This window comes from Temnothorax nylanderi, unplaced genomic scaffold (assembly GCF_030848795.1).
Source record: "Temnothorax nylanderi isolate EJ_2023f unplaced genomic scaffold, tnyl_v1.0 TNYL_tig0099_pilon, whole genome shotgun sequence".
Lineage (NCBI taxonomy): Eukaryota > Metazoa > Arthropoda > Insecta > Hymenoptera > Formicidae > Temnothorax > Temnothorax nylanderi.
Window position 1 is genome coordinate 1 of NW_027249161.1, and position 103,492 is coordinate 103,492.

The window sequence follows — 103,492 nt, forward strand, 5'->3', positions numbered from 1 at the left end:
TTCTCCGTAATATATTTCTTAACTGATAAATTGTTTCATCAACAAATTTATACTTTATGATTTTTATTTCCATGCAAAATTAAGTTCTTATTAATAAGATATTATTTTAATCGAAATATAATACATTGGTAACATCCAAATAACAAAGGAACAATTAACGAAAATACAAAAAGCAATAATACTTACATCCTCAAAACTAGTACAAGCAAAAAAATCGATTGATAATCTGATACGCGCTCGTACGATATGTTAAAACATAAAAGTATTAAATGGCTAATTATTTAAGTCATTATCTAATCTCAGATTCAATAAAAGATTAGATAAATATACTTATCGAACAGGGGACTTACCTTTTATGATCTTAATCTTAACATATACATTGTAGAGTTCACTCTCGTGAGTAATCTTTAGAAGATTTTAGCCGTTGTTCTTTAAAAAAGTTATTAACAAAAGAAGTTTCATAAATAGAATGTAATTTTTACATGGGTTTGCAATTTCCACCCAAGAAACGAGGTCTACCCCACACCACCCAATGCTTACAATGCGAAACGAGCCACACTGGCCGGTGGTTGTAGCATAGAAAGTTGAAAACCCATGTGGAACCATTTTATGTTAATGATATGTGTGCTAAAAAGAAAATGCGCGTTTCTGAGATGAGGGTGCAGGGGGTGTAAGAAAAGAAAAATATAAGCCTCGGTAAAATGTACAATATATTTCTTCTTAAATGTACATGATATGATCAAACAGTTACAGTTTTATTCAGTAAAATTATTTTGTTAATAACTTTTTAATAAAGAACGACGACGGTTAAATCCTTCTGAAGGGTATTCAGGCGGATCTCTATAATATATGTCAAGGTTAAAGTCATAGGAGATGGGTCTCCTATTCGATATTTTACCAAAAATTATTTGTATTTTATTCCATAGAAAAAAATTGTTTAAACTCAAAAAATATATTATCGAAAGTTTATCCTGTATAAAATAAATAAAACGTTGAATTAATCATTTTTAAATGCACGATTGATATTGAGACATGTGTTTTTCTAGTTTACACAATTTGCTATAGCCGACTGTAGTGTAAATGTCATTATTAGGATTCTGTCGGAAGCTCTTCCGGCTATGTTGTGTGTTGTAAAGTTCAATATATTTTTCTTCGACACTAAGAAAGTAAGTTGTCTTCTAATTTTAATTAACAAAGAGGATTTTTATACTTCTTTGAGACTCCGCCTAATTTAAAATTCACTTAATACAGCTAAAACAGATGCTAGAAGAAATTATTAATAATCGGCGGATGTTGACAGATCCGCAGGAAATTAAAATAGTAGAACATTACGCTCGCCAAGGGAAAATAGCTACAATTATGAGTATATGTAATAACGTTATCTTCATGTATAAAGAATATTATAGCATAGTAGAAGCATATATCATTCAGTTATATTATATTTGCGATATAAAATATTCCTTAATTTATAATCTTCTTCGATCTCGCTTAGTATGTTGTAACTATTTTACGCTTAAAATGGAAAAAATAACTATTTTACGCTTAAAATGGAAAAAAATATTATAATATATGGCATATCTTATATAATTTAGTGCTGACGATATTTTCGGTATTTGCATTTTTAATAATGGCACTGATACCGGATATCCTCGATTTTTTCCGACCATTAAACGAATCACGTGCACATTATATATCATTCCTGAACGAATACCACATGAATAAGGGAATACAGTTTTATTATTGTCTCTTGTATTCTGTTATAAGTATTAATATTGGTGTTCTTTCGGTATTATCCATCAGTTCGATGCTTCTACTGATTTCTTTGCACTGCTGCGCATTATTCAAAGTTTGCAGGTAAGGAATGCTAAAGTTTTAATAATATTTTCTTAGAATGATACAATATAAGAAGATGAATACTTGTGTTGTTGGCTAAACGAGAACTTAATGTCATCAGTTATCGAATACAACACTCTGTGGACAAGAAGGTAATAGCGTGCTCTAACAAGAGAAATGTAATTGTTGAAAGACTAATTAGAACAGTAGAACTTCATCAAAATGCACAAAAGTAGGTATCTAAAACTAAGTGTATAATAATAAAAAATTTCATTGTTTGATTTATTGTTTTCAAGGCTTTTTAAATTTTTGATGACAAATCTTGCAATATCTTTTCTTATTGTGCTAGTGATAGGCATGTGTTCCTTTGCCGTAAATTTATACCGAGTAAGTAACTCCTTTTTTTTGCACTAGAGTAGAGTGGGTCGAAAGTACGTATACTTAGTTTTTGATCCCATATATCTACCATTGAGATATAGCTAGAGTCTTGAAATTTGAACTGTAAAATCTTCAAACATTCTTTTTCAAAATTCACTAGGGCTCATGTCTATATTTTGAATACATTCCATGTAATAAACTTTTCTTGAACTGATTGCAAAAACGCACTTTTGCCCCACCGGTGGGGCAAATGTTCGCATGCAGTAGGGCAAAAGTACGCAATGCAGGTATATTTGTTTTCACAACACTTCCACGGAAAGTTCGACTTTCCATGCCTGTAGAGAGGGGCGAAAGTGGCCAATTCCACGCCAGGGCTTACTTTCCTCCCTAGGGAAGAAAATTGATACTTTCCGCCCGCTATGCCGGAAAGTATCAATTTTCTTCCCTAGGAAGGAAAGTAAGTAGCCCTGGCGTGAAATTGGCCACTCTCGCCCCTCTCTAAGCATGGAAGTCGAACTTTCCGTAAAGGTGTTGTGAAAAATATCGTGTGCATCTCGGGTCGAAAGCTTTTTCAGACTCGTGTGATTTGCCGCCCGAGCCGAAGGCGAGGGCGGCAAACTTCACACTCGTCTGAAAAACGCTACTTTCTCCCCTTGGTGCACAATATACTGTTTCGTGTAAATCAGCCTATAACAGCCTATAACAGCAACTTGTGTTTTTGCCATGACTGCAACAGACGTCTCGTCTCGTTCTTTGTCCATCAGCCATATTCGGGATAAAATATATTATAATCGGATAAGATATAATTGAATCATCCGTCTTTAAATTAACAAACGGATTTTCTGTACGTGCGTTCTACATATAGTAAAACGCGCTCTCGAAAAAGTCCCGTACTTGATGGAAATATTTACTTCTGCGTATAGTTTTATTTTTTACTCTCTAAATTTCCTATATACACTGAAAAAATTCATGTAATTTTACATGAAAAATTACATGTTTGAAACTGTAAAATTATCCAATTATTACTGTAATTTCTTTTTTTCCAGGTATATTAAAGTGAAAATACATATTAATGGTAAAATATAGGTAAAATTACTATTTTTATGTAAAAATCACTTGTAGTTTTAAATTTAGCGGTATTTTCACAACAATGAACGGAAAAAAATCCAGTTTCATGCAAAATTACAGGAAGAAATGTAATTTTACATTTATTGTGTGATTATTGTAGCCAATCAGAATCTATGTTCCTCCGAGCATGTCCGAAGCTTTTCATTATATGTTTAGTGGATTCCATATTTCATATGAAATTACATATAATCTGCAATTTTCCATGTAAGTGTAATATATTGCATGATTATGCTGGGTCGAAAAAAAACCCAGCATAATCATGTGATTTTACACAAATATTTTTTGCAGTGTACTTTCTTGAAATCTTTTGCATATTATGATTATATCCTAGCCGTGCAAGATTATTAGTATGGTATTTACTTTGTTCGTGTATACTTGTATCTTCGAGAAAAATTTTCTGCGTGTAATATAGCATGGATGACACACGCCAGAAACGAGTTGATCAAAATGTCTTATCAATGATTAACTTAAGTTTATTTCTACTTATGAAATACAGTTCGGAAGAAATAAAAATATTATATCAGAAAACTGAAAAATGAAACATACCTCATGCGTTTTTGATTTGTTGACTCAACCCGACTCGAATACAACTCAGATTACAAGTTCGGAAAAATGATAATGAAATATGATAATACGCCGCCATAATGCTAAGAATATGTGATGGAAGTTAAGAAATGCTTTCTACCATGATAGTTTAGAGTCATCGAGTTTCAAACTGAACTTTCGATCTGACCCGAGTCGGGTCGAGTCAACAAATCGAAAATACTAATAGTTTCAACGCTGTTCAGTCGAATCGGCTGTCATACGGCGCCACTCAGTCATGACACCTTATAAATTAACTTAGTGTTACCAACCTAACTTACAGGAAAACAAGTAATACCTGCACTGCGCACTTTTATCCGCCGCGCACTCTTACCCCACTCTACTCTATGTATTTTATACTTTTTACATAATCAATATCACATAAGTTAAAACTGTTTCTAATGCACTATGATACACATACAGGGTGATTCAGAAATACTTCAATTATAACTCATAAACCAGGCATTTCCGGACATATGTGTACATGACATTTTTTCTTGTTTATGTGTGGAGAACTCACCCTCAAAAGTTTGTACAAGTATTTCTGAATTACCCTGTATAGTTTTTCAAATAATTGCACATATAGATATAATGAAGATTACTTAAATCATTTTGTTATTAATAGTTGTTTCACGCGATAACAAGCATGGATAATTTGATAGACTTTATAATAGCAATGAGTTATATAATGGGACATGAGCTTTATCTCTTCGGAGCTACTTTTATAGGACAACAGTTCGTAAATCATGCTGACGAGTTATTTAACGCTATGTGAGTAATAATCCGTACACTTTGCGTACAAAACTATGCACAACAAATGTATAAAAAGTCTATACTCATTCTTATAGAATTGTTATATGTAGGACGATAATAACTAATATCTATATTGCGATTTTTGTTTAACTTCTCGTGAAAAAGAAATCAAAATTATTTACATAAAATTATTTACATCTATCGAATAAATTGCATATATAAACAACTGAAAATTAACAATTTTAGATATTTAATTACTTGTCCATAAAGTTTTTAAATGTTTATTAAGCTGGCGTAATCACTGCAACATAATCGAATAAAACATAGACATATACTGCTTTTTCTTCTTCTTGTTAATTTGTTGTTTCGTTCACAACTTTATTATTCCAGATAAAAATAGTAGTTAAGAGACATATTTCATATATGTATATGTATATATACATATTATATATATGTATATATTTTTTTTTATCACCGAATAAAATGAAATTTTTTAGATACATGTCGCTGTGGTATAAAACACCTGTGTCGGTGCAGAAATTCTTCTTATTTATAATGCAAATCTGTTCGAAAAGTGTTGTACCGAATATTGCCGGTCTACTCGTTTTGGTAATGGAGACCTTTACCTCGGTAAGACAGTGCAAATGGAGAATGCGATGACGTCCTTCTATCAACACGTTATCAGCTTCATTGGATTATTTGTTGTAGATCATGAGCACGGCAATATCCTTTATGATGGTAATTTACTCTCTACAATAGTTTCATAAACTAATGCAGAAAGCGTAACTGCTCGTAGTAACATACATATGGAGAAATTTTCCACAGTAGAATGAAATAGAAAGATATAATTTGACTAAATAAGATAATATTCTCTGCTATTTATTCATTAATAAATAATATTTTATTTCATTACAAAACATATCGTTTTTTTACTTAATATTTTAAAAATTATACACATAACTACATAACAAATCCCATAATTTTGATACTTCTTTTTTTCCTATTTCTTCTCTATATCTGGAAGTGCTTTTTATCGATATTATCCTGTTTTACAAGTAACATATTAAATTAATTTTTCTGATATACTACTCATATCAATCAGAAATGTAAAAATAGATATAATAATGCATGCAATATTATATTGCGCATTAATTAAGGGGTGATTAACATTGTTTATTTGTAAAATATTTGTTTATTCGTCTATAATCTTTCAAATTGCAATGCATTTTCTAATCGTCTTAAAAAATATAATTATTACACTATTTTCTTTTACTCACTAGAATATCTCTATTCTAAGATTGCATTTGTTGATCCATAATTTAATAATTCCTTTTTCACACTAACCGAAATATTAATAAAATAGAATGGCATATAGCACATACGGTAGTTCAAACTTGAATAGTAACATCTAATGTTGCTTGTTTCATGCTAACTTAGAACGTATCTCACGAATTTTATTCCCCCTTGAAAATTATTATGTGGCATTGCGTGTTTGGTTAATTTCAGTCTATTTTCTTTCTCGCGTGAATATCGAGAGACATATCATAGTAATTAAAATCTATATAAAATCGAATAAGTATAATCTTTTCAAGTGAATATTTACTAAGAAAGAAAGGAACCTTTAATATTCCCGCGCTATATCCTCTTTTTTGGATTTATTACTTTTTTTATATATGTAGTTTTATAAATTTTACTCACATATACACTCAATGAGACCGCACATTTCTTGCACATTAGTATTTTAATAACTAAATAAAACTATATGAATTTCTATATGGCACGACATGGAAAACACTCGCATAACAGAGCAATCTCAAAATCTCGGGTATTCGCAACTCGTGCGTTCGCGTAAAAGAGTCACGGTGCGGTCTCGCTCCGCGCGTACTTGGCGCAAGACACTACCGTGTCTCTTGATTCGGTAGCACGATGTTCGCGACGTCTCGAATGTGACTGTGAGGGTGTCGCGTGAGAAACCTTCTGAAAGCCCAAAATGCGCCTGCGCCAACGTGAGAAAAAAGAAGGGGATATTATTTCACCCTTGCCTTGGCAAAGGCTACATCTGACGAATATAACGTGCAATTTCGATAATTCAACTTTCTGTCGTCCTCTTCGGCGCCGTAAAAACGCAAGCGATCGATGGGCGGCCCCCACCTTGGCGCGATACCGTGAACGCCGATGACAATATTTCATAATAATATCCGGTGAGGGTGGAAACGGTTATATCATTCTACCGGAAAAAACGCATACGGTGCCTCAATATTGTTTTTAACATGTTGTTGAATCGCGAGAAGACAGATTTCGCCGAAAATCATTATTACAGATTAAATCAAATACTTCTATCGGCGGTCGGTCTATGGCCATATCAACGCTCGAAATTTACGATAATTAATCATATCTTCCATTTTGGTATAATGGGGTCTTTCGTGTTTTTTCAGGTAAAAATATATTCTTTCTAAATAATGTACATTAACGTATTATTTAGTTCTGCACAATTTGTTTTTATATGCTTTCGTAAGTTTCGACTAACTTTGTAAAAATCTAATTAAAAATGACTCTAATAACACAAATCTATTATGAGAACATTAAAACTAAACACGTTAGTATAATAGATATATATATTTGAAAAGAGTGTACAACTAAGGCATACCATTTCTGATGTCCTCATCACTTTCAGTTAACATCGTTTCTCACATTACAATTCACCCTGGATCTCTGTATTATGGTACTCTCGTACGCCGTACCGGGTTTCTCATATATCGTACAGTACTGCGCATTTTGTGTAAATCGCAACGCTGTAAGTTAGCCACTGTATCCCATCATTTCTTTTCGCTCAATAGTCAGAAAGTCATCTGAAATAATCCAATCATAGGTGAAGCGAATTTGGAAAGATATACGTGATAATTGGAGTCTTTTGAAAGATGAAACGGAACGCGACATAATGCGGCAACATTCATCTTTTGGTGAACTAATGACGAAACTCGCATCATGTATGAGAGTTATAAAGAAACGACAACATGTTATACAGATTTTGTCCATACACTGTTGGAAAATTTGTGTTAAATATAACATAAATCGCATGTCCAAAACGGTCCACTCAAATTTTTGTGTTAATTTAACACAAAATTTGAGGTTAATCATGTGTACATTTAACATAAGTTTTATGTTAAAGTTAAGATTGTAAGATAAAATCAACACTCTTTTTCTGTAAATTTTTATTCCCCACTTCTGTTATAGAGTAAAATCAACATTCTTTTTCTATAAATTTTAACACATTTAATAAATACGTTCAAATTGTGTTACTTTAACATATTCTTTAAATTATTTTGATAATTTTACATTTTAAATTTGTTAAGCTCAATTAACATAGCAGGCATATGTTAAATCTACACATGTATGTGTTGATTATTTTACACAAAGTTTTAACAAGGACCTTTTTTAACAAACCTACAAAAATTTTCCAACAGTGTATACAAGAATGTCCATAAAAATTTTCTTAGTATATAATTATAACTATTAATAGTTACTACACTGAGAAAAAGAATTTGTTGAAAAACGCAAAATGTGTTTCCAACTAAAATATTTAGTCCGATATGTTTAACCAAACATTAGTTTTAACTAAACATTAGGTGAATTAATTAATTCTTGATTTAAAAATATTGATGGTTGGCATGAATTATACCTTTTTTAGTGCAACTTAATAATTGTTGAATCAACCATTGGATCAACAACTATAATATACAAATAGAGTCCGTACAACCAATTTTTTTCTCAGTGTATTAATCATTTTGCCTAAAACACGATTTTGAAAGCTCGTGTTTATTTCTGAATTTTTATAGTCACAGCTAATTACTCATCATCGTCCTCATTACCTATTCGTTTCGTTTATGTCTAAAACCTGCTTAATAATTTGCGCAATAAACTATATTTTACACACATTAACAACAACTATTGAGTATTATACTCAGTACAAAGAATTTTACATATATGTATGTATTGATGTGTGTAATTCCAGTGAGTGTCATCATAAGTATGATTCTGTATGCAATCACTGAACTGTTACCGACTATTCTTGATCTAATATTTCCGATAAATCAAACGCGTCCGCAAGAGCTCCATGCTTCGACAGAATATTTTATCGACAAAACAACGTACTTTTATCCAATTTTTTGCCACTGGATAATTTCCTTGCTTTTCGGTGTCTCTGTCATTATGGCCACAGGTTTGTTAGAAATAATATACATCGAAAATATTTGCGGATTATTAAGAATCGCCAGGTGAGACTTAAAGTTCAATACTTGAATAATGATTTATGTTTATAATTGAAATAATGAAGTAATCGAAATTAATGTGAAAAATAAAGTAATAACATTTTGCATACTAACTTTGGAGTCCAAATAATATACGTAAAAAAATTTATATGAAAATCAAAATTATTTAAAATATATAATATGTGTAAATATTATTATATCAAACGAATAAAGAAGCGATTAAATATATTTGCAGCTATCGGATTGAACATTCAATAGACAAATATGTATCGCATAATTCTGCACAAAAAGATTGTGTAGCTCATCAAGGCATAATCACCGCAGTGGATATACACCGGAGAGCCCTCGAGTCGGTATCTCTATATGTATATATATAATACATCTTTTGCAAAAATCGAAATATTTATATCGATTTCTCATTTAATACTATACGCAGATGCATTTGATATGCAATATATTTCATCTTTGTCTTTTATTATTAAAGATGCAGTGAATTTATGGTAAACAGTTTTGTGCCATATTTTGTCTTACTAATTATAATCGTCGTTGCATCTACAAGTTTGAACTTATTACGAGTAAGTTATTTTTTCTAAATCTTTCTTTTCAACAAATAATCAAGCTATGAATTTTTATATGTATAGACGATTTTTGTATTTTAGCTGCTCAGAGCAATAACTTCGCGAAATATGTACGAGTTACTTGCATCAACATTATTCGTCGGTTTTCATTTTTTAATCATGTTTATCGCTAATTACTATGGGCAAAAACTTACGGATTATAATAACGAAATTTTTAATACTGCGTGAGTATTTATCGCGATTACATAATTATTCTCGTTATTGTCAACCAGAAATTAAACTTCCTAAAATTAGATTAAGTTTCAAGAAAAGCTTAGAATATGTAAAATAATGTTTTATTAACAGATATAATGTAAAATGGTATAAAGCTCCAATAAAGATGCAGAAATTACTATTATTTATAATGCAAAGTACTACAACGCCATATGTTTTGAATATTGGTTACTTACTTTCCGCTTCAGTCGAAGGTTTTTCTAAGGTAGAGAGAGGTAACATATGGTATATATGGAAGAATCACAGATTTTTATTAACGGAAAGCATTTAACAAATATGTTTTACAGCTCGTAAACTTGTCAATGTCTTATTTCATGGTAATTTATACTCTACTGTAACAAAAAGTAGACAACACGAGTGACTTTGCTGGTTATAAATAATATGTAGCTGATAAAAGATGCAAAATAAAAATTTGCACATAAAGAAACACTAATTATTGAAATTTATAAGCAGATCGTTATCTTATTTTACGATATCAAGAGACATGGCAGTATCTCGCGTCAAGTATTAAACGCGCCAAGTACCACGAGCAGCGGATGTTTTATTCTACATGATGATAAAAAAGATTAATGATAGAATATATGTAATATGTGAATATATTTGTAACAAAAACTCTAACACTGACGCAAATATTCAGATACATAATCTCTTATTTTGATTATTACAATCATTAAAAATAAATAGAATTGATTTAATTATTAATAGCATTTTAATTGTCTTCTTTTCATCTTGCATTGAGAAAATTCTCTCCTACCTGAATGAAGTAAATCCAGAAAATAAAAAATATATCGTTAAGTGAGTTCAGTATAGCATTAAAGCTTTGTGGATAAAAAAGTAGCGAAAATAATTTGAAATAATAGAATAAATGTAAATTAGACGTATGAAGATAGCACTTACAAGTCATGAGAAGAATACAGTCTAGTCAAGACCATAACTGATTCCTTCTTTGTATCAAAAAGTTTAATAAAAATATGATTATTTAAAAAAACGTCTCGATTCAATGTGTATGTCACAAATTATTTTTATACGCACCCGTATGTTTCCAATTTCGTTTCTTCTCGCAATTATTTAACTCACATTTACATTCGTAAAAATTCGAACCTCGACTAATTTATCGTAGTTTAACAAAAGATGTAGTATATCGTCGTTGATGTTCTTTTATGGAGAAAAAAGAGAGTTCTGTGTTGAACGGCTGATGCGGGAATGAATTTCTTCAAAGCGTTGCGGCGGCAACGCTACGCGAATGCGCTTGCGCCAACTCAGAACGGAATGGGAGCTAATTTGCTTATGAAAAATTTCTAAAAAGATTTTTTTTTTATACCGAACATTTACATGACTCATGTTTCCTTCGCTTTGTTCATATCTCGCTATATCAGCGATAGCCAATAGAAAAGCTTGATTTTCTTTTTTTCTTCCATCATACAGACACGGACAATACTTAAATTCCTACAACTGTCACTCACTCCTCGATGTTGTATCTGCCGCTGTCTATCACGCGTCGCGAAAAATCCAAGAAGAAATTGGCCGGTATATTAAATAAATCATTACGGAGGAAAAAGTGCGCGAAGTGAAATCCGCTCTTTGAAATCCGCTCTCTGAAATCTGCTCTTGCAGATCCGCCTCCTATTCGTGTCTCGACCATTGCAAGAGAATGTATATATTCGACGATCACTATCATAAACTTAATCAAAACCTTTTGAAGTTTCTTGGTTTGTGGCCTTATAAAAAAACCAAGTTTGAGCGTTTTCGTGCAACGTGCTTCTATATGATACTCATTTCTAATGTGATTGCCCAGGTAATTCTATATTTTTTGTAATTATCTAATAAGTTTAATAAGGATACTAGAATGGAGTAACTTTTGTTAACTGTTTCGGAACATATGTCGGTACTTTAAAAATTATTTTGAGGAAAGAGTTACGCTAAAAAAATTATACATTTATATGGAAAAAATTTTTCTTTTTTCTTTCTCTTATATACATATGTATAAGAGAAAGAAGAAGTTTCGAAATATATATCTATATAATATATTTTTTTTCTTTGAAACAACACGACAACGAGTATGGGTTAATGTTATAATTTGTTAATAAGCAATTAAATAGAACTACAAAAATACGTATTTGTTTTTTAGTTTCCTGCTTTTTTCTTTATGGCTGTCTTAACTTTAGTCTTAAGTTAGCACAGCCATTGTTTTTAGCGAATCGGCTGAAAAAAATCTATCTATATATAAAATAGAATGTCTGTATGTCTGTATGTCTGTTCTTTATACACTCTTAAACTATTCGACCGAATTTTTACCAAAAGTATATAAAATAGGGGTAGAATTTTCCGGGGAGTGTTATAGAATGTATAGTTTTTCGTTACCGATCTTTTTTGGTACCGGTATCCGAAATTCTTCCAATTTTTCGGGAAATAATTGACTGAATCTTAAAGAATTGTATATAAAACAGGGGTAGAATTTCCCGGGGAGTGCTATAAACTGTATAGTTTTTCGTTACCGATCTTTTTGGGAACCGGTATCCAAAATTTTTTCAATTTTTCGGGAAATAATTGACCGAATCTTAAAGAATTGTATCTAAAACAGGGGTAGAATTTTCCGGGGAGTGCCATCATGTGGCGATTTTCTGGAAACCGATTTTTCTAATTTTTTTAATTTTTCGGAAAATAATTGACCGAATCTTAAATAATTATATATGAAACGGGTAGAATTTTCCGGGGAATGCTTTTACATTAATCTACCGATTTATCGATTTAGTTAAAACCGGTTTAAAAATTTTATTAATTTTTCGAGGATGGGTTTAATTGCCACGATGTGTATTATTTTTCGATAATAATTTATTTTTTTTTAAACCGGTTCAAAAATTTAACTAATTTTTCGAGGATATAAAGGATTCTTTGCAAATAAATATAAAGAATTCTTTGCAATTGCCTGATAAGCCATTGCCTGATAAAGGCATTTTTGTTATTAAGGATATTGAAACACAAATGAAGTCGTTTGAAGAAAAACGACTTCCGGGCGAAGCCCGGGTAACCAGCTAGTCAGGAATAATTTTTATATAAGTCTCATTCGATTGTACTGAAATGGCTGTGCCAGCTTAATAAACGTCGTAACACTTCCGGATATGAATTGCTATCTTGAAAAATGTTTGATTTGTCACCCTTTATTAACTCTTACACGATGTTGTTTCGAAACACTTTGTATATATACAGGGTGTCTGTGCCACTTTTTGTGAGTAAATAAAGCAATTTAAACTGAATAGAAAAGTTCTCTACCGTTTTGCGATTTTTTCAATAATTAATAAGAAATTTATTATTGAAAGTAATTAATAAAAATCTACGAATAAGCATGCATTTACGCGATTCAATAACGAATGAAAGCACGTAGCGAAGAAAAGACAGCTCCGTCACGCGCTGATTGGGGTTACTATGCGCGCAGTGAGGCATCGGGAGGAGCATGCGTCTGGCAACTGCCAATAATATGTAACGCTGGGCTGTCTTTTGCCGCCGAATCGCATGGATGCATCCTGATTCGCGGATTTTTATTAATTAATTCCTCGTTAATTATTGAGGAACTCGCAAAACGATAAAGGACTTTTTTGTTCAATTTAACTCGCTCTACCACCCTACTAGAAGTATTCTCCGTAATATATTTCTTAACTGATAAATTGTTTCATCAACAAATTTATACTTTATGATTTCTATTTCCATGCAAAATTAAGTTCTTATTAATAAGATATTATTTTAATCGAAATATAATACATTGGTAACATCCAAATAACAAAGGAACAATTAACGAAAATACAAAAAGCAATAATACTTACATCCTCAAAACTAGTATAAGCAAAAAATCGATTGATAATCTGATACGCGCTCGTACGATATGTTAAAACATAAAAGTATTAAATGGCTAATTATTTAAGTCATTATCTAATCTCAGATTTAATAAAAGATTAGATAAATATACTTATCGAACAGGGGACTTACCTTTTATGATCTTAATCTTAACATATTATACATTGTAGAGTTCACTCTCGTGAGTAATCTTCAGAAGATTTTAGCCGTTGTTCTTTAAAAAAGTTATTAACAAAAGAAGTTTCATAAATAGAATGTAATTTTTACATGGGTTGGCAATTTCCACCCAAGAAACGAGGTCTACCCCACATCACCCAGTGCTTACAATGCGAAACGAGGTCTATCATTGTACGGTTCCACATGGTTTCTAACTTTCCACGCGAAGCGAGGTCCGCCCCACACTGGCCGGTGGTTATAGCATAGAAAGTTGAAAACCCATGTGGAACCATTTTATGTTAATGATATGTGTGCTAAAAAGAAAATGCGCGTTTCTGAGATGAGGGTGCAGGGGGTGTAAGAAAAGAAAAATATAAGCCTCGGTAAAATGTATATTTCTTCTTAAATGTACATGATATGATCAAACAGTTACAGTTTTATTCAGTAAAATTATTTTGTTAATAATTTTTTAATAAAGAACGACGACGGTTATAAATCCTTCTAAAGGGTATTCAGGCGGATCTCTATAATATATATATCAAGGTTAAAGTCATAGGAGATGGGTCTCCTATTCGATATTTTACCAAAGATTATTTGTATTTTATTCCATAGAAAAAAATTGTTTGAACTCAAAAAATATATTATCAAAAGTTTATCCTGTATAAAATAAATAAAACGTTGAATTAATCATTTTCAAATGCACGATTGATATTGAGACATGTGTTTTTCTAGTTCACACAATTTGCTATAGCCGACTGTAGTGTAAATGCCATTATTAGGATTCTGTCGGATGCTCTTCCGGCTATGGTGTATGTTGTAAAGTTTAATATATTTTTCTTTGACACTAAGAAAGTAAGTTGTCTTCTAATTTTAATTAACAAAGACGATTTTTATTATACTTATTTGAGACTCCGCCTAATTTAAAATTCACTTAATACAGCTAAAACAGATGCTAGAAGAAATGATTAATAATCGGCGGATGTTGACAGATCCGCAGGAAATTAAAATAGTAGAACATTACGCTCGCCAAGGGAAAACCGTTACAATTATAAGTATATGTAATAACATTATCTTCATGTATAAAGAATATTATAGCATATATAGTAGAAGCATATATCATTCAGTTATATTATATTTGCGATAAAAAATATTCCTTATTTTATAAATTTCTTCGATCTCGCTTAGTATGTTGTAACTATTTTACGCTTAAAATGGAAAAAAAATATTATAATATATGGCATATCTTATATAATTTAGTGCTGATGATATTTACGGTATTTACACTTTTAATAATGGAACTGATACCGGATATCCTCGATTTTTTCCGACCATTAAACGAATCACGTGCACATTATATATCATTCCTGAACGAATACCACATGAATAAGGGAATACAGTTTTATTATTTTTTCTTGTATTCTGTTATAAGTATTAATATTGGTATTCTTTCGTTATTATCCATCAGTTCGATGGTTCTACTGATTTGTTTGCACTGCTGCGCATTATTCAAAATTTGCAGGTAAGGAATGCTAAAGTTTTAATAATATTTTCTTAGAATGATACAATATAAGAAGATGAATAATTGTGTTGTTGGCTAAACGAGAACTTAATGTCATCAGTTATCGAATACAACACTCTGTGGACAAGAAGGTAATAGCGTGCTCTAACAAGAGAAATGTAATTGTTGAAAGACTAATTAGGACAGTAGAACTTCATCAAAATGCACAAAAGTAGGTATCTAAAACTAAGTGTATAATAATAAAAAATTTCATTGTTTGATTTATTGTTTTCAAGGCTTTTTAAATTGTTCATGACAAATTTTGCAATGTCTTTTCTTATTATGATAGTGATAGGCATGTGTTCCTTTGCCATAAATTTATACCGAGTAAGTAACTCCTTTTTTTGCAATAGAGTAGAATGGGGCAAAAGTACGTACTTAGTTTTTGATCCCATATATCTACCGTTGAGATATAGCTAGGCTAGAGTCTTGAAATTTGAACTGTAAAATCTTCAAACATTCTTTTTCAAAATTCACTAGGGCTCATGTCTATACTTTGAATACATTCCATGTAATAAACTTTTCTTGAACTGATTGCAAAAACGCACTTTTGCCCCACCGGTGGGGCAAATGTTCGCATGCAGTAGGGCAAAAGTGCGCAATGCAGGTATATTTGTTTTCACAACACCTCCACGGAAAGTTCGACTTTCCATGCCTGTAGAGAGGGGCGAAAGTGGCCAATTTCACGCCAGGGCTTACTTTCCTCCCTAGGGAAGAAAATTGATACTTTCCGCCCGCTATGCCGGAAAGTATCAATTTTCTTCCCTAGGGAGGAAAGTAAGTAGCCCTGGCGTGAAATTGACCACTCTCGCCCCTCTCTAAGCATGGAAGTCGAACTTTCCGTAAAGGTGTTGTGAAAAATATCGTGTGCACCTCGGGTCCAAAGGTTTTTCAGACTCGTGTGATTTGCCGCCCGAGCCTTCACACTCGTCTGAAAAACGCTACTTTCTCTCCTTGGTGCACAATATACTGTTTCGTGTAAATCAGGTTGACAATACTGAGTTAATTCGTAAACTGTCATGACTGAGTGGCGCCGTATGACAGCCGATTCGACTGAACAGCGTTGAAGCTATTAGTATTTTCGATTTGTTGACTCGACACGACTCGGGTCAGATAGAAAGTTCAGTTTGAAACTCAATGACTCTAAACTATCATGGTAGAAAACATTTCTTAACTTCCATCACATATTCTTAGCATTATGGCGGCATATTATCATATTTCATTATCATTCTTCCGAACTTTTAATCTGACTCGAGTCGGGTTGAGTCAACAAATCGAAAACGCTATATGAGGTAAGTTTCATTTTTCAGCTTTCTGATATAATATTTTTATTTCTTCCAAACTGTATTTCATAAGTAGAAATAAACTTAAGTTAATCATTGATAAGACATTTTGATTAACTCGTTTCTGGCGTGTGTCATCCATGCTATATTAGACATTTCAAATTGTTATCCGTATATAGTAACGCTTACCGGCAATTTAAAAAGTGTCTCATGCCCCTTAGAAAGAGACGAAGAATGAGTTAACCTAAGATTAAAAGTTAACTGACGTTTGTGGAACTGGGCCTTAGAGTTAACTTCGGATATCAAGTGCGAACTTTTGCCCCACCATGATATGCGCACTTTCGCCCCACGAGACACTTTTTAAATTACTGGTAAGCGTTAATGTCTACGGATAACAATTTGAAATGTCTACTATAGCATGACACACGCCAGAAACCAGTTAATCAAAATGTCTTGTCGCTGATTTACTGAAGTTTATTTCTATACTTATGAAATACAGTTTGGAAAAAATTAAAATATTACATCAGAGAAAGATAAAAAATAAAACTTACCTCATAGTTTCAATGCTGTTCAATTGAATCGGCTGTCATTACATATGGCGCCACTCAGTCATGACACCTTATAAATTAACTTAGTGTTACCAACCTAACTTACAGGAAAACAAGTAATACCTGCACTACGCACTTTTATCCGCCGCGCACTCTTACCCCACTCTACTCTATTTATTTTATACTTTTTACATAATCAATATCACATAAGTTAAAACTGTTTCTAATGCACTATGATACACATACAGGGTGGTTCAGAAATACTTCAATTATAACTCATAAACCAGGCATTTCCGGACATATATAAGTACATGACATTTTTTCTTGTTTATGTGTGGAGAACTCACCCTCAAAAGTTTGTACAAGTATTTCTGAATTACCCTGTATAGTTTTTCAAATAATTGTACATATAGATATAATGAAGATTACTTAAATCATTTTGTTATTAATAGTTGTTTCACGCGATAACAAGCATGGATAATTTGATGGACTTTATAATAGCAATGTTTTATATAACGGGACATGAGATTTATCTCTTCGGAATTACTTTTTTTGGACAACAGTTCGTAAACCATGCTGACGAGTTATTTAACGCCATGTGAGTAATAATCCGTACACTTCTCGTACAAAACTATGCACAACAAATGTATAAAGTCTATACTCATTCTTATAGAATTGTTATATGTAGGACGATAATAACTAATATCTATATTGCGATTTTTGTTTAACTTCTTGTGAAAAAGAAATCAAAATTATTTACATAAAGTTATTTACATCTATCGAATAAATTGCATATATGAACAACTGAAAATTAACAATTTTAGATATTTAAGGGGGGATTTTCTTTTTTTTTTCGCTAAATTTATCGCTTTTTTCTAATTTTCTGGTGAAGAAACTATACAACGGATCAATGCGAAATTTGGCATGTGGATTTATTTATCTCTTATCTATTCACAAAAAAATTAAAAATCATTTCCTCCCAAAAATACGCCTCCCACCCCCCTCGACGCGCGATGGTCCCCAGTTGACGGTGTGCACGATTTGAGTCTTCCCATTAATCCTGCAACAAAAACCCAAGAACTTTTTACTTTACACACATGTAGCTAACATTTGACGAAAAAAAAGCAATACGTTGAATATTTTTTTGTTTATAACAAAAAGATCGATCTATTTTTTTGGATCAATCGATATTTTGAGTTCAAAACATCACCGGATCCTCAATTTTTTTTTTCGCTTCGTACGCCGTACGGCAAATAGATAAGAGATAAATAAATCCACATGCCAAATTTCGCATTAATCCGTTGTATAGTTTCTTCACCAGAAAATTAAAAAGAAGCGATAAATTTAGCGAAAAAAAAAAGAAAATCCCTCCTTAATTACTTGTCCATAAAGTTTTTAAATGTTTATTAAGCTGGCGTAATCACTGCAACATAATCGAATAAAACATAGACATAAATTTACTGCTTTTTTTCTTGTTAATTTGTTGTTTTGTTCACAACTTTATTATTCCAGATAAAAATAGTAGTTAAAAGACATATTTCATATATATATGTATATACATATTATATAGGGGAGACCGGGGCTAAAACGTCTACGGGGTAAATACGTCTAATCAAATATCTCGGAACCTGTATATTGTGCGAACTCGCTATTAACATTGTAAACGCTGCTTATAGTACCCATGTGACCAACGGAGTTTCGGCAGGTTACCTGCCGTGTTATGATTTTTACGAAAGCAAACGTGTTTTCGAAAGGTGAAAGTTACATTTTCTGCGCGTGGAAATTTTGTAATATCTGCAATAATATTTGCTCTCCAAATCTCGAGGTACGTGATTATAAAGAGTAATGCATGCTGAACACGAATCCAGTGTAGTTTTTTCATTATCGTTGATGTCTAATATTTCGTGGGCGATCAAACCTGAAACTTGTGTTTGGGGCTAATCGGTCAGTAAGCAGTCCGGGTGCATTTCCAAGGCATTCTCGGGCCTCACTGCATATGGAATATGGATGAGACGGGAATTACAACCGTTCAGACACCGAATAGAGTCATCGGACGTCGAGGAGTGAAACAAGTCGGGCGAGTGACTTCTGCGGAAAGAGGAACCCTCGTAACTATTTTTTAATAATGTTTCGCATAAAAATTTTAAATAAATTTTTATATTTTTCTCTTAAAAAACAATTATTGCATGTATCCTATTATTTTTTAGGATTAGATGTACGTATATGTATTGAAAATGCAGTGCAGACTGTTATACCCCGGCATTTTTAAAATATCAATTTTTCCACCGTTGTCGTTTTTGCTCTATACCGGTTAAACAAAGCGACGTAGACAAAAATTTCCTATATAAATTTTGTAGCTAAAGGTTCACTCTTTACAGTGGTATACCACATTTAACTACAATTATTTATTTTGTTGTTAAAAATCGGCACCGAAAAAAAACGGACTGTTTAGCCCCGGTCTCCCCTACATGTATATATATATATTTTTTTTATCACCGAATAAAATGAAATTTTTTAGATACATGTCGCTATGGTATAAAACACCTGTGTCGGTGCAGAAATTCTTCTTATTTATAATGCAAATCTCTTCAAAAAGTGTTGTACCGAGTATTGCCGGTCTACACGTTATAGTAATGGAAACCTTTACCTCGGTAAGACAGTGCAAATGGAGAATGGAGATGACGTCCTTCTATCAACACGTTATCAGCTTCATTGAATTAATTATTTGTTGTAGTTCATGAGCACGGTAATATCCTTTATGATGGTAATTTACTCTCTACAATAGTTTCATAAACTAATGCAGAAAGCGTAACTGCTCGTAGTAACATACATATGAAGAAATTTTCCACAGTAGAATGAAATAGAAAGATATAATTTGACTAAATAAGATAATATTCTCTGCTATTTATTCATTAATAAATAATATTTTATTTCATTACAAAACATATCGTTTTTTTTACTTAATATTTAAAAAATTATACACATAACTACATAACAAATCCCATAATTTTGATACTTCTTTTTTTCCTATTTCTTCTCTATTTATAAGTGCTTTTTATCGATATTATCCTGTTTTACAAGTAAAATATTAAATTAATTTTTGTGACATATCCACTACTCATATCAATCAGAAATGTAAAAATAGATATATTAATGCATGCAATATTATATTGCGCATTAATTAAAGGGTGATTAACATTGTTTATTCGTAAAATATTTGCTTATTCGTCTATCTTTCAAATTGCAATGCATTTTCTATAATCGTCTTAAAAAATATAATTATTACACTATTTGCTTTTACTCACTAGCATATCTCTATTCTAAGATTGCATTTGTTGATCCATAATTTAATAATTCCTTTTTCACACTAACCGAAATATTAATAAAACAGAATAGCATATAGCACATACGGTAGTTCAAACTTGAATCTAATGTTGCTTGTTTCATGCTAACTTAGAACATATCTCACGAATTTTATTCCCCCTCGAAAATTATTATGTGGCATTGCGTGTTTGGTTAATTTCAGTCTATTTTCTTTCTCGCGTGAATATCGAGAGACATATAGTTATAGATAATCGATCGAAACTTTCCTCGTGCTTCACACGTAACTCCGGATAATTTCGCAATTATTATTATTACTATTATTCGCATCAGTCACGCTACGACTATATCTAGCACCACAGAGAGGGGAGAAAAAGGTTCTCATTGTCATCGAGCGCATATGCGGTTCGGCATTCATGGAAAGATGACTGTGCTTGAAAGTCGGTACTATAATATTAATCGAATTCTTTTATTGATATGCGGTTTGTGGCCTTATCAAAATAAATTTCGGTACGTACGAGCCGTGCTCATATTAGGAATATTTGTCACCTTCGTGATTTATCAGGTACACATTAATCTGACCGAGAGAAAATATTTTAGAGTTATAATCATCGCATGTTTTTTATATCTTGATATTACTGTGTTTTTTTTAGTCTATATTACTGTTTATTTCCGATTATAATTTCAAGATAGCATTGAAGATCTATTCGGATATTTTTCCTGCTATCTTGTGTACACTACAATTCTTCGCCTTTTTAATTAAACCGATAGAAGTGAGTTATTTTTGTTTATTTCAAATTTATAAAAAATAAAAACACTAAAGAATTTACTTTAAAGAAAATACGTTATATAAATAAAATAATATAATATCAAGAGACACGATAGTGTCTCGCGCCAAGTACGCACACATACATACAAAGAAACTACTTTAGATATGAATGCATAAATGACAATTAAATATTTTCTAATTAAAAAATTTAATTTATTTAATCGCTTGCAAAGGATATATCGTGTACTATTTATAGGTGAGAAAATTATTAAATCAAATTTGCGACGAATGGAATGCACTAAAAGATTCTAAGGAAATTGAAATAGCAAAAAGATACGGAATGTTTACGAAGCGGCTTACAGAGGCCTTACTTCGTAAGAAACCCCTTAAAAGAATCTTCTTTGATATAGATAGATTTATAATTGCGTTGTTCAGCAAATCTACTTTAGATAAATGGTTTTTTTGCAAATTCAGGTATTTTTCAGTGTGCGCCCTGTTAAGCTGGCTTTTTTTGGTGTTAATGCATTTTATTCCGATCATCAATGATTCTACAGCAGCCAATGAATCTTTTTTAAAACAAGATGGTGTCTCAGTGCAACTTGAAAATACATATATCTTGAAAGATAGATATACCTTCTTATTTTTCATATTTGTTTTCGCGGGTATTTTTGTGATGACAAGTACTACATCAATGATTCTAGCTTACATGCGACATGTTTGTGCGATGTTAAAAATTACCTGGTAGAAGTCTTCGATGTTTATGTCGAATGTTTGTCATAATATATTTTAATTGTGACGTGAAATATACATTTATAGCTATCGCATTGAACATTCATTGGATGGGAACAACTTACACATGTCAATTTCTCAAAAAAATCGCTTGATGTGTCAGAAGTTAATTAGCGCCGTCAACATTCAGCGAAGAGCTATGGAGTCGGTATCAATTTAGAGTAATCACTCTCTTCGCAAGTACAGTACACGTATTAGAACGAATACTCTCAAAACTTGAACTTGGATTCGCTGTACGGAAGTCACAGTTACATTATTGTTATGTCAAAAATTTATTTGATCATTATTTCATTAATAATTTTTATACATTTTGTTACTCGTAATATAATATTTAATATTTCCTTTCGGACAATGAATAATACAAACGAGATCAATTCATTTAATGATCTCAGAATTTGAGACCGTTATTCTTTTGCGCAAATTATGATTGTGAATACCGAATTTCTTTGCTGTTTCGAAGGTTCACACAACGTGCCTTAGACAGCTTTAAAGAATCCTACTTCTTTTTGATTGGGATAGGTGTAATATCATTAGCAATTAATTTATTACATGTGAGTAACATCTAACTGATTAACTTTATGACTTTCACGGATTTTTACATATCTTTTGTATGCTAATTCCAGGCACTGCAAGCTGCATTAATTGTAGATAACGCGAATGAACTGGCAATATCAACTTTCTATGTCATTGTTCATTTTCTTTACATTTTCATAGGGAATTATGGTGGGCAGACAATTACAGATCATAGCGCAGATGTATTAAAAAAGTTGTAAGTACAGTAGTTACAAAATTTTACATAATCTGTACATATCTGCATAATTAATTATTAGAAACAAATTTACTAATAAGACATATTTTAACTGTGCGATAATAAATAGTTCATATCGCAAATAAATTTTTAGATATCACGTGCAATGGTATATAGCACCCATACAAGTGCAAAAATTAATTCTTTTCTTAATGCTAAGAAATACAAAACATTTCGGTTTAGTCATCGGAGGAATATATGTTGCTTCATTAGAAGGTTTTATCACGGTGAGAAAATTCATAACGAATAATCAGTGCAAGCATTTAGTTAATTATGCTAATGCGGTCTTGCGTATTGCACATTCTGCATTAATAATTCCATAATTATGATTAGTCTCTGTGCAATGTTACGATTTTATTTCTTATTAAAAATATATCTAATTCTAAAAAAAAAACAATACATGTATATAAATAGTGCTATATAATAAAAGATAAAAAATCACGATTTTCAGCTTATAAGTATGTCGGTATCTTATTTTATGGTAATCTACTCTACGCAATGATGAATATGTATTACGATAATACAAAAATAATATAATTATAACAAATTGCATGAGTTGTAGTTGAATTAATAATATTCTTTTAAAACAAAATTATAAATAAGTATATACGATATAGATACCTATTTACCAAGAAAATCGACTGTCATCGAGTTCGTATGTTCTTATGCCTATACCGTTGTCAAATAATGCATTACACAAGTATAATATACGATTCCTTGTATTATAAAATAAAAGTGCGATATCTTTTGCGACGTCTTGAACAATAAATAAAAATATAAATGCGAGAAATTTTCGCGATGTCACTCGCGTCAGTTAGAAGTTGCAGCGAAATTACACATAATTACACGTCGGAATTGATCGCAATTGTCCCTCGTGCCAGAAACGATTATTCGTTTTTTTTACACTATTATATTTATTCGCATTGAGGGTATACATTACGTTTTTTTTTTTAACGGAAAATAAAAGAGAGAAATAAGCGGAATACATAATGCAACATCGTGGAAGGGAGGAAAAGAGTAATTTCTGCGATAGTCTCGCAGTCGAGTTTCGGCATTCGAAGAGAGATGTTCGCCCCTGCGAGTAAGTATTATAACGTGAACCGATTGCTTTTGCTAATATGCGGTTTGTGGCCTTATCAGAAGTCAAAGGTCAGAAATATTCAGGCTACATGCTACCTCACCATTTTATTCTCCTTTATAGTGCTCCAGGTATGACGGCTTTATATTTGCAATGGCATAAAAATAACTTTTAATTTGATAATGAAGACATGTATTGGCAAGAATAACATAGAGGACGCATTAATATATTAATAAGCGCAAATAATCGTCGCGTGTTATAAAAATACGAAACTAATATTTCAGCTTACGACCTTCATCGGCGCAGAATGTACTATAAACCTAGTTCTGAAAGTGCTATCGATCGTTCTTCCCATAATTGTATGCATCTTAAAACATGGCGCTTTCTTTTATAATAACCGAAAAGTAAGTTCATTCTTTCTATCGTACTATCATAAAATTAAGCAAGATATATTTTTGTAATCGCAGATGAAACGTCTCACGAGTCTAATGTGGCACCACTGGACTATTATTCAAGATAAACGAGAAATTGCAATATTAGAGAAGTATACCAACTTCTCCAGACGATTTACGATTTATCTGCTACGTAAGGATAACATAGGCAGGCAATATTGTTTTTCTGATATCATTCAAAATATGCCGGAGAAATAATTGTTCTCAACATTTTTTGATCAGATATCTTTGCTTTGGGCATGTTCACTATAATAATAGGCCACATATTCCCAGTGATTTTGGATATAATAGTGCCACTGAATTCATCTCGGCCACGACACTTCTATATCTTAGTGGAATGTTTTGTCGATGAAGAAAAATATTTTTTTTTGCTTTTACTACATACCATTGTGACTTTAGCAACAGGAATGATGATGATAGTATCCGTCGGAACTATGCTCATGAGTTACATTTTCCATGCTTGCGCAATGTTCAAAATTGCTAGGTAATATTACATGTATACATATACGTATAGAGTTTTTAATATCTAATCAATATTTAATCTCTATATTGTTAGTAGAAGTAGGATTTTAAACGCAGAAAGATAATTTTCTCGATTAGAATATAATCACAAATTTTTTGAATATTAAAAAATCTAAATATCACAAACGTCTACAGCTATCGCATCGGAGATGCGGTGACCGAGAATCCTATAGAAGCATCATCTTCCCCAAAAAATCACGCAATTTATAAAAAAGTAATCAACGGAGTGCATATTCATCAAAAAGCTATAGAGTTAGTATTCTTGAACAAATTTTAATATGATATAATAATTAAATTGTAAAAAAGCATGGTCCACGTTATAGTTAACTAATATATTTTAAATAGACAATTATTTGAAATGTTATATTATTTCGTTGTTGAAGGTTTGCTGATTCGATCGTGTCTGATTTGAGAAAACCTTTTTTCGTATTGCTCACTGTGGGGGTGGCTTCGTTAGCTCTTAATATATTTCAGGTTAGTGTCAATTTCTCAAATTGGAATGTATCATAATAGTCAATCCATTCCTACAACTAATTAAAAAATATATTTTTGGCTTTTTCTAAACACTACTCTGTCTATACTTTGATCTACACATCAAGCGTAATTCTAGGTTTTCATCGCGTTATCTACAAGTAACATGAATGAACTGTTTACAACTTTTACGTTTGTTTCCGCACAATTCTGCTATTTATATCTAGGGAATTATGGTGGACAGATAGTTATGGACCATTATTCCGAAGTATTTAATGCGACGTAAGTAACGTACGTTACAAAAGTATATGTTATACAGGGTGTAAATATGGGCCGCTACTTCAGGGGTGTATTCTACTCATGAAAATGAGCAAAAAAGTTTATATAAACGTATATATGTTTGAGTTGAAACTTAAGACAATTACAAAGCGTATTATTTTATTTTTAACAATACAAAACAATATAATACAAAATAGAAGTGAAAAAAAAACAAATCTTAAGGTAAATGTTTAAAATGACCGCCCCCAGCCAAAATACACTGCTCCGCCCGTCTTCTTACCGATCTTCTCACTTTTTCATAAACACCCGGCGTATTTCATCGAACTCGTTTTCAATGCTCTGACGAAGATTATTAATGTTGTCAACAGGCCGGGGGTAGACAATTTGTTTTAGACGACCTTAAAAACATGAAGACAACAGGGTACCACATGGTGAACCATCTCTTCGTGTTCCTTTAAACATGACTGTAATGTGAAAACGATGCATTTTTGGACATACGTTTATATGAACTTTTTTGCTTATTTCGACAAGTGGAATACACTCCTGAAGTAGCAGCCCACATTTATGTTGCACCCTGTATATATAATGTATTTAAAAAATATATGAAGAATATTTTTAAGAAATAAGATCTGCGTCAAAGTGTACTACTGCCATGGATAAAATAAACATTGAATATATTTTACGAGTAAAATATTTTTTCTCTTTCTTACGTAGATATGATTCATACTGGTATACGGCACCATTGCGTGCACAGAGATTATTATTGTTCATAATGCAGAGAACTTCAAAAAATTTTTCTTTCGTTTTTGGAGGAATATTTGTAGTCTCGCTGAAAGGTTTTTCTACGGTAATAAATACAATTAATTCTCTAATAGTTATTCTTAAATTTAATTTAAACTAAAATTATAAATTTACAGCTTGCGAGCATGTCAATATCTTATTTTACGGTGATCTATTCGGTGATAACTTCGAGATAATTATTTAAGAAAGAAATTTTTTCTTCGTAGAGTCTTGTATAAATTATTTGAATATTATCAAATGGAAATATTTGGATTTCAGGTAATTCGATGTTATACTAATTATTGTGCACATAAGAGTAATTCTTCTTTCAACTTATTTTATATGTTATTTAATGTTGTGTTATATATGTTATATTACATTTTAAATATATTATGCGGTCACATAATTACAAGTTTCAAAAGAATTTGTAAAAGAATTTGTATGTGTATATGTGCTATAAAATTTTAGCGCATATTTTTATTATATAATCCATACAATACGTAATTATATGTATGTATATAATTACATATGCTATATAGTATATATTATATTATTCATTCAGATCTCGATATTTTCGAAACGGTATTTAGAAATATTTATATGTTTGATAAATAAAATATAAGTGGGTTACATAAACAAGTTCATAAATTAGTATTAAGAGAATAACAAAGGCTAGCTGCAAGTACCGAAAATCTATAGTTTACATCACGTATATTATAGATGTTTAGTACTGACAGTGAATTCGAAACCCATTAGTGCAATATTTAGCGACTGTATAGTAATAACGGGGCAGTGCATTGTTGAATATACGAGATTTCATGGAGAGGTAATTAAAACAAAACAGTATGTACTTCCTTCTTTACACATGAACAAAGAACCATGGGTAATATCATAATCTGCATTTTTCACACTTCTGCAAAACATTTGTTAAATTATTGCACTGTTAAATCCGATTTTTTAAAATTCAACACGAAATATGAAGCTATTGCTATTGTATATATATCGCAACGACACTACGACAAAGTCGGCACGTATCATAATAAAGTGATCTAAGTTTTCTGTAAAACTTATAGTCTTTGTACTAACATTAGTACATAAGAAGATATATGCTTCCAAGGAAGAAGTATACCAAGATGCATCGCCAATTTTGATAATATTATTTTGATGACTTATGTTTATTCTATAATCGAGCTAGCGGGAGAACATTTCGAGCAAGTTTAATCCTCTTTATTTACACCCATTTCCCCCTTGCTAGTGCTTTATAAATTTCTAACATCTGCTGTTTATCCCATGGTAAATTAAACGTCAATCTTAGAATTATCTTATATGCCTGAAAAAGAAAAATTTATCGTATATCTGAATTCGATGCATGGAGGGGGAAACGCAGTTTCGCAGCGTTGTTCCTGACATACGCATTTTAGCTTTCGCCGAAGATGGACTTTGTTGGAGAACGGTACTATAAGCTAAATAGAATTCTTCTGCTATCTCTCGGTCTGTGGCCTTATCAAGTTTCAACGTTGAAGAAAACTCAAATAATCTTTTTCCAAACGTTATTCATATCCTTTCTAGTATGCCAGGTACTAAGTTTTTCATTTCACATGTATTTTATTTATTTAAATAAAAGTTTATGTCAAATGTAATACAAATATTGACAATTTTGCCTATAATATGAAATGGATATATTTTTATGTAAAATAATGTTTATTCACATTTTTGCTATAATCGTTCAATAAGGCTACTGCTTTCAGTGCAATACATTTCTTGTAAAACAGCTCAGCAGCAATTATATTGCCAAAATTTTTATGTTTATTATTATAAATTGTATTTATATTATAAAATATAACGCATGTCTTCTTCTCAGCGATAACGTAAGTATTCACTTGGTTTTGATGCATTTGATTTGTTCTTGTAAGATTTTTTGTTGCAAAAATATTTTTTATCTATTTTATTTTTTCCATTTCCTGATTTAAATAACTTTATATATTACATCATATTTATATATACGTTATTTACCATTTATATATAATCATTCGACATATATTAAAAAAACATTGTGATAACATAAAAATAATAAAAAGACATGTAATACCAAAAAAGAATTACCGAATAAGATACTTTATTTATGATCGTAGATCAAATATATCTTTGATAGAGTTCGATATGATTGGAATATGTTAAAGGCTCAGGCGGAATTGGAAGTGATGCGAAGATATGCTGACAATGCAAAATTATATACGATCTGCTTTACGTGTAAGATATAAAATCAAATGTCAATCGTATATCAATCAATTCCTTTTTCTATAATATATTATTTTTAGATGAATTTTAATTCATTTTATATGCATTTACACGTTATATTCATGCATATTTCTATATTAAAATATTTAACTAAATTTTTTTACAAAAGTTATATAAAATGTTTTAAAACAATAACACACTTCGATTGATACAAATACAATTAAATTAATACATATTGTATAATTTTTTTCTCTGTACTAGTACTTCTTTAATAAAATATAAAAAATATACATTATTTTTCATACTACGTCAAATACGTGGCATAATTCGCTTGCTTCAGGCTTGGTTATTAGCAATATATTGGGATTGTTAATAATAATTTGTCTACCTCTTATACTCGATGTGATCGTACCAATGAATGAATCGCGACCGCGACAATTGCCAATTAATGTGGAATACTTTGTCGACGAAGAAACATACTTTTTTCCTATTTTGACACATATTGTCTTAAATCAATATGCTGGATCGATGACAGTAGTGGCTATTGCGACAATACTCATAGCGTACGTGTTGCACGCATCCGCTATGTTTAAAATCGCCAGGTAAAAACAACAGTTATCTTATATCTAAATATCACAAGTTTTATTGATTTACTTAAAAAAAAAACCAATATAAGAACAAGTTTAGATCCATCGTATAATATTTTCATAGCCATCGAATAGAACACATATTTGAAAATGTACAACTAATGCCAAAGGACATTAAACAACACATACTTTACAACAAACTAATTCACGCTGTATACGTTCATCGTAGAGCTGTGGAGTCAGTATTAATGTATATCACTCCTTTGCACTCGAAACCTATTTTGCCTGGATAAAACAAAATTATTGTCACGATGTATTACAAATATTAATGTCTTCTTCTTCTTCTTCTTCAATGGCACTACAGCTCAAGATCGAGCCATGGCCTTCTGAAGTTTGGCCTTCATCAAATCCGAGGCCTCTCTTCTGGTTTCTTAACGATAATTTTTTTAACGGGACAGGTTGTTAACCTAGCGCCCAACTTCCAACCTGGAGGACCAGGCCTCAAATATAGAGGGATGCTCTTGGCAAGAGATATTATACTCTCGGTGGGTTGCCATTCTTTTCCGAGAGGTATAGCGATCGAATAATTTTTATAAAAGATAAAAGATAACGCATCTTATAAACAAAGTTAAAAACAGCAGAATCTAATAAACTGCCGTTTTTCTTACAATTGAATATGTCTAAAAATCCTCGCAGAAAAGGCTGAGCGCAAAGGCTTAAATATTATTGAATTGATTAATTAGTGAATTATGATATTAAATACACATTTTGCTGTTAAAGTTTGGCCAATATTTTGACGAACAGTTTTGCGACATTGTATTTCGTGTTAATAGGATTTGGTGTGGCTTCGACGAGTCTCAGTTTCTTTAATGTAAGCGTAAATGCAGGTATTGCGAAAAGAACATAATATAATTTATTCGAAGAAGGTTAATTAATATGATGATATACAAATATGAAACTATACAAAGGATATGTAATTAATAATGTTCGATTCAAGTTTATTAATGCAGTAATATCCCTGGAAAAAGTGGACATATTGGTATGCTGTGGCGTTATATTTGTACACTTATATTATTTATTTGTGGGAAATTATGTTGGACAGAACATTATAGACGACAGTACTGGCATTCATCAAGCAACGTAAGTATTAAACACATTTTCCGAATTTTATACTATTTTTAATTTGTTTACAATACAATTTGGTGACTGTAATTCCTGCTGTAATATGTGAATAATTCAGAATATATATAATTTTTTATCTTGCTAAATATAATTTGCAAATTCAAAACTTGATAAAAATCAAGAAGTTTATTTGATATCATTTAATGACTTTATTTAATCAAATAGATTAATTAATATTAATTGCTGTATATGTATATCTGTATATGTATCAACAGATATAATGCACAGTGGTATGCTGCGCCATTATGTATGCAAAAGTTTATACTACTTATAATGCAAAGAAGTAACAGAAAGAGCTCTTTAACAGCTGGAGGTTTATTTGATGCGTCGTTAGAAGGTTTTTCTAAGGTAAGGAATATTACGGGCAATTTTATTTTGATCAATCCCATAAGAGAAAGAGATTTTTAATACTTATTACAGCTCATAAGTATGTCTGTATCCTACGTTATGGTCCTTCAATCCATGGGAATACACAAAGAAAGCCACGAAAAGGATAATAGTCGGGTTTAAAGAATCCGATTCACAGGTTTAGAATGCGTTCAGTGCGTAATACATGTACACTTCTTTGCATATTTATTAATAAAATCAATTTTGAAACAACAATGCAGTAACGTGCGCTTCTTCACTTTTTGAATTTATTGCTATTGCATCATAGACATATTTTTTGGGCTATATTTTATTTTGCTTCTCCAGCATTAACAATCACATATATTCCGATATAAATATAATATTATCTCCTAACTGATAATAAACCTGATAAATAAAACATATGTATTATAATTAGCAATAAATAAAATACTTTTTATGATTCATTAAATATATCACAATATTAACTATTATACACACCTCATTCTAATGTAACTTTTTTTTTCGGTGCGGATATTTAAACTGAATATTCACGTTTAATACTTTCTCCAATATAATTATATACATATTTACAGAGTATTTACGGCTTTTATCTTTGTGTCTGGTTGTATTACTCAGGTAACTTTTTTCACACATCGATTTAATATAAAATTAATGCTGCTTTTATATATACATATTGATATTTATTATACCTATATTAAATTATATTTCTGCTTAGTCTAATTTTAATATTTATTTTTTAATGCTTACATTATTATATTCGACTGCATTTATTTTTACATTTTTTATAAATTGTTTCCATAAACGTCAGTAAAATTCTAATTAAACGTTAACTAACATTTGTAAAGATGACTCTATATGATAGATAATTGTAATAGTGATTTGATATATTTTCTTTGAATTGAAAAATCAATCATTGATGTGTAATAAAATTTCTTCTTTGGCAGCTAACCAAATTTCACAGCGCGATTCATGATTTCGACCGTTTTGTGTACAATCTAACGTACTGTATCCCTAGTCTCATGTATGCCTCCAAGTTTTTTAGCTACATTATTAGTATTAATAGAGTATGTATATGAAAAATTTAATCCAAATTACTAAATTATCTTACTTAATTAAAAAAAAATTACTTAATCGAAATTAAAATGTAAACAACATATTAGAATAATTACCATAATATTTTATACTTTTATGCCATAAACTTCGATCGATAAGTTCGCCATCCCTTTTTTTATGATGCATATGGCATCGATATCAAAATACTACCTTTTCATTCGTACACTGTAATTTTATAATGATGGCAAAATTATAAGGACAATTTAACGGAGGGGAAGTCGAAATATATAATTATTTAGGGAAGGATAGAGTTAAAAGTTATCACGCAAAACGTGACTAACCCGAAAGAGTTTTACTAAACTTCACTGGAAACTATCACAACACTTTAAAACAGATCCTTTTATTTTTAATTATTTTCGGGAATAATTTAAATCTTCAAAAAACATACTTTTCATGGACATTCTCATATCGTTGTTCATATTCAAACAAAAGTATATTTTGAAAGTAAAATGTATGGCTGTATTTTTGTTTCTTCATAACTGATTAAGATTGAAACACAAATCACATAATTAATACCTATATTAGATACACGGCAATTTATCTCATTTAATGACCTGAAATTATTTGCAAACTATTTGTTATATTTGGGAAATGTTTAGAACAAAAGTTATACTTAGCGTAAAAGGGTATGCATTATAATATTCTTGCCTTTTTATGTACCGAATTTTGAAGATTATCTTAAATTTTTTAATGGACCATCTTATATTGTTTATATTGCAAGCTTCCATCTTATTGATTATAATTTTGATATTTTTGTTTTACAATCGTACTGATAATAAGATCTGAAGAATCCGATGGTGACACTGTAACAAATTTTACGTTACAAATTATTCGATCTAAGATAATTCACAAACACGAGATACTTCAACCCAAGTATTACAATACATCTTTCCCTTCTGACGCGTAAAATATATCTGCTTCGCTAAAGCAATACTACATTATGTGTTGCGCTTGCGCCTAAGAGACAAGAAATGCAGAAAATATTCATATCTATCGCATACAAAATTATGACAATTTACTGTTTATTACTTATCATTATCCTTAATAGGCATGTCTATAAGTAGATATAGTCGCTCTCTAGAGTCGCGCATTTTCTTGCTTCTTCTTATTATCTTATCTCCATTTGCATAGATACACACAAGCGCATTTTAAGAATTCCTAACTTTAAATATATATCTTCTATCTGAATAATACATACAGTAGGCGCGCGTTACAAAAAGTGCCAAGAAACGAAAAAAAGTAATTATAAAAATTGATGTAAGAGAGAGAAAAGTTTTTATGGACAGTACTGTCTATATGCTCACAGTAATGTTTGAACTGTCGTCTGAAATGGAGTTTCCTGAAGAGCGATATTATAAACTGAATCGCATTTTGCTATCAACAATTGGTCTTTGGCCATATGATGATTTCAAAATCAGACATTTTCGTTTTATATTATCTTTATTAATAATGATATCGTTTACAAGTACTCAGGTATCTTTATAATTATTTAATTTGCATTTTTAATTATACAATTTTATGACATATCTATAAGTCCCCTCTCATATAATATTTTACTATAGTAATATCTATATACTGATGTGAATGTACATATATAATATTTTTTTTATGTTATCAAATATTTTAGTATTTATATTGTGTTTTTTCTTATATTATACTTTGTAATATCATATTATTTCAGTCATTATGTACCATAATCTTTTTAGCCGCTAAAATTATTTGTCTCAGAATATAGCTTTGATCTTTTACTAGATGTACTTTCTTATCACATCCTTTTCTTAGTATGTTCTATAAAATATGTAACATTTTATGCCGTCTTAAAAAATGTAAGTCCAACAGCAATTTAATTTAATGGAAATAAATTATTATATAACAATAATACTTACTATACTTATTAGTAGATTAAAGAATTCCGGGAACGAGTTCGAAATAACTGGGATGCTTTGAAAAATAATCGAGAAATCGAGATAATAAATAAACAGGGAACTCTCGGAAAATTATTTACAATATTCATAATAGGTAAATACTAAATATATAAATACTATAGCTTACGATAAAACAATTGTTTATGATTATTGATGCTAAATTATTAAAACGTAATCTAAAAATAAGAAAATCATTCTTCATAATTTACCTTCATATTGTGCTGATATGTGTCTGAACATATAAATTTCTACATCTGAAAGAAAGTTGGAATTAATTAAAAATGTATTTGTTGCTCAATATATAGATATTAAATCTACAACAAATGATAATTTATGTTTCGTTAAAGCAACACTGGCTTTAAATTGCTTGAAAAATTCATTAATTAAAGATGTATTGTGTATATGTATATATACCTATTATACATATTACATAGATATATACACATAAAAGAAATATATTTATGTAAATTTTCTCATATACATATACATATATACAAGGTGTAATTAAAATAATTAAAATAAGGGGACCAATTTGGGGGGCAAGCTCCCCACACCAAACATGAACAAAAGTTTATATCAACATATATCCGCAAATCCACTGTTACTGAGATACAGCTCAAAATGTTTATAAATGCAATTCACTATTTACAATCACAAAGCGATTGCTTGTCTAACGTGTATATGTATACGTGTATATAAATATATATATATATATATACATATATTATATATATACAATATATACACACACACACATCTTTCATATGGTTCATCCGACAATATGTCTTACATGTCTTACATGTAAACAACGATTTTCTCGTTTCTAAGACAGAGATTACGTATTAAATAGAAAATACAGATTTTAATTTTAATCATTAAATTTATTTTTATTATATTTATAGTATATATAACTGATATAACAAATAATTCTAAAATTTATTTATATAAAAGGAGATATTACGTAATTATATTAATGATACTTTGCTCATTTCAGTACTGGTCTATACCGTAATTTTCTTCCTCATCTTTTTACAACATATCTCAACCTTGCTCGATATTGCAATACCTTTGAATGAATCTCGTCCGCGCGAACTCCCACTTCCAGTGGAATATCTTATTGATCAGCAGAAATACTTTTATGTTATAACAATACATATGTCTATTGGACTGCTTTTTTTAGCGACCAGTGGTATAGCTACTGAATCGTTCTCATTAGCAAACGCATTACACGCTTTCGGATTATTTAAAATTGCTAGGTAAACCACTTACCTCGTATTAGTTTTCTTTTTAAAATAATTTTGTTTCTTTTATTTATTTGTTATTTTATTAAATTTAATAGCTGTATTTTTTAATTAGTATTCTCTTCTCTTTTTGTTGCTCTTCAGTTTTTTAAAGAAATTTTGTTTCTTCAATTTATCCGTATTTTTAAATTTATTTATGTACACTGTACTTTTTTAATTAATATTCTTTCCTCTTTTTGCTCAAATAGATAGCATATTTTTTTATGATGATGATATTTATCTAAAACACATTGTATTTTTGTTGTATTTATTTGCTTAGATTAGAGATTAGATTAATCGTCTGTTAAATTTAAATTTTTATTTAAAATCTTATTCTATTTGTTTCTATTATTTACGTACATTTATAATGTGCAATTAATATTTAATAGGATCCAATATCTTCAGAGTATTATTAATAATTATATATTTTCATTAAGTATCTAGATATTTTATATTAATAAATACATTTACAATTTTAACACGTACATTAAATTCCTATACTATTCATTTAACATTTAACACTTGAATCTTTCTCTTTAAGTTATCGTATGAAAAATATATTAACCGGAATTAATCTGCAGAGAGAGATGTGTGTAACTAAAAAATATGCCATATCTCGTAACAGAATAATCGCTGCGGTGGACTTCCATAGAAGAGCGATCGAGTTAGTATTTTAAACTATGAGTTATTAAATTATGAAGATTTTAAGAGTTTAAAAATGATTATTCATATCGCGAGTTGTGACAGTATTCTTCTAGAGGTGTGATATATCGATCAATATACAATATTTATTTGAAATTGTAGTCTGAATATGATTTCGCATACATAAAAACAAAATTTTTTTAAACTAAATTTTGAAATAATGATTTTAAAAATTTATGCATTTTAACTGATGACTGTTGAAAGAATAATAACATAAAACGTTTTATTCTATGAGATTTTCTGAATTACTGAAAGTAAGTTTTGGACGAACATATTTATTCCTATTTGTGATCGGTGTGGTTTCGGCAAGCATCAATTTATTTAACGTGAGTAATGTTACATATAAAGGATAACATTTTATTTTATTATAGTTTTACAAATATCCCAAATATACGTAATATATTTAAAAACATCAGCTTTTTTTATATGAATGGTGCGCTGTTGCTTGTAGCTATCTCGAATAGTGATGGAAAAAGATATTTTAGAAATTATTAAATCTGTCACCATGTTAGTCTTGCATGTTGTATATTTCGCTCTAGGTAATTATGCTGGGCAAGAATTTATTAATTGTGATACGCATGTCTATCGTACGATGTAAGTTACACGATTGCGCTATATTACTATATTTTTTCATAATATTTTATATCGTCTCTTATATCATGCAATATATGTATATATTATTATTGTAATTATGATATTTAATATTTGATTTGTAACTATATAGATGCGATACGAAATGGTACAATGCCCCGTTGAAAACACAAAAATTGATATTCTTTTTAATACAAAAGACTACAAAATGTTACAGAGTTGATGCTGGTGGCATGTTTAGTCCCTGTTTAGAAGGTTTGGCCACAGTAAGAAATCTTATTAAATTAATGCGTGCGTGCGTGCGCGTGTGCGTGTGCACTGCGTGTGCGTGTGCGTTTGCGTGCGCGTTTGCGTGCGTCCGTGCGTGCGTGTGTGTGTGTGTGTGCGTGTATATTTAAATATATACACACACATATACTTATATCTTACATATTAATCAATTATCACGTAAATTAGCTTAGAAAATATTCTGTGTTTTAGGGTGTGAGTATGGCGATTTCTTATTTCATGCTTCTTCGTTCTATATAATCACAATGTCCAAAACTATGAAAAGCTTTTTTGTTATTATTTCCGAAGAAATAGGTATTGACACAAGTAATATAATTAGCAATACAATTAATAAATTAACAAGTGAAATTTAGATGTAAAAAGATGTTTCCTGATTTTCTTAATTAACTTATTTTACTATTTCAGTTTATTGTAGTAATACCTATATTACGTGCAACTGTCTTCTTAATGTAAGTAATAATTCATTAAAATAGCAAAATTACGCGAGTAAATACATTTATAAAAAGAAACTACTATTATAATACACTATTATAATATAACATTCACTATTTATTATTTAAAAGTGTAACCTATAAACTTGCCTTTGTGGTTTGGTTATTTATGATTTATTAGTTTCTTATCACTTTCAAAAAATGTTCAACATTATAAAACAGCTAGTGGCGGGCATCATATACAACTTTCGACCCGATTTTCGTACCGACGCTCACTAGGTATGCTTTTCTTACTACTGATATAAAGTAACTGAAATCAAGTATTATAATATATTCTTAATTATTTCTTTTAAGGACGTTCTCCGGTCTTTATACTAGAGAAAATCGATTTTCTTAGGATTTTCTTGAAACTGTGAATATACGTTAATTTAGGTGTGCTTTATGCGTGGTATAAATTTCAGTACCTCTTCCGGTATAAAAAATAAAGATACTGAGCCTCAAAGTTTCAACTTTTACTAATGAAAAGGTTTTCCAGGCCAAATGGTAAGAGATACGAGGTTGGCCAAAGTTGCTCCTCTCGTCGAGTTCTATAAGGAAAAAATGCCAAAACTAAAAAAAATTAAAATTAAATTTTTTTTTTTGAAACTTTGAGGCTCAGTATCTTTATTTTTTATACCGGAAGAGGTACTGAAATTTATACCACGCATAAAGCACACCTAAATTAACGTATATTCACAGTTTCAAAAAAATCCTAAGAAAATCGATTTTCTCTAGTATAAGGACCGGAGAACGTCCTTAACACATTTCGCTTGTACAACATTCAACACGCTATAAATAACTCAAGTATTTTCTTATCAAAGAATGTTAAATAATATTTTATTTGACGATTCGACCTAAACTCAAATTGATATAATTCGGATTAACGGTATTTTTAATACACATTTTGTCTTAATAATTATATTAAATCAGTCTTCAGTACACAGTTGGAAAATTTGTGTTAAATATAACATAAATCACATGTCCAAAACGGTCCACTCAAATTTTTGTGTTAATTTAACATAATATGGTGTGACAAGGAGATTCTGCGCCCAACGTCCGCAGTCTAAATTCTCGTGTTAAAAAATAAGGCAACTTTGCGCTAGGTCTAATATTACTACCGAACAGACCTCGACGGCTGTGCCGGTAACGTCGGCCTTACCTGTGGCGACTTCCCCTTGCTCTCCCGGACCGCAAGGGGTTGCCGGCGAAAAGCGGGACCGATCACTCTTGGTCTGAACGTCGCGTGAATAAGTCGAATATTAATACTGTATAAATGATGTCGGCGAAGTAATTTGAAAATACATATTGATCTCGATCCGTAACGTTCTTCTTATTCCGTACTTCTGGGTCCCTGTTCCATATGCGAAGTCGATACTATCCCAAGGAATAATCTTATTTCAAGGAGCAAGCAGTAAGAATTAACTGACCAAGGAATAATCTTATTTCAAGGAGCAAGCAGAAAGAATTAACTGATCTAATTTGTTCATTTGAGAACGTAAGTAAATGAATTTTGGTTTTCAGTTGTTTAAGTTAAATAATGGGTCCTTCCAACTTTCCACCCCTGAGTTTCATTCAATTATAATCACATTTAACGTTACTAATTTTCGTGAAATTAGTTGGCGCCATCTTTGACATCAAATACATAAAATGTTAATACTGTAAATAAAATTTAAATCTTGTGAGCCCTAACAGTCATGGACCCGACCGCGTTAGGTGTGGGCTCTATTCATATAAATTAACTAATGAACAACTTGTGTAAATTAACGTAAGTTATTAAAAAAGGATAGGTCCTGTCTCAATGGATGTGTTAAATGGTAACATTGATACTATGTTAATATTTCAACAGAAAAAAAAATGTAATTTTGATCGTAATTTGAAGTTAATTATGTGTACAAATAACATAACTTTTATGTTGAAATTAACATATAAGAAATGTTCTTTTTACATTTTGCAAATGTAACAACTCAAACTTTTGATTAGTATATTGTGTAAAAGTTACACTGTTTATTTGTTAAAAGTTTATTTTTTAACAAAAGATTTATGTTAACGTAACATTTTATTTTTGTTAAATGTAAATATAAGAAAATGTTATTTTTACATTCTAGAAACGTTAATTTTTTATTAATCTAGAATCTAGAATAAAGTAATCTTGATGCTAACCCTCTAATTTTCTCAGAATTATTCTAGATTTAAGAATTTTTCTATTTAAGATTAAAATATTCTTCTTTCAATACTAAATATGATTGGCCCTATTTCGATCCTAATAGTATTGTATCTAGAATTTTTTTCTGAGAGTGTATATTTTCATAATATTTTATTACTTCTTGAGTCATACACATTATTGTAATTATTGTTGTAACATGTACTATTCAGTATTTTGCTTGCAATTATATAGATGTAATACGGAATGGTACAATACTTCGTTAAAAACACAAAAATTGATACTATTTTTAATGCAAAAGACTAGAAAATGTTACAAAGTTGACGCCGGTGGTATGTTTAATCCCCGTTTAGAGGGTTTAGCCACAGTAAGAAATTTTACTAAATTGATGGAATATATTCGTTAATCATTTATCGTGTCGAATAGTTACATAAAAAATATTTTTTGTTTTAGAGTTTAAGTATATCGGTTTCTTACTTTATGGTTCTTTACTCTGTGTAATTATGTGGCTAAAACTACAAAAATCTGTTTTATTATTATTTTGTAAAAATTGAGATACCATAAGGACCTAATGTAATAAGCAATAAAGTTAATAAAATGAGAAATTATTTAATTTTGAAAAAATAATAATAACTGAAACAGAAGCGACATAAATCTTACGACAAAGAAGATATTATTTTCGGTCGGGCTCGAGTTTGGTAGCCTAATTATATTTCTATATGAATAGAAATGCTATCAAAATCCAGCCATAACCTGGAAAAAGAATGGGATCTTCTCTAATTAATATTAAAAAATATTTTCTAATCTTTTTAATTGAATTATTTCTGCCATTTTATTTTATTATAATAATTTTTATTATATTTTCGTTATAGATAAATATGCAAATGATAATTTAGTACAGGCAATTGAAATATTTTGATTAGATGTAAACTTATTAGAAAAAATATTATAAATGTGTAGTTGTAATTTGTTATTTAAAGACTTGCAGTCCATTAATCATTTGCAATCATTTGCATTAATTATAATTTAACCACTTATGATTTAATTATTAGGTACTCATTTCTTATTTTTTCCAAGAAGTTTGTCAATATTAGTTTATGTATAGTTCAGTGTCTACTTTAACGTCCGATTACTAAAGAAATAAATTCTATTAAAATAAAATATTGTATTTAATAACAATAACACAAACTGTAATAATAACTTAATAATTAAATTACCTGTTTTTGAACCTATCTTCAAGCGTAATTCTTTTAGTCTATTTTCAAAATTTACTTTTAAATTTTAATTAAGTTTTATTTCAGTCATATTTCTATCAGCTTATATTGTAATATCAAAACATTATCAAGCAGTTTATTATCTATTGTGCTGTCTCGTTGACTGTCTGCGCAACACTAAACTCTCGTCCCTATAGATTAAAGCTACAAGCGAATTGCGCTTGCGCCGAGATAAAATGCAAGGAAACTATTTGGCAAATTATAAGGACAATTTGACGGAGGGAAAGTCGAAATATATAATTAGGGAAGGATAGTTAAAAGTTATCACGCAAAACGTGACTAACCCGAAAGAGTTTTACTAAACTTCACTGGAAACTATCACAACACTTTAAAACACATCCTTTTATTTTTAATTATTTTCGGGAATAATCTAAATCTTCAAAAAACATACTTTTCATGGACATTCTCATATCGTTCATATTCAAACAAAAGTATATTTTGAAAGTAAAATGTATAGCTGTATTTTTTTTGATAGCTGAAATAAACACACATATATATATAGCTGTATTTTTGTTTCTTCATAACTGATTAAGATTGAAACACAAGTCACATATGATTAATACCTATAGATACACGGCAATTTATCTCATTTGATGACCTGAAATTATTTGCAAACTATTTGTTATATTTGGGAAATGTTTAGAACAAAAATTATACTTAGCGTAAAAGGATATGCATTATAATATTCTTGCCTTTTTATATATCGAATTTTGAAGATTATCTTAAATTTTTTAAATGGACCATCTTATATTGTTTATATGGAAATGGAATTAAATACAAAATGAAAAAATATTAGGCGATATATATGGTCTAAAAAATTTATATTTACTAATAAGATATTTACAATAAAAGTTCTATGTCAAGTTATATTAGTTTGCGAGTAATTTCAGGTCATTAAATAAATTTTCTTATGTATATATGTATACGTGGATATGTATGTACATATACATATGTAGATATATATGTAATTTTATTTTATTTTTAATATAAATAATTTGTAACAAAATAGTACGCGAAGATTTCAGGAAGATTTAAGATTTTTATAAAATTCATTTTATATCCTACTTTTTACGTTTTCTATATTATAGTTAAAATTATTAACAGCAAAGATATCAATTAAATTTTACGCCAAAGATGTAATTATGAAAAAAGAAAGAAAAATAATTTTGTTTATAGAAAATTTTACAGAGGAGAGTTGTGCAGAAGAATTCTTATTTAAATATTATACATATCACTTGTATTTTTACCTTGGTATATCTCATGTCTCTTATTCTGCTTATCTGCGTATTAAAGTGCAGTTAGTTATTTTAAGTGTATTATAGTTTTGTGCACGATTTATCGAAAATTTTATTAGAAATTAAGAAAGTGCACATCACACACATCACAATTCATTAATAAACACACAGCGCTTCACGAGCAGACAGAAATTCACGGATACACTGTTTAATATCACTAATGCTACGGAGACACGATGTTTCGCGGCGATGAAGAAAATATACTACACGAGCGAAGTGTTCTTCGCATGACGGTTCATACTGTATTGAGGGAAACGTCGCAAATGGAGACCATTGCGCGCTATTGCGCCCGCGCTGCGTCGCGATATCGGCGTCGACGCCGACGCCGCGTCGCACTGTACGGTTTACCCATTGGCGTAACTGACTTACATAATATGCAATATTTTTATTACCTTTTCGCGCAAAAGTTTTATCGTTATATCTATCGTATATAATTTTGAGAAAATTCGACATGGTCTTTTCTCATGGATAAGATTCACAATGAGTCTTCGTGAGATGTCAGAATACATATGCTTAATAAATTTTAAAAAGGAAAAAGTCATTAATTTTTAGTTAAATATTTTTTATGTTTATAATTATGTCTGTTATCGTTACAAATATAGCATATCAAACACTGAACGAAAATACTGAGGTCTTGTCTTGAATGTAAAATACTATACGAACAATTAGAATCGAATGCTCATAGAAAAATTAAGCAATGAATAATTTATTGTATTTATTTATGGTACTGTTATATTTGGTACTGAAAAACACCTCTCATAATAAAGATTAGCAATAGGAATATCAAAATATATATTTAAATATAATAATGAAGTAAAATTAAAAAATAATAAGAGAAATAGGATCGACAATATACAATATCAAGAATTAAAAGCCTTGCGATCCAAGCCTAGTTCTTTGACGGCCTTATGTTAGTTTCTGTATATATGTATATATACTATATATATACATATAATTTTTCCAACAAACTGCGCGCCGATTAATGTCGGACTTTAAAACACAGTTATTGTTAGAATTAAAAACCCTTCCCTCCCCGGAATTAAATCGACTCGATTTAATTATCTAAAAACTGTAAAGAATTTTATTGCGAAAAAAATTACCTCAGCCAGGGTTCGAACCTGGAACCTCCCTCATTCCGAGTAGGGCGTCGTACACATTCGACCACCGAGGCATGTGGTAATGTTCATCGCAATAACCGGTGATAATAGTTTGGAACGTTTTACTCAGGCGACGTGAATAAATAATAATAAGAGAAATAGGATCGACAATATACAATATCAAGAATTAAAAGCCTTGCAATCCAAGCCTAGTTCTTTGACGGCCTTATGTTAGTTTCTGTATATATGTATATATACTATATATATACATATAATTTTTCCAACGGCGCGCAGTTTGTTGGAAAAATTATATGTATATATATAGTATATATACATATATACAGAAACTAACATAAGGCCGTCAAAGAACTAGGCTTGGATCGCAAGGCTTTTAATTCTTGATATTGTATATTGTCGATCCTATTTCTCTTATTATTATTTATTCACGTCGCCTGAGTAAAACGTTCCAAACTATTATCACCGGTTATTGCGATGAACATTACCACATGCCTCGGTGGTCGAATTGGTACGACGCCCTACACGGAATGAGGGAGGTTCCAGGTTCGAACCCTGGCTGAGGTAATTTTTTTCGCAATAAAATTCTTTACAGTTTTTAGATAATTAAATCGAGTCGATTTAATTCCGGGGAGGGAAGGGTTTTTAATTCTAACAATAACTGTGTTTTAAAGTCCGACATTAATCGGCGCGCAGTTTGTTGGAAAAATTATATGTATATATATAGTATATATACATATATACAGAAACTAACATAAGGCCGTCAAAGAACTAGGCTTGGATCGCAAGGCTTTTAATTCTTGATAAAATTAAAAATTTCTTAATTAACAGATTTCATCTACATAATCATTGAAACAAATATTTGAAAAAAGAAGAAAGATATCAATTAAATGTCAATTTTATAAATGTCGATATTTAACCCTTAAATGCCACACCTCTCAAGAATCTCGTAAATGACACATGGGGTCTAAGAGACCCCAGCATGAAAAATGTCTCCTTACTTATTGATTTTTTGATATTTAGTTATGAAAATTATTTTCAATGTTGTTCAAGGCTTAGAAAAGAGAATAAAATGCTTATATTGTTAAAATTTCAATTTCAACATAGTATAAAAAATTAAGATCGCCAACAGTTAAAATGTTGGCTCCAAAATCAAAAAAATAAAAATAAATAAATAAATAAATATGAGCTCCATATTTGGCGGGAACATTTGAAAATATATCATTCTAAAGGGTCTGGGGTCCGCTGGACCCCGGGTGGCATTTAAGGGTTAATATTATTATTTAGAAATAAAGCATGATTGTGCATCGGATATGCTAAAGAATAAAAATTCTAGTCTCGAGCACATTCTTACCTTATTTTAGGAGTTTATATATTCAATGCAGCGATGACATTAATAAGTAAAGTTGAAATACTAAAAACGTGAAACAATGTTTTATCTTCTTTAAATTAATATTTAGATTATTAGATTATTAAATAAATATTGAAAATATCGAAGCGTCTCAGGTATATTCATAATTATATTTTACACTGTATGAATACTTTTAAACTGTAAAAATCACACAATTTCTGTTTATCCTTTTTATTTTAATGTCATGTATATCGTATTTTAAAAAGATATATATAATGTATGAAATAAGTATATTTTAAGAGAAGTTAGTCACACTTATTTTCGAGTCCTTAATTCGCCACACTCCGGTCCGTGAGACCGCTCGACTTTGTCGTATTGTCATTTTCATTCTAATTAATATTTTTAAGCTTGTACTGTAGAAATTGGAAATACAGACTGAATAAAATGTTTACGATAATATCAGGACAAGAAAATTATTAACTTTAAACTGAACTTATCATAAGGAAACTAGAAAATTATGTTATTATGTGAAAACTATATAGAAAACCGAGAAGTGGTCCACTGGAACAGAGTGTAGCGAGCTAAGATTAAATACACTCAAATGTATTTCGTGTTTCTAAAGTTTTCAAACAACAAGCTGATATACTAAAACTGTTTACTTCAACACGAAACACAACCACTGATGGTTTGACGAGCAATGAAAAGGAATGTATCTCGTATAAAAAAGGAATGTAGGTATATCTGGTATAAGAAAATTATCCCTCTGAAGAAAGGGGCTTGCATTATAATTGCGCAGATTACTAATTTTTCTCCACGTGTTATTTTCGCGCGTTTTATGTGAATATTATAGACATGATATGTGAAATGCGCGTGTTTTTCTAATACGCTGATAATTTTATAAATTACTAAATTGTATTGAACTTATATGTGTGTATAAATTGCAGTACTTATTCTTCGCACTTATTTCATAGACAAGCGAGATGTAATATAGCGAAAAATACGATAGGTTCAACAAATATGGAAAATAGTGGTAGAGGGAGGTAGCTCTTCGTTTCTCGGCGCAGAAGTATTGTGACAGCCGCGGGAAGATGAACTTCGTCGGGGATGGATACTATAAACTCAATCGACGTCTCTTGTTATCAGTTGGCTTATGGCCGTATGAGCATTCAATCTACAAGTACTGTCAAATGATACTTTGTAACATTATTGTAATAATTACGACGATTTGCGAGGTAAGAATATTATGCTAAACTTTGCAAAAAGTGTTATCACATATTAAACATGCTCTGTCTCATTTACTCATAATATATTATAGCTTTTATGCAAGAAATTATTATCCCGTTAATACGATCTATAACGATCTATAAACACACGATTTACTCGCTTCAAAAATTAATAACTTGTGATATAAGTATTATTGAGTTATCGAAATTCATGGTTTTAGATTGCGAAATTGATGTCATTAAAACAAAATGATGTCATGCTAAAAGTTCTCTCTCCTCTCATAATTTGCTTCATTTATATTATAAAATATCAAACGTTTTGTATTGTCGCTAGAAAGGTGAGTCAACAATGCATTGCCATCCGTATATTTATATTGTTCACCTTTTTTATTTTAAAATATCATATTAAAAGATGTCATTAAAATGTGCTTTGCTGATTTTATCATAGGACACATAAAATTGTTTATTAAATATTGATCCACTCTACATTGTAATGTACGTTCTATTCTGCCAATCTGATATGTGTGATAGTCTTATCAAGTATATTTCTTATATATTTCTTCGTCTATTTAGATTTTGTATTTATACGATATTGAAAACGCACACAATACAAATTTACAAGTTTCTTTTTTATTTTTTATAATATGTAACAGATCTTTATACAATATAAATTTGAAAACATATGTCAATGTTTGTTACAAAAAACGATTAACTTTGCCCGTGCATTTAAGCTTCCTCATTTTATAATTCTTTGTGAACAGATAAGATATCTCATGGATCATGTAGAAGAAGATTGGAATATGCTTAAAGATAAAAAAGAATTAGAGATCATAGAAAAGTACACTTACATTGGAAGTATGTGCACTTTGAGTTTGACAAGTAAGAAAGAGATACATATATGTAACTTTTTGAATAATCGTAACATATAATTGTATTGAAAGTACGCTCTTTCGTAATTTCAGTACTGGGTTTTGTGGGTGTGTTAATTTGTCTTTTCGTGCCGTTGATACCAAACATCCTCGACATCATTGCGCCATTGAACATCTCGCGTCAACGACAATTCATATTTCCGGGAGAATACTTTGTCGATCAGCAAAAGTTTTTTTATGCAATTTTATTACAACTAGACATTACATTAGGCATAATAATCACTACTTTGATAGGCACTGAATCGTTGTACGTAACATACGTACAACATGCTTGCGCAATGTTTCAAATTGCCAGGTAATAAAATAAAAAAAGATTATGTCTGTATAATGTAGATTGTTTGATTTTATTTTCGTTATGCCATTCGATATTTTTTATTTTATTTTGAGTTCTTTGAGTTCTTTAATTATAATTGATACGCTATCAATTTTACAACGTACAATCGTTATTTATGCAGTTATCGGATGGATCAAGCATTCAATGATAAGTTTTTACAAGGTTACACATCTGAAAAACGAGCAATCATCATTTGCAAGAGGATAATTGAAGCTATACATATTCACAAAAGAGCTCTCGAGTCGGTATAATGCATTTTGTTTATAGTAAAACGGAGTAAAGTAGTAAACAGAAAGATATTTGATTGATCGATTAATATATCGAACTATCGAGTCTCTATGAGAATTGACATTTATATCGTTAGATCCGAAAATCTCTCAAAAATCGCGCAGAGTAAGGAGAGTAGCACGCGACAATTGCAACGATGATGCAATAATCGATGCAATAGTTTCTCTTTCTTCAAGGTTTTCCGAATCCCTATGGTCTACTCTGGCGATATCATACAGCATTCTTCTTATAATCGGTATTACATCTCTAATTATTCATCTTTTCTGTGTGAGTAATACCTATTCTTTTAATTATATTTTCAGATAACAAGTTTTTCTTAAAGCGTTGTTAATTAGACAGCGCGCGCGCGTTTCTAGATATGTATAAACAAATGTGTGTGTGTGTGTGTGTGTGTGTGTGTGTGTGTGTGTGTGTGTGTGTGTGCGTGCGTGCGTGCGTGCGTGCGTGCGTGCGTGCGTGCGTGCGTGCATGCGTGAGAGTATAATAATCAATCATACAATTGAAAAACACATGTTATTTTCTATAAGAATCTTTTATTAACATATGTTATATGGCTAATATTTATTCCTAAAGTTGTTCAATTCATTGCTCATACTTCTTTTAGCTTTTTCAAGCAGTTCTGTTTGTAAAGAAAATTGATGAAATCGTAACATTAATTTTATTTACCTTTGGTCACATTGTGTACTTGTTCTTGGGTAACTACGTTGGTCAAATTTTAATAGATCACAGCGCTGGTATTTTTCAGAACACGTAAGTATACATAATGTGTTCGAATATGTTTCAAAATTCTAAAAATTTTTTAAAATTTCGAAAAAAATATCTATAAACATATTTTTTTCCATTTCCATTTCTTGCCGAATATTATAATATACATGATTAAATAATAACTAAAATACATTTACATATCCAATAGCATACTAACAATAATAATTAACACAATATTTTGATTGTTAATTATTTTATATCTCTTCCTGTAATATAATACCAAATTTATAACGTGGTTAATACCAGTCATTGTGATCGAGTCTTAAGATATGCTTTCTATATAGATATTATATATGTTTTTTATATATATGTAAATATAAAAGCAAAAGAGAAACGCTCAAAATAATTCCATATCGTACTAATGATATGAGATATAGTCATAAATGATGAAAACTAATATCCAAATAAACTTTTAGATACGTCATACGATGGCAAGGCGCGCCTTTACAAGCACAAAAATTACTGCCAATTATAATGCAAAGAAGTATGAGAAGTTGCAAGATGGTTGTGGGCGGAATGTTTGTTCCATCATTAGAAGGCTTTGCAACGGTAAAGGCAACGCCAGTAAAGCAAAATATTTAACTCTTTTAGAGATAGGGGAGACCGGGGCTAAACAGTCCGTTTTTTTTCGGTGCCGATTTTTAACAACAAAATAAATAATTGTAGTTAAATGTGGTATACCACTGTAAAGAGTGAACCTTTAGCTACATTTATATAGGAAATTTTTGTCTACGTCGCTTTGTTTAACCGGTATAGAGCAAAAACGACAACGGTGGAAAAATTGAAATCTCAAAAATGCCGGGGTTAAACAGTCTACCCCCTGGGATAAATCAGTTTCAGGTTTGATCGCCCATGAAATATTAAATATCTACACTGGATTCGTGTTCAGCATGCATTACTCTTTATAATCAGCATGCATTTATAATCACGTACCTCGAGATTTGGAGAGCAAATATTATTGCAGATATTACAAAATTTCCACGCGCAGAAAATTTCACTTTTTACCACGAAAACACGTTTGCCCTCGTAAAAATCATAACACGGCAGGTAACCTGCCGAAACTCCGTTGGTCACATGGGTACCATAAGTAGCGTTTACAATGTTAATAGCGAGTTCGCACAATATACAGGTTCCGAGATATTTGATTAGACGTATTTACCCCGTAGACTTTTTAGCCCCGGTCTCCCCTAGTCAAATTTTAATACCTACAAAGCTTATTTAACTTATTCATTTTTTAATATATTTTATGTGTTTAAAATCCACTTGCAATTAACATTCATAATTATCTTCTTTTTTATACATATTTTATATGAACTAATCTTTAATAATTCATACCATCGCTAAAAAGTTAAATAAAAATTGCCGATATATAATTCTCTTACAATTAATTAAAGATAATGCCCTTTCGGTCGGGCTTGATCTTGGTAATCTAATAATAATAGATATTTCTGTGTCTGAATTTTTCTAATTCGACCAAGCTTTTTAAATCCAGCTTGACCGAAGAGAGCATTTTCTTTTACAATTAATTGTAAGATTTATATAGTTCTGTTTTACTTATTATATTGTATAACTTCCTTTCCATAACATAAATTTTGAATTTCAGCTTATGAGCACGACTCTGTCGTATTTTACGGTACTCTGGTCAGTACAGAAATAATGCTATTTAAAAAAGATTTTTTATAACATAAGTTGTAGTCAACTCCGAATTAATAGAAAAAATAATAATATAATGACATACTCACAAATCATTATCATTATTTAAATTTGTTAAACTTTAATGATAGTGAAAAATGTGACAAAAACGTAATAATTAATAATAAATAAATTCCACATCAATTATCTTTATTTTCCTTACTCATTTGTATTATATTATTGTTAATTGATTAAAATTTATAATGATTGTTTATCTATTTTTTTTATTTATCTACGACTAATAGTAAAAATAATGCAATTATAATATTATTAACTTTATAATATTTGTTTAGCATTGTCCGTAATATGTGCTAATAATTTTGATCTTTTTATAATTAAACATTGATTGATAAATGTACATTACTTTATCAAATTATAAATCTTTTAGACAAAAACATTACTTAATTTTACTTATTAGTATTCTATTTATCTATTAACCTCTCCGGGGCCGGAAGCCTAATATTAGGCGCTGGAGTGGCGCCGTCTTTTTCGTAGTTCAACCCACTGACAAGGACAAAAATGTTCTAGCACTAAAACTAAATAGATCGTCCAAAAAAGGGGCCGGTCCTGTAGAGATTAAGGTGCATAAGCATTAATCTGTTCTTAATTTATTTATACCCCGATATATGTGAATTCTATTTTTACCAATAGTAGACCAATAAAGTTAAGGATGATACTTTGTTTAACGAGAACGTACTAAGTTTATAAATGTTACAGTATACCGTTATATCCTCTGTATTGTATTGTTATGACATAATTATAACAAAGTATGAAACAAACTGTCTGAACTATCCAAATAAAAGTGTAGAATTCCAATCGAATGAAAGCTTCAATGCTAGAAATGATAATCCGCATATACCTAAACGATCTGAAAAAAAAATAACTGCAGTTTGCACGAAAAATTGAAAAAAAGGAAGCTGTGAACCGTAATATTAGAGAATTCATTGTGTAGTTCTCTATTCATATCTCTTTTCACATTTTCCCTCAGAACAGTTTTGGCCGTTGTCGAAAATGGATTTCAATGGAAGCATTACATCCTCAATCGCATACTTTTGTTATTAGTTGGTTTGTGGCCGTATGAGAGAGATGAAACAATATTTAAACGAGTTAAAATGTTGATATTATCTAGCTTTATGTTTCCATATATCGTTGTAATATCGCACGATCAGGATAAATGTACATAAATCGAATATATACATATGTTTCTTTCTCGAAATGCTAAAATATATGTATGCATTGAAAATGCCTTGATTAAAATCGATTTATCTATTTCTTACAAGCTTCTTTACAATTACAGTTAAACTTTTCATTTAGTCATATACTTCTTCGAAAAATCCATTATTTTTATCAACTTATGCCACAATAGCCCCTTATTTGACATATAGATTTTATTCAATCATTGTCTTATGCTTACTTAAAAAACTATAAATTGCGAAGATAATTACAACACAAGACGACATGGTACTTATACTAAGAACTTTTTCATTCCTCATTCCTTGTTTCGTTTATATATTTTGAAATACATCACTTTCTCATTGTATACTTTTACACTCCCTTCGAGTAGGTATTGTGCTTATAACATTAATATTGTCACGTGTTTATAATTATAAAATAATTAGAGTATTTGTGTGTGGTTATGTATGCGCATTCGGTTTAATGTTAGGGAGGAAAAAGAGAGAGAGTGAGTGAGAGAGATAGCCCTTTCTACACTGTTCAACGATAATACCAAAAATACCACGAGAAGTACAAATTAATCAATATCAACCTGACATACTATTATTTTAAAAATGTATACTAATAAAAGAATTTTATAAAAATGTATATTACATTGATATACGTTCATAAAGAAGAAGTAAAATTTCAAAAAACTTGACATTTTGTATATTGCAAGCTTCCATCCTATTGATTATAATTTTGATATTTTTGTTTTACAATCGTACTGATAATGAGATCTGAAGAATCGTCGTCTGAAATGGAGTTTCCTGAAGAGCGATATTATAAACTGAATCGCATTTTGCTATCAACAATTGGTCTTTGGCCATATGATGATTTCAAAATCAGACATTTTCGTTTTATATTATCTTTATTAATAATCATATCGTTTGCAAGTACTCAGGTATCTGTATAATTATTTAATTTGCATTTTTAATTATACAATTTTATGACATATCTATAAGTCCCCTCTCATATAATATTTTACTATAGTAATATCTATACTGATATGAATGTACATATATAATATTTTTTATGTTATCAAATATTTTATTATTTATATTGTGTTTTTTCTTATATTATACTTTGTAATATCATATTATTTTAGTCATTATGTACCATAATCTTTTCAGCCGCTAAAATTATTTGTCTCAGAATATAGCTTTGATCTTTTACTAGACGTACTTTCTTATCACATCCTTGTCTTAATTGGTTTTATAAAATATGTAACATTTTATGCCGTCTTAAAAAATGTAAGTCCAACAGCAATTTAATTTAATGGAAATAAATTATTATATAACAATAATACTTACTATACTTATTAGTAGATTAAAGAATTCCGGGAACGAGTTCGAAATAACTGGGATGCTTTGAAAAATAATCGAGAAATCGAGATAATAAATAAACAGGGAAGTCTCGGAAAATTATTTACAATATCCATAATGGGTAAATATTAAATATATAAATACTATAGCTTACGATAAAATAATTGTTTATGATTATTGATGCTAAATTATTAAAACGTAATCTAAAAATAAGAAAATCATTCTTCATAATTTTACCTTTATATTGTGCTGATATGTGTGTGAACATATAAATTTCTACATCTGAAAGAAAGTTGGAATTAATTAAAAATGTATTTGTTGCTCAATATATAAATATTAAATCTACAACAAATGATAATTTATGTTTCATTAAAGCAACACTGGCTTTAAATTGCTTGAAAAATTTATTAATTAAAGATGTATTGTGTATATGTATATATACCTATTATACATATTACATAGATATATACACGTAAAACAAATATATTTATGTAAATCTTCTCATATACATATACATATATACAAGGTGTAATTAAAATAAGGGGACAAATTTGGGGGCAAGCTGACCACACCAAAATATGAAAAAAAGTTCATATCAACATATATCCACAAACCCCCTGTTACTGAGATACAGCTCAAAATGTTTATAAATCCAATTCACTATTTACAATTACAAAGCGATTGCTTGCTAACATGTGTGTATGTATATGTGTATATATATATATATATATATATATATATATATATATATATATATATGGAGGGGTTAAAGCCATAGTGGTGTAAGTCACTTTTTTTTACCTATCGAGTTAAGTTCATAGATGCAGTCTACACATGCAGATATGTTGAAAAAAGAAGAAAAAAAAAGTGGTCAAAAAATTGACTTACACCACTATGGCTTTAACCCCTCCATATATATACACACATCTTTCATATGGTTCATCCGACAATATGTCTTACATGTCAACAACGATTTTCTCGCTTCTAAGACAGATATTATTACGTATTAAATAGAAAATACAGATTTTAATTTTAATCACTAAATTTATTTTCATTATATTTATAGTATAACTGATATATCGAATAATTCTAAAATTTATTTATATAAAAGGAGATAATACGTAATTATATTAATGATAATTTTGCTCATTTCAGTACTGGGCTATACCGTAATTTTCTTCTTCATCTTTTTACAATATATCTCAACCTTGCTCGATATTGCAATACCTTTGAATGAATCTCGTCCGCGCGAACTCCTACTTCCAGTGGAATATCTTATTGATCAGCAGAAATACTTTTATGTTATAACAATACATATGTCTATCGGAATGCTTTTTATAGTGACCAGTGGTATAGCTACTGAATCGTTCTCATTAGCAAACGCATTACACGCTTTCGGATTATTTAAAATTGCTAGGTAAACCACTTACCTCGTATTAGTTTTCTTTTTAAAATAATTTTGTTTCTTTTATTTATTTGTTATTTTATTAAATTTAATAGCTGTATTTTTTAATTAGTATTCTTTTCTCTTTTTGTTGCTCTTATCAGTTTTTTAAAGAAATTTTGTTTCTTCAATTTATCCGTATTTTTAAATTTATTTATGTACACTGTACTTTTTTAATTACTAGACGCTACAGACGCGCGCTTCGCGCGCGCTATTTAGCTTTAACATTATGCTATTACTATTACACTATTAACTCCTTGATACACACAACTGTCAAAATATACAATGACAGCTGCAAATGAAGTAAGTGCAGCAAGAGAACCAATCGGCATCTCGGAAAAGCGACAACAATAAACTTCACATCTCTTTTTTAGAAGAGGAATATTCTTTCCTCTCTTTGCTCAAATAGATAGCATATTTTTTTATGATGATGATATTTATCTAAAACATATTGTATTTTTGTTGTATTTATTTGCTTAGATTAGAAATTAGATTAATTGTCTGTTAAATTTGAATTTTTATTTAAAATCTTATTCCATTTGTTTCTATTATTTACGTACATTTATAATGTGCAATTAATATTTAATAGGATCCAATATCTTCAGAGTATTATTAATAATTATATATTTTCATTAAGTATCTACATATTTTATATTAATAAATACATTTACAATTTTAACACGTACATTAAATTCCTATACTATTCATTTAACATTTAACACTTGAATCTTTCTCTTTAAGTTATCGTATGAAAAATATATTAAGCGGAATTAATCTGCATCAGAGAGAGATGTGTGTAACTAAAAAATATGCCATATCTCGTAACAGAATAATCGCTGCGGTGGACTTCCATAGAAGAGCGATCGAGTTAGTATTTTAAACTATGAGTTATTAAATTATGAAGATGTTAAGAGTTTAAAAATAATTATTCATATCGCGAGTTGTGACAGTATTCTTCTAGAGGTGTGATATATATCGATCAATACAATATTTATTTGAAATTGTAGTCTGAATATGATTTTGCATACATAAAAACAAAATTATTTTAAACTAAATTTTGAAATAATAATTTAAAAAATTTATGCATTTTAACTGATCTGTTGAAAGAATAATAACATAAAACGTTTTATTCTATGAGATTTTCTGAATTACTGAAAGTAAGTTTTGGACGAACATATTTATTCTTATTTGTGATCGGTGTGTTTTCGGGAAGCATCAATTTTTTTAACGTGAGTAATGTTACATATAAAGGATAACATTTTATTTTATTATAGTTTTACAAATATCCCAAAAATACGTAATATATTTAAAAACATCAGCTTTTTTATATGAATGGTGCACTGTTGCTTGTAGCTATCTCGAATAGTGACGGAAGAAGATATTTTAGAAATTATTAAATCTGTCACCATATTAGTCTTGCATGTTGTATATTTCGCTCTAGGTAATTATGCTGGGCAAGAATTTATTAATTGTGACACGCATGTCTATCGTACGATGTAAGTTACACGATTGCGCTATATTACTATATTTTTTCATAATATTTTATATCGTCTCTTATATCATGCAATATATGTATATATTATTATTGTAATTATATGATATTTAATATTTGATTTGTAACTACATAGATGCGATACGAAATGGTACAATGCCCCGTTGAAAACAAAAATTAATATTCTTTTTAATACAAAAGACTACAAAATGTTACAGGGTTGATGCTGGTGGCATGTTTAGTCCCTGTTTAGAAGGTTTTGCCGCAGTAAGAAATCTTATTAAATTAATGCGTGCGTGCGTGTGCGTGCGCGTGTGCGAGCGTGCGTGCGTACGTACGTGCGTGTGTAATGCGTGTATGTTTAAATATATACACACACATATACTTATATCTTACATATTAATCAATTATCACGTAAATTAGCTTAGAAAATATTTTGTGTTTTAGGGTGTGAGTATGGCGATTTCTTATTTCATGCTTCTTCGTTCTATATAATCATAATGTCCAAAACTATGAAAAGCTTTTTTGTTATTATTTCCGAAGAAATAGGTATTAACACAAGTAATATAATTAGCAATACAATTAATAAATTAACAAAATAAAATTTAGATATAAAAAGATGTTTCCTGATTTTCTTAATTAACTTATTTTACTATTTCAGTTTATTGTAGTAATACCTATATTACGTGCAACTGTCTTCTTAATGTAAGTAATAATTCATTAAAATTGCAAAATTACGCGAGTAGATATATTTATAAAAAGAAACTACTATTATAATACACTATTATAATGTAACATTCACTATTTATTATTTAAAAGTGTAACCTATAAACTTGCCTTTGTGGTTTGGTTATTTATGATTTATTAGTTTCTTATCACTTTCAAAAAATGTTCAACATTATAAAACAGCTAGTGGCGGGCATCACAACTTTCGACCCAATTTTCGTATCGACGCTCACTAGGTATGCTTTTCTTACTACTGATATAAAGTAACTGAAATCAAGTATTATAATATATTCTTAATTATTTCTTTTAACACATTTCGCTTGTACAACATTCAACACGCTATAAATAACTCAATTTTTTTCTTATCAAAGAATGTTAAATAATATTTTATTTGACGATTTGACCTAAACTCAAATTGATATAATTCGGATTAACGGTATTTTTAATACACATTTTGTCTTAATAATTATATTAAATCAGTCTTCAGTATCTTTGTATTTTTCTTTGTACTTCTTTACCTTTCTTTTTTTTGTATCTTTTTTGTACATTTTTGGATTTTGTAACTAAGAATGTTTGTAAACATGAACATGAATAATTATTATTAAAAACGAAAAAATAATTTGATAATATAATGTTTGAAGCATTTATTAGCTCATGGAGTGTAAAAAAATCATGTAAAACAATTTCAATAAATCCCTACGTAGTTATAAATCGCATGTTAACTTACTTTAATGTTACATATTCTTTACTATCTAACGCGTAAGGATATAACCCTCACCGGAGTAACACTTTATTCTGTTGCACATGCGCTTGCAAAAAGAGGTGAAACAGAAAAAAATATGCTACACACTGAATATATTATAACACATGCAATTTACTTTTTATTTCTTATTATTTTTAATGGGATATAATGGTATATAAGTAGGTATAGTTCTTTTCTTCGAAGGAATGACTCACGCATTTTCTTCTGTTTGTTATTATCTTATATCTCCCTTATTATTTACATGAATACAACCACTTTAAAAATTACTAATTTCTAACTTAACTCCGTATAGTAAACAGGTATTACAGAAATGCCAAAGAAGAGGAAAATAAGCAAGCAATATGAGAAGAAAAAATTTTTCTATAGACCTCATGCTCAGTAATATTTGAACTGTCGACTGAAATGGAGTTCCCTGAGGAGCGGTATTATGGAATGAATCGTATTCTTTTATCAACGATTGGTCTTTGGCCATATGATAATTTCAAAATCAGATATATTCGTCTCATATTATCACTATCAATAATTATGTCAGTTGTTGGTACTCAGGTATTTCTATCACATATTTTTTTGTAATCTATCTACAATTCTACAATGTAGAAATCTCTATGTAGTATTTTAATGCAGTAATATTCTGCTAATATAAACCTATAAATTTCTTTTTTAGCTTATATTTCTCTTGTATACTCTCGGTGTTATAATGATAGTGTTTTCTATATTATGTGTTATAATTTTGTATTATGTGTTGTAATAATGTTTTATAATTTCAAATAATCTCAGGATTTTATTGCTTACTATAATCATTTTAGTGGATGAAATTATTTGTCTCAGAATACAGTTCTGATCTTCTTTTAAAGATATTATCTTATAATATGGCTTTCATAATATGCTCTATAAAGTATATCTCATTTTATGCTGTTTACGAAAATGTAAGTTCAAGAGCAATTAATTGAAAATAAAACTACCATATACAACAATAATATTTATTTACTAGTAGATTAAGGAATTCCGGGAACGTGTCCGAAATAATTGGGGTGCTTTGAAAGATAATCGAGAAATCGAGATTATATGTAAACATGGAATCAACGGAAAATTATTGACGATACTAATAATAAGTAAATATGGAAATTAATATTTATTTAGTAACTTTTGACAGAATTAGTTGATTCTAACGAATTTTACAAGGTTATTGAATAAAAATTATTGAATTGCCTAAAGATGGGACATCATTTTGCACAATTTTCAATTCGAGAAACTAATGGTACTTATTTATTATACGAATACCACTTCCAATTGGAGTGAGTCAGCTCAAACGGCCTTGATCTTGACATATGTTATTGAGGTCATGATCTTAGTTTTATTTCGTATACAATTCATTACATCAGATGATTCCACATGCATGGGTTTTCAACTTTCCACGCGAAGTGTGGTTTACTTTACATTACCCAGTGCTTGCAGTGCGACACGAGGTCTATCATTGTACAATTTGCATGGAATCGTATACAATAATAGATCTCGTTTTGCAATGCAAGCATCGGGCGGTGTGGGAGCGGAAATTGTTTCGAATCGTTTCACATAGAAAATTAAAAACCCATATGGAACTATTTTTATATTAAAAATAATCACTGTACACAAGTAGAAGAAAATTGGACGTGACGCCCATATAATGAATAAATGCCAAATTAATTTTGAACAAGAATATGCTAAGTTATTGATCAAAAAATTGATTGATAAAAATAATTGTAAACTCGATAAAATATTCTATATTATAATAACCGATTGTCCCATTTCTAATTGTAAGATATATTCTAATATTGTAAGAAATATAAAATATCCTAATGCATATTCAGTTGCAAATCCAGAATTCAATTAATTTTATTAAGTTTAAGTTAATTAAATTTAATAACTGACATAACAAACAATTAGGACATTTATATAAAGATAGTGTAATATAAAGAATTAATTGAATGCTGCAATTATTATGATAAATGTTATATACAAATGAAAAAATTAATGATACTTTGACCATTTCAGTATTTATGTGTAGCTTATGGACAATATGCATTTTTACTCAATATATTTCAATATTTCTCGATATTATAACACCTTTAAATATATCTCGTCCGCGCAAACTTCTATTCGCTGCGGAATATTTTATCGACCAGGAGAAATATTTTTATATCATAACAATACATATAATTATTGGACTGTTTGCTGGATTGATTTGTGTAACAGCTACCGAAATGTTTTCATTAACAAACGCATTACATGCTTTCGGGTTATTTAAAGTTGCTAGGTAAATGCATTGTCTTTTTTTTACATATTTTACTTTTGTTTCTTTACTTTACTCACAATTCTATTGATTTTATGATTAAATTATTTAAATTAATATTATATTTCTTTATTCAGTATTTTAATTAATGTTCCTTTCTGTTTTTGCTACTATATAATATTTTATTACTGTTATGACTAATAATCATTTATAAAAGATTTTATTTATTAACTGTGAAGGGATTAATTGTATCAACATAGCTTTTATTTTATTTGTTTTTATTATTGAAGTATTTGCAATATATAATTAATATTTGTAAAGATAGTTCTAAAATGCTGTCAATAATGGTGATATAATTTTAGTTCATTGAATTCATGGCAGGTATATTACTTTTTATGATGTGTATATATATATATATATATATAATATTAAAATTTTATATACGTTAATTTAACATCTGAGTCTTTCTAGTTATCGTATGAAACACATATCAAGCGGAATTAATCCGCATATGTGTGTGACTAAAAAATGTGCCATTTTTCATAATAGAATAATCGCTGCGGTGGATTTTCATAGAAGAGCGATCGAGTTAGTACCTTAAGTTATAAGTTATTAAATTAAAATTGCCTCATATACAAATAGTATTGGCGAGAGTTTAAAAGTTACTGTTTATATCGTAATTACGGATATATATATTGATCAGTACAATACTCATTTCAAACTGCAATGTAAATAATTGTGCATGCGTGAAATTAAACTTATATTTTAAACTATATCTGAAAATAATATTTTAAAACATTATGCATTTAAGGCTCCTGGGTACTCGTCGCGGTCATGTTGGAATGTGACGTCAGAAGCGAGAAATGACACGTTGAAAATTCTTGCGTAGTATTTCCAAATAAAATGCAGGCTTGTGCGCAGGCGCATGACTAGATTTCGTATTACATTCATTTTTTGGCTGTTTATTAACTGTCAAGGGAAAGGGGTAGACTTAACTTCAACTCGGAGTATTTTCGAAGTGTGCTGAAGTGATCTGTAGTGTTATTTTAAGCAAATATCTTTTTATTTGGAAATACTACGCAAGAATTCTCAACGTGTCAATTCTCAACATTTCTCGCTTCTGACGTCACATCTCATGAGATGTCGGGAAAGAGCCCAGGAGCCTTAACTGATCTGTTGAAGGAATATAATAACATAAAATATTTTATTCTATAAGATTTTCTGAATTATTGAAAGCAAGTTTTGGACGAGCATATTTAATCTTATTTGTGTTGGGTGTGTGTTCGGCGAGCATCAATTTATTTAACGTGAGTATGTAATATCTAACGTATAGCATTTTATTCAGTTGTAATTTTTTACAAATTTCCTGAAAGAATCTATTATTATATATTTAAAAATATCGGCTTTTTTCATATAAATGGCACGCTGTTGGTTGTAGCTATCTAGGATAATAATGGTAGAAAGAGACATTTTGGAAATTATTAAATCTATCTTTTTACTGGCCGCTCATATTATATATTTAATACTAGCTAATTATGCTGGGCAAGAATTTATAGATGGTGATACGCATTTCTATCGTACGATGTAAGTTATACGATTGCAATTATATATTTTCATAATATTTTATTACTTCTTGAGTCATACACATTATTGTAATCATTGTTGTAACATGTACTATTCAGTATTTTGCTTGCAATTATATAGATGTAATACGGAATGGTACAATACTCCGTTAAAAACACAAAAATTGATACTTTTTTTAATACAAAAGACTACAAAATGTTACAAAGTTGACGCCGGTGGTATGTTTGATCCCTGTTTGGAAGGTTTAGCCACAGTAAGAAATTTTACTAAATTGATGGAATATATTTGTTAATCATTTATCGTGTCGATTAGTTACATTAAAAATATTTTTTGTTTTAGAGTTTAAGTATGTCGGTTTCTTACTTTATGGTTCTTTACTCTGTGTAATTATGTGGCCAAAACTACAAAAATCTGTTTTATTATTATTTTGTAAAAATTGAGATACCATAAGTACCTAATGTAATAAGCAATAAAGTTAATAAATTGAGAAATTATTTAATTTTGAAAAAATAATAATAACTGAAACAGAAGCGACATAAATCTTACGACAAAGAAGATATTATTTTCGGTCGGGCTGGAGTTTGGTAGCCTAATTATATTTCTATATGAATAGAAATGCTATCAAAATCCAGCCATAACCTGGAAAAAGAATGGGATCTTCTCTAATTAATATTAAAAAATATTTTCTAATTTTTTAGTTGAATTATTTCTGCCATTTTATTTTATTATAATAATTTTTATTATATTTTCGTTATAAATACATATGCAAATGATAATTTAATACAGGCAATTGAAATATTTTGATTAGATGTAAACTTATTAGAAAAAATATCATAAATGTGTAGTTGTAATTTGTTATTTAAAGACTTGCAGTCCATTAATCATTTGCAATCATTTGCATTAATTATAATTTAACCACTTATGATTTAATTATTAGGTACTCATTTCTTATTTTTTCCAAGAAGTTTGTCAATATTAGTTTATGTATAATAAGTTCAGTGTCTACTTTAACGTCCGATTACTAAAGAAATAAATTCTATTAAAATAAAATATTGTATTTAATAACAATAACACAAACTGTAATAATAACTTAATAATTAAATTACCTGTTTTTGAACCTATCTTCAAGCGTAATTCTTTTAGTCTATTTTCAAAATTTACTTTTAAATTTTAATTAAGTTTTATTTCAGTCATATTACTATCAGCTTATATTGTGATATCAAAACATTATCAAGCAGTTTATTATCTATTGTGCTGTCCCGTTGACTGTCAGCGCAACACTAAACTCTCGTCCCTATAGATTAAAGCTACAAGCGAATTGCGCTTGCGCCGAAATAAAATGCAAGGAAAATAGAAAATATTTACGATATTATCTTCCTGAGAACAAAATATGTAGTTGAACGCCTGCAAGTCATTTTAATAATTGGCCACTTATCTATACAATCGAACTTAGGCTTGCTATAGAAAGAAATTGAGCCTATTTTTTTCTCACCTGACGATTATAAGTAATTTTAAAATAACACCATCATTTGTGAAATATTTTCTTGCAATACAATATAAAGAATTATAAGAGAAAATACATTAGAATTTGTATTGAAGTATGTGCAACTCAAAGCACTACATAAACTTGGAGAGCAGAGATATTTCTAGTATTGTAAAAAATGGACTTTAACGGTGACCATTACTACAAACTTAATCGTATTTTTCTGTCAACTATTGGCTTATGGCCGCATCGCTACATTACGTTGAGGCAAATCCAATGCGTCGTATCGTCGTTTATTCTAATATCAGTAACATTTTTTCAGGTAGGATAATAATTTATGTATTTATTTCTATTTGTATAAATTTTTCCGAAATTATTTTTAAATTTTATACATATTACATATATTACATATATTACATATATTATATATATCAATAAGTAACATCTTCTCTGTAAATTTTTTTAAATTGTTTTATTTAAATATATTTTATATATCCTTTATATATAGATATATGAAATACCTAAATAGGTATATAATTTTTAGTTACTAAGATTGATTACGACGAAATATGATGTGGATCTCGTTTTAAGAGTTTTATCATCCGCTTTGCCATTCATGTTATTTACTGTAAAATATATCACTTTTTATTTTGTCACAGAAAATGTAAGTATAGAAATAGTATTTATTAATAATTTTTATAGATTATTGTGTTATATCTCAATGTCGTAATGCCAAGAAATTTAAATTGATTTTGAAAACAATTAAGAAAAAAGAGAACTATGAATTACAAGCTTTTACAAATAGCAATGATGTGTACTGATTGAAAACATAGAAACTTTGTTATTCATATTTACTTTTCCCAAAAATTTTTTCTTCAGAGAAAGTCTAAAATAGAACCAGTATGAAAAATTATCCGAAATTATTTATCAATTGAACTCAATTTGGACTTGATTCAATAAAATCCGAATTGAACATTTACAGTTGAAGACAGTTTCGGAAACTCATCCTTAGTGATAAATATATTTCAGATCTGACCGACTAATAAATGCAGAAAAATTTCGATTTTTACTTTAAGACATCTTTAACTTAATGCAAATATATTACAAAAGAAAGAAGTTTTCTTTTTTTTATGTAAGAAGTTGCAATAAGAAATTATATTATTCTTTTATTCTCATCTATTATCAATAACAGATAAAGGAATTAATACAACAAATTCACAATGATTGGAACGCTTTGAAAGATAATAACGAGCTTAAAATAATCCATCGATATGCAAAAGCGGCGAGACTATTCACTACAAGTCTAGCAAGTAAATGAATATTTTCATATAGTTAACACTTTGAATGCCGGACTTAATTCGCTTGCCTTTCCAGTAAATCAAATTTTTACTATTGTATAGAAGATCCATATCTCGATAAAATATTATATAATATAATTGCATTATGTAAAATTACTATGCTTAGATTACATTTAATTTATTACTATAGATTTTCTTTAATATTAATTTTATTTACAGAATTACAAATGTAATTTTTTACGAGTTTCATGCATTTTTTTAGTTTGGTAGCGCCGGTCAGCGTCGGTCATCGTGACCTGCAGTACGGCATTCAACAACGTGTTAATGAATATATCATCTTTCATGTACTAATATTTTTATTTCAATCTCAAGCATAATTTTATTGAATATATATATAATCATTTATGAAAATATCACAATATCAATAATAGCATCAAATATTTTATACTGAAAAATTTAATTTTTATTATTCGATAATTTCAGTATTGATTTATGTATGTATACTCATGGTTATCTGCATTCAGTATGTGCCAATTTTTCTTGACATCATAATGCCATTAAATAAATCTCGACAAACCGAGTTATTATTTCAAGTTGAATATTTTCTCGATCGGGAGAAATATTACCACACGATTCAATTTCACTTAGATGTAGGACTTATCGTCGCTGCGATGACAATCCTGTCTACTGAATCATTTTGTTTAACACTTGCCATACATGCATTTGGAATGTTTAAAATAACTAGGTAAATATCGCATGTCCTTTCAATCGCACCAGATGGGCGGTGTTGCTTTTAGTTTACGTTTTTGTTTCTATAGTTATCGCATGGAACGTATAATCGATAAAAGTGCGCCGAATACATTCGTGGGAAAGTATTACGTCTTTCACGACAATATAGTAACTGCTGTAAATGGTCACAGAAGAGCAATTGAGTCAGTATCATAATATACACATTGAAGTCATATATTGATGTATGTTTTGTATTTTGTTAAAAATATATTATTAAATTTTTATATACATAATTATACCGAAGATAAAAATGTCCATTTTCAATTATTCTTTTAGATCTAATATTACAGGAAAAATAATAATGTAACATGTAATTATTGCCTAACTTTTGTAGCTTTATCTGAATTTTTGCATATTTGTCTTATAACAGTATAAAATAATTTTACGGTAAAATAGTTTTATATTAATTTCCAATAAAACAGTTTAACAGTTTAATTTTCTTAGAGTCACATATATAGATGACTCATTTCTTTTGATTAAAAATGAATAACTTCGTCTAGCTCTTTATAAATTGTTTTATCACAAGAGAGATCGAAGGTAAGAATTTTTACAATATTTTATAAATATGATATATTTTGCATGTTTTTAAGATTTTCCGAAATTGTCAAATCAACTTTTGCGATACCTTATTTGGCTTTAATATTGCTTGGAGTAACTTCATCGAGCGTGAATCTGTTTCTGGTAACGCAACTTTTTTTTATCCAAAAATAAAAACGAAAGTAATAAAGTGTACGAATATAAAGAATGAATTGATTTATCAATAAGCATCTTCTTTCGCCAGCTCTTCCAAGTAATAATGTCATCAACCACAATGGATGATTTAATAAGATGTATCATATTTGTCTTCTGCCATTTTATTTATATGTTCTCAACTAATTACGCTGGCCAAAAATTTATCGATCACGACGCTGATATCTACAAAAAGATGTAAGTAACGCAAGTAGAAAATAGCACGTACGTCACCATTCGTACAACCTAATAACATTTTTAACATTGAAGATGCAATATACAGTGGTACGATGCGCCTTTGAGAACACAGAAACAGATATTATTTATCATACAGAAAACTATAAAAAGTTATCACTTAGATATCGGTGGCTTGTACAGTCCATCATTAGAAGGTTTCACAATGGTAATTAAAATTTTTTTTAATTATACAATTCTAATGCTCAACAAATATGAAAAATTAATTATTTATTCTAGCTCGCAAGTACGTCACTCTCTTATTTTACTGTTCTCTGTTCAATACAGAAATAATAACTTATCTTTGTTATATGTTTGTTATATTTTGTATATCTTAGTTTTCTTATTACATCTGTCTAATATATGTATTGTCTAGCTACAAATGTATTCTTGCGCGCGTATAATCATATAATATTTATTCACATTATTCGATACTGTTTATTGTTTACGTACTTACTATGAGATTCGAGCTTTCTAGCTGAGCTCTGCAGTTACTGAATCTCATAATCAACAAGCACGATATCACGTACTCTCTCATGGAAAAAAAAATATTGTTTTCCACTATTGCTGCGCTATAACATAATATCGTTGAAGAGATAAAAATGTGAGATAATTGAAACGTACAGTGTACCTTTACCTACAGATTTAATTTGTATTTTTCCATAATTGAACAAGTGTTATATTGAAATAAGTTTTTCCTTCTTTTTCCTTTCTTTATTCTTATTATTCAAGTATCCCACATTTTCTTCGCGTAGATGTAATTATCTTAAAAATTTAATGTTGCAATTGCATTTAAAATTATGAAGGATATTCACTGTTATTCTTTATTTCGTATTTATACAGTATTACTAGCAATTTTAATGTGCGTTATTTATTTGAGAAATAAAAATATATTTTAATTCTGACTCCGATATAATGAAATTATTTTGCCATTTTAGCTTCTTTGTTATAATATTACTTTATTACCTTTTCTCCTCTAAAATAGATAATAGATCAGTTTAATTATAATATTTCTCGGTTCAGCATATGCTCGAAAATATTTGCTGCTGATAATATAATATGGTCTACAACTTACTTTTATTTGAAGAATTGCAATTATCACTTGTGCTATTATATTTTGAGTATTCTTAATAATTCCGCGCCTGAAAAATTTCGAAGTACGAAATATATATAGGTAATGCATTATATAACTATATATATTGGTAATGCTCGACGTTCTATTAGTATTATTAGTATGAAATATTCTGTTTTACGTTCTATTGGTATGAAATATCCTGTTCTCTACTTCGCGTGCATATTTATGGGACATAAGAAAAATAAGGAACATTAATATGTACATCACATAACTGTAAATTGCGGTAATTTAGTTATTACTGTAATAGAGTATAATAGAACAAAGATATAGTTACTCTTTCGCGAGAAACGTAGCACTTTATTTTATTTTGAATTATATTTTGGACTTTATATTCTCTTTTTATGCGAATATAAGCATATTATATCCAAATCTCAATTATAGCATTTACCTTTAGTGTCTGTACGGACAACAAAGTGCCGTAACGTTAAAAAGTTGATAATATAATAATATAATACTGAAAGAAATTAAGTGAACGGTGACGGGGTAAGGGAAAAGAAACTTCTATAGCCTATGAGTTCTCAGTAACGCTTGGACTATTGCCTGAAATGGAGTTTCCTGAGGAGAAGTACTATAGACTCAACTACATTCTATTGTCATCGATTGGACTCTGGCCATACGATAATTCTAGCATCAAACAAATTCAAGTCATACTATCACTACTGATATACATATCGTTTTTCACAGTTCAGGTATCTGCATTGCTTTTTTTCATACATTGTACATATACTTAATTTTATTTGTTATATATATTTAACCCTTATATTGTCCATATCTACTTGGTAATAGTTCTTTTAATATAAATATTTAAATTTGACATTCTAAAATAAATAATAATATAATTTTGATTTGTGCTTATATAATAATTGTAAAACCCTATATTAGTATTCATACTTTTTTATATTTATTTTTGTTTTCTGTAATTATTTTAATTAATTTTTTAGTATTACTATAGGAAAATTCTACTTGCAAAACATATCTAATTAATACAGCGTGTTAAAGAATAATTTTAAAAATGCAACAAAAGTATACGCATAGAATTTCGGATACTGTCAAAATATTCCACATACATTTCGTACTATACGCAGATAATGAACAAATATAATTACCTGAGTTTTTAGATCTATTCCGTCGTACTTTTTAACATAGTCACTTAATTTTCATAATTCTTTATACTACTAATAGGTATTATTACATCCAAATTAGATCCATGTCCAGCATATATTACGTTCATCTCTGTTATCTAGTTAATTAAGAAATCTAATATTCGATTTAGGAGATTTTTAGATATAAATATAATATTATGAATCGTGTTTGGCATTTTTGCGTGTGCAAAAATAGCTTGTTAGATAAGAATGTCATCTGCATATTTGACAAAAAAATTATTTTAAAAAAATTATTATACACGCATTTTACACTCACACACAAACGGCGATTCAAAATATACTCTAAATACTGTTACGTGTATTTACCTATAGTAAATAGTTCAATCTCTTTTGTATAATGGATATACTTCTAAGAAAGATTTAACATAATTTAAAAATCACTTGAGTCTCATCATAGCACAGCTATTTTAGTGTGACAAACGTTTTCTTATCAATTTTCATGATCGAGTACGCATAATCAAATTCACAGGCTTTATTCTAAAGATTAAATATTTTTCTATCTTTTTCATTTTGATGTACAAGAAATTGCAATATTTGAGATCATTGTCAATAATAACATAATTTGGATAATCTACAAAATAAATACGTAACATATACAATACAAGTATTTAGAATATACTTTAAACGCATATTTTGTGTATGCATGAGTTTTTTTTTTGAAATAACTTTTCTTTCAGATATGCAGAACCTGCTAGTAATTCTATAATTATAAAATATTATTCGCACATCAGTAAATGTTGCTTACAGTTTATGAAATTATTCGTTCCGGAATACAGCCTTGATCTTCTTCTGGAAGTGTTAGCTATTAATTTCCTCTTTTTCATATGGTTTATCAAATATGTTGCTTTCTCTTCTGTTATGGAAAATGTAAGTTTAACAATAATTTAATCTGAAGTTAATCGCTATGTACAATAACATCGTATGTATTAATAGATAAAACAATTACGGAACTGTGTCCGAAGTAATTGGAGTATTCTGGTAGACGATCGAGAGATTGATATATTACATAAATATGCTAAAATTGGAAAACAATCTACAATAGCTATAGCAAGTAAGTAAAAATTTTCGAAAAAAATTTTAATTACTTTATTTCAATTAAATTTGAGTTACCTGAGATAATTATGTATTTCTGAAGTGTAGAACGTAACTTAAAATTAATACAATTAATTATCCAGTTTTTCTTTATGTATATTTTGTATATATATTCTATATAAATTTTGATATAAATGAGCTAGCGTTATCTTTTAGAAACCAAAATACTAAAAAATTGTTGATTTTATCAAGTCGTGCTTGTTGGGTTTTAAAATTAATGCGGCAACTACGCATTCTTTGTCAAAGTTCTTTTTTCCGTGTATATATATAAATATTACCAACAATTATGAAAATATGAATTATGCTTGTGTAAAATACGATCTATATATTATTTAAAAATATCTATATTATTTAAAAATATATTTTTTTATAATTTCGTTAAACTTGACAAATAATAATTTGAACGTTTACACGTGAGGCAACGATTATTCTGTGTGACTGAATAAATTAATAAAATTTTAAAAATTTTAGTATGCGTCTATTTTGGAACTCTCAGTTTCACTTTAGTACAATATATTCCGGATTTACTTGATATCGTAATGCCTTTAAATGAGTCTCGTCCACGTATACTTCTCCATCAGACAAAATATTTTGCCAATCAACAAAATTATTTTCATATCATAATGATACATGAGGCTATTGGGATACTCCTTAGTGGAACTACTGGAGTAGCTGCTGAAACGTTCTTATTAGTAAACTCATTACATGCTTTCGGAATGTTTAAAATTGCTAGGTACATCGTAAGTGAGATTCTTATTAAACAATTCTAATTAAAAACTTTTTTCATTGCTTTTGTTCATTTTTTATCTCTTTTAAGCTAAAAATTCAATGGTTGTATTTTCTTTTTGATTAAGAAAATATTTCCACGCAATAAATCAGATTTTCTTATTCGACTGATATCAATCTGTAGATTTTTTATTTATAGCACTTATTAGATTTTAGATACAGTCGAATCCTGGCACCGTTCATTCTTTTCTCCTTATTATTTACTGCAATTACTGCTTTTACTCTTGCGTTGCTTTCTTTTTTGTTTTATGCATAATCACATGTAATTTCGCAAATATAAAATAGTGAGGAAATAGGGCAAGAAGAGAAGCTGGAAATAATGTATATACATATATACGTTTTATATTTATTAAAATAATGTATAATAGAACAACTATATGATATAGTTTTATGGTAAAAATTTAAATTAATGGCGTGCTGTATTATGTATCTCTTTCATGACATACAGAATTTTATAGTTACCGTATGGAACGTATGTTAAGCATAGATGTTTCACAAATACCTATAGCTAAAAGCTATATTATATTCCATGATAAAATAACCGCTGCAGTGGACATCCATAGGAGAGCGATCGAGTTAGTATATCACTAATTCCAAAAATGTCTTTTATACAAATAGAGTATTGGCAAGAGCTCAAAGAATATTGTAATTTTTTGCAATTTAATGATGGAGAGTAATGACGAAAAATCTTTATTCTGTTAGATTTTCGGACCTATTAAAAGCAAGGTTTGGACTGTCGTACTTATTTATGATTATAGCGGCTATATGTTCGGCAACTGTTAGTCTCTTTCGTGTGTGTAGAAAATACTGGTTGTATACGATCACTGTCGCTAGCTTTATAAGATTATTTGTAATTATTGCAACCATCGATTTTATTTGCAGTTATTTCGAATAATGACGATGCAACAGGAAAAGATGGAAATTGTTAAATTACTCTGTTATGTGGTTTTCCTTTTTCTATTTTTAATTATAGGCAATTTTGTTGGGCAAGAATTTATAAATCGCGACAATCATGTCCATCGAACAATGTATGTAGTACAATTAATATATTTTTTTAAATACAATATATGATATACTGTATCGAAAATTTTACAATTTGAAGACTCATACACTGAAAAAAGGTTTTAGTTATAATAACCAAGGCTTGGTGAAATAGCTTCAACTAAAGGGTTTAGTGATTATGACGAAATAATTTAGTTAATGTTAACAAATTTGGTTAACATTAACCAAATATTTTGTCATAATCACTAAACCCTTTAGTTGAAGCTATTTCACCAAGCCTTGGTTATTATAACCAAAACCTTTTTTCAGTGTATATAGTTTCTATATAATGATATGTTTAGAAAATAATTAATTTTTCTTTTTTCGCAATATAGATGCAATACGAAATGGTACAATGCTCCGTTAAAGATACAAAAGTTTGTACTTTTTTTGATCAGAAAAACTACAAAAAGTTATAAAGTTGATGCTGCTGGTTTGTTCAGTCCCTCCTTGGAAGGTTTGGCCACGGTGAGAAGTCCATATCATTAATAAAAGTAATTATCGCATCAACCAGCTATACATATAAATAATATTTTTTGTTTTAGGCCATGAGCTTATTGCTTTCTTTTCTGACGCTTTTATGTTCCATATAACTTCAGTTATAAAAAATACATCCGTCAATTTTATAATTTTATGATTATACGGAAACACATGATCATGTTATATAAATCTCACAACATAATATTAATTTTAACAGAATATTTTTAATAAGCAATACGATTAAAGATCTGTGTTTGAAAAGTATAATCTTGATCCCTTTGTTATTAATTTCAATCTGTTTAGCAAATACTACAACGTTAATCATTATGTCACATTTTCCCCAATGTACAAACATGATTGATTAAAATAGCTTGCTTATTTTTATAATAAAGAAAATAAAATAAAAAATTTTAAATTTACTATACTTTTTATATAAATATATATATATATATATATATATATATACGTACAAATACCATCAAGTCAAAAATTTTCTTTAACAATTTGTAATCTATAAAAGAAATAAGCAAGCTAAAAATAGACACGAATTTGAATGGCAATGCGTTCCTTCGAAAAAATTCTATTGAAATCACGTTCCGTGAGGATAATAACCTTGCTTCCGGTGCTCAGTCTCCCTTCTACTCAACTTTAATCGAATGGAGAATTATCTTCGTTTGTTATGCAGAAGGTGACTATTCATTCAACTGTTCAACAGGATTAAAGTAACGTCTACGAACACTCGAACGAAACTGAAGAACGATCGTTAGCGCAAAATGATGAAAGCGCCTGCGCCAACTTCGGGAGAAAGAAAATTTTTTCCCTTTCAATATTATCATCTTATTTGCACACTTTGCAGAACAATCTTTATCTTACCGTTGGTACTTTACGACTATTACAGAAATATCGTCTGGAAAGTAATATGTATTGACCGGCTCATTACTGACCCTTTTCTTTTACTGGTACGACAGATAAACTTTCCTACTGCTGTTTGGCTTCTATTATTACCATAATTTCGCACAATTATCGAAACAGAAATGCGATAAAAATAGCGGAAAGCGAGAATCTTTAATAAAATATAAGTAGAATGTATAAATAGAATTGTAGTTTTTCTCGGCGTCTTTCGGCGCAATCGTGCTTCAGCCTTCGCAAAAAGATGGAATCTATCGGCGAACGTTACTACAGAATCCAACAAATCTTGTTAACCATGCTTGGTCTATGGCCGTATAACGATACAATGTATAGACGTATTCAAAGTATATTTTTCATTCTATATACTGATTTCATTTTCCATACTTCTACAGGTATTCTTACCTTTATTTCTTTTTAATTTTGATTTTTAAAATATTATATTTGAACAGCTTGAATATGAACAGCTTTTGTGTAATAAAAAACTGACAAAATTTGTATACATTTGTGCAAATGGACAATCTTTTTGAATGACTGACATTCGAACGAAATTATAACAAAATTGAAGAACGCTTAGTGTTTTTTTGAATCATATAAAATACGATTTTTAAAATACTTGTTCTGTAATTTTATATTATACATTTTTGTAAAATACAACAAAATATGTATAATAATTGACACACATTTAATTATATATACTATAAGATTATAAATAATTAAAAATCTCGTGGATAAAATATATTATTACAGGTAGGGAAGATTATAACAAGCGCATCTAATTTAGAGAACTTAATTGCTTCAAGTTTTATCATATGCTGTACCTTGTCTAGTGATCACTTTAAAATATGTTACATTTTGTACGAAATCTGAAGATGTAAATTCTTTACCTAGTTATATTTGTCTCAAAAATGTACAATATTGTAAATATTGTACATTTTTGTAATGACACTGACTTTCAAAACATTTAAGATATTCTACATGAAAGATATTTAAAACTTTTATTTTGTACATAACTATTCAAATATCCCCATATTTGGTCCTCTTATTTTGTTTAAGAAATAAAATATATTAAAATCATATATACATACATATAATAACGTATAAAAAAATCAATGCTTATTATTATTAACGATAGATAAAAAAGCTACTAGAGCTAATAAATTATCATTGGAATTTAATAAAGTGCAGAGAGGAGTTGAAAATTTTACAGGAATATTACTACATCGCAAAACTGTTGACTTTTATAGGAGCAGGTAAAACATCTTTTTAATACGCTGATAACTATGCAAACATTGGAATTTATTAGATATCGATGAAAATAGCCTTAATTTTACTAGCACTTTGTTATTAAAAGCTTTAATTAAGAGAAAAAATGTATATTACTACGAGATATAACATCAAATTTTATTTTTATTAAGTTATAATGAGGAAAAATAAAAGATATCAAAAACATATTATTTGTGACATTATATTAACCCTTTCAACACTGAATACTTTTGTTTATTATTTAAATTGGGCACTGTTAAATAGCATCATTTGCTAGACGTCTTTACACATTTATACTGAAAGGAATAATATAACAATTTTATAAATAGGATTAATTATAATATGATTTATATTTTAGCTCTTGAGCTGCTCTTTATCTTATTTCACGATTTTTGTGTCACTACAAAATTAACGTTCTTATGGGTGATATATGCATAATACCACAGACGAAAATTTCATTAAAAATTACTTTGTGTTAGTCGATCATCGAAAGACATACGAGATCACATGCAACGAAAAATTATAATTCACGTGCAGAAATGATCGAACCAGTGTCTTAAGATTCACTGCGTAGTACAAAGTAGTATTAAATTTATTGCTTGTCAAAATATAATATATAAATATCAATTTAACCGTCAAATTTTAATCATAAAATACTACTCCTATTTCTATTTTCTACATAGACGTGATATATGAATCTATGATGATTTATTTAGGCTGAAAAACAATTGTGAGTCTTGACTCATCTGCGCGTATGTTAAGAGAACATACTGAACATGAATACACACACATATAGGTATATATAGAACACGAAAAAATGAGATACTGAAAATAGAGTACGGAAGTAGAAAATTTCTACAAGCACCAGTTTTTACGTTCACAGCAAATGTACCAACATTTATACACTCCTTTTTTATTTCACCTGGTGAATGCAGTTTCCACGTTGCCATTAATTTCATCAACTAACATCATTAAAAATGTAGTACGAAAAATGCGAAAAAAAGCTTTCTGATGTTTTCGAAGAAAAAAGAACAAAAGGGAAGAAAATTGCTTTCGGATTGTATCCCTTTTTAGAGCATAATGTATAAAAGAAGATAACGGAATAAATTGATCACGTTTTTATTAAGATAAGGATTAATACCTGGTTGGTCAAATATTAATGATAAAATATACTTTTTAGAACAAAATAAACGTTATTACGTTAATAATATCATTTTGGCACTTTTCTATTGGAGTTATACATTAAAATCAATGTTCTATGAAATGAAACATTAGAATATTACCTATCAATTCAGACACATGAGAAATATGTCTAAGTTTTGACAGTATAATGATTTATTAATTCATAGTTTCGCGCGCACCTTAAACATATTAAAGTAAAATCAATCTTCAAAATATTTGTCGTATGATATCCAATATTCCCATACACACCTTACAACGTTCTGATGATTCCAATCGCATAGCAACCTTTTTCCAACAATATTGGTATTGTTGAATACATGTCGAAGGAGAGCACCCGAGCACCGTTACCGTCTAACGTCTCGAATCGAACTGAAGAGGCATGAAAATACGCGAAAGCGACGTTGCAATTGCGCTTGCGTCGATCGAATATAAAGGGGCGACAATAATAGAGAGGAAATAACACACTTTGCAAGTAATACATATTTGTTTCCAATATTTAGACGCTTTATTCAGATGTAAGCTAAAACTATAATTTAAGTTACAATTTTGTAATTTTACGATATTAGTAGAATTTCGTAATTTCGACATTAATGTAATATTTGCAAGTGGAAAAACGCGGAAAATAGAAAATATGAAATTATAAAAGAACATAGCAAGTGGAGATGAAAAAAAGATATTCCTAGAAAATTTGAACACAAATGCATCGCAGCACTCGTACCGAAATGAGTTGTACGGCGGATAGTTATTACACTATTAATCGGAACCTGTTACTATGTGTCGGCCTATGGCCATATCAAGGATTTGGTTTCAGGTGTATTCTAATAACATTTATAACCGTAGTACTTTTATCCAGCGTAGTATTTCAGGTATGAATCTCTTTAAATCTTATATCTGTAACTAATTATCTTCGATGTTATTTAATATTGCTATTTGATATAAGAATTAACAAAATAGAGTGCGCAAAAATTGAGCGCATAATTAATTTTAATAAATTCTCTGCGAGGAAATTGCGATAGCATAAAATTCTGATGCATTCAGCGATGTTAAATACTAATTAGAATTATTATATATTTGTATATGTATGTATATTGTAACAACTTCTTCGAAGCCACTACAAAATTCTAGCCAGAAGGTCATTAATATTAACAAAATTAATTAAAAGTCAAAATAGCCGGAAAAACGTATCGCTTTCAGCTAACAACCTTCGTCACGAAAGAATACAGCATGGAACTTCTTCTAAAGATCCTCGCGTATAGTATTCCATGGCTGAGCTATATGTTGAAGTATAATATTTTTTGCTTAAATATTAAAAAGGTAACTATATTCGATATTAATGCTATTTAGGATATTTTTGAGAAAAAAAATGACGGATAATCATTATCTTACAAATTTAGATGCGAGGTCTTGTAGAACGAGTGCGTTTCGACTGGAGTGAATTAAACAATGCGCGTGAACTAGAAATAATAAAACGGTATTCAGCTATCGGAAGATTCATCACGTTAGTTACGACATGTAAGCAACATCTAATGTTCCAACGTGCTTCCCAAGGTTCGGTAATGATTTAAAATTGATTTAACTATTGCAGTGTTCATCTATATGTCTATATTTGGCTTTGTCGTGATACAGCTTCTGGCAAATTTTATTCTGGACTTCACAACGGCCGCAAACGAATCTCGTCCGCGGCGGCTTCCGGCCGAGACCGAGTATTTTGTGGATCAAGAAAAGTATTTCACTCTGCTCATGTCATATGTGTTCCTTGTTGTCATATGTGGCCTAACCACGGTAATAGCCATCGAGACGCTTTTTATGTCATACACGCAACACGCATGTGGATTATTCGAAGTAGCCAAGTAAATACAGTGTTTCAAGAAGCGGATCAACAAATTTTGATGACGTTTTACAAATTGCGTTACTTTTCAGTTGTCGCGTAGAACAAGCACTGCACAAAGGTATGGCGCGAGATATAATATCTGTTGCTGAAAAAAACACAATAATACGTCAGGGAATAGTCAGTGCAGTCGATGTACACAGGAAAGCAATTGAGTCCGTAATTCTCATTAATTTAACCAAGAAAATTTTTTTCATTCTTTACCGTGATTTTTCTCTAAATTATTCATTTTTCTAATAACTTTGCCTGATATATATGTATAATAACTATTACCTGACTTTTGTCAGGTAATAATTATTATACATATACATATTCATCCTATGCACGTCATTATTCAAGGTTTATCGAAATGTCGATAACAAGTTTTAAGTGGGTGTATTTTATCACACTACCAATAACCGTGCTATCGCTGAGCATCAATCTCTATCGCGTGAGTAATTACTGATATATTCTTATCGATACTAATGACGCTGAGTAATTAACATATCTTAGATGTTGTCAACGTGACACACCTGCGTATACCATTGTATCCGTAGATGCAAGATTTGCATTCCTCACAAAGCAAACTGATCGTTTGTATGATCGCAGCTTTCTCGACTAATAACGACCGAGGAATATCAGGATACAATAACAACTCTTCTGTTTGTTCTTGGTCATTTTTGGTATCTGTTCTTCTGCAACTATTTGGGACAGGAGGTGATCGATCATAGCAGCAATGTCTTTCATAAAACGTGAGAGTTAATTAGTCATATACTTTATATATATATAGAGTGTAACATAAATGTGGGCCGCTACTTGAAGGGTGTAGTCTACTCATCAAAATGAGTAAAAAAGTTCACATAAACGTATGTCCAAAAATGCATCGTTTTCACGTTACAATCATACGCCCCTAAAGAAGCGGCCCACATTTATGTTACATTCTGTATATGCATATATATATATATGTATATATAAAATATATATTAGGATGGTCCTTATTTTTCGATTTTTAAATTTATTCTGCGGCACCCCCCAGAATGTTTCCAATTCGCAAAAAAATAATCCCTGCCAAAGCTCAGCTCGATCAGATAACGGAAACCCGTGCCCCCGGATTTTTAAACATTTGAGTTCTTTTGTATTAAACTGTTTATTCCATCAACATTGGTTTTTAAAGCGTATTTTCCACAAAAATCGGCCTAAAGCACTTTTCTTTTTTTAACATGTGTGTCTTACTTTTCTGCATCGTTTGAGACCTTATACGTCTCATTTAAACAATTAGGTAAATTGTTAATAACTAAAAAATAAAAATAAATAGTTATTGCATTTATTGCTTGATCAGCTGGAAAAAAATATGTATGGGCTATAAAAGTTATAGTAGTATGTTTAGAGCCAAAAGAAGAACAAAAATTAAAAGATTACTCTATTACTCTATATAAAATAATCAGTTGTAAAACTTTAAACGCGTTTTTCTCGAAACTACAATTTTGTAGCTGGGCGCTCGCGTATCTCAGACAATTTTTATCCGAATGACTTAAAATTTGGACAGAATGTTTATAACAAAATTGTCTTCAGTTAAGCGTACGATTTTTTTATTGGACAATTAGTTTTTGAAAAACAATTAAAAAAGTGAAAAAATTTTCGGTTGAATTTCCAACTTTTTTTTAGAATTGCGCCATTTTGTTAAAAATTAATATTTCAAAAAATCCGTACGCTTATCTGTATGTTGTGTGTGTGTGTGTGTGTGTGTGTGTGTGTGTGTGTGTGTGTGTGTGTAAACCTATAACATATTATATAGTTTAAAATGACACCAAATTTTTTTATTTTAGACATCCTGTTCTGACGGAACATGAGCGCCCGCGCACCCACAATTTTTTTGCAGAGGTACACGGTACCACACGCTAAAGGCGCAAATATTAATATTTTTCAACGATTTTTTTTTTGCAATATATTCAATATATGTACTTTAAAGAAATAAAAAACCAATTTTATTAAATTTATTATTTTTCGCGAAAAAAAATTCACGAAAATAGCATTCTTTTTCCGGCCGTCACAGTGGTTTCCCCCCTTAAGTCTCCTCAAGTTCCCTCCTAGAGTCCCTGTCCTCGGGGCTCCCAACTATGTCAGGATACAATAAATGCAATAACTATTTACTTTTATTTTTAGTTATTAATAATTCACCTAATTGTTTAAATAAGTCGTATAAGGTCTCAAACGGTGCAGAAAAGCAAGGCACACATGTTAAATAAAAAAGAAAAGTCCTCTAGGCGGATTTTTGTGGAAAATACACTTTAAAAATCAATGTTAATTGTGTAAACAGTTTAATACAAGGGAATTCAAATGTTTAAAGAGCCGGGGGCACGGGTTTCCGTTGTCCGATCAAGCTGAACTTTGACAGGGATTATTTTTTTGTGAATTGGAAACATTTTGAGAGGTGCCGCAAAAAAAATTAAAGACAAAATTTTTTTGTCGAGTAAATATATAAGGACCCACTAATATACCCCGTATATGTATATTATAATATAGAGAAGAATAAATTTGTTCCAATATATATATTAAAACTTTCAATTATGATCTTCTAATGGTATATTATATAGATACAACGTACAATGGTACACGGCTCCGGTGAAAGTGCAAAAGTTATTGCTGCTTGTAATGCAAAGAAGCATGCGACATTGCACAATTATGATTGGCGGCTTATTCATTCCGTCGTTAGAAGGATTCGCCACGGTAAATTCTCGACACTAATAATAATCTGTCATCGAACATTGTTGCTTTATAAATTGTCAAAAATACAATTTTTATTTTAGCTTACAAGCATGTCACTTTCATATTTTATGGTAATTTATTCTATCCAGTAAGCTCGTAAAATAAAATTTATCATTAGTCGAACACATAGGTTGTGTCACAATACAGTAATTCTGGTATACCTATTGCAAATGTTAATGTAATAGTACAAAAGTAATTTGTAAAATTATAATTATTATTATTTATTGTATAAACAACAATTTTACGGAATTAACCAGTATATGTTTTATGGAACCGTAATGCGTAATGCAAAAATATAATAAGGATTGATACAACATTAATCCAAGAGGATACGCAACATTAACAATCGAACTGTATCTCTAAAAAAAAAAGGAAAACGTAATTCCGCTTCCTGTTTACATTGTACAGTTTTTTTATCAGATTTGTAAAATTAATCTATTCTAGGAATAAGAACGATATATTATCACATGATAATATTGTTATCATTATTTCCGATATCTTTAGAAAATTTATTCACATTCCGGCAATTTAATCTTAATAAATTAATTTTATGGAAATTTATTTAATAGAAATACCATTTAAATGGAAATTTTTTACCGCATTGTGAGTTTTAAGGGTAATTACGTTACAAACTAATATATTGCATTAGTAATTATGACAGCTTACTAATTTAGAGTTTTTGATCCAAATAAGTCATCACGCGGTAATTCACAACGTAATCTTCATGGTGCTCGCCAAGCATGGTACGCAAATATTGCTCTCAACAAAACGTATCTTACAATTAGTCAGATGTCACAGACGTGATACTTGCATACGCTATCGTTGCATGTTGCATCTAATTGCATATGTGCAAAATCAGTATTCCTCCTAAAGTTAACTGATAAACGATTATGCGATCGCAGTTTACTCGATCTGATGATATAACTAAATAAGTATATCACAAAATATAATGACATTTCCTCTGTTCGTTCTGAGTTATTTTGGTACCTGTCCTTCTGGAACTATGTATTTACCTTATGAGGAAGAAAAAGTTTGTATATAAACAAGTAAATTAAAGATATCAACTCAAATGAGCAAAATGTTACGATTGTCACTGGTCTCCCTTACATGTTTTATGGAACCATACATAATGTAAAAATATAATGAGGATTAATACAACATTAATCAAGAGGATACGCAACATTAACAATCGAGTTGTAGGCTCTAAAGAAAGGAAAGCGATAATCGCTTCCTTTATACATTGTGTAGTTTTTTATCAAAATTGTAAAATTAATCCATTCTAGAAATAAGAACGATCTATTATCACATGATAGTATTGTTATCATTATTTCCGATATATTTAGAAAGTTTATTCACGTTCCGGCTATTTAATCTTAATAAATTAACTTTATGGAAATGTATTAATAGAAATACCATATAAATGGAGATTTTTTACGACATAATAGTGAGTTTTAAATGTAATTACATTACAACATATATATTGCATTAGTAGTTATGACAGCTTACTAATTTAGAGTTCTTGATCCAAATAAGTCATCACAACGTAATCTTCATGGTGTTTGCCAAGCATGGTACACAAATCACAGTTTCGGATTACAATCGACGATTACAATAATAATCTTTATAGTTAATCTCATACGATGTTAGCACACATTATTTCAGTACGCGCACCGCAAGGGAAGTACTGTAACGTTCCGAATGTCGAATAGAAATGAAGAAACGTCGGAAACGCGTGAAAGCGAAATTGCAATTGCGCTTGCGCCGATCGAACGTAAAAGAGAAATACGCGGAGAAAAAAATAATTGGTTCATCACGTAAGTAATAACGTTCGCCCAGGGGTTATAGATACAGACACTAGCGAAATATATGCCAAAGCTATAATTTGCGTAACTATAGTAAGCTATCGTAATTTTCCAAGAGATCAGAACAATATTTTGAATATGCAGAAATAGTGAATTATAATCTACAATAAAACATGCCAAAGCTAAGTGGTGACTCGTGGAAAGAAATTCGAAACAAACGCGTTATAACACCGGAATGCCAAAATTGTCCGATAATAAATAGGTACTATTCAATTAATCGAATTTTATTACTATGCATTGGTTTGTGGCCCTATCAAAAGTCTAGTTTCAGACAGATCGTAATAACATTTACGACCATAATGCTTGTATCAGGTGTAGTATTTCAGGTATGACGATATCTTTTTTTATTTCACGTCTCTCATTAATCCTTCGTATACTATATTTAAGATAAAAATTAATAAAATAAAGTTTACACAAAATTAAATTTTATTAGTAAAATTAAAAAATATTAATATACGATTACTCTCATTAAAAGAAAAATATTTCTCTTTTGTCATAAATATTACATTATAACAAAATTTAATATAATAAATTTTGATAATATTTTTTTATAATATTTATAATATAATAATATTTTATCAAAACTTAATTATAATTGCTCTCATTAGCTCTCACATCAAAAGATATTTTTTAAAATTAAATTATAATAAGGATTTATAATAAATTTCTTAATTATTAAACACAAATTTCTAATTTGCATATACTTTAAATAACTTCTTCAAAGATATTTTGCTAAAAGAATTATCGTTAACATAAAAATAGAAATATTTTGAATGGAAAATATCACTTTTAGCTAACGACTTTCATCACGACTGATTATGACATAGACATTCTTCTACATGTTCTCGCGTACAGCATCTCATGGTTATCTTATGCATTAAAATATAATATGCTGTGTTTAAATATAAGACAGGTAAGAGCGTTTGATATCAAATGCAAATACTCATAGCGAAACTTCTGGGAAAAGCGATTATTATCAATACCATATGAAATATTTTCGGAAAAATTAAATAATCATTTATGAACACATGCAGATGCGATACTTTATGGATCGAGTGCGTTGTGATTGGGCTGAATTAAACAACGTGCAAGAAGTTGAAATAATAAAAGAATATTCAGCTATCGGAAGATTCATTACATTGATTACAACATGTAAGCAATATCTTGAATAATTCTTCCGCGCTCTAAATTCGATTACTACAAATTCAGACTTTAATCGTTTAATTACAGTGTTCATCTATATATCTATTTCTTGCTTCATTCTGATACAGTTTCTATCAAACTTTCTTTTGGACATGATATCCAATAAAAATGAATCTCGTGTACGACAATTTCCGGTCCTAATAGAATGTTTTATAGATCATCAAAAGTATTTTTTTCCAATTTTGTTGTTTTTATGTCTTGTTGTCCTGTCTGGTCTAACCACAGTGGTAGCTACCGAAACACTTAATATGACATACATACAACATGTGTGCGGTTTATTTGAAATAGCCAGGTAAAGTAAAGTTCGGGGCTTTAAAAAATAAATCGATTAATTTTAACGACGTTTGTGCAAACATGTGTTGCAGTTACATTATCAATTTCAGCTGTCGCATAGAACAAGCACTACACAAAAATACGATGCGAGGTATTGCATCTCCCATCGAAAGAAGTTCGATAATATGTCAAGGAATAATCAATGGCTTCAATATGTACAAAAAAGCAATCGAGTTCGTGATTGTCATTAATATGATTAGAAGTTTCTTTATTCCATAGTGCGATTTCTTTTCGAATCTTCTAATTTTTCAAGAAATTAGGCTATAAAATTCTAAAATTTATAAATCATATAAATCATTAGCATACGTAATTGGCAACAGTCACTTGCGTGACTATTATATAATTTCTCTACGCGCATTTAAAATTTATCGTTATTTAAGGTTTATCGAAATGTTGAAGGTACATTATACATGGGCATATTCAGTACTATTACCATTTGGAGTATTGTCGTTGAGCGTTAATCTCTATCGCGTAAGTAATTGTTTATTTACAAAACTTATTAATTTTAAATATATTTATATATTATATTTGTACATCACGTATATATGTGTATACATATATACTGATGTTAACTAATAAAAGCTAAATAATTATTATATCTCGGTTGGATGCTATCGACATAATATCTGTACCATTATATCCGTAAATAAGAATTTTATTATATCTTTACTACACGAAAGCAAATTAATCGTTTATGTGTTATAGTTCTCTCGGTTGATAAACGCCAAGGAATATTACGAAATGATCATTAGTTTTCTGTTTATTCTTGGCCATTTTTGGTACATGCTTTTCTGTAATTATATAGGACAGAAAATAATTGATCATAGTAGCGATGTCTTTTACAGAACGTGAGTAACATGCATGTTAAACCTTAAATGATAGCATCAAAATAATTCTTCGTGTGTTATTTGTACTTGAGAGCATTAAATAAAACAAACGGATTTAAATTGTATGCCATTAATTAAGGTAAATGTACCAATGCCGGGACACTTGTGAGCTTTGTCTGGACACCTTTATCATTTCAGTTTTTAAATAAGTATAACGCGAATTTTTAAATCGAAGTTAAAAATATGATACAAGACAAATAATTTTATCTTTGATTCTTTGATTTTATATTGCGTTATAACTTATTTAAGGACTAAAATGATAAAAATGTCCACATAGATACGTGTTCAGACATATTGGTACATTTACCTTAAGCGTTAAACAAAAGCAAATATCCGACCTCATCTAAAACTTTCAGTTATATTTTCCTAATAGCAAGATTTCAGATATAACGTGCAATGGTACATAGCTCCGTTGAAAGTGCAAAAGTTATTGCTGCTTGTGATGCAAAGAAGTATGCGACATTGCACACTCATCATTGGCGGCTTGTTCATTCCGTCATTAGAAGGATTCGCCACGGTAAAATTTCCGCACTAATAAAAACTCTTTATCGAACATGTTTGCTTTAGATTTGCTATAATTTAATTTATATTTTAGCTTGCAAGCACGTCAATTTCATATTTTGCGGTGATTTTTTCTGTGTTTTAATCATCCGCATAAAATAGAAGCATTAAAGCTTAAAATTCCACGATGCAAGTAGTTCTAGAGTTCTAGTACATTTATAGTATGCGTTTTACATAAAAATTATAATAATGCAGATGCAATTATCCTGCTTTAAAGTGTTTGTATTATTGTATGTAAAATGAACACAGAAATACAATGTAGTATTATTTAAATTTTCGATTTATTTCATTATAATTATAACATTTCTTTTAACTTTCCTTTAATAAGATATAACACAATTACTGCCGCGTTTTCCGTGACGCGTTCACAATAACACAATAAAAATAAGTTTCTCTGTTGTTACAAAGAAGGTGATTCTAACGACAAAACATGAACACGAAAGTTTGCGTCGAAAAAGTGAAGAGAATTGTGTATATTATTACTCTCATCGTAATATATTTTACAATTAGTCAGACGTCATAGACATGATACCTGCGTACACTATATCGTTGCATGTTGCATCGGTGCAAAATCTATATTCCTCCTAAAGTTAACTGATAATCGATTATGTGATCGCAGTTTACTCGATGTGATCATAACCGAATATCATAAAATAATAATATCTCTTCTGTTTGTTCTGAATTTTTTGATACCTGTTCTTCCGGAACTATTTGGGACGGGAAATGATCGATCACAGCAGCGATCCTTCATAAAACGTCAATTAACACGTTGAATGCCGGTCCTAATTCGCTTATCTCTCTAACGACGCCGGAGTAAAATTTTCACGATTAAATTTACATCTCGATACAATATTATACATATAACGAAATTGAATTATGCATGCAAAGTTATTATGTTTAGTACATTTGTTACTTTAGATTATTATTTCAATATTAATCATATTTATAAAATTACAAATATTATTTTTTATGAGTTTGATGCATTTTTAAGTTTGGTAGCACCGACCAGCACTGTTGACTGACGCTTTCAACGGCGCCGTGGTTATCGATGACCGACATTCAACGTGTCAATGTGTATTAATAGAAGAATACATCTGCATCTATATAACTTTCAATTACGACTTGCAATTGCACACTATGCTATTAGACACATAAAGTTGCGCACCGTTCAATTGGACGCACTTGGACGCGCAGTTTGTTTGCGCACAGTTTCTTTGCCAACCCACGCCATTCACCTAAATATGAAACAATGCAAATACGGTCCACCCCACACCGCTCGGTGCTCACAGTACGAAACGAAGCCTATTATTGTACGGTTCCACATGGAATCACTTTCCACGCGAAGCGAGGTCCACCCCACACCGCCCGGTGCTTATAGCACCCCAGTGTGCATTCTTCCGTGTCCAAATAAACGGCGTGCATTGTTTTGTGTTCAGATGAACGGCGTGGGTTGGCAAAGAACATGTGTGTGGTGCGAACTGTACGCAACTGCACTGTGTCCAATTTAACAGACGTTGATTTAAAAACACAATTAGTAATAAATTTGCAAAAGTTTCAAAAAGGTCTTCTACATACATACATGCGTGTAAATGTGTTTCAAATTATGCAAAAATAAGTGTAGTGTCCAAAAGAAATGTGTACAATTGAACGGCGCGCAAGTGAATTAGCTTATCAATTATATTACAGTGCAACTAATACATTAAATCAGCGGTTGTGACAGCTTACTAAGATTTACAGTGCGGATGTAAATCAAAATAAGTCTTCATAGTATTAATAACATAATCTTATCACAATGCTCGCAAAGCATGACGTAAAGATCGCCGTTCCGACGAATACAACCACACAGTGATATTTCTACTGGTTAATAGATTTCGAGTTTGGACTGATGATGACGTGCCGGCACACACATGTCACATGGCAAGAAAAGTACTGCAACGTCTCGCGTCTCGAATAGAAATGAAGGGACGCGAAAGGCATGAAAGCGCGGCTTTACAATTGCGCTTGCGTCGATCGAACGGAGTGAGAAATATGCATATACTGAGAAAACAGATAATCGGTTCACGCAAGTAATAATGTTTACCCGATGAGGGTTATAGATACGAACACTATAGCCAAATATATGCATCCAAAGCTATAATTTGTATGATTATTTAAGCTATAAGTATTCTATCGTAATTTTGCGCGAGTTCAATAGTTTATTTGAATACATAAAAGTAACAAATTATAAACTATAATCAAACATACCGAACGTACGAGGTAACTTGTGAAAAGAAATTCGGCACAAACGCGTTATGACACTAGCACTGAAATGGCAAGATTGTCCTGTGAACGCTTACTATAAAAATAATCGAATTTTATTACTATGTATCGGCTTATGGCCGTATCAAAAGTCTATCTCCAGATATATCGCAATAACATTAACGACGATAATACTTGTATCGGGCGTAATATTTCAGGTACGATAATTATTTCTTAAATCTCTCATTAATTTAATTTGTATACTTTTTAATGTAAAAATTAATAGAAGGAAATACATACGTTAAAAGATATTAATGAATATTTACCTTCATAAAAAGGAAAATATTTCATTTTTATTACAAACCTCAAATTATAATAAGAAATTATAACATGTGATTATAATATTTAAATAAAAATTTCTTATTTGTATTCAATTTTGAATACCTTCTTCGAAGCTATTCTAACCGAAAGAATTATCGATAACGCATTAGCGCAAGAGTAGAAATGATTTGAGTGGAAAATATCACTTTTAGTTAACGACTTTCATCACAACAGAATATAATATAGACATTCTTCTACATGTTCTCGCGTATAGTGTCCCATGGCTAGCCTATACATTAAAATATAATGTTCTCTGTTTAAACATAAAACGGGTAAGAGCATTTAATATCAAATACAGATACTTGTAGAGAAACTTACAGGGAAAGTAAATGATAATTATCAATCTTATTTGAGACAATTTCGAGAAAAGACAGCAAATAACCATTATATTATGACCACAGATGCAAGCCATTATGGAACGAATTCTTTGTGATTGGAATGACTTAAATGACGCGCAAGAAATTGAAATAATAAAGGAATACGCAGATATCGGAAGATTCATCACAATGATTACAATATGTATGTGAGCATTATCTTGAATCATTCTTTTGTACTCTAGATTCAATTACGTCGATTCAGACTTTAATCGTTCAATTGCAGTATTCATCTATGTATCTTTTTTTTCCTGCATTCTGACACAATTTCTATCGAACTTTCTTCTGGACATCATATCCAGTAGAAATGAATCACGTCCACGACAACTTCCGATCCTAGTAGAATGTTTCACAGATCAGCAAAAGTATTTTTTTCTAATTTTGTTGCTAGTATGTCTTGTTTTCCTGTGCGGTATAACCACAGTGGCAGCTACCGAAACACTTAATATGTCATACATACATCATGCGTGCGGTTTATTTGAAATAGTCAGGTAAAGCAAAGCTCGGAGCTCGGAGCTTTAAGAAATAAACCGATTGATTTTAACGACGCACAGTGGAGTATTTCGCCTAAAACGTGGCCATAAGTAAGAAAATTGAAACCATAAACAAAACATGTTATGTACATACAATTAATAGAAAACATATCCATATGTACGTTTCTGATACATATTTGTCATTTTTATTGTTGCTGTCATTGTTATTATTTATCAAAGCTTAACCTTTAAGCGAACCGTTTATAGCTTTATGTAAGATACGTTGTCACTTCGTATTATGATATATCTCACAATTGAAAGTTTCCCAGATCATTCCAGCATGAAAACGATGTCTCCAGGTATTTTAATTATATATTTATATGAATAGTTAAGTTTTACTTCTTATTTTTATAACAAGTAGTACATTGTTTTAATTTGATGTAAACTTCTTATTAGAACATCAGAGATTTTTTAATATTTATTATTGTTCCCGGCATCTCCTGGCTATGAATTTTTTTTGTTATTTAATACGTTTATTTGCCTATAATATCGCGAAAGAAAATATTGCGTCTTTGTGTGCTTTTTAAAATTATTTAATATTTTATAACTAGAGTCCAACCGAAATCGAAACCGAAACTTTCATGGAAATCCTAGAGAAGCCATATGTATACACGCTCACATATATGTATATACTATACACTTTTTCTTTATAAATATTATAATATTTAATTATTAAAATAATAATTACACATATTATCACAGTCCTACTATTACAATCCTATTGAGTTCGACCGAAACTGAAAACCGAAACTTGGCCTAGAGCCCGACCGAAATTACAGGTTGTGATAATAGAATTGTGTAATAATGTGTGTAATTATTATTTTAATAATTAAATATTATAATATTTATAAAGAAAAAGTGTATAGTATATACATATATGTGAGCGTGTATACATATGGCTTTTCTAGGATTTCCATAAAAGTTTCGGTTTCGATTTCGGTTGGACTCTAGTTATAAAATATTAAATAATTTTAAAAAGCACACAAAGGCGCAATATTTTCTTTCGCGATATTATAGGCAAATAAACGTATTAAATAACAAAAAAAAAATTCATAGCCGGGAGATGCCGGGAACAATAATAAATATTAAAAAATCTCTGATGTTCTAGTGAGAAGTTTACATCAAATTAAAACAATGTACTACTTGTTATAAAAATAAGAAGTAAAACTTAACTATTTATATAAATATATAATTAAAATACCTGGAGACATCGTTTTCATGCTGGAATGATCTGGGAAACTTTCAATTGTGAGATATATTATAATACGAAGTGACAACGTATCTTACATAAAGCTATAAACGGTTCGCTTAAAGGTTAAGCTTTGATAAATAATAAAAATGACAGCAACAATAAAAATGACAAATATGTATCAGAAACGTACATATGGATGTTTTCTATTAATTGTATGTACATAACATGTTTTGTTTATGGTTTCAATTTTCTTACTTATGGCCACGTTTTAAGCGAAATACCCCACTGTGCGACGTTTGCAAACATGTTGCAGTTACGTTATCAATTTCAGCTGTCGCATAGAACAAGCATTGCTCAAAAATACGGTAGAAGGTATTGCATCTTCTACCGAAAGAAATTCGATGATGTGTCAAGGGATAATCAACGGCTTCAATATGTACAAAAAAGCAATCGAGTTCGTAATTGTCATGTGTATGATTAGAAGTTTTCTTTATTCTATAGTGCAATTTGTCTTCGAATCCAAAAATTTATATAGCTTACGAGATATCAAGGTCGATTTAGATTAAGAAAGTCTGGTTACTTATTTTACTTACGATAAAAAAAGGAAAATCGCAAATTGTGTAACACACTTTGTAGAGATGGGAGAGAAAGGAGCCCATACAAACATCATTCACGTATGGTATGTGAAGTTCTCATTTTTTAGCAGTTCGATATTTACAAGAAGTAGCCTAACAGATGAGACAATAAAAAGAGATTTCTACGTGGATGACCTATTAACGAGAACGGATACAGTAAACACACTCAAACTTGTACAAATCATTGCCATCTCCAATGTCTTCATGTAACCAGACCTCTTTATCTCTAAAATCGGCCTTAATACGAGATTTATACGAAAAAAAATCGTATAAATCATTAGCATGTATAACTGACCATATTATAGTTATTTACAATCTTTAATGTGAATATATTTTCTCTACGCGTATACTTGAGATTTATTATTATTTAAGGTTTATCGAAATATTAAAGAGAAGTTATACATGGGCGTATTCAGTCCTATTGCCTCTAGGAGTACTATCGCTGAGTATTAATCTTTATCGCGTGAGTAATTATTTCTATATATATATATATATATAATATATACATATATCCTATATATATATCATCTATATAATATATCATATAATATACAATAATTAACATATTTTGATCGGAAGTAGTAGCTATTGACATAGTATCTGTATTATATCTATATTGTATCCGTACATGCAACTGTTATACTATTTCTCCCGTTCGAAAGCAAATTAGTTTTATTTATGTGCTACAGCTTTCTCGATTGATAATATCCAAAGAATATTATGAGATGATCGTTAGTTTTCTCTTCATTCTTGGCCACTTTTGGTACATGTTTTTCTGTAACTACTTGGGACAGAAAGTGATCGATCATAGCAGTGATGTTTTTCACAGAATGTGAGTATTATACACTTATCTTTAATTGATCACATCAATACAATCCTAAAATGGATAAGATAATAGGGAAGGGATTTTCTTTGTTGTCTATAGATCTATTTGTTTTACTTATACTTAGATGAAGATATTATATGCAAGGAATACGAACGCTCTATATCACGCGACAAATAAAGGGCTGAAGAAAAATAAATCTCCAACATTATCGAAACTTTCAGTTATAATTCTCAATAACAATATTTTAGATACAACGTGCAATGGTATCTAGCTCCGTTGAGAGCGCAGAAATTATTGATGCTTATGATGCAAAGGAGCATGCGACATTGCACTATTGTCGTTGATGGGTTATTCATTCCGTCGTTTGAGGGGTTTGCCACGGTAAAATTTCTTATAATGGTCATTTATCAAACATTTTTGCTTTAGATTTGCTACAACTTAATTTATATTTTAGCTCGCAAGCACGTCAATTTCATACTTTGCGGTGATTTTATCTCTGTTTTAATTATCCGCATAAAATAGAAGCATCAAAGCTTAAAATTCCACGACGCAAGTAGTTCTAGTACATTTATACCATACGTTTTACATAAAAATATAATAATGCAGATGCAATTAGCCTGTTTTAAAGTGTTTGTATTATTGTAAAATTAACATGGAAATATAATGTAGTATCATTTTAACTTTTTGATTGCTCTTCAATAAAGTATAATACAATTATCGCCGCATTTTTTGTTATATTGTTTTTTGTTATATATTCCTAACATATAGATTTATGTTTTCATTTGTTCTATCAAATACAGTGTTCAAGTATAAAGCATACAGAAAACTCTAGTCTTTTTTCACGCACCCACCCCTGCCGAACTCCAGCAATATTTACAACGACATCACAAAGATAAGTTTCTCTATTATTACAAAGAAGATGATTCTACAGCGACAGAACATGAACACGAAAGCTTTTGTCGAGAAAATGAAGAAAATTGTGTATATTATTACTCTCATCATAACATACCTTAATCAGACGTCGTAGACGTGATACCTGCGTACACTATCGTTGCATGTTGCATCGGTGCAAAATCTGTATTCTTCCCAAAATAAACTGATAATCGATTATGTGGGATTGCAGTTTGCTCGATCTGATGATAACTAAGTAGGTATCACAAAATAATAACATCTCTTCTGTTCGTTCTCAGTTATTTTGATACCTGTTCTTCTGGAACTATTTGAGATGGGAGATGATCGATTATAGCAGCGATCCTTCATGAAACGAATAATTAACGTGTTGAATGCCGGTCCTAATTCGCTTATGTCTCTGATGACGCCGGAGTGAAATTTTCATGATTAAATTTATATCTCGATACAATATTATATAATGTAATTGAATTATGCTAAATTACCAAGTTTAGTACATTTGTTACTTTAGATTATTATTTCAATATTAATTATATTTACAGAATTACAAATATTATTTTTTATAAGTTCGACGCATTTTTGAATTTGGAGCACCAATGAGCGTCGGTCACTGTTAACTGACGCGAGCTTTCAATGGCGCGATGCCAAGACGGTTATCGATGACCGACACAGCATTCAACGTGTCAAAGTGTTTTAAAGAAAAGTAAATGTGCATCAAAACTTGCATTAAAACTTTCAATTTCGACCGTTTAATGGCCGTAAATTATTAGATATAAAGTACATTCATATAAGGCTCCAATGAGAATGCCAAAATCACCGTTGCTTGTAATAAAATTATTAACATTTCAAAATTATGATTGGTGGCTTGTTCATTTCATTATTAGAAAGATTCTTCATGGTAAAATCTCGACACTTATCATAAAACATTTATCAAACATTTTTAATATTTATTTAATTAATAGAAATAATATATTATATAAATGCAGATTTTTCATGGCATAGGTAGTTTTAAGCCTAATTATATCACAGTGCAACTAAATAATACATTAAATCAATATTTATGACAGCTAGCTTATTGAGATTTAGGGCCAGTTTCACCAATGTCGATTAACTGTAACCTTCGATTAAACTCACTCTTCATCTCTTTCTAACTGTCTCCCTTAGAAACGGATGAAGAGTGAGTTTAATCGAAGGTTACAGTTAATCGACGTTGGTGAAACTGGCCCTTAGAGTTCAGATATAATTCAAAATAAGTCTTTACAGTATTAGTAACTTAATCTTCACAATGCTTGCCAAGTATGACGCACATATTGAAATTCCAACGATTATAACCGCACAGTGATCTTCCTAGTTAATGGATTTCTAATATGTCGAATAATGTTAATGTGCTGGCACACACATGTCACATGGCAAGAGAAGTACTGCAACGTCGCGCGTCTCGAATAGAAATGAAGAGACGCGAGAGACATGAATGCGCGACTTTACCATTGCGCTTGCGTCGATCGAACGTTTGAGAGAAATGCACATGGCTGAGAAAACAGATAATCGGTTCACGCAAGTAATAATGTTTACCCGAGGGTTATATAGATACGAACACTATAGTCAAATAATAGATGTATCCAAAGCTATATAATTTGTATCATTATTTAAGCTATAAGTATTCTATCGTAATTTTGCGCCAGTTCAATAGTTTATTTGAATATATAAAAGTAGCAAATTTATAAACTACAATCAAACATACCGAACCTACGAGGTAACTCGTGAAAAGAAATTCAGTACAAACGCGTTATGACACTAGCACTGAGATGGCAAGAATGCCCTGTGAACACTTATTATACAATTAATCGAATTTTATTACTATGTGTCGGCTTATGGCCGTGTCAAAAGTCCACTTTCAGATATATCGCAATAACATTAATGACGATAATACTTGCATCGTCCGTAATATTTCAGGTACGATAATTATTCTTTTCAATCTCTCATTAATTTTTTTTGTATACTCCTTAATTTAAAAATTAATAAAACAAAATGAACTAAGAGGCATTAATACATATAATCACTCTCATTAAAAAGATAATATTCTGTTTTTATTACAAACGTTAAATTATAACAACAAATTATAACAAATGTGGTAATATTTAAACAAAATTTCTTATTTGTATGTATTTTGAATAAATTCTTCGAAACAGTTCTAACCGATTTTAGCCGAAAGAATGATCGATAACGTTAATGTAAGAATAGAAATAATTTGCGTGGTAAATATTAATACTTTTAGCTAACGACTTTCATCACAAGAGAATGTAATATAGACGTTTTTCTACATGTTCTCACGTACAGCATCCCATGGTTGGCCTATACGTTAAAATATAATGTTCTCTGCTTAAACGCAAAACGGGTAAGAACGTTCGATATAAAACACAACTACTCATAGAAAAACTTTTAGGAAAAGTATATGACTGTTATCAATATCATATGAAATATTTTTGAAAATTAAATAATCATTATCCTATAAAAACAGATGCGAAACCTTATGGAACGAATGCTTTGTGATTGGAATGAATTAAACAACGTGCAAGAAATTGAAATATTAAAAGAATACGCAGATATCGGAAGATTCATCACATTGATTACAATATGTAAGTAATATCTTGCATCATGTTTTTGTTATACTGTAGATTCGATTACTTACTTCGATTCGGACTTTAATCGTTCAATTACAGTGTTCATCTACGGATCTGTTTTTTGCTTCATTCTGATACTATTTCTATCGAACTTTCTTCTGGACATCACATCCAGTAAAAATGAATCGCGTCCACGACAACTTCCGGTCCTAATAGAATGTTTTATAGATCAGCAAAAATATTTTTTTCTAATTTTGTTAGCAGCATGTTTCGCTGTCGTGTGTAGTATAACCACGGTGGTAGCCTCCGAGACACTTAATATGTCATACACGCATCATGCGTGTGGTTTATTTGAAATAGCCAGGTAAAGCAAAGTTCAGGGCTTTAAGAAATGATTCGATTGATTTTACAGACATTTGCAAACATGTTGCAGTTATATTATCAATTTCAGCTGTCGTATAGAACAAGCATTGCTCAAAAATACGGTACAAGGTATTGCATCTTCTACCGAAAGAAATTCAATAATATATCAAGGGATAATCAACGGCTTTAATATGTACAAAAGAGCAATCGAGTTCGTAATTTTTATGTTTATGATTACAATTTTTTTATTCTACACTGTTGGAAAATTTTTGTAGTTTTGTTAAAAAAGGTCCTTGTTAAAATTTTTGTGTAAAATAATCAACACATACATGTGTAGATTTAACATATGCCTGCTATAATAATTAAATCATAAGTAGTTAAATTATAATTAATGCAAATGATTGCAAATGATTAATGGACTGCAAGTCTTTAAATAACAAATTACAACTACACATTTATTATATTTTTTCTAATAAGTTTACATCTAATCAAAATATTTCATTTGCCTGTACTAAATTATCATTTGCATATGTATCTATAACGAAAATATAATAAAAATTATTATAATAAAATAAAATGGCAGAAATAATTCAATTAAAAAATTAGAAAATATTTTTTAATATTAATTAGAGAAGATCCCATTCTTTTTCCAGGTTAGGCTGGATTTTGATAGCATTTCTATTCATATAGAAATATAATTAGGCTACCAAACTCCAGCCCGACCGAAAATAATATCTTCTTTGTCGTAAGACTTATGTCGCTTCTGTTTCAGTTATTATTATTTTTTCAAAATTAAATAATTTCTCATTTTATTAACTTTATTGCTTATTACATTAGCTACTTATGGTATCTCAATTTTTACAAAATAATAAAACAGATTTTTGTAGTTTTGGCCACATAATTACACAGAGTAAAGAACCATAAAGTAAGAAACCGACATACTTAAACTCTAAAACAAAAAATATTTTTTATGTAACTAATCGACACGATAAATGATTAACGAATATATTCCATCAATTTAGTAAAATTTCTTACCTTGGCTAAACCTTCCAAACAGGGATCAAACATACCACCGGCGTCAACTTTGTAACATTTTGTAGTCTTTTGCATTAAAAAGAGTATCAATTTTTGTGTTTTTAACGAAGTATTGTACCATTCCGTATTACATCTATATAATTGCAAGCAAAATACTGAATAGTACATGTTACAACAATGATTACAATAATGTGTATGACTCAAGAAGAATAAAATATTATGAAAATATATAATTGCAATCGTATAACTTACATCGTACGATAGAAATGCGTATCACCATTTATAAATTCTTGCCCAGCATAATTAGCTAGTATTAAACATATAATAATAGCGGCCAGTAAAAAGATAGATTTAATCATTCCCAAAATGTCTCTTTCTGCCATTATTATCCTAGATAGCTACAACCAACAGCGTGCCATTTATATGAAAAAAGCCGATATTTTTAAATATATAATAATAGATTCTTTCAAGAAATTTGTAAAAAATTACAACTGAATAAAATGCTATACGTTAGATATTACATACTCACGTTAAATAAATTGATGCTCACCGAACACACACCCAACACAAATAAGATTAAATATGCTCGTCCAAAACTTGCTTTCAATAATTCAGAAAATCTTATAGAATAAAATATTTTATGTTAATATTCCTTCAACAGATCAGTTAAGGCTCCTGGGCTCTTTCCCGACATCTCATGAGATGTGACGTCAGAAGCGAGAAATGTTGAGAATTGACACGTTGAGAATTCTTGCGTAATATTTCCAAATAAAAAGATATTTGCTTAAAATAACACTACAGATCACTTCAGCACACTTCGAAAATACTCCGAGTTGAAGTTAAGTCTACCCCTTTCCCTTGACAGTTAATAAACAGCCGTAAAATGAATGTAATACGAAATCTAGTCATGCGCCTGCGCACAAGCCTGCATTTTATTTGGAAATACTACGCAAGAATTTTCAACATGTCATTTCTCGCTTCTGACGTCACATTCCAACATGGCTGCGACGAGCACCCAGGAGCCTTAAAATGCATAATGTTTTAAAATATTAATTATTTTAAGATATAGTTTAAAATATAAGTTTAATTTCACGCATGCACAATTATTTAAATTACAGTTTGAAATGAGTATTGTACTGATCAATATATATATCCGTAATTACGATATAAACAGTCACTTTTGAACTCTCGCCAATACTATTTGTATATGAGGCAATTTTAATTTAATAACTTATAGCTTAAGGTAGAGAGAGAGAGAGAGAGAGAGACTATTTGCGTGGCTTATTACATATGTCCTCCGGGGCGAAAGCCCGGGTAACCAGCTAGTATATATATAATATATATATATATACATACAATAAAAAGTAATATACCTGCCATGAATTCAATGAACTAAAATTATATCACCATTATTGACAGCATTTTAGAACTATCTTTACAAATATTAATTATATATTGCAAGTAATTCAATAATAAAAACAAATAAAATAAAAGCTATGTTGATACAATTAATCCCTTCACAGTTAATAAATGAAATCTTTTATAAATGATTATTAGTCATAACAGTAATAAAATATTATATAGTAGCAAAAACAGAAAGGAACATTAATTAAAATACTGAATAAAGAAATATAATATTAATTTAAATAATTTAATCATAAAATCAATAGAATTGTGAGTAAAGTAAAGAAACAAAAGTAAAATATGTAAAAAAAAAGACAATACATTTACCTAGCAACTTTAAATAACCCGAAAGCATGTAATGCATTTGTTAATGAAAACGATTCGGTAGCTGTTACACAAATCAATCCAGCAAACAGTCCAATAATTATATGTATTGTTATGATATAAAAATGTTTCTCCTGGTCGATAAAATATTCCGCAGCGAATAGAAGTTTGCGCGGACGAGATATATTTAAAGGTGTTATAATATCGAGAAAGATTGAAATATATTGAGTAAAAATGCATATTGTCCATACGCTACACATAAATACTGAAATGGTCAAAGTATCATTAATTTTTTCATTTGTATATAATATTATATCATAATAATTGCAGCATTCAATTAATTCTTTATATTACACTATCTTTATATAAATGTCCTAATTGTTTGTTATGTCAGTTATTAAATTTAATTAACTTAAACTTAATAAAATTAATTGAATTCTGGATTTGCAACTGAATGTGCAATAGGATATTTTATATTTCTCACAATATTAGAATATATCTTACAATTAGAAATGGGACAATCGGTTATTATAATATAGGATATTTTATCGAGTTTACAATTATTTTTATCAATCAATTTTTTGATCAATAACTTAGCATATTCTTGTTCAAAATTAATTTGGCATTTATTCATTATATGGGCGTCACGTCCAATTTTCTTCTACTTGTGTACAGTGATTATTTTTAATATAAAAATAGTTCCATATGGGTTTTTAATTTTCTATGTGAAACGATTCGAAACGATTTCCGCTCCCACACCGCCCGATGCTTGCATTGCAAAACGAGATCTATTATTGTATACGATTCCATGCAAATTGTACAATGATAGACCTCGTGTCGCACTGCAAGCACTGGGTAATGTAAAGTAAACCACACTTCGCGTGGAAAGTTGAAAACCCATGCATGTGGAATCATCTGATGTAATGAATTGTATACGAAATAAAACTAAGATCATGACCTCAATAACATATGTCAAGATCAAGGCCGTTTGAGTTGACTCATTCCAATTGGAAGTGGTATTCGTATAATAAATAAGTACCATTAGTTTCTCGAATTGAAAATTGTGCAAAATGATGTCCCATGTTTAGGCAATTCAATAATTTTTATTCAATAACTTCGCAAAATTCGGTATAATCAACTAATTCTGTCAAAAGTTACTAAATAAATATTAATTTCCATATTTACTTATTAATAGTATCGTCAATAATTTTCCGTTGATTTCATGTTTACATATAATCTCGATTTCTCGATTATCTTTCAAAGCATCCCAATTATTTCGGACACGTTCCCGGAATTCTTTAATCTACTAGTAAATGAATATTATTGTTGTATATGGTAGTTTTATTTTCAATTAATTGATCTTGAACTTACATTTTCGTAAACAGCATAAAATGAGATATACTTTATAGAGCACATTATGAAAACCATATTATAAGATAATACCTTTAAAAGAAGATCAGAACTGTATTCTGAGACAAATAATTTCATCCACTAAAATGATTATAGTAAGCAATAAAATCCTGAGATTATTTGAAATTATAACACATTATTACAACACATAATACAAAATTATAACACATAATATAGAACACATGATATGATATGATATTTAACACAAATTTTCCAACAGTGTATAATGCGATTTGTCTTCGAATCCTTTAATTTTTCAATAAATGAGGAGGGTGCATAAGGCCGGTTTTTTATGAATTTTTAGCCTAAACGGATGTATTTTGACGCTTGTTTATCCTATAACTCTAATTAATCCCATTTTTACCGTCAACGCTTCTATGTCACCTACATATCTTTTTCTTACATTTGTGTGTGTGTGTGTGTGTGTGTGTGTGTGTGTGTGTGTGTGTGTGTGTGTGTGTGTGTGTTGTGTTACATTTGGGTGTGTAAAATAAAAATTAAATATTTCGTAATCTTTAGTATCAACATTCTTGTAACACAATTTTTCTAAAATAAAAATACGTCAAAATACGTCAAAATACGTTTGTTTAGGCTAAAATCATCTGATTTTAATAGTTCTTACAAGAATAAAACGTTTCTGATGTTTTAGAATGAAATTCAGGGGAAGGCCAAAAACCGGTCGTATGAATCTTTCTCCTTTATATAACTTATGAGATTTTATGCGAGAAGTCGTATAAATCATTAACATATATGTAATTGACAATAGTTATTTATAGTCAATTACGTAAGTATATTTTCTCTATGATGCGTATTAGGTTTATCGAAATGTTGAAAAGATGTCATAACTGGGCCTATTCGTTACTGTTGCCCTTAGTGGTACTATCTCTGAGCATTAATCTTTATCGCGTGAGTAATTATTAACATACATATCATGTCATACAATAATTAACATATTTTGATGGAAGTATTATCTACTGACATGGTATCTATGTCTGTATTGTATCCGTAAATACAATTGTTATACTATTTCTCCCTCCTTCGAAAACAAATTAGTTTTATTTACGTGCTACAGTTTTCTCGATTGATAGCGTCCAAGGAATATTCCGAGCTGATCATTAGTTTTATATACATCCTTGGCCATTTTTGGTACATGTTTTTCTATAACTACTTGGGACAGAAAGTGATCGATCATAGCAGTGATGTTTTTCACAGAATGTGAGTATTACATACATTTATCTTTAATTGATTACAATCCTAGAAGTTCCTTTGTTATCTATAGGTCTATTTATTTTACTTATACTTATATCAGGATATTATATGCAAGGAAAATGAATGGGTTATATCACTCGATAAATAAAGGGTTAAAGAAAAATAAATCTCTAACGTTATCGAAACTTTCAGTTATATAATTCTCTGATAACAATATTTTAGATACAACGTGCAATGGTATCTAGCTCCGTTGAAAGCGCAGAAGTTATTGATGCTTGTGATGCAAAGGAGCATGCGACATTGCATAATCGTCATTGACGGCTTATTCATTCCGTCGTTCGAGGGATTTGCCACGGTAAATTTCGGCACTTATAATAATCCTTTATCGAACAGTTTTCCTTTAGATTTGCTATAATTTATATTTCAGCTTGCAAGCACGTCAATTTCATACTTTGCGGTTATTTTTTCCCTCTTTTGATTATCCACAATAAAATAAAAATCGAAGCTTAAAATTCTACGATGCAAGTAGTTTTCTAGTATATTTATATCATACCTGTTATATAGAGATATAATAATACAAATGCAATTTATCTACTAAATTGTTTTCACTACTGTATATAAAATAAACTAGAAAAATATAATGTTGGTTTAGCGACATCACTCTTCAAACACATTTTGATTGCTCTTCCGTAGGATATGATATAATTAACATCTCTTTTCCATTATATTCACAGTAACAATACGAATATAAGTTTTTCTATTATTACAAGGAAGATGACTAACGCGATTACTTCACGCGGAAATAAGGAAATGAAGGCATGTGACTTTGGCGACAGAACACGAATGTAAAGCGCCTGCGTCGAAAAGAAATGGAGAAAATTGTGTATATTATCACCCCCATCATGTTGCACTGCCAGCAAGAATGGATTATTTATCTACAATTCACTAAACTGTTTCCTTTCATTATTCTATATACATATGCATGACATAATGCATATAATGACTATAAAATTGTCTCTTTTTTAAATTTCTGATAGCAGCTACGCTATTCTTTTCGCGAAAATTGCATTTAAACTATCTATCGTTCTCAGCGTTTTGTAAAAGAAAATATTACACAATACTTATAGACATTAGTAGACACGAGAATCTCTATATAAGTTATCGGCGGAACAGTATCTCGAGTATCGTGCAGACATGGACTTTGCTGGGAGTCGTTACTATAGAATCAATCAAATACTATTAACTTGCCTTGGACTATGGCCATATTATACACAACGCACGAAATACGTCTATTGCATATTTGTGTTTCTCCTTCTTTTATCTAGTATATTTTTTCAGGTTTGTCGTCGATCAGATAAATCCGGGTTCGATATTTGTTTACAGCTAATTGTTTATTCTTATTGTTTTCGTGATTCTAATTGTTTTGTGATTAATAATTTGTTATGATATATAATGTATTATTTTTGATTTTATTATTTGTCAGTAATCTTTTTCAATCGGTTTTAAAAGTACGACATAAATTAATTTGAGACTTCATATTATTATTACTTTTTACAATATTTCATATTAATTTAAATGTCATGATTTTAAAACTTAGTATTTATATCAGATATAAATATCATATTAGATTAGCACATAAGTTATCGTCATATGTATCACACAAATATTTCTACTAATTCTTTGGGTGAATACTACGCATATAATTCTAGTTATCATCGTTTATCACTAATAAGTACAGCGTAGATCTTCTTTTAAATGGTTTCTCGACCACCGGACTTACAATATATTGTACACTTAAGTATTTTACTACGTATATTAATGGCAGTAAAGTAAGTTTACGATTTCTATAAACACGATCAAATCGTATAAAGTACAGCCTGAAAAATCAAGCAGCTTCTTCTCGTGTATATATATATAGTTAAGATACATCTGGATTATCAGTGTCTTGTTCTAGTTGAAAGAGCTTATGGAACAAGTGCGGCATGATTGGAATTCTCTAAAAGAGGAAGAGGAACTTAAAATAATACACAATCGCGCTAATGTCGGAAGATCCTGTATAATCGCTATGTTAAGTGAGTAATAGAATTGACATGCAAAACATTTTGAATCATATAATACGATCACCGGATAAAAATTAAAATTGGAATTAGAATATGATTGTTGCAGTATGGATGTACTCAACGTTCTTTCTCCTTGCTTTAATGCTTATTTCACCAAATATTCTTAATATCGTGATGCCGTTAAACGAATCACGGCAATCGTGGCAGCTTCCGACCACAATGGAATTTTTTATCGATCGGGAGAAATACATCGAATTATTAACATTGTATTTGTTCGTGACAGGTTTTATCGGTATTAGCACGATGATAAGCAAAGAAATGACCTTGCTAATGTATGTGCAACACACATGTGCAATGTTTCAAATCACTAGGTAATGCACTCTTAAATACTAATAAAGGAACTATAAACATGTTGTTTCGATTCAATATATCATGACATAATTGCATTTTAGTTATCGAATCGAACGTACTGTAAACAAAAGCCATACGAAATCGTTAATCTCTGTAGAAAAATTCAATAGTCGTAAAAGCATCGTGGAGGCTGTCGATAGTCATCAAAACGCTATCAAGTTGGTATTGCAATTTATAAGATTCTTTCAGGAATAATTCTCAAGAGTGTAAAAAATTTTATACGACACGAAACTATTTTATATTCTAAAACTGTTCTACTAATCTGTTTTTATACTACTTTTCTATACTTTTATATAATATAGTGCATATGTTATGGATATTTGTTTACGAGTGAACAACTTTTTTCTAAGAATTCAAATTCGTATTACTATGTGATAATTTTGAGGTAATCTTTTTCTTCGCCAGTAATAATTAACAAAGGAGATGGTTTAATTCGATCCAACTAGTCATTTATTAATATAATATTCAAATACTCAACGTTTCGACCATGGTTTGTGGTCCTTATCAAGTGTAAACTAAGTTATAGATTTACAATGAGGCTATTCTATGGAACCTCTTAATTCCCTCGGTGCTCTTTGTACATCGGGACCAATCACGAAACCGCACTGAGTTCTTTGAGACAACGTCACCGTTACAGAAGCAGTAACAAACAACCATTGGCTGTCAATTAGGATTGACCGTTTCTCTCTGTACTCCATGTACATCGGGACGATATGCGATGATCTTTGAGACAATGGTGCCGTTGCAAGAAGCTTTTTAACCTCGAGGACATACTGAATATAAATTCAATATGAAAATCCGTAATTTGAATTATTTTCGTTATATTATCAGTTTTTATAATTAAGAGGTTTCATAGAACAACCTTGTTGTAAATCTATAACTTAATTTGATAAGGACCACACCATGGTCGAAACGTTGTGTATTTGAATATTATATTAATAAGTGGCCAGTTGAATCGAATTAAACCATCTCCTTATGTGATAATTGTTCAAGGTTCGTCGATTCCCTCAAATCCACTTTCTCAGTTACTCATTTATTTGCGATTCCTATCGGCGTTGCATCGTTAAGCATCAATCTATATCTTGTGAGTTTGTAAACCTTCTAGTTATACCATTAACATCGTATAATACATAGTAGATTTTTGAAAAGTTGCAAGTTCCGTAGTTTTGCGAGAGCATCATGGCGGAAGATATTGGCAGCACGAGCATGTTGTTCTTATACGTTGCCACTCATTTTGGCTACATGTTTTTTTGTAATTACATTGGTCAGTTAGTAATAGATCATAGCGACGATATATTTAAGAAAATGTGAGTGTAGAAAAAATACGAGATTTTTCAGTTAAATATATATCCAAAGTTTGTGTAATCGCACATAATGGATTAATATTAATATGGATTAATATATGACATCACAGATGCAACACTCGATGGTACGCGGCTCCATTGAACACGCAAAAATGTCTCATGATGATAACGCACCGAAGTATGAAGACTTCCACATTGATGGTTTGCCTTGGCCTGTTCTTGCCGTCTTTGGAAGGTTTCACTACGGTAAAACGAGCAACTTACGTAGGAAATCTTACAAATTTTATATTTTTATATGCCCTATTGCAGCTCGTCAGCTCGTCGTTATCATACTTTATGGTAATTTACTCTGTGCGCCGATAGCAATCACAGGATGTAAGTAGTAATAATCAACCATTGTGATTGATAAACACTTTTACGAAGGAAAATAATGTTAGATAAGAAGTAACATCTCTAAACTGTCAGGAAATTGGAATCTATTGTATATCCTGATATTAAACTAAATGCGAGCTAATATATTTCTCTAAATAATTAAAATAAACTCTTAATCTTGAATAAATCTATACGACTTGATTTATCTTATCCGCTCGCAATGAAAGCAATCTTAAGCAAAAGTCAGTTAAAGCGCAAAAATAAAATATATACATTTCAATACACATTGACATTATACACATTTTAGTACACATACACATAGACTGACTATACCGCGATTATATGGAAGATTATGTATAGTTTTTAAATGGATTTTACAATGTGCAAA

The 103,492-nt window shown here is 29.8% G+C and overlaps 12 protein-coding genes, 1 long non-coding RNA gene and 5 pseudogenes across 13 annotated transcripts; 16 read left to right on the forward strand and 2 right to left on the reverse strand.

The window, feature by feature from the left end:
* Window positions 1-1,046: 1,046 nt before the first annotated feature.
* On the forward strand, window positions 1,047-5,464 carry LOC139775495 (uncharacterized; the record flags this gene model as incomplete). Its single annotated transcript, XM_071711524.1, has 5 exons — window positions 1,047-1,166; window positions 1,246-1,536; window positions 1,568-1,854; window positions 1,955-2,065; window positions 5,172-5,464. Coding segments are annotated over 5 exons (972 nt in total), but the record flags the coding sequence as incomplete, so codon positions are not given.
* A 199-nt stretch (window positions 5,465-5,663) lies between these two features.
* Window positions 5,664-10,495, forward strand: LOC139775477 (uncharacterized). Its single transcript, XM_071711505.1, has 8 exons — window positions 5,664-7,109; window positions 7,349-7,468; window positions 7,544-7,661; window positions 8,687-8,948; window positions 9,178-9,291; window positions 9,427-9,517; window positions 9,602-9,744; window positions 9,866-10,495. The coding sequence occupies exons 1-8, from the start codon at window positions 6,945-6,947 to the stop codon at window positions 10,062-10,064; spliced, it is 1,212 nt and encodes a 403-aa protein (XP_071567606.1). The 5' UTR covers window positions 5,664-6,944; the 3' UTR covers window positions 10,065-10,495.
* LOC139775479 (uncharacterized) lies at window positions 7,276-42,307 on the reverse strand. Its single transcript, XR_011718834.1, has 2 exons — window positions 41,884-42,307; window positions 7,276-7,523 (listed from the first exon to the last, which is right to left on the reverse strand). It is a non-coding gene; the product is annotated as an uncharacterized lncRNA (long non-coding RNA).
* LOC139775475 (uncharacterized) lies at window positions 10,624-20,037 on the forward strand (annotated as a pseudogene).
* On the forward strand, window positions 20,933-23,315 carry LOC139775482 (uncharacterized). Its single transcript, XM_071711510.1, has 4 exons — window positions 20,933-21,073; window positions 21,162-21,281; window positions 21,534-22,018; window positions 22,094-23,315. The coding sequence occupies exons 1-4, from the start codon at window positions 20,933-20,935 to the stop codon at window positions 22,224-22,226; spliced, it is 879 nt and encodes a 292-aa protein (XP_071567611.1). The 3' UTR covers window positions 22,227-23,315.
* LOC139775492 (uncharacterized) lies at window positions 23,993-26,789 on the forward strand. The gene is made up of 9 exons (XM_071711521.1): window positions 23,993-24,083; window positions 24,190-24,356; window positions 24,420-24,537; window positions 24,627-24,888; window positions 25,062-25,178; window positions 25,310-25,400; window positions 25,537-25,679; window positions 26,391-26,523; window positions 26,594-26,789. The coding sequence occupies exons 1-9, from the start codon at window positions 23,993-23,995 to the stop codon at window positions 26,651-26,653; spliced, it is 1,182 nt and encodes a 393-aa protein (XP_071567622.1). The 3' UTR covers window positions 26,654-26,789.
* Window positions 27,112-31,206, forward strand: LOC139775478 (odorant receptor 9a-like). The gene is made up of 9 exons (XM_071711506.1): window positions 27,112-28,033; window positions 28,205-28,324; window positions 28,589-28,706; window positions 29,035-29,296; window positions 29,406-29,519; window positions 30,062-30,152; window positions 30,279-30,421; window positions 30,679-30,811; window positions 30,884-31,206. The coding sequence occupies exons 1-9, from the start codon at window positions 27,890-27,892 to the stop codon at window positions 30,971-30,973; spliced, it is 1,215 nt and encodes a 404-aa protein (XP_071567607.1). The 5' UTR covers window positions 27,112-27,889; the 3' UTR covers window positions 30,974-31,206.
* LOC139775473 (uncharacterized) lies at window positions 32,918-39,863 on the forward strand. Its single transcript, XM_071711504.1, has 9 exons — window positions 32,918-33,418; window positions 33,652-33,771; window positions 33,847-33,964; window positions 34,865-35,126; window positions 35,692-35,814; window positions 36,088-36,178; window positions 36,304-36,446; window positions 36,577-36,709; window positions 39,816-39,863. The coding sequence occupies exons 1-9, from the start codon at window positions 33,224-33,226 to the stop codon at window positions 39,861-39,863; spliced, it is 1,233 nt and encodes a 410-aa protein (XP_071567605.1). The 5' UTR covers window positions 32,918-33,223.
* A 3,175-nt stretch (window positions 42,308-45,482) lies between the features above and the next one.
* On the forward strand, window positions 45,483-49,769 carry LOC139775472 (uncharacterized). Its single transcript, XM_071711503.1, has 9 exons — window positions 45,483-45,626; window positions 45,839-45,955; window positions 46,379-46,496; window positions 46,580-46,841; window positions 47,002-47,121; window positions 47,345-47,435; window positions 47,773-47,918; window positions 48,350-48,482; window positions 49,537-49,769. The coding sequence occupies exons 1-9, from the start codon at window positions 45,483-45,485 to the stop codon at window positions 49,588-49,590; spliced, it is 1,185 nt and encodes a 394-aa protein (XP_071567604.1). The 3' UTR covers window positions 49,591-49,769.
* A 1,828-nt stretch (window positions 49,770-51,597) lies between these two features.
* LOC139775474 (uncharacterized) lies at window positions 51,598-55,593 on the forward strand (annotated as a pseudogene).
* A 1,277-nt stretch (window positions 55,594-56,870) lies between these two features.
* LOC139775471 (uncharacterized) lies at window positions 56,871-65,878 on the forward strand. Its single transcript, XM_071711502.1, has 16 exons — window positions 56,871-57,133; window positions 57,394-57,513; window positions 57,582-57,699; window positions 58,619-58,880; window positions 59,328-59,444; window positions 60,073-60,163; window positions 60,295-60,440; window positions 60,561-60,693; window positions 62,468-62,587; window positions 63,116-63,233; window positions 63,705-63,966; window positions 64,040-64,153; window positions 64,601-64,691; window positions 64,792-64,937; window positions 65,010-65,142; window positions 65,214-65,878. Exons 1-16 carry the CDS (start codon window positions 56,990-56,992, stop codon window positions 65,265-65,267), a joined length of 2,169 nt encoding a protein of 722 aa, XP_071567603.1. The 5' UTR covers window positions 56,871-56,989; the 3' UTR covers window positions 65,268-65,878.
* A 775-nt stretch (window positions 65,879-66,653) lies between these two features.
* On the forward strand, window positions 66,654-70,931 carry LOC139775497 (uncharacterized). Its single transcript, XM_071711525.1, has 9 exons — window positions 66,654-66,797; window positions 68,019-68,138; window positions 68,205-68,326; window positions 69,019-69,096; window positions 69,608-69,724; window positions 69,852-69,942; window positions 70,032-70,177; window positions 70,526-70,658; window positions 70,736-70,931. Exons 1-9 carry the CDS (start codon window positions 66,654-66,656, stop codon window positions 70,781-70,783), a joined length of 999 nt encoding a protein of 332 aa, XP_071567626.1. The 3' UTR covers window positions 70,784-70,931.
* An 892-nt stretch (window positions 70,932-71,823) lies between these two features.
* LOC139775498 (uncharacterized) lies at window positions 71,824-78,780 on the forward strand (annotated as a pseudogene).
* Window positions 78,781-80,368: 1,588 nt separating this feature from the next.
* LOC139775499 (uncharacterized) lies at window positions 80,369-83,679 on the forward strand (annotated as a pseudogene).
* A 2,015-nt stretch (window positions 83,680-85,694) lies between these two features.
* Window positions 85,695-90,396, forward strand: LOC139775502 (uncharacterized). The gene is made up of 9 exons (XM_071711528.1): window positions 85,695-85,959; window positions 86,275-86,394; window positions 86,524-86,641; window positions 86,723-86,987; window positions 88,553-88,675; window positions 89,229-89,319; window positions 89,546-89,688; window positions 89,931-90,063; window positions 90,137-90,396. The coding sequence occupies exons 1-9, from the start codon at window positions 85,795-85,797 to the stop codon at window positions 90,185-90,187; spliced, it is 1,209 nt and encodes a 402-aa protein (XP_071567629.1). The 5' UTR covers window positions 85,695-85,794; the 3' UTR covers window positions 90,188-90,396.
* Window positions 90,397-92,110: 1,714 nt separating this feature from the next.
* Window positions 92,111-99,461, forward strand: LOC139775500 (uncharacterized; annotated as a pseudogene).
* Window positions 94,477-97,826, reverse strand: LOC139775493 (uncharacterized). The gene is made up of 7 exons (XM_071711522.1): window positions 97,710-97,826; window positions 97,524-97,641; window positions 96,342-96,603; window positions 95,140-95,242; window positions 94,863-95,008; window positions 94,611-94,743; window positions 94,477-94,524 (listed from the first exon to the last, which is right to left on the reverse strand). The coding sequence occupies exons 1-7, from the start codon at window positions 97,824-97,826 to the stop codon at window positions 94,477-94,479; spliced, it is 927 nt and encodes a 308-aa protein (XP_071567623.1).
* A 1,649-nt stretch (window positions 99,462-101,110) lies between the features above and the next one.
* On the forward strand, window positions 101,111-103,285 carry LOC139775501 (uncharacterized). The gene is made up of 6 exons (XM_071711527.1): window positions 101,111-101,388; window positions 101,470-101,586; window positions 102,422-102,512; window positions 102,593-102,735; window positions 102,843-102,978; window positions 103,042-103,285. Exons 1-6 carry the CDS (start codon window positions 101,111-101,113, stop codon window positions 103,093-103,095), a joined length of 819 nt encoding a protein of 272 aa, XP_071567628.1. The 3' UTR covers window positions 103,096-103,285.
* The last annotated feature ends 207 nt before the right edge of the window (window positions 103,286-103,492 follow it).

What these genes read in the sequence shown, in the direction of transcription:
- LOC139775478 (XM_071711506.1), top strand. Translation starts at nt 27,890, where the DNA reads ATGGACTTTGTTGGAGAACGGTACTATAAGCTAAATAGAATTCTTCTG. An exon ending in GCTATGTTTAAAATCGCCAG is followed by an intron (nt 29,297 to 29,405) that starts GTAAAAACAACA and finishes ATATTTTCATAG; the next exon opens with CCATCGAATAGAACACATAT. An exon ending in CGAGTCTCAGTTTCTTTAAT is followed by an intron (nt 30,153 to 30,278) that starts GTAAGCGTAAAT and finishes GTTCGATTCAAG; the next exon opens with TTTATTAATGCAGTAATATC.
- LOC139775502 (XM_071711528.1), top strand. Translation starts at nt 85,795, where the DNA reads ATGACACTAGCACTGAAATGGCAAGATTGTCCTGTGAACGCTTACTAT. An exon ending in CATCACAATGATTACAATAT is followed by an intron (nt 86,642 to 86,722) that starts GTATGTGAGCAT and finishes GTTCAATTGCAG; the next exon opens with TATTCATCTATGTATCTTTT. An exon ending in CGTTTGAGGGGTTTGCCACG is followed by an intron (nt 90,064 to 90,136) that starts GTAAAATTTCTT and finishes TTTATATTTTAG; the next exon opens with CTCGCAAGCACGTCAATTTC.
- LOC139775501 (XM_071711527.1), top strand. Translation starts at nt 101,111, where the DNA reads ATGATTGTTGCAGTATGGATGTACTCAACGTTCTTTCTCCTTGCTTTA. An exon ending in AGTCATCAAAACGCTATCAA is followed by an intron (nt 101,587 to 102,421) that starts GTTGGTATTGCA and finishes TAATTGTTCAAG; the next exon opens with GTTCGTCGATTCCCTCAAAT. An exon ending in TAAGCATCAATCTATATCTT is followed by an intron (nt 102,513 to 102,592) that starts GTGAGTTTGTAA and finishes CAAGTTCCGTAG; the next exon opens with TTTTGCGAGAGCATCATGGC.
- LOC139775493 (XM_071711522.1), bottom strand. Translation starts at nt 97,826, where the DNA reads ATGAAATTATTTGTCTCAGAATACAGTTCTGATCTTCTTTTAAAGGTA. An exon ending in TTTATGCTGTTTACGAAAAT is followed by an intron (nt 97,642 to 97,709) that starts GTAAGTTCAAGA and finishes ATTTACTAGTAG; the next exon opens with ATTAAAGAATTCCGGGAACG. An exon ending in TGAGCATCAATTTATTTAAC is followed by an intron (nt 95,009 to 95,139) that starts GTGAGTATGTAA and finishes TGTTGGTTGTAG; the next exon opens with CTATCTAGGATAATAATGGC.
- LOC139775473 (XM_071711504.1), top strand. Translation starts at nt 33,224, where the DNA reads ATGGACAGTACTGTCTATATGCTCACAGTAATGTTTGAACTGTCGTCT. An exon ending in TTTATGCCGTCTTAAAAAAT is followed by an intron (nt 33,772 to 33,846) that starts GTAAGTCCAACA and finishes ACTTATTAGTAG; the next exon opens with ATTAAAGAATTCCGGGAACG. An exon ending in ATTTACAATATTCATAATAG is followed by an intron (nt 33,965 to 34,864) that starts GTAAATACTAAA and finishes TGCTCATTTCAG; the next exon opens with TACTGGTCTATACCGTAATT.
- LOC139775471 (XM_071711502.1), top strand. Translation starts at nt 56,990, where the DNA reads ATGGAGTTCCCTGAGGAGCGGTATTATGGAATGAATCGTATTCTTTTA. An exon ending in TTTATGCTGTTTACGAAAAT is followed by an intron (nt 57,514 to 57,581) that starts GTAAGTTCAAGA and finishes ATTTACTAGTAG; the next exon opens with ATTAAGGAATTCCGGGAACG. An exon ending in CGAGCATCAATTTATTTAAC is followed by an intron (nt 60,164 to 60,294) that starts GTGAGTATGTAA and finishes TGTTGGTTGTAG; the next exon opens with CTATCTAGGATAATAATGGT.
- LOC139775472 (XM_071711503.1), top strand. Translation starts at nt 45,483, where the DNA reads ATGAACTTCGTCGGGGATGGATACTATAAACTCAATCGACGTCTCTTG. An exon ending in TAATTATTCATCTTTTCTGT is followed by an intron (nt 47,436 to 47,772) that starts GTGAGTAATACC and finishes TACTTCTTTTAG; the next exon opens with CTTTTTCAAGCAGTTCTGTT. An exon ending in CATTAGAAGGCTTTGCAACG is followed by an intron (nt 48,483 to 49,536) that starts GTAAAGGCAACG and finishes TTTGAATTTCAG; the next exon opens with CTTATGAGCACGACTCTGTC.
- LOC139775477 (XM_071711505.1), top strand. Translation starts at nt 6,945, where the DNA reads ATGTTGTTGAATCGCGAGAAGACAGATTTCGCCGAAAATCATTATTAC. An exon ending in CAAGTTTGAACTTATTACGA is followed by an intron (nt 9,518 to 9,601) that starts GTAAGTTATTTT and finishes TTTGTATTTTAG; the next exon opens with CTGCTCAGAGCAATAACTTC. An exon ending in AACGAAATTTTTAATACTGC is followed by an intron (nt 9,745 to 9,865) that starts GTGAGTATTTAT and finishes TTTTATTAACAG; the next exon opens with ATATAATGTAAAATGGTATA.
- LOC139775497 (XM_071711525.1), top strand. Translation starts at nt 66,654, where the DNA reads ATGGAGTTTCCTGAGGAGAAGTACTATAGACTCAACTACATTCTATTG. An exon ending in CAACTGTTAGTCTCTTTCGT is followed by an intron (nt 69,943 to 70,031) that starts GTGTGTAGAAAA and finishes TTTTATTTGCAG; the next exon opens with TTATTTCGAATAATGACGAT. An exon ending in AATCATGTCCATCGAACAAT is followed by an intron (nt 70,178 to 70,525) that starts GTATGTAGTACA and finishes TTCGCAATATAG; the next exon opens with ATGCAATACGAAATGGTACA.
- LOC139775492 (XM_071711521.1), top strand. Translation starts at nt 23,993, where the DNA reads ATGCGGTTTGTGGCCTTATCAGAAGTCAAAGGTCAGAAATATTCAGGC. An exon ending in TCTTTTATAATAACCGAAAA is followed by an intron (nt 24,357 to 24,419) that starts GTAAGTTCATTC and finishes TTGTAATCGCAG; the next exon opens with ATGAAACGTCTCACGAGTCT. An exon ending in CGCTGAAAGGTTTTTCTACG is followed by an intron (nt 26,524 to 26,593) that starts GTAATAAATACA and finishes ATAAATTTACAG; the next exon opens with CTTGCGAGCATGTCAATATC.
- LOC139775482 (XM_071711510.1), top strand. Translation starts at nt 20,933, where the DNA reads ATGACTGTGCTTGAAAGTCGGTACTATAATATTAATCGAATTCTTTTA. An exon ending in TCACCTTCGTGATTTATCAG is followed by an intron (nt 21,074 to 21,161) that starts GTACACATTAAT and finishes TGTTTTTTTTAG; the next exon opens with TCTATATTACTGTTTATTTC. An exon ending in TTTTAATTAAACCGATAGAA is followed by an intron (nt 21,282 to 21,533) that starts GTGAGTTATTTT and finishes TACTATTTATAG; the next exon opens with GTGAGAAAATTATTAAATCA.